The 144,179-nt window shown below is 36.3% G+C and overlaps 1 protein-coding gene and 1 long non-coding RNA gene across 3 annotated transcripts; one reads left to right on the top strand and one right to left on the bottom strand.

Moving 5' to 3' along the window:
- Positions 1-37,859: 37,859 nt before the first annotated feature.
- Positions 37,860-45,607, bottom strand: LOC129513347 (uncharacterized). Its single transcript, XR_008665230.1, has 2 exons — positions 45,270-45,607; positions 37,860-38,140 (listed from the first exon to the last, which is right to left on the bottom strand). It is a non-coding gene; the product is annotated as an uncharacterized LOC129513347 (long non-coding RNA).
- Positions 45,608-45,744: 137 nt separating this feature from the next.
- Positions 45,745-129,245, top strand: MINDY3 (MINDY lysine 48 deubiquitinase 3). 2 transcript variants are annotated; one of them, XM_055332187.1, is made up of 15 exons: positions 45,745-46,039; positions 58,017-58,096; positions 61,697-61,757; positions 63,415-63,588; positions 66,895-66,946; positions 67,814-67,928; positions 70,547-70,620; positions 71,478-71,557; positions 83,391-83,461; positions 88,028-88,108; positions 106,419-106,491; positions 120,725-120,797; positions 122,999-123,086; positions 126,291-126,362; positions 128,287-129,245. In XM_055332187.1, exons 1-15 carry the CDS (start codon positions 45,946-45,948, stop codon positions 128,434-128,436), a joined length of 1,338 nt encoding a protein of 445 aa, XP_055188162.1. In that variant the 5' UTR covers positions 45,745-45,945; the 3' UTR covers positions 128,437-129,245. The 2 variants fall into 2 exon arrangements, with proteins under 2 accessions (XP_055188162.1, XP_055188163.1); XM_055332188.1 differs by lacking the exons at positions 45,745-46,039; positions 58,017-58,096; positions 61,697-61,757; positions 66,895-66,946 and having other exon boundaries at positions 63,461-63,588.
- The last annotated feature ends 14,934 nt before the right edge of the window (positions 129,246-144,179 follow it).

The following is a 144,179-nucleotide window of genomic DNA, read 5'->3' as shown; positions in this document are numbered from 1 at the left end:
GTATATTTTATGTTAATTAAATTGAACTGTATTGAGATTAACCTATGCAGAGTCACCCAAGTCAGTGGATAAAGTGGCACTCAATTCAGCAATTAATAAAAATAGCTAATATTTATATAATACTACTAAATACCAAGCACTAATCTAAGCATTTTACACACATTAACTTTTAAATAATTTTATTTAGTAGGTATTTTAGGATCCTCTTTTTTACAAATAAGAAAACTGAAGACCACAAAGCCTAAGTAATTTTCTAAGGCTCATGTAACTAATTAAGGGGTTATATTCAAAACAGGTGGTCAGGCCCCAAAGATCAAGCTATTAACTACCACTTCCAATTCAATGGAAAAATATTAAGATTTTAATCCTAGATTTCTTCTTTCTAGGTGAGTTCATTGTACAATGCTGCCCCCTTTCCAAAATGCAATCTATTCAGTTAGAACTTTGTCTTGACTCTGAATTCTGTTCTCTTTGCAAAGGGCTCATATTAAATATTTTTATTTGTTTTCATAACTGTTTAGTAAGTTAAGCATTTTAATAACACATAAAAGTATTGATGTGCTGAATCAAAAGGTGCTGTTACCTAAGTAAGTTGGTTTTAAAGGAAATTAGTCAGTTCTATCCTATCCAACTGGGACAAAACCAAATAAACCGACAGTATTTTCTTACTGCATGAACTTTTACTTAAAACATGTTTGCCTAACCTGCTAGACATGCCAAATAAATCTCTTCCAAAGGACTTCAGATTTTTCACATGTAAATATGGCATATTTTGCAATTTTGGGATACTGCCAACATTGGGTGCTTTCCCTGTTGAGGGACATTGGTGTATTTATCAAAATACTAAACTATGTTTTCTATTCTACACATACCTATTTTTAAAGATCTTAACTTGCTCTGTCAGCATGTCAGTCTCAGGTAAGTATCAAATATATGCTACATATCTGTAGTTTGATGGACTTAATATGTATACTCTTCTATTCTCAAATTCATTTAGACATCAATATTCTTTGTATCCAGAAATGTGAAAATTGTTATCTACTTAAGTCCAATATAGAGCATAAGGAGGATTTTCATAGAACTAAAGCACCATTTACTCAAATTTAAATTGAAGGAAGTAGACTAAGATAATACAGTATTTGAAAAAATTGCATATTGCAGGCAATACACAGTGAACCCAGTTGGAGAAATCTCTTCATGCTATTAAGAAGACTGATGCAAGAGGAAAGCATTTTAGTGAACTGAGAAATGCATTCCCTTATGGGATGAAATATCCCGTTAGTGCAAATGTGGCCCTGATCTCTGTATGAGATGAACCTTAGGTCAAAAGCAGTGCAATCAGTGGAAGTCAATTCAACCACATTCCAGCTGATAACTGTACTGTACACTCAAACGATTTTGTGGGCTCATCATTTCTTATTATCCATTGCAGTTCCCAAAGGTCAGGATGGCTTTAATTGCTCTTAAATAAAACTAAATACAAGGAAAGTGCTAATACAGTGGACTTTTTTTTTTCTCATATTATGGCTTTCTTTAAGCAATGTGAATATTCCATTGAGAAAGTACCTGCATTATCACAAACAGTGATCACCATGCCCTGTATCTCCCAACACCCTCCAAATCCTTTCTTCATGTTTTTCTTGGATGCAATAGGAAGTCCGCCTAAAAGGAACACAGCAACATGGTTGACTCTTCTGTGGCTTGCTGTTGAATGAATCAATCTGGAGCCCAAAAGATCAAAAGGAGAGAGGCAAGTGCAGTTGGGTTGCCTCAGGATGGTCCTCTTCCTTGACAGAAGGTCAATTTTCCCCAAAACATATGCTTTTCTTTTTTTCAAGTTGCAGTACTTTTACGGGTGGCCACATCACTATTGATATTAGCCCCAAAGTTCTACAATACCTCTTAAAATACCTCCCTACCCTGATCACCTCTTTTCTGTACTCCCTTTATGAAACATACCCCACTCCTCCCCAACCCAGTGAATTATCCCAGTTTGAATGAACCATCAGGTTCTTCTGGGGGCCCTGATTTATAAAAATTAACAGCACAAGAAAAAATGTTTTAAGCTCTCAAATGTAATACATTAGCATTTAGTAGTTGTATTAAAATTCTCCTGTGAGGGGATCCCTGGGTGGCACAGCGGTTTGGTGCCTGCCTTTGGCCCAGGGCGCGATCCTGGAGACCCGGGATCGAGTCCCACATTGGGCTCCCGGTGCATGGAGCCTGCTTCTCCCTCTGCCTGTGTCTCTGCCTCTCTCTCCCTCTCTGTGTGACTATCATAAATAAATAAAAAATTAAAAAAAAAATTCTCCTGTGAGTCAGGAATATATAACCTCCCTTTTACTAGTAAAAAAGTTTAAAACAGTTTAACTAAAATAACCAAAGAACTTACTAAATCCTTTCATTATTCTTTAATGGACAATATAAATGACATACCAACTTCTGACTTAAAAGGCTATTTTTTTAATTGAGCACTTATTATATACCAGGCACACTGCTAAGCTATGGAGAAATAATGATTGTTAAGAAAGTGATCCTTGCCTCTAAGTAGGTCAGATGTATAAGCTGGTAATTATAATGACATGTGACAGTGTGACGATGAATGAAAATAAGAGCATTATAAATATTCAGCCTGGGAATATATGAGAGAGAATCCTGAATGAAGAGGGATTATTTTAAAAGATGTAAGAAACTGAACCTTTTTATGACCTTTAGAAATGGAGCAAATTCCTGGAAGAGATTCCAGAGTATTGAATTAATAGTAAGAACAAAATTAAGGTGTCATAAGTTAATGACATATCTTTTTTTTAAAAAAGGAATATTTTCATGAGAGATACCTTCTGTTTACTTGGAGGATGCAGGGTAGAGTATTTTAAATTATTAAAATCAGTTCAAGTGTTGTAGTCCAGAAGGACTCTATCTCAACCTGAGGATTTATTATCACTCAACCATCTGTGACCAATAGTCCCTACAGAATTGTTCCAAATTTATTTTCCAAAGTTAAAGCTATGATAGGAAAAAAAAAGCTGGCACCTTTTCAGTAGGTGAACATCTGGATTCATTTTGAACAGGTAAGAACCAGATACCTGATATTTTAAATTTTTAATGACCATAAAGAATAATGTGGGAATATTTTATTCCATTGTAATAAAGTAGAAAGAATTACCTTACTAAATTGGAACAATACTGAAAATGGTTGGGATACTAAGAGGTCTACAAAACTGCAGAATACAGTTTTAATGATTTCCTTGTAAAACAGCAGGACACTGAGGGAAAAACGTTTAATTTTGGGTTTGTAGTCCCCAGCTTTGTTTAAAATGAAAGACTGGTAATTTAAAAGATTATCTTGAAATGTAGTTCAAACCCAGTTGTCTGCAAGTTAGCTAACACACATATAATATGGCTGGTGAAGGGGTAGAGAGCAAAATATTCTAGAAAAATTATTAATTAGAGCCTCCCTAAGACCAAGGAGCTAGGAGCATAAGAGTAATCAGAACCACTAGGTCAGATCTGTTGCCAGCAGTCTTGAACATGAGGAAAATTTGTCCAAATGTCCACTTTTCCATGGGTCCTTAGCCTTTCCCCCAATCCACCCTAGGGTCAGTGCCAATGGACGTGTAGTTCCTAATCTTTAAACTTCCTTCATAATAAGCAGTGAGTACCACATTTTATATTTTCCATTCACCCTTCAGATCCACTCTCACTTGTAACCTGCAAATGTAATGGAGGACAGGGGTCTGTCTTCCCAAGCCACAAGACCAAAAGCAAATCAAGCCTCCCTGCCACTCCCTTCCAGAGTGTACTATAGACAGAATATCTGTGTCCCTCCAAAGGCCATTTGTTGAAACCTAATCCCCAATGTAATGGTATATGGGAGATGGGGCCTCTGGGAGGTGATTAAGTCTGAAGGTGGAACCACATGAGTGGGATTAGTGCCCTTTTAAGAAGAGACCCCAGAGAACTTTCTTACCCCTTTACCATGTGAGGACACAGTAAGAAGCATGTCAATGGACCAGGAAACAATCCCTTACCAGACAGAATCTACAGGTGCCTTAATCTTGAATTTCCAGCCTCCAGAACTGTGAGAAACAAATTTCTGTTCTTTATAAGCCACCCAGTTTATAGTATTCTGTTACAGCAGCCTGAACTCTTACAAACTGCTGTGACCCTGTAAAGTCATCCCCATAGGAGCTGTGGATTAAGATGTCAGGAAAGTAGCTCTGAACAGGATTTCAGAGCCAGAGGTGAAGGGTCCCTTGTGAAAAGGCTAGTCTGGGCCCATGGCCAGCAAGGGGAGTTCCAAGGGTCACTCCCGGCCTTGCCATCAGGGAATTGTGAACATGCCCCCATCCTCAAATGTAATGGGATTATCTGCACATTTGTCTTTGTATGAGTTTTCTTATATTTCCTCAATAAGAATTTATAAAGAATTTTATAAAGGACACTTCATAGGTTGAGTGTCTGAACTTTCTAAGGTCTGTGACATACATAACCACAACCAAGATCCTTTCCAGACAAAGTATACCAATTTTCACTACCACTAACGGTCTATGAAGTGTTGCCAAGAAGGAGTAGAGTTTTCTTTTTTTTAATTGTAGCTAATAGATGCCTTGTTATTATAAATTGTAGAAATCTAATGAGATTAAAAATGTTTTCAACTTCCAGTCACTCCTGAGATGTGTGTGTGTGTGAATAAGTTGTTTTAGATTTCTGTTCCTTTAATTTTTTAAAGATTTTATTTATTTGTTTGAGAGAGAGAGAGCAGGAGCAGGGGGGAGTGGCAGGCAGAGGGAGAGAGAGGAGCAGACTTCCCGCTGAGGGGGAAGCCCGATGTGGGACTGGATCCCAAGACCCTGGATCATGACCTGAGCTAAAGGCAGATACTTAACCGACTGAGCCACTAGATTGCTATTCTTTTAAATTGGCCCTATGAATATAATTTCATCTGTTTACATACTAATGTCATGCTGAGTATAATGGAATTTAGGCATAAGGTTACCCAACATATGAATTTCAACTGTTTGAGGGAGGTTTCAGAGACTGTACAGTATTTGCATTTTGATAGAGGAAAATTATGAATATTTGCTCTATCCTTTCTAGGTTAGTAAGTCAAAAACTTAAGAAATTCATGGAGAAACGCCCTCGATTTGGTTTCACATATCCAGTCTTATAAATATCTTAGATTAAGTATACAAAATCAATTTACTCAAACAGGATAGTATCTATAGAACTTTTTCCTTCCTATTCAAAGGCAAAGTATGGGTATAAACTCATTGTTCTAAACAATGAGTTGTATCAGTACTATCCTTTTTATAATTTACGTCTTGATTCAACACAATGCATCTTTAAAATAATACTATTTTTTCCTGGTAAAGGATCCATAATCATTTTGCAAGAGAATTTCATAACCACATAATGTTCCTTAACAACTTGAGATATTTTAAGACACTTAAATATATTTCAAGTGCTTCCTCCAATTCTTATTGTTAAATCCTGAAGTTTCTAATTAGCCACAAAGTTCTTTCTTACAACTATTTCCTGTTTTAGAATGAATAAAAATTCACTGTCAACACATTAGTGTAACACAAATGTAGATCACTTCAAAGCCCTTATGGCTTTCAAAAGTAATAGTCCTTCATACTGTAATAATTGAACCACATATTACACTTTGATCCTTTTATTTATTGAGCAACCACTATGAGCTGACACTGTGCTCTGAGGTTATGAATATGAACAGGATAAAATTCTACAATCAAAGTGCTTATGATTAGGGTTACCCAGCTTGTCAAATTAAAAAAAAAAGTCCAGTTAGGTTGGAATTGGAAACAATTTTGGTATAAATGTGTACCTAATATTTCATAGGACATACTTAGACTAAAAAAAGAATTTGTTGTTCATCAGAGATTTAAATTTAACCGGGAGTCCAGCATTTTTACCTGGCAAGCCAATTATAATATAGTAGAAGAGTAACAAAAAACATTATTTCTATAGACATAAATCTCTATACACATAAAGAGTTGTATTAATGCCAAAAAAAAACCAGGAACTTAACCATGCTATAAGTTGGGAGTTTCGAAAATTCATTAAAGAGTTATTTCTGAACTGGACCTCAAACAAGACAAATTCAGAGAGGTGATCATCCCTGATGTTCCAAAAAAGGAGAAAGCATGAGTGAAGGTGGATGGGAAAGAAAGATCCAAAAATATCTTGGTAATATAGTCCATTTTGGAAGGCAAAGAAGTTCATGCTGGGAGACATGTAAAAAGGAGTATTATAAACAATGTACGTATAAGTCCCAAGTTATAAATTATGAAGGATATTAATTACAAATTCTAGGGTATAATAGTCTAAACTAGAGGTTGGTGGCGTTATTTCTACCTGGAAAAAAAAAAAAGACTATTTATATCAAGAGCCATAGCTCCCTCTGCTGGTCAAAAGTAGAAAAATCCTTAACTTCTATCAAAGATCATTGTAAGGTTGAGACAGGCTAAACATTTCATTATAAACTACCTGGTAATACTAGCGATGTTTTGGAAGACCTTTTTTTAAGCCAAGCATGTGGGTTTTTTTCTGCATACCACAATTCAGAAACTTCTTAGTAACAGAAAAGACTCAAAAAGTTGGGGAGTTCATTCAAAGCCATTAAACGGAAAATGTCAAATTGCTGAAATGAAATTCTCTGGAGGGTTGTCTTTTCTCCCTAATCTCACAGAAGTCAGGGCAAACGCTAAATGTGTTATTAGATGCATTTTCTAACTATCTGGAAGAGAGCTATGCATAAACAAGACTCACTCTGTGCGCTTGTAAAAAACACTACTTCTATCCAAAGTCCACTGAAACATAAATGCCAGAAGAGGGGCTTGCCAATCTGCACTTTTAACAATCGCCCCCAAGTGATTCTTTTCGGACTAGTTTAGAGAACACATCTCTGATACAAATATTCCTCAATCAACTAAAACTCTTCAGCTTACTTGTTGCTGAACAGCTGACTTCTGATTATCCTCAATTAATTAGCACCACCTGTTTAACAAAAGTGAATCTCTCCCCATTGTCTATTCGATCAACTCTAAAACCGCTCCCTGGCAGGAATTCAGGTTCTCTACCAGCTGGTCTTGTGTCCTCTGTTCACATCCGTGTCTGAAGCCCCGATTCAGACCCCTTGGTCCCTCTGCCGTGTATCTCCCTGCAGAACAATTACCCTGCAGGAAAATGTAACTTCTCTACTTCTTTTGAGGCCTTCCCCCAGCCTCCACATGTACAGCACTGACTTATCCAGCCTGCCATGGTGCTAACTCTGAATCCTATATGTGCTTCATGTTTTAGACTTGCTTCTGAATGTTATATTGTATTTACTGGTTTCTTACAAATTTACAGGTCAGTACGTATGCGGGCACTGCCAGCAGTTTCTAATTCAGACTGGTTAAATATTAGTTTAACATTTACGTAAAGGAGAGGCTGGTGTGATATGGAGGAAGGACACGGGAGTGGTAGCTCAGCCACTACTCTACTGTTGCCAGAACTTTCCTACCCCACTCCCCAAAACATAAATTTTGCATTATGGTATGCCACCTTAGGATCCCACCAGTCTAATCCTCATCATCAAGAAGCTACACAAAAATATTTATTCCAACTGCCCAGTGTGCATATTAGAAAAGTGCCGATAATATATTCTCAGTTTTATTCATTTCTTTTTTATGTTTGACAAAGCTTAAAGACATGATAGTGTAGTTGTGGGGCCAGCTTACCTCATGGCCAGCTCCCTATGTACCAGAGATAGGTCTCTGCTCTCCAGCAAAAATGTCTAGCCATTTTTTAAACTTCTGTATATACCATGGGATCTAGCATGATTCAGTGCACACTAAAGCTCTTTAATAAATACTGGAGAAGTTAACCACGGTGTGAGTAATCGTCATCATGCCTTACTTAGCATAAAGTCAGTTTAGCAATTCCAAACCTGTGGAATTCATTAATACTTCAATTTTCGGCTACACAACTAGTTAACCTGAAAATATCAACACTAAGGTATTACAAGTACCAAATAAGGATAAGCAAATATTCTTTTAGATACATTAAAAACAAATTTTTAAAATCACTTATCCCCAGCCCCAGTCCAACAAGCACCAACCACAGTCAACCCATTGCCCCATCCAAGCTCCCATCCACTCCCTTTAGTCCATGCTATTTGAAAGAAAGTTTCTTACATCACCTGTATGAATTTGCACATGAATCTCTAAAAGGAATGACTTTTTTTTAACAAAACTATATGCCAATATTACATCTAAAATATTCCTTACTATTATTAAATATCCAGTGTATAAACTTCTAATTGCCTCTTAACTGTCATTAATGGATTTTTTAAACATTAAAAAATTCAAGATCTATTTCTTAAAAATAAGAAACCAGGATATTATCCAACAATTTTTAAAAATTAAAATACCAAAAAATTTTTTAAATGCCAGGCATATTTGACACAGAACCAAACAGAAGTAGTGATTAGGAAATAAATGTGCTTGCTACAGCAGAAGCTCCCTGAATATTCAAACTTTAAGGCTATCATGTTCACTTCTTTGACATAAAATTTTTGTCTGCAATTATGTCTCTGCTGTCATGAGCTAGAACATCATGCTGTTCTGACTATGTATGCCATACTCAGGGTTGAATTTCAGCCAGAGCCCTGAAGAATGTATGAAATGCAGAATGTATTCAATAACAGTTTGTTATTTGATTTGAAATGACCAAGCTTCCTTGGACTAAGTGCTATTGCCTACTTAACAAGCATTAATTTGATGCCTATCATCTGTTAATTAGACAAACAAATATACCAAAACAGAGCAGAACTTCTGTATCCAATTTATCTCATGAGGTTGCATACTAGGTGTACTAGTTTCCTGTTGCTACAAAGCAAATTACTACAAACTTGGTGGCTTTCAGCAATCCCCTTTTGTTATCTCATAGTTGGAGAGGTCAGGAGTCTGGGATAACATAACTGAGTGGTCTGCTTAGGGTCTCACAAGGCTGAAATGAAGGTGTCTGCAGGCTGGTCTATTACCTGAAGGATGTAGAAGAATCCACTTCCAAGTTCATAAAGGTTGTTGACAGAATGTAGTTCCTTTGCTATTATAGGGCTGAGGTCGCCGTTTCCTCGCTGGCTGTCAATAACCAGGGGGGTCATTTGCAATCCATGGCCCCTTACATTTTGCAACCAGTGACAGTACATCACATGTCCCTCAAGCTTTGAATCTCTGACCCTCTTTTCTTCTACCACTTGTTACAACTCTGCTTTTAAAGGGCTTGTGAGATTATATTATGGCCACCCAGATCACCTCCCTTTTGCCATCTAATATAATCATGGGAGTTGTATCTCATTTCACCATACTCAAAGGGGAGGGGAGTATACAAAGGCAAAAGTCATTAGGGTCATTCTCAAAATCTACCTACTGCGTATGTCAAGTGTATAACTTAGTAGTTATGTTTTATTTTTTAAAAGACTGAGTTTGTATTTGCTAATTCAACAAACATTTATGGCACTCCAGCTGTATACCAGGTGCTGTTCATACAAAGCTTAATAAACCATGGTTGGTGCCCTCAAGGAGAGTGACTATGAATCTAACTTTCCTGTGATGAATGCAGCAACAGAAACCCTAAAAAGTACAGTGCTGGCATAAAGGAGGGAGGGATGGATCTGAATCTTGATGTAGGATTATAAGTGGATATTTACTTAGGGTGAGAATACCAAAGCAGCAGAACAGATCACAGGAGACCTTGCATATCACACTAAAGAATTTTTACCCTACTCTGTAGATAGGATAGAGCCATTGGTGGTTATTACACAAGAAATGATGTGAGATTCTTCCAAACACCAGATATGAGACTGTGAAGTAATCACTAGCAATAAATAGTACAATACCAGCTACACCATATGCAGACTGACTCACTATTATCGTTACTGCATTTGGGAGAAATGAATTCTGATGACCTAGTGGCCAAAAATGTTAGTGCAATCTTCAAAAGAACCTAATTTATAACCAGATCATCGTCACCTAGGCACTGAGAAAATCTGACTCAGCCTGGCGTCTCCTCCATCACTATCCTGTGACAAATTACTAATTTACCATAATATACGTCATACTTCCAAAATTCTATGACTTTCTCACCCACCCTCTTCCATGCTTTTCAACTACCTACAAAAAAAAAAGGTTTTCTTTTATATACTAGAATTAAACCTTTGCACACATTAAAAAAAAAAAAACCTGCACATTTTATACCTGCTGTTGCTTCCTGGGAAAAGGTTACAGGAATCTCAAGTAAATTTTAATGAGTTAGATTCTTAGGTCCCAGAACTGATTTATGTGAGGAAGCATTTGGGATTTTGTAGTAAGTGCATGGTTGACATGAATTATCACATAGGTGTATACCATTCCACATATATTGTCCTCTTATTTTAAAAAATACCCAAGTTACAGAAACGGAATAGTTTTTAAATGTCACTGTTGGATCTCTGCTAAGTATTTAGAAAATCAAATTTCTGCTTCCTAGAAGTGATTCATCATTAAGTTTCTTGCTGGTGAAATACATTGTTTGAAGAAATAAAAGTGAGGAAGGAAAAACTATTTCCTGATTAGGATGAGGGGAAAAAATTAAGTAGCTCCCTTCTCATTATCTTCTGTATTTATACTTCCATTCTCATCTTACTCATGTTACCAGACATGTGTGTGACTCAGATTCTATTTGAAGTTTCAGCTCAACTAGTCTCCCCTTAGAATACAGTTTTCTGCCAAAATCTATGAAGTATAGAAATAAAGGAACATGAACATTCAAGGTTTCTGACTCATAAGAAAATAAATAAATGGGAAAGATAAAAAATAAAGATATTAGAAACTCAAATGAAGAGACACCTGGGTAGCTCAGCAGTTGAGTGCCTGCCTTTGGCCCAGGGCACGACCCTGGAGACCCGGGATCGAGTCCCACATCGGGCTCCCTGCATGGAGCCTGCTTCTCCCTCTGCCTGTGTCTCTGCCTCTCTCTGTGTGTCTCTCATGAATAAATAAATAAAATCTTTAAAAAAAGAACCTCAAATGAATATGTCATCTTTTGTACAGATATTATTATATTGTTATATAATATATCATATTTCAGAAATTCATTTCACTATGAGGTAATGGCAAATTTTAAGGCTTCTAAAAGTTACCTTCTGAGCTGTCTAAATTTCTCAAAAACCATTTTATCTTATTCAACCAAAAAAAAAAAGTTTTCTAAGAACCTACTGTGTTCCAGAATTATACTAGGCATGGGAAATATAATAGTGAACAAGCTACCTCATCAGATTTTATTTTAACCATGGGGTGTTGAGAGTCTTCTCCAAATTCCAAATACCAAGTGGATATAGGGAGTGGGGTTTTACACTTCTTTTTTTTTTTCAGTTTTATTGAGATTTAAATGGTATATAATATGATATAAGTTCAAGTGTACAATGTGTTGATTTGATACAGTTGTATATTACAAAATAATTACCAATATAGTGTTGCTAATGCCTCCATCTCATCACATACCTACCATTTCTTTTTTGTGGTAAGAACATTTAAAATCTACTCTCTTAGCAACTTGTAAGTCTATAATACAGTATTAATTATAGTCTGTACATTAGATCCCCAGAACTAGATCATGCTGTACATTAGATCCCCAGAACTCATTCATCCTATAAATGAAAGTTGGTACCCTTTGACCACACATCTCTTCATTTCCCCCATACCACAGCTGCTAGCAAGTACCCATTCTAATCTTCCATGAATTTGGCTTTTTTTAGATTCTGCTTATAAGTGAGATCACACAGTATTTACCTTTCTCTGACTTATTTCACTTATCATAATATCTTCAAGCTCCCTCCTTATCATCACAAGTGGCAGGTTTCCTTCTTCCTAATGCTGGATATTCCATCACACATATATGCCACATATTTTCGATACACTCACTTATTGACAGACACCTAGGTTATTTCCATACCTTTGCTATTAAATAAAATGATCTTCCCAAACAGATGTTATTTGTGCCTTCTCACCCTGAAGAATCCAATTTATTTTTGCCTTTCTTAGAGTTCTTGGCCCATTCTTCTTCATATTCAAATTATTTATGTAATTGCCCTTTTAATCACCACTGTCATATTATCACTGCTCACTATACTCCCCTTAACATATCTTTTATGAACTAAATCTCCTGAAACAAGGACTCTCAGTTTCTTCCACAGCCCTCAGCATAAGAGTTAAGGAAATATCTGTCAAATTAGAATGTATTCATTAAATACATGTAATTATCTATGACTTCAGTGACTCAATGAAGATCCCAAGCGCATGATGTGAGGATTTCACAGAGCTATGAAGGAGTTTCATGATGCCTCACAGCACCTACTCCCATGGTCTTGCAGAGTTATAGAAAAATCTATTATTTTGCCTTTCCCTGGGTTACCAAAATTGCCAAAACACACAAAGCCCATTGAATAGTACTAAAGAATAAAATATTATTTTCCGATACAATATTAGAAAATGGATTGTAATTTAAAGGACATATTGTCTAATTCCAAGGATAATTTCCAGAGTCATTGGGTATCCATAAAGCAGGTCAGCCAGATTTCTATGAGATAGGTCCTTGTGCAATTTTACAGGTTGAAGAAACAATTTTCCTTGCCTTAAAAAAACACAGTAATTGGATAATATTTTTCAACGTATATAAGGGTATTTAAATCTTTTTTTCAATATCAGCCAAGATATTATATATATTGGAAAATTTGAGGAATTAACAAATATTTCTAGAACTTTGGATAATTAGCAAATAATAATTTCCAAGACCAAAATTCAATTCATTTAATCTACCAACAGGCTCCAAATTCATGAACTTCAGGTGCACACTAGAACACCTAACTTGTGGTTTGAGATCTTCTGAGTGACAAATAGCTTCCACTCATGCTTCCAAGAGCTATAGAAGATGATTTATGAATAATTTTCTTGATGGTAAATACCATATCTTATATTTTAATGAGATATAAACACACTAAAAATAATAAAATTCCCTACTTTACTGTTCTAACACTCACTCCTTGAAATCAGATAGAATCCTCGTTGCATCAGCAAATATTTTAACAATATCCTCTTTAACTTAATTCCCCTGATATAAATAAGCATTCAAAGTCAATCAGGGAAAGACAATTATCATATGGTTTCACTCATATGTGAATATAAGAAATAGTGATAGGGGCCATAAGGGAAAGGAGGGAAACTGAGTGGGGAAAAATTAGAGAGGAAGACAAACCGTGGGAGACCTCTGACTCAGGGAAACAAAGGTTTCTCCAGAAGGGGTGGGGTAACTGGGTAATAAGCATTACAGAGGGCACATGACTAGATGAGCACTGGGTGTTATACTAGATGTTGACAAAGTGAATTTAAATTTTTTAAAAAGCATTCATATTTTGGAAGATACTTCACCAGAGCAGTGTTAGCCTAAGTTTTTATTTAACAGTGCCTGACAGGGAAAGGCTCTCTAGGGGTGTCCCCTCCTGGGAGAAGATAGGGTGTTTTATAAGGCATGAGAGCATCACCAAAGTGTAGAGGAATTATTAGTGAATAAAGTCAAAAGCAGTAGAGGCTGCAGAAGAACTAGTGCCAGAGACAAAGACATGCAAATGCCCGAGTAGAAAACATTCAAGTCTGAATTCCTTTTAGGGTTTTCAGAGCATTGATAAGTGTATTGAAAGTAAAGTCCAAAACAACACAAGAAAATTAAATTTTAATAACATACATCAAAATTCCATATTAAGTGGATAGCTTCTAGCTCACCCAGTACGTTGTGTCATTTTGAATAGTAGATTTTGTTAAACTCTTATCCAGCTCCAGCTGAGTATAGGATATGAATTTTTGTTAGCATTTTGCAAAATGATGGAGTTACTTGTTGGTATAAATAAATTTCAATAATGGTTACATGAAGTCTTTTTGTGATTTAAAACAATATGAGCCTTGGTTACACGATTTTTATAAGTATTTCTGTTTCAGTTGCCATGTAAACTACAGCATGAACTTTCATGTATGTTATATTTACTTGTTCATTTTTAAAATAGATATTTATTAAACCACTATTATAAGTAAAATGTTTTGCTAGGATATTATAGAAAATAAAGTGTTTGATTTAGAGGCTTTGATCTGCTTGGGATAAAACAGAGATAAAAACATTAATAAGCATCATTGGCACAGGATAAGCATCTATGTTTATTTTCCATATTGTGAATTTTAAATTGTTTCACAAATAGTACATTTTTATCTTTTTTAGAAACTAGAAAAACAGATAAAAATAAAATATGTTTTAAAATTAGCTGTAATCTCTCCTTCTGGTAATAAATAGTATTAAGACTTTCGTTTTTCAATTTTTTTTAAATCTTTCAATCCTTTCCCCACACATATTAGTGAATCAGATATAGCAGGGGAAAAATTAAGCATCCTTTGTTCTGTGCTGGCTTAGAAGTATACTGTATCTGTCATCAGAGCTCCTCGTTATTTACAGTGCTGAATGCAGATGTAGGAGATGGAGAGATGTAAAAAAATAAATAAATAAATAAAAATTCAGGACTATAGTCCTAACCATCTGTTTTCTGTCTGTTCTCTATAGTTAAATCTGTTTCTTGGTGTCTTTCTCTCTTTCTTTCTCTCTCTCTCTCTCTTTCTCTCTTTCTCTCTTCTTTTTCCCTTTGCTCATTTGCTTTCTTTCTTAAATTCTACGTATCACTAAGATAGTTACGGGGCAGGGGTGGTGAGTGGGGAGAATGATAGAAATAGGTGAAGGAAAGGAAGAGTACATTTATCATGATGAGCACCAAGTAATGTATAGAATTGTTGAATCACTATGTTGTACACTTGAAACTAATACAACGCTGTTTGTTAACTGTACTGGAATTAAAATTAAAAACTCAATTTTTGGGATCCCTGGGTGGCGCAGCAGTTTGGCGCCTGCCTTTGGCCCAGGGCCCGATCCTGGAGACCCGGGATTGAATCCCACATCAGGCTCCTGGTGCATGGAGCCTGCTTCTCCCTCTGCCTGTGTCTCTGCCTCTCTCTCTCTGTGTGTGTGACTATCATAAATAAATTTTAAAAAATTAAAAATAAAAACTCAATTTTTTAAAAAAGACAATATCATGGATAGAAGACTGGAAGCAAAAATACCATTTTGGGATGATAAAAAAAAAAAAAAAAAACTCTAGTCTTACTTTCCTACTTTTGCTTTTGGTGTCATATCCAAGAAATCATTGCTTTACGCCAATGTCATGAAGTTTTTCACCTAAATTTTCTTCTAGGAATTTTATAGGTTTAGATTTATAGATTTAAATCATTAATTCATTTTGAGTTGTTTTTTTGTATGTTTTGTAATATAAGGGTACTATTCATTCTCTTCCCTGTAGATATCTAGTTTTCCCGACACTATTTGTTGAGACTATCCTTTCCCTGTTGTGTATTCTTAGTACCCTTGTAGAAAATTGGTTGATGGTATATGCATTCTCTCCCATTCGTATTTGTGTCTGTTTTTATTCCAGTACCATACTCTTTTAATTACTGTAGCTTTGTAATATATTGTGAAATCAGAAAATATGATGCCTCTAGGTTTGCTCTTCTTTATCAAGAGTATTATGATCAGAGTTCTGTGATTCCACATCAATTTTAGGATTTTTTTCTGTTTCTTTAAAAAATGTCATTGGGATTTTGACAGAGATTGCATTGCAGCCATAAATATCCTTGGGTAACATGAACATTTTGACAATATGATGTCTTCCAATCCATAGACATGAAATGTCTTTCCCTTTTAGTAGCTAGTCACAGAAGGACAAATACTGTGTGATTTCACTTACATGAGATATTTGAAATAGTCAAATACATAAACATAATATAGAATGATAGTTGCCAGGAGCCAAGCAGGGAGGAAAATCAAGAGTTGTTGTTCAATGGGCATAAAGTTTAAGTTATAAAAAAATGAATAAGTCCTGGGAATGTGCTGTACAACATTCTGTGTATAGTTAATGAGACTGTATTATGTACTCAAAAATTTGTTAAGAGTCTAGATCTCACATCAAATGTCCATACTCCAGTTTTACTTAAAAGCTAAGAAATACTGACTTGGATGATTTATATAGAAAAAGGCATTGAAAGAGAATAAAATTGATGTGGAATGTGGAAGGCAAAGAGAAAAGAAGATTGTAATGAAAGTGAGTGTAGGTAATCTGACAGAGGGACAATAAAGTTTAGACTGTCAGATGTGGGGTGTGTGTGTGTGAGAGAGAGAGAGAGAGAGAGAGAAACAGAAGAAACCTTAAGAAATGTGTGTCAACTATGCCACTATAAAGATTTAAATGTCTTTTTTAATGTTTGGCATGTGTTGTACTGCTATTTACTTATATGAAGACCAAGAATCATATATTTACATATTTTATATAATGCCTGTAGAACTTGCATCCGTTCTGTAATCGTTTGCCTTTTGGGAGCTAAGATGGAGCCTAGTGGAAGGACCCCTGGCTTATCTCATCCCTCTAACACAGCTAGATAACTATCAAATCATTCTGAATACCCAAGAAATTGACCTGAGGACTCACAGAACAAGCTGCACAACTAAAGGGAGAGAAGAAGCCATCCTGAGGAGGTAGAAAATACAGAGACTTGGTTTAGGGGAGAAATGGATCAGGATGCTGCAGAGGAGAGAGAGCCCTGGTCATGGAGAAAGTCAGGCATGGGGATGTGCACAAGAACGTTTTCCCAAAGCCATTTGCTGGGGAGACAAAAGGGGTTGATTTTCATGAGTTTTTGCAACCAGTATGGCTCAAAAAGCTGGAGTTTTAGAGGTTGGCAGGTTTGGATGGACCAGAGCCCCAAGGCACTTGCCCTTTTCCTGGAGAGAAGGCAAGCAAGCAAGAGCAGAGCAGCCTGCATGATCTGAGGATCACCTAAGGTGCACAAGGAGACACTGTTTGCTCTTGGTGGAGTGTAATCTGTGAGAGGTGAAGTTTGCAGAGATGCCCCTTCTGGGACAAAGAGTCATGGATGCCCTTTCCCTCTCCTGCTGAGGGCAGCTAATCCAGGCACCTTGTCTCTGCTGTCCTCTGTGTGTGTGTCTCTCTCGTGAGTAAGTAAATAAAATCTTTAAAAAATAAAATAGAATAAAGTAAAAGTCAGCATACTTGGCTAGGATAGAGCCCAAAGTGTACTGCACTGCTCCAAGCAGGCAAGCAACTCGGAGACAAGTGTGAAAACAGTGATTTGAAAAATGCTGGGATGCATGAAGGGAAATAAATTACTCAGTCTTCTGGGAGTGCTTCCCTAAGAACAACAAGCACAGAGACCCTTCTCCTGGGACAAAAGAGCTGGCTGGCACCATTTCTCTCCCCTGCTGCTTAGCATAAACCAACTTCAGTAAACAGCACAGCACCAACACTGGCTGCCTAACCTGCTTTCCAAGTCCCATGTCTATCCCCCCCCCAACCCCCACCCAGAACGCTCGGCTGGTACTGCTTTTCTTAGGCAAGTGTGCCTAAGAACAGCACACCAGGCCCCTTTCCCAGAAGGCTAGCAGAAACCCTGGCACACACCGTGTCCACTGACCATATAGAGTTCTGCAAGAGTTCATTTCTAGTGGAAGTAGCATCAGGTCTCATTTAACAAGCAGACCAGAGTGCACCTAGTTAAAACTTGCCACAATCTGGCCAAGGTCCAAACACCGCCCATTGCAGGCAAGGAGCGCCTCTGTAAATGACTGATATAAGGGATAAAGCAGCCAAAACACAGCAGCAGAGTGTGCAAGCACATATCAGAGACACTTCCTGAAGGCCCTGGACACTATATGACCTCTTCTACATAAAGCCATTACTCCCAAGAGCAGAAAACATAAAAGACCTTTCTTACACAAAGATGGCAGAGACCTAGACAAAATGCCAAGATGGAGGAATTTATCCCAAGAAAGAACAAGGAAAGGTCACAGCCAAAATCTAATTGAAACAGATATAAATAATATGCCTGATGGAGAATTTAAAGCAACAACCACAAGGGTACTCATTGAGCTTGAGAAAAGCATGGAAGATATCAGGGAGACTCTTTTGTTTTTTCATAATTTATTTGTTTATGTATTTATTTATTTATTTATTTGAGAAAGAGAAAAAGCATGAGCAGGGGGGAGTGGCAGGCAAAGGGAGAGGGAGAATCAGGCTCTCCACTGAGCAGAGAGCCCAATGTAGGACTCGATCCCAGGACCCTAGGATCATGATCTGAGCTGAAGTCAGATGCTTAACAGACTGAGCCACGTAGGTGCCCCCCAGGAGATCCTTATCATAGAGATAAAACTGTAAAAAATGATGTCAGAAATGAAAAATACAATAACTGAAATTTGAAACCATCTCGATGTAATGACCACAAGGATAGAAGAAGCAGAGGAATGAATAAGAGGATAAAAGATGGGGGATGCCTGGGTGACTCAGTAGTTGAGCATCTGCCTTCAGCTCAAGGCGTGATCCTGGGGTCCTGGGATCAAGTCCCACATGAGGCTCCCTTCAAGGAGCCTACTTCTCCCTCTGCCTATGTCTCTGCCTCTCAGTCTGGGTCTCTCATGAATAAATAAATAATTTTTTTTAAGAAAGATAGGATAATGGGAAATAATGCAGCTGAACAAAAGAGAGAAAGAAGAATCATGAGAACAGAATTAGGGAACTCAGTGACTCCATAAAGCATAATAACATTCATAAAAAAAGTCCCAGAAGAGGAAGAGAGAAAAGGGAGCAGCGGGTTTATTTGAGGAAGTAATAGCTGAAAACTTCCCTAATTTGGGGAAGGAAACAGACATCCAAAACCAGGATTCAGAGAGAGCTCCCATCAAAATCAACAAAAGTAGATCAATACCAAGACGTTTTGCAGTTAAATTTTCAAAATACAGTGATAAGAAAAAAGCAAGATAAAAGAAGTCCCTATCTTACAAGGGAAGACTCCTAAGGCTAGCTGTAGATCTCTCAACAGAAACTTGGCAGGTCAAAAAAGAGCAGCATGATATATTCAACATGCTGAATGGGAAAAATATGCAGCCAAGAATACTCTATCCAGCAAGGCTGTCATTCAGAAGAGGAGACATAAAGAGTTTCCCAGAGAAACAAAAACTGAAGGAATTTGTGACCACTACATTAGCCCTGCAAGAAATATTAAAGGGGAATCTTTGAGCGGGGAGAAAAACCAAAAGTGACAAAAAGTAGAAAGGAACAGAGAAAACCTCCATAAACAATGACAAAACAAGTAATAAAGCACTAATAACTAATAAAGCACTCATAACGAGCAATATATATATATATATATATATATATATAAATAATTACCTCAAATGTAATGGACTAAATGCTCCAATCAAAAAACATAGGGTGTCAGAATGGACTTAAAAAACATTAGACCAAAAAACAAACAAAAAAAACAAAAAAAAAAAACATTAGACCAGATCAAAGAAACAAGGAGTTGGTTATTTGAAATAATTAATACAATTGATAAACCCCTAGCTAGACTTCTTAAAAAGAAAAATAAATAAATAAAATCACAAATGAGAGAGGAGAAAAAAAACAACACCACTGAAATACAATTATGAGAATATTATGAAAAATTATATGCCAGCAAATTGGACAATCTGAAAGAAGTGAATAAATTCCTAGAAACATATAAACTACCAAAATTGAAACAGGAAGAAATAGAAAACTTGAACAGACCAATAACCAGCAAAGAAATTCAATCAATAATCAAAACTCTCCCAAGAAAGAAAAGTCCAGGGCCAGATGGCTTCCTAGGGGAATTCTACCAAAAATTTCAAGAAGAATTAATACCTATTCTTCTTGAACTGTTCCAAAAAATAGAAATGAAAGGAAAATGGGAAGGGAAAAATGTCCAAACTCATTCTATGAAGCCAGCATTATCCTTATTCCAAAACCAGACAAAGACTCCACCAAAAAAGAGAACTACAGGCCAATATCTCTAATGAACATGGATGCAAAAATTCTCAACAAAATACTAGCAAATTGAATTCAACAGTACATTAAAAGAATCATTCACCACAATCCAGTGGGATTTATTTCTGGGCTTCATGGGTGGTCAATATTCACAAATGAATCAACGTGATACACCACTTTAATAAAAGAAAGGATAAGAATCATACGATCCTCTCAATAAATGCAGAAATAGCATTTGACAAAGCACAATATCCATTCACGGTAAAAACCCTCAACAAAGTAGGGATAGAGGGAACATATCTCAGCATCATCAAGGCCATATATGAAGCAGTGCCTGGGTGGCTCAGTGGTTGAGCATCTGCCTTTGTCTCAGGTCATGATCCTGGGTTCCTGAGATCGAGTCCTGCATCAGGCTCCCTGCCGAAAGCTTGCTTCTCCCTCTACCTATGTCTCTCCCTCTTTCTGTTTGTCTCTCATGAATAAATAAATAAAATCTTTTTTTTAAAAAAAAGGCCATATATGAAAAACTCACAGCTAATATCATCTTCAATAGGGAAAAACAGAGAGCTTTTCCTTTATGGTCAGATGAAGACCAGGATGTCCACTCTCACTACTGTTATTTACATAGTACTTAAAGTCCTGGCTTCAGCAATCAGACAACACAAAGAAATAAAAGGCATCCAAATTGGCAAAGAAGAAATCAAACTTTCAGTATTTGCAGACAACATACTATTCTATATAGAAAACCCAAAAGATACACTAATTCAGTAAAATCACAAAGGTACAAAATCAATGTACAGAAATCTGTTGCATTCTATACACCAATAATGAAGCAGCATAAAAAGAAATCAAGGAATGTATCCCATTCACAACTACACCAAAAACCATAAGATACCTAGAAACAAACCTAACCAAACAGGTAAAAGATTTGTACTCTGAAAACTTATAAAACACTGATGAAAGAAATTGAAGATGACACAAAGAAATGGAAAAACACTCCATGCTCATGGATTGAAAGAACAAATACTGTTAAAATAGCTATACGACCCAAAGCAATCTACAGATTAATGCAGTGCCTATCAAAATACCATCAGCATTTTTCACAGAGCTACAACAAACAATCTTAAAAATTGCATAGAACCACAAAAGATCCAAAATAGCCAAAACAGTCTTGGAAACAAAAGCAAAGCTGGAGATATCATAATTCTGGACTTCAAGTTATATTACAAAGCTGTAGTGGTCAAGGCAATATGGTATTGGTGCGAAAACAGACTCACACAATCAATGAAAAAGAATAGAAAACCCAAAAATGAACCCGCAACTCTATGGTCAATTAAGCTTCAACAAAACAAAAAAGAATTGCTCAATAAAAAAAGACAGTTCTTTTCAACAAATGTTGGGGGCAGGGGACCCTTGGGTGACTGAGTTGGTTAAGTATCTGCCTTCAGTTCAAGTCATGATCCCAGGATCCTGGGATTGAGTCCTACTTCAGGCTCCTTGCTCAGTGAGGAGTCTGCTTCTCCCTCTGCTTGCCATCCCTCTTCTTATGTGCTCTCTCGCTTTCTCGCTCTCTCTCTCTCTGACAAATAAATAAAATCTTTTTTAAATTAAAAAATTAAAATATTTTGTATATTTCTAGTTATTAACCCTTTGATATTTATTTTTATTTTATTGTTTTAGGACCAAAAATGTGTCCTGTATAATCTATACTTTTATTGTGAACTTATTTGTGGCCTAGAATACCATTGACTATTAAAAATATTCTAAGGCACTGTTAAACAGAGGGTATATACTGGTATATACTCATTTTAAGAAGCAAAGCTTATTATATCCATATATACAAGTATGTATTTACAAAGCTTATTATATTCATATATACAAGTATGTATTTAATTGTAAAATTAATTTGGTTTTTATATTAATCATGTATATTTTCAGAAATATGATACACAAAATATCCTGAAATTGTTCCCTATTCAAACCACCTAAAAATTATAGATAAAACCAAACAAACTCCTTTAAATTAATTGCTGAGCTCTCCAGAAGGAAAATTCTTCAGAAGACAAACAGAAGTGGAATGTAGGCAGCAGGAATCAGAGTGGTAGGTGAAGCTGAACCATCTTGACTGTGTTGTTTTATGAGACTTTTAGGGAACAAGAAATACACCTCATACTTACCCAAGGAAGTTAGAACTGAGAACCCACCACCTATACTTGGCTAAAAGTTGTAGAGTTTCCAACGTAGATAGAAGTAAAAGGTATGGCAGTAATATAACAAAGGACAGGAAATGAAAGTTCACCATTGCAAGATTGGTACACTCCATGTGAAGAGGTAAAGGCAAGCTCTGATGACTTAAAGATAGATAATAACCCTTGAGCAGCCACTGAAAAATAAAGCTAGCTGTGGAAATAAAATGGAATTCTAAAAAATATTCATTTGTTCCAAAAGAAGTTAGGAAAAAAGAACAGAAAGGACAAATAGAAAACAAAGAGCAAGATGATAGATTTAAAGGTCACCAAATTGATAATGACAATATATGTAAAGTAAGTGGACCTAGAGGATATACCTGTTCTTCGAGGGGGAGGGGGAGGCAAGGATATCATTATTTTGAGTCCCTCAATGTCAGCGTCAACTTAGACCTTACTTCCAACAGCTTACAAATGATCTGGGAATTACAGCTTCCTCAATCTACGTTACCAAAATAAAGGGTCATAGTTCTCTCTGTTAAAGATCTAGAATCACTATCTTCTACACTTGCTTGTGAAGTTGCAGAGTCCGTGCCAAAGCAAGAAAAAGAAAAAGGTAACCGGGATCCCTGGGTGGCGCAGCGGTTTGGCGCCTGCCTTTGGCCCAGGGCACGATCCTGGAGACCCGGGATCGAATCCCATATCGGGCTCCCGGTGCATGGAGCCTGCTTCTCCCTCTGCCTGTGTCTCTGCCTCTCTCTCTCTTTCTCTCTGTGACTATCATAAAATAAAAAAATAAAAAAAAATAAAAAAAATTAAAAAAAAAAGAAAAAGGTAACCAAATCAGAAAGGAAGAAATAAAATCATCTCTATTTGCAGATGACATGATATTTTATAAGAAAATCCTTGGAATATCTGTCACTCAGCCATAAAAACAAATGAAATCTTGCCATTCACAACAGCATGAGTGTACCTAATGGTGTTGTGTAAGTGAAATAACCAGACAGGGAAAGATAAATACCATGTGATTTCACTTGTATGTAGAATCTATTTAAAAAAAAAAAAAAAAGAAAAGATCAAACAAGCAAGCAAATAAAACAGAGAAACAGACTCATAAATATAGAGAACAAACTGGTGATTACCAAAGGGGATGGCAATAAGGGGTTGGGCAAAATAGGTGAAAGAGGATTAAGAGGAACAAAACTTACAGTTATAACATAAACAAGTCATGGGGATGAAAAGCACAGCATAGGGAACACTATCAATAATACTGTAATGACTTTGTATGGTGACAGATGGTACCTGAACCCGGTGAGAATTGCAAAATATATAGCACTGCTGAATACTATGTTGTACACCTGAAACTAATCTAACATTATCAACTATACTTTGATAAAAAAGAAAAAGAAAAAGTCTCCACCAAAGGCTGTTTGAATGAAAGAATTCAGTGAAGAAGAAAGAAAGAAAGAAAGAAAGAAAGAAAGAAAGAAAGAAAGAAAGAAAGAAAGATGATGATAGATGATAGATAGATAGATAGATTAGATAGATAGATAAGCAAAAGCTGAGGTTGGTGCCCCAATGGGAAATCATGAACCTTTGTCTAGTGACTAAATGCCAGAACTAGTTTTCAGACTCTGAACTCAATAACTGAGAAAGAGGTCCCATTCCCATGAGGAAGGACTCTCAATACATACATACATACATACATACATACATACATATACATAAATAATCTCACTTGATCATGGTGTATGATTCTTTTAATGTATTCTTAAATTTGGTTTGCTAATATTTTGTTGAGGAATTTTGCATCTATGTTCAATAGGAATATTGGAGATAATTTTCTTTTCTTGTAGTGTCCTCCTTGTCTGGTTCTGGTATCAGGGGAATACTGGCCTCATAAAATGACTTTGGAAGTGTTCTATCCTCTTTAAAATTTTTTTTTGGAATAGTTTGAGAGACTGGTATTAATTGTTTTTTAAATGTTTGGTAGAATTCACCAGGGAATCTATCTGGTCTTAGACTTTTGTTTGTTGAGAGGGTTTTTTTTTTTAATTGCTGATTTAATCTCCTTACTAGTAGTTGATCTGTTCAGTTTTTCTTTTTTTCTTTCATGATTCAGTCTGAATTCTTTATTTCTTTTGAATACATATATTAAGCTATACCTTTATTGACTACTGTCATGGGCACTGTGATGCTCCAGTCAGATCGCTCTTCAGTGAAAGACCTGATATTCCAGATGCTTGTGCCAATGCAATGGCAGATAGTCTTTAGCTGCCTGCAACCATCAGGCATCACCTCAGCTACAGAGACACCCTCAACTAAAGTCATGTCCCTTCTCAAAGTGGTGCACATCCAATTACTCCTTGGTGCAAGAATATAAAATGCTAGCACTTCAACTCAACTTAGGACAGCTCTTAGGGCCATTTTGGCTCCACAGCTCTTATGTGGTCAGCCAAGACTGGTATTGGGTCTGCAACACAGCTAGATCTTCCTCTTCCCAGTCCTGCTTCCATGCCCTTCCTTCCACAGGTGATTATTCCAAGTGCATCTCTAATAAGCATCTGGAACCCTAAACTCTATCTCACAGGCTGCCTCCCAGAGAAGCCAACTTGCAACAGATTGGTACTAGAAATAGTCTGTGAAAGCAGGTGATAGGGTGGGGTTTTGAAGCTGGGTTACTTGCCATTTTCCAGCAATGAAGACCATATCACCATAGGTAGTCCCGGGAACAGAATAACAGTCCAATTGTTAAAACTTTCAGTGGTGATGAACTGGGATGGTATGTCAATGGAAGAGAATGCACTAGCTGCTATGGCAAGTCAGGCATTTGAGAAATATGGTAAAAATAGTAATGAAAATGGATGAGTGGGATCCCTGGGTGGCGCAGCGGTTTGGCGCCTGCCTTTGGCCCAGGGCGCGATCCTGGAGACCCAGGATCGAATCCCACGTCGGGCTCCCGGTGCATGGAGCCTGCTTCTCCCTCTGCCTGTGTCTCTGCCTCTCTCTCTCTCTCTCTCTGTGACTATCATAACTAAATAAAAATTTAAAAAAAACTTTGAAAATGGATGAGTATGATTAAACTATATTAAATGCTGGAAAATACAACAAAAACCTCAAAATTATTAGTGGCCAATTGAAAGCTAAGTCTGAAGTCTAGGCCAATTGAAAGCTAAGTCCTTTGTAGCTTATCAAGTAATTAGGAGGGCAGTAAAAGCTGAGGATCATTTCTAGAAATAAATTTTCAGTATAATTGAACTCTAAAGAAAGTTGAACTCAAAACTGAGACAAGTCAAGGTTGGTGTCTAATTGGGAAAGAATGCCTCCTGACACATGAGAAGGAAATATCTGGCTTAATGGTCTCAAAATCTTGAATTCCAACATTCTCCTGAACCTTCTGAAGCTGCACAAGTGTTCCACCCCTCTTAAAAGTTAGCATCCTCTTAAAGAATGCTAAATCCTTTGCAAGGCAACATGTGCCCTTCTCAAGATCTGCCCCAACTCCTGGCCTGGTGTCTAGGCTCATAACTAGGATTATGTCACAATATAACCCAGTCAGGAATATGCTGGGGCCTGATACAGAATAAAAATACTATACTTCAAAAGAAGTACTAATTACCTCCTTAGAGTCACTATCTTTAAGTAATATCAATTCCAATTTTACTTTCATGATCCAGGGATATTACTTAAAGATAGTGACTCTAAGGAGGTAATTAGTATTTAATGAGGTCATAAGAACAGGATCCTAATCTGATAGGACTGTTGTCCTTATAAAAAGAGGAAGAAAAAAAAAAGGAAGAGAGAAAGGGAGACGAGGAGTGAGACAAAGAGAGAAAAAGAGAGAACAAGAGATCTCTTGTGTCCATGAAAAAGGAAAAGCCGTATGAGGTCACAATGAGAAGATGGCCGTCTACAAGCCTAGAAAAGAGAGGTCTTATCAAAAACTGGCATTAGCTTTATCTTGGACGTGTGGCCTCCAGAACGAGAAAATAAATGGCTGTTGTTTAAGCCAGTCTGTGATATTTTCTACGGCAACCCCAATAGAGTAATACAGCATGAAAGTCAAGAAGACTAAATAACTGGCTTTGCCTTTCTAATATGTACACATGAATCTTTCTTAAACAAAAGAGTTTTTAGATTATATGAGCTATATTATTTGTCTCAAATATCTCCTTTATGAATTTTGTAGAGAACATTGTGGTTAACCCCTCAAAATCCAATTCCACCTTTCTGCCTTTATAAGCAACAATATTGTTGAGTAAATTGCTTGAGCTCCAGGAATGATTTCTGATTAGTATAAACCAATCATTGCAATCATAAAACACCTCTTACAGAGTGGTTTCTAACTTAAAGCTTAAACCAATCACAGCATAGCAATCCCCTGGCAACAGAGATGGATTTTTAAACTATTAGCCAAATTAAGGAAGAACACTTCTTCAAAGGTTGAGGAAGAGATGTTCTCTTTATTCCACTAGATATGAATGAGGAAATAGCCATCATCCTAAAATTCCAACAGGAACAGATCTTAAAAAAGAGCATATCCTTTGTATACCAGAGAGGAGATAATAAGATATAGATCCTTGAGGACATGTTTGAACTACTGGATCAATCAACCAATGTTGGCCTTTATTCTACTTCTGGACTTCTGGTTATGTGAACCATTTTCATCAATGATTTAAGTCAAATTGACTTGTGTTTTCTATGCTGCAGACAAAAGCATCCTAATTGAAGCTGTAAACAATCACTTTTTCAATAAATACATAATGAATACCTACCATGACCCAGGCACCCTCTGATACACGAACAAAGCGGAAACAATTGCCTTTCCCTCATATAGCTTATTCTAGCCAATTATCTTTATTTGGATTCTCCATCTTCTCTACATTATCTACCATCACTTTACACATTGCTCTCGTCTTGTATATGCATGCTGGAAGACTTATTCCAGTTTGTCTACTTCAGTGCTTAACTCATTTTCTACACCACTAACTATGCTGTTTATCACCTCTGTAACAGAGATAGAGATAACAGAGATAAAGATATATATATCTTTCCTCTTTGCTCTACTTCCTTATGATGTTTTTGCTTTCTTCACAATCCTCTCCCCATATGAATCCATTTTGTATCATCCATCCCTATTTTCCTCCCTTATCTATCAACATTTAATCTCATATTTGATCTCAAATGATCAAATATTTATCTATCTTTGATCTTATCTATCAACATTAAATCTCATATTTAATCTCATATTGTTTAATTTAATTTAAACCAAATGAAGACAGAATCGCAGTATGGTAGGATAATTCATGGGTAGAATAGGATATATATCTTCTTTCAACGCAATTTAATAGAAATAACATTTGTACTATTCTGTACACTGCCATTGTCCTCTAAACTTCTTCACTTACTATACTACAGAGTAACTATAGTTGTACTTAAAATTTAATCTTTTCAATCCCCATTTTGTAATGAAACAGAACACCCAGGTTAGACAGATCTGGCTTAGTCTAGGCTCCAACACTTATTTTCAGTGTAACTTTTGAAGATTTATCTTAATTGTGAATTCTGAAAAGAAATGGATTGTTACAGAGTTGTATAATAAGAATCAATGAGAATGAATTGGAAAATGTGTCTTTAAACCATAGAAATATGTTAAAAACAATTACATATTAAACCTTCCATTAAAGACACATAATTTTAAGAATATCTATTAGCTTATTAATAAAGTAAAATGTGTTTACTGTTTGATAATTGTATCACTTAATGTATAGCCCCTAACTTGGGTTTCTGCTCCCAAATGGATTGTATTTTGTCTACTTTGAACTGAATTTTTCATCTGCTGACCTACTAATCTGATACAAATGATGTTAAACATGTTTGCTTCATTTGTTGATATTTGTGTTGCCTACCTTTTTAGTACTGCTAAAGAACTATATCATTTTCATTTACTTTTCTCAGATCATCCATAACAACAACATAGGACTAATTAGCTTAGAAGACCTAGCTGTTCCTGAAATCACTGAGGAGAATCATGAGAAGCCTCAAAGTAATCTCTGTCAGGGAGTTCCCACTTTTCATTCCCACCTTCTGTGATCATGCTGTGACTTTGACAACCAACCTTGAGGGAATAGTTTGCCAGCTTACATAATGAATCAAAGGTAGAACTAGGAAAGGGATGGAGCCCTGCATTTTCCACCATTTGTCATCTTTATGCCAGTGCATACAGGGTTTCCTGTTACAAACTGACCCTGCATGACTTGTTGCAACATGAGAGGATCCCCACGGTGGTGTTACTTCTGGGAACACTTCAGTACAAAGAGATCTCTTGACATAGCTGTGTCCAATGTAATACTTAATAGCATCCATAAAGGAAAAAAAAAAACCAAAATAGATATTGTCTTGCTTTCCTCAGTATTTAAAAAAATGCAGTGTTTTTGCAAATACAGAAGTATTTTGAAAATTACAGAATTAAAATGAGAATTTGTGACCATCTAAAATATTAAAGTATATGTCATATGTAAGTAGATCTCAGAATATATAGCTTTCCTGTCACAAATGCTATTTTTGATTATAAATTGCTTCATAAACATAATAGCATACAAGTGCTCCTACAGTTTCTAAAAGTATAATACACGTTAGAAGAATCTATCCAATTTTATTCCACATGATTCTATCAATATAACAAGTTAAAAAAAAAACTACACTAAAATCATGGAGTGACTGGGTGGCTTAGTCAATTAAGCATCCAATTCTTGATTTAGGCTCAGGTTACAATCTTAAGGTTCTGGGAAGGAGCCTTGTTTCAGGTTCCCTGCTCAATGGGGAGTCTGCTTGTCTCCCTCTCCCTCTGACCCTCCCTCTGCTCATGCACCTGCTCTCTCTCTTTCTGTCTCATAAATAAATCTTTTTTAAAAAAAGAAAATCTAAAATAAAAGTTTCTTAGGGTACAAAAGCAATGTCAGAATTATCTAGAAAAGATGAGATACTGATAGGTACAACTATTCCAAAATGTTTCTTTTTCCTTTTGCAATATTCAAACGATAATACAATGCCACCACCTATTGATGGAATGGGAGAACTGAGGTCCTAAAATTACAAAGAGCACAATATCAAATATTCATGGGAATTATAAATCAAGGTACAGAACATAGGTCATTAACCATTGACTGGATGACATATATCAGTAATATGTTTAGGTGGTAATTGATTTGTTCACATCCATTGCTTCTTTGACTTTCTGGCATTCTATGGAATGGCACAGCATTTCTTTAATGGCTAATTATAGTTTGACCATAAGAAAATATAAAATTAATGTTAATTTTCTTTCAAAGTAAATTTTAAGAGAAAAATATTGTGAGAATTATTTTTTCATATAACACATAGTCACATTGGATTGAATATTAGGGATCCACAGAACACATTTTGGGGAACCTAGACTTCATTTTCTTGAAATATGTTGGATTGGATAATATCCAATAAACACATTTTTTTAAAGATTTTATTTATTTATTCATGAGAGACACAGAGAAAGGCAGAGACATAGGCAGAGGGACAAGCAGGCTCCCCGCAAGGAGCCCGATGCAGGACTCGATTCCAGGATTACACCCTGAGCCAAAAAGCACACACTCAACCACTGAGCCACCCAGACATTCCTTCAGTAAACATATTTAAAAATAAACTTTATAATATGGAAAACATACTCTCCAGTGCATACTTGCAAGAAAAGAGGAGACATTCCCATAGACCAAACCTAAAGAAAAGCCCAAAAGAAGAGCCATAAACCAATGAACTTAATATCCCCCAGCTGTCCTGAAGGAATGTGTATTTGTGTTTGTGGGGTTGGAGATTGCTTTCAAAGTTCTTGGGTTTTGTTTTTGTTTGTTTGTTTGTTTGTTTGTTTAAAGAGAGTGACCCAGAGAGAGAGAGAGAGAGAGAGAGAGAGAGAGAGAGAGAGAACACAAGCTGGGAGGGGCAGAGGGAGAGGGAGAAGCAGACTCCCCACTGAGCAGGGAGCCTGACATGGGCTCAATCCTGGGACTCCAGGATCATGACCCAAGCTAAAAGTAGACTCTTACCTGACTGAGCCACCCAGGTGCCCCAGTTCTTGGGTTTTAAGGTGTCAAATCAAAAGACAGTAACCTGAACTTCTATGATGTTTTAGATGAAACTGAACCCTTCAAATCACTATACCTTTAGTAAAGGTGCAGGAAAAAACAAACAAGCAAACAAACAAAACAGCCACCAATGCAGGAAAATGACAAAGAAGTTTGTGTTGATGTGAAATCTAAATGGATCAATAAAAAAGTTGATCAATCCCTAACTTGAGAATTTGTGATACTGGAGTTTTCCTCTGACAGGATGAAGTTCTTATTTCCACAATCTATATGGTCCAGGAATGTTTAGCTGAGAAAGCAAGATAAAATTAGTCTGTGGCTGCATTACTGCACAATATCACTAGAATATCTGGATGAATCAAATTCAAAATCTCTTTGAAGGAAAAACAATCTAGACTATACAGCCATACAAGATTCTGACAAACAAAGCTTCACAGAAAATATACTTATAATCCAAAATAATAAAACCATCAAGGAAACATTTCATCATGAGTCAGATAACACACTTATAAAAGCTCTGGCAAATCTGAAAAACAATTATATAATTTATATAATTTATAAATTATAATTAAATTTATAAAAAGGCACTTGGGTGGCTCAGTGGTTGAGCAGATGACTTTGGCTCAGGTCATTATCCTGGGGTCCTGAGATCGAATCCTGCATCAGACTCCCTGCAGGAAGGCCTGCTTCTCGTTTTGCCTATGTCTCTGCCTCTCTCTGTATCTCTCATGAATAAATAAATAAAATCTTTAAAATATATACATATAATTATATTCCCCAACCACTGAGCCACCAAGTGCCTTTTTATAAATTTAATTTTAATTTAATTATACTTTGTTTATATTTAATAATTATATTAATTAAATTTAATGAATTTAATTATATTTTGTTTAGTGAACACATATTTTGTGATCTCGTTGCTTATTTAGAAACAGAATTACCATATATATAATTAAACTAGAAATTAATAATAGGTTAAGAAATATTTGAATGCTTAAAGTTTACTTGGAAATAATAAATTAAGGGAGAAAAATAATGGAAATGTAACATTTCAATAAATGATGATTATGAAAATAATACATATCAAAACTTGTTTAATTCTTACCAGTTTTGTAGTACAAAATACTACATTAGAAAGTATCAGAAAGATTAAAAAATAATCAATCTAACTCAAAATTAGAAAAAAAGAACAAATAAACAGGAGATAATCATTTTGCAACTCTTAATGAAGTCATTGATTCAGACAAAGATTTTTAGTGGATGCCAAACCATTAGATAAAAAGTTGTCAGAAAATGGAATTGATATAAAGCCCACACATTCCTTGTTGGTGACACCTTCCACTTGATCAATATCAGCAACATTAGTAATTAGGCAACCAGCTTTTTTATGTGATGTAATAAGAAACACACAGTATTAGTCTTAAAATGTTCTTGCAAAGAAGCATTTTACTAACTTAATAATGTATTCAAATAAAATCTTTATACCTAAACTTGCAATTTGTAGGGAATACCTATAAAAAACCTACAGTGATATCAAATACCTTATACCAAAACTACAAATCAAACAATCCACGAAGGAAACATGATATACACTTTAAAAACTAGGTGTTCTGGGATCCCTGGGTGGCGCAGCGGTTTAGCACCTGTCTTTGGCCCGGGGTGTGATCCTGGAGACCCGGGATCGAATCCCACGTCGGGCTCCCAGGGCATGGAGCCTGCTTTTCCCTCTGCCTATGTCTCTGCCTCTCTCTCTCTCTCTCTCTCTCTCTCTCTCTCTCTCTCTCTGTGACTATCATAAATAAATTAAAAAAATTAAAAAAAATCAGGTGTTCTAAGGGAAGACTGATCTGGTGTCTTCAAAAAACTAATGTCATAAAAAGAAGAGAGGGAAATGTTCTATATTAAAATTTCCTTTAGAGAAATACCATATATTTCCATTGATTGAATTATGGTCTGAAGAAACTAGATTTGAAAGGCAATGATGAGCTAATGGAGACATATGGATAATATTAAATAATATTGAATTATTATACAGAATGATTAATTTTGTTAGGTGTGATAATACTGTTGTGGTTATGTAGAAATGTGTCTTAGTTTTAGAGATGCATACTGAAATAATTAGGAACATAATGTTATGACATTTTTAAATTTATAAAAAATTTACCAAAAACAGATGAAACCAATGATGTAATTGTTAAATTTAGGAGATCGGTGCTTATAATTCTCTTGATTTTTTTGCATGTTTGGAATTCTTTATAATAACAGGTTTCAAAAATAAAAAGCAAAGAAAATAGAAGCAGCTTCAGAGCCCTGCTATTTTTTGCTAAAGTGAGCCAGACTTTAGCCCATCTAGGCTCCAACCTCACATAAAGCTGCCTCCTAATGTTGCACAATGTGTGGCACTGAAAGGTGTAGGAGTAGAGGTCATTCATCCTTCAGCAAGTGTGGCATTCTGCTGAACAGAAGCCCCAAGAGTGATCATGACACTAATTCAACCTGGGCATTCATGATCATACACGTCTTCCTTCTCTGGTTTTATACTTAGCATTCCAATATGAACTGTGAGTCAAACAAATTTGGACAGCTCCGCTTGAGATAACCAAGAAAACTGGGAAGACATCCTAGGATAAAAAGCCATTTCAACTTTGAAACCAATTTTCTTATCCAGTTTTACCATTGCTGACTTAGTTTAAAACCTACAGAATATTTTTTTTTCTGGCTGTCTCATTCTATCCAGTTTATAAGCTTTACCCAACAGAAACTGCCACATTCTTCTTCCAGAATATGGAAAAAGAATTAGATTATTATATTGGTAAAAATTAAGCAGCTCAATTTCATATTCACTTATTTGAGCTTCAATCTATCCAAAAGGCATTCAATAAGTGCTGTGAAGGACACCTTGATTGGCAAGCCCTAGAAGAAAGGGTAAATGACATTGGGAGAAAAAGGTCTTGAGCATTAAGGGCAAGGTTTGCTACAGAAATTCAAAGAAAACATACTATCTATAGAATGAAACATGAGACGGGCTATGAATAATGATAGTTTTGTTTCTACCTTATTCACCCTTTCATTTTTTTCCTTGCCTTACTATGATCTCCTTTATCATGTTGAATAAAAGTGATGATAGCAGGCATCCTTTTCTTGTTGCCAATCTAAAAGGGAAAATTTTCTAGTTTCTCCACTAAGTATGATGTTACCAAAAGCTTTTTTATTTTTGGTTCCTGTAATGGATGCTTTTGGTTTCCATCAAGATTCTTTTCATTGAACCAGTCAGTGTAGCCAACCCCCAGCTACTGAAAATTCTTGACAGTTAAAATTTACAGCTGTCTTTTTCCACAAAGAATTATCCTGGATCGAAGTGGAGCCAATGGAGCAACCAGTGCCTACTGACTGAAATAGAATTACAAAGACTGACCACTTTGTAAATACCATTGAGACACTGAAGAAAGAAAATGACAGGCTCATATTTGTTAATCAGCAGTCTAAGATAAAGTATGAGACTCAAATTCTCCTTGGCAGCATTAAAAAAAGAACCATTTTTTGCAGTAAGGGAGTAACAAAGCAAAAGGACAGATAGAGAATTAATTTGTAATAATATTAGAAATTCAGAGGAGGCCAAATTCTCTTTGGCTAGGTTAGAGCCCTCATAATAAAGTGGGATCCTGAGGTTTGGGATGGGGATATGCAGCCTCATTTCCTCTCCTCATGTGCCTATCCACAGACAGCTTAGATATCTTCCCATTATGACAATTGGCTCCTTATAAGGCGAAAGATCCAAGAGATAAGGCAAAAACCTCAGTACCTTTCATGACCTAGTTTTTATTTATTTATTTTTTAAAGATTTTATTTATTTATTCATGAGAGACACAGAGAGAGAGAGGCAGAGACACAGGCAGAGGAAGAAGCAGGCTCCATGCAGGGAGCCCGATGTGGGACTCGATCCTGGGACTCCAGGATCATGCCCTGGGCCAAAGGCAGGCGCTAAACCGCTGAGGCAATAAATAAATAAATAAACAAACAAACAAACCGCTGAGGCTCCTGGGCTCCCCCATGACCTAGTTTTAAAAAACAGGTACCATTACTTCCACAATACAGTGTTGGTCACACAGTTCAGCCCCATTCAGTGGCAGGAAACTACTCAAGGGTATAAATATCCAGAGGCATGAATCATTGTTGCCATCATTGAGGCTGAGTCCCACAGACCGCCCCTTGGCTTTTAATAATTCAAGTCTCTCCTACACATGAATTCTCATAAAGTCCTATAGCTTTGCAGCATCAGATTGAATTCCATGGACCTCATCATCTAAATTAGGTACAAGAATGTATGAGCTTCCTTGAATGCAGTTTCCAAGAACTAGTGAACTAAGATATAGTTATCTGGTCTGCACACCCATCAAAATGGTGGGGTAGGGATAGGGTAAACACAGTAGACTCTTCCACATAAAACTGGTAAAACAGGGATTCCTGGGTGGTGCAGCGGTTTAGCGCCTGTCTTTGCCCAGGGCGTGATCCTGGAGACCCGGGATCGAATCTCACGTCAGGCTCCTGGTGCATGGAGCCTGCTTCTCCCTCTGCCTATGTCTCTGCCTCTCTCTCTCTCTCTCTCTCTCTCTCTCTCTCATAAATAAATAAATAAATAAATAAATAAATAAATAAATAAATAAATAAAAACTGGTAAAACAGGAGGTACACAGGAGTTATGTGCCTATAGCATTTCTAAAATCTAGAAGGACACATCAGACACATCTTCTTAGTTCCTCAATTAGGATAGAATGATTCATTGTACTTTTGGATCTACCCTCTGAACTTTTGGTTCCACCCTTTATTATGGAAGCTATCTCATGTTTGCAGCTGGGTCATGTTCTCAGCCTTCTTCCTGTATAAATTTGAGGATTGAAAGTTCAATTTTTATTTTTATTGTCCCTGCTCCTTTCAGTTCAAATTAGTGCTGTTTCCATAAGTATGACTATTTTTAAATCATACATTCGTTTTTTTAAAGTTTTTATTTAAATTTCAGTTCATTAAAAAAAATAATAAATAAATAAATTTCAGTTCATTAACATACAGTGTAATACTAGTTTCAGGTGTACAATATAGTGATTAAACACTTCATTACCAGAAATGAACCCACAACTGTGTGGTCAATTTATCCTTGACAAGGCAGGAAAGAATATACAATGGAGAAAAGATAGTCTTTCAACAAGTGGTGCTGGGAAAACTGGGCAGCAATATGCAAAATAATGAAACTGGGCCACTTTGTTATACCACACACAAAAATAAATTTAAAATGGATTAAAATCTAAATGTGAGAGCTGAAACCATAAAAATCCTGGAAGAGAACAAAATATGATTATTTTAAAAATCTTTGTGGTTCTCCTAGGAATCTTACTGAAATTTAATCCATTAGATAATAGGCACACTGCAAGTCTCTTCGAGATAAGCCTTTTTTTAATTGGACTCCCAGTGAGGCTACTGAAATACAACATACTTCAGATTCTTAGAAGCCCTACTATTTAAAGCAGAAGATCCATGAGACACACCTTTAAAACATTACAAGGACTCTTGTTTGACTGATTTTTCTAAGTTCTTTTCAGGCATATTTTTCTTTTCATCTTTAGACCATGTTTTCCTGACCTTTTCCTATACTTAATCTTTGCCTGGAATCCATTTTTAAATGTTTACATCATTCATCATATGGAAAGTCCAGGAATTCTCCAAACCAGCAAATCTTTGATTTTTATGCTTAAACCGTTATTTCCTGAGCATCTCTCTCTCTTCTGGGATTTTACTACAGGTGACAAGAGGAAGCCAACTGGCATGTTCAACACTGTGCCTGGAAGTTACCCAATTCACTAAGGAAATTTTCTACTTTCCACAGTAGTGCAGAAGACAGCATGTTACATGGAATCCCCTTCACTCTTGTTTCTAATAGTATTTTTCTCACTGTCCTTTGAGCCATCACTGTCCATCTCCTTGAGATTACCTGACTCCTATAAACAGTCTCTTTGCTTCTATTTCACTAACATTTTTCTTTTAAAGGCCTTCCACCTTCTACCTACTTGCTAATTTCAAAGCAATGCTCACCTTGTTTAAATTTTTGTTAGAGTAGCATCACACTCCCAATACCAAAATCTCTATTGATTATCCATTTCTACATAAACAATTACCCCAAATATAGTGGTTTAGCATAACAATAAATATGTTTTACCTCTTAGTTTCTTTAGACAAGAATTTAGGTGCTGCTTGACTGGGTAGTTCTTACTCAGGGTTACTCGTGAGGGTCAGTCAGACATCAGCTGGGGCTGAAGTGATCTGAAAGCACAAATGGCCTGGAGAATCCACTTGAAGATGGCTTGCTCACATGGCTATCAAGTTGATGCTGGCTGTTGGAGGAAAGTCTCAGTTCTTCTCATAGTACTATCTTGGTGTGTCATGACATGTTAGCTGCCTTTTCCATGCATAAGAGATCCAAAGGAACTAAGGCTTTATGATTTAGCTTCAGATTTAACATGCTTTATGACTTAGCTTCAGAAATCACACGGTGTCATTTCTGCACTGGTCACACTGCTCGGCCCTATTCACTGTTGGAAGGGACTACACAAAGCCTGAATATCAGAAGATAAGGGGCATTGTGAGCCATTTCGGAGACTAGCTATTCTGAGACTGCTCCCTTCAAGCAAGACAGAAAATCAAATACAATACTGCATTCTGGGAGGAATGTCAAAGATTAGTGCCACACTAAAAGACAGGATGCAGAATAATGATCCCCATCATAGTCTCCACTTAATTCACCAGTCTTGTCCGTTTTAGGACTGGATGAATAAAGGTGGATGTCAGTAAGATTACTTCAAACAGCTAAATAATAGCCCTTCATTACTCTTTTTTTTTTAATTTTTATTTATTTATGATAGTCACACACAGAGAGAGAGAGGGGGGCAGAGACATAGGCAGAGGGAGAAGCAGGCTCCATGCACCGGGAGCCCGACGTGGGACTCGATCCCGGGTCTCCAGGATCGCACCCTGGGCCAAAGGCAGGCGCTAAACCGCTGCGCCACCCAGGGATCCCCCCTTCATTACTCCTAACTCTGGGAAACGAACAAGGGGTAGCGGAAGAGGAGGTGGGCGGGAGGATGGGGTGACGGGCCCTGAGGGGGGCACTTGATTGGATGGGCCCTGGGTGTTATACTATATGTTGGCAAATCGAAATCCAATACAAAAATATACAACAACAACAAAAAGAATAGCCCATCTTGCAGCTGCTTTGTGGGCTTTGGTATCTTCACTACAGTAGATGCATACAACTTTGGGTGTGTGGACTGTGGCTACTGATAAAATAAGTGTGTTTCTTCAATACTTTTCCATAAGGAGTATCAGACAGTTCACAATCGCATAGGATGAACTACAATACATATGCATTTATCTTGCTCCAAATTTGTATTATGTCTACTGCTTTCTGTTAAAAGATAGCCCCCAAAGATCAGGACTATCTAGAAATTCCATGAATATCACATTGGTACAGTATATTGATGATGTATTACCTATTGCTGCATAATGAAGTGTCCCAAACCTTAGGACTTAAAAAAAAACAATAAACATTTATTACCTCACATAGTTTCTGTTGATTAGGAATTTGGGAGAAACTGAGCTCAGTGGTTTGGGCTCAAGGTCTCTGAGGATTTTGTCATCAAGGTGTTGGTGAGGGCTACAGTCATCTGAAGTCTTGAGTGGTGGTGGAAGTCCCACTTTCATGTTGGCTCACCCAAGTGGGTGCTGATTATGCAGAAGAATCCTTTGATCCATATGGATCACTCCACAGAGCTGTTTGAGGGTCCTCATAACATAGCAGGCAGCATCTCCTAGGAAAACAAGGAAGAAGTTTTCATGACCTTGCCTTGTAAATATTGCTCTATTCAATGTAAGGGGGAATACAAAAAAAGAGGAATAGCAGGCGTAGAGAATCACTGGGGATAGTCTTGGAAACTGGCTACCACACATGACATCATGTTAATTGGACCTGATAACTAAGAAATGGAAAGTACAGTTGATCCTTGTACAACATAGGGGTTGGTTTAGAGGTTCTGACTTCTGATGCAATTGAAAATTTGTGTACAACTTTTGACTCTTCAAAACCCTAACTACTAAGAGCCTACTGTTGGCTGGAAGGCTTATGAATAAAATAAGCAGCCAATTACCACGTTTTGTATATTATATATATTATAGACTGTATTCTTACAATAAAGTCAGCTAGAGAAAATAAAATTACTAAGAAGATCATAAGAGAAAATTTATAGTACTGTGCTATATTTTAAAAATCCATGTATTAAGTAGACCTGCGCAATTCAAACCTGGGTTGTTCAAGAGTCAACTTTACTCTGCATGTCTGGTAAGTGATGTGCTCCAGATGGGGAGGGATAAATTCTGCGAAGATTCAAGGGCCTACCAAAACAGTTAAATGTTTCTGGGTTTATTGTTCTGGTCTTTCTGGACTTCCCTCCAAAATAACGGACAAGTTATGTACCTTATACCTCCAACCGCTAAAAACAGAGCACAATGCTTAGTAGCCTGCTTTATGCTCCAGAAGTAGTACTTTCCATACTTATCTCACAATATTCTATCTCACTTATCATGTGGCACATGAATTCTTTTTTTTTTTTTAAGATTTATTTATTTATTTATTCATGATAGACAGAGAGGGGGGCGGGCAGAGACACAGGCAGAAGGAGAAGCAGGCTCCATGCCGGGAGCCCGACATGGGATTTGATCCCGGGACTCCAGGATCGCTCCCTGGGCCAAAGGCAGGCGCCAAACCACTGAGCCACCCAGGGATACCCTGGCACATGAATTCTTGAGTGGAGACTGCAAAAAGATGATTTGCATTGCAGGTCAGGCTGCAGTAAAACTACTCTGCCCCTTCCTTGTGGTTCCCAAGATATCCCCATGGGAGAGGAAAAAATTTGGGTGGACCCCTTACAAGCCCCAGTAGGGAAGTTGCAGCAAGCACAGAACAAAGACTATTCCTCATTTGTCCCCAACCTCAGTGTGCACTCTGTAATTATGCCAACTGTCCTGGCTAACTCTCAATTTGTCATTGCAGGTGGCATTTCCTCTGCCTGAAATATTTATCATTGTATGTCATGGCTCATTCTGTCATGTCTCTGCTTACATGCTATTTTATCACGAGTTAGGAAAGGACTATATTATAAAATTGCAACCCCCTGCTCCTCACTCAGTACTCTCCTTTCTCTGCTCTATTTTCTCCAGAGGATTTAATGTAACACACGAAATTCTTCATTTATTTATTTTTTGTGTATGATCCACATTAGAAGGCAAATTTGATGAGGGTAAGAATATTTGTCAATTTTTAAACTGCTGGATCCCCAATGTATATATAGAAAAGTGCCTATATAATAGTAAGTATTTATTGGATGGATAAATGCTAGACTCCCAATTTTATTGAACATCTAATGAATATCTTAATTTCAGTGCTCTTGAGATACTGATCATTATCTCTCATTGTGTATGGTAGGCAGACTACCTCTATCCAAAGATGTTCATATCCTAATCCTTGGAAATTGTGATACAATTTATGTAGATTACATGGAAAAGTAGAATTAGGTCGCAGATGAAATTAAGGTTGCTGATTAGCCGATCTTAAAATAAGAGTATTATCCTAGAGCAACTGAGTGGACTCAGTATAATCACAGGAGTCCTTAAAGCTGGAAGAGGGACAAGAGGAGGAGCTCAGAGTGCTGTGATATTAGAAGAACATAACTAGCTTTTGCTAGCTTTAAAGATGAAAGAAGAGGGTGACAAACCATGGAATGCAGGCAGCTTCTAGAAGCTGGAAGAGGCAAGGAAATGAACCCTTCCCAAGGCCAAAAGAAAGAATAGCACTGCTAATGCCTTGGCTTTAGCCTGGTGAGACCCCTGTCAGACTTAGGACCCCTCAGGACTAAGGTAATACATTTGTGTTAAGTCACTAAATTCTGTGGTGATTTGTTATGATTTCTATGGAAAATTAATACACTTCCTCCCTGTTCTCTTTAGATCTACTTATTCTCCTACACCCTCTTTGTTACCAGGCATACAGTATAATACATGGTCATAACTTCCTTTCAGGAGTAGAGTTGGCCTCCTCAAATTCAGTTTCTATGTAGTAACTTCAGGAAACTTCAGCCTTCAGAAGACTAACTCCTACTTATTCACTCCTGTTTCCAGATCTGGAACCAAGCACATCTAAAGTTTGGATTCCTTTTTGTGTTTCTATTCTGTTTCTGATCAATAGAGATGCTAATCTTGTATTTAGGCACAGTTAAGTTTTATAAAATTTTTAATGTCACCTTCCTTTCATAGTAGATCATGGTAAATTAAGTTTTATCCATTCTGCTTCTAAAATGTCCATGGGATTTGGCCCTTATTGAAATTGCCACTGGTACTGTTCTAACTTAAGTCTTAAGCATCTCTTTAAGGACTATTGAAGTAACTTCTTAACTAGTTTAGCTGTTTCCAGGCTTTCCCATTTTAAACCACTGTCTTCACTGCACACTGCCAGTTCTCATAAGATAAAAGGATGATGTTATTGACTACATTGTTGAAAAATCTTAACTAGCTCTTATTATATTTAAAGTCCATAGTATTATGAAACAAGTCGTACTAAGGCCACAGCCTTTGGAATCAAATCACCTGTGTTCTGAACTTTGTTTCAGTACAGGTTCTGGGTCAGAAAAACCTGGGTTTCCATCCTAGTTTTTCCATTTATTGCAAACCCACGGCAAAGTTTTATCCTCCAAAGAGATCATTGTGGTACTTACTCCAGAATGGTGAGGATTCTGTACTGTAATACATATAAGTTGCTTAATACAGTCAGTGACATAAAATGTGATCAATAAATATTAGCTGCTTAACTATGTAAGAAAGTATTCAATATTATTAAGATTCTAGCCCTTTATATTAGTCTGCTCAGATTCCCATAACAAAATACCAAAGACTGGGTAACTTAAGTAACATTAATTTTCTTACAATTTTGGAGGCTGCAAATACAAAGATCCAAGTGCCATCAAGGTCAGTTAATGGTAAGGTCGCTCTTCCTCACTTATAGACAGCATCTATCCTTACTGTGTCCTCACATAGCCTCTTATCTATGTGCACGGGGTATCAGAGAGATCTCTGGTGTCTTCCTGTTATTATTAGGACAGCCATTCCATTGGGTTAGGACCCTATCATTATTACTTCATTTGACTTAATTACCTCTTTTAAGGAACTGTCTCTAAGTATAGTTATATTGAAGGTTAAGGCTTCAACATATGGAATTGGAGGGGACACAATTCAGTCTATGGCACCCTCCTTAACCTGACATTCCTGACTCCTCTCTAGTGATATAAATGCCAGGCTCCTGCCACAGTAGTATTTCATGCCCAAAATGCACATCCTCCCTTTCTTCGCTAGTCAAAATTCTATCCAGTTCAAGTGCAGAAATAACTCTTCTTCCATCTTTGCTACTATGGTACTTTGTTCAAACCATTAGCATAGCTAACATAAGAATATTATTTTTCAGCTGAGTATTTCTTTTACGTATGATGTTTTCTGTTAAACTTCATAATCATTGTATGATGTAATTATTATTAATAACTTTCCTTCATGAATGCAGCAAGTGAGCCTCAAAGAGGTTGTTTATTCATCCTATCAAAATTGAGAACATTAAAAAATGTGCTTATTTGTAGAGGATGGTACTCTTCACTGATCGTGAAACATTGAAAGAGAAGCAGGTTTTATGGGAAAAAAATGTTTTGACACATAGCCAGTTCGAGCTACCTATAACGTATCCAAGTATTATGGACAAATATTTGTGCAAATATTATGTACCCATTTAAAATAGTCTTAGATTAACATACAATTTGGGATTTAATCTTCTCATTCTATAATATTAGCATAGTTAAGCATTAAATGGCAAATAATTTCTTTTGGTGGTTAGTGAAGAATAACGTGTTAGTGAAGAATGATGCTAAGTTATTTATTTGTTTATTCTATATGCTCAAAATTCTTTTTGTTTTCACTCTTATCATATATTTTAATTTTTAAGTAGACAATTTTTTTAAATCATGTAAGTGGACAGGATCTGAAGTGAATGACATCTTAAGAGATTATCTAGAGGTAGTCCTTTTATAGATTAAAAAAAAACCACAGTATAGCTAAAATGACTCATCCAAGATCACAGTACTCACATAAGAAGTAATATTCATATTTTCTCATTCCAATCAAAAGCCTGATTTATGCCAGTGATTCTCAAACAGTATTCTGCAGAACATAAACTATGTGAGAAGCTTTGTGAATAAAATCATTTAGCTGTCTTTTAGCCTTGAATACAATCCTTTCTTAGAGAGTTGCAGTGAACAGTTGTTTAATTTTGTTTAACCCAGAATTTAATGATTGAACCCCCTCCCCAGCATGTATTCATGCTAGTAGAAAATGCTTTGGGAAATGATACACTATGCCATATTTGAGAATGACAATGGTGGGCTTAAATGCTTGGTAGGAGAATTATCCTGCTGAGAAGAGGTTAGACTAATGCAAAAGATACACTTTCATTTGTTTGATGGATTTACTCTGTTATTAGAAGATGTAGGGCAAATAAAAATAGTTTTATTAGTAAAGGAGTATGGGTTTGTTTGAGTAACTTGCCTAGAACATATTAATCATATTGTAGGGTAGGTTTTTTAAAGATATGATTTCTCTTAGGTAAAGGAATGCAAATACACTAAATTAGGAGTTTGAGGGCTTCCAGTTAGAGAATTGTTGTTTCCATGGTAGTTGCTAGGAACCAGGTAATGAAGTCATTGTACTCTGATGGAAATTTTGGGAAAGACAGGAAACCAAACACAGGGTTTGATAGAGTAATTAATTCTGTTGCTGTGAGGTAGTAAAGAAGGTTAGCAGGAATTAATCATGATGGAAATCTCAGTTCAGTTTTATGGCTGTGCCCTGACTTGAATCTGAATGAAAGGGATATATTACTAATAAAATTTACATATGAACAGAAAGTTTCTGATTTTTTGGTACTCTCTTTTATGACTAAAGCTCATTCATGCAACCTGTGTACATCTTTTTTTTTTTTTTTAAGATTTTGTTTATTTATTCATGAGAGACACAGGCAGAGGGAGAAGCAGGCTCCATGCAGGGAGCCCAACGTGGGACTTGATCCCGGGACTCCAGGATCAGGCCCTGGGCCAAAGGCAGGCGCTAAACTGCTGAGCCACCCGGGCTGCCCCAACCTGTGTACATCTTAATAATACACATCATTTTAATCAAAACCAGAGATGGTTTTAAGAAAAAAAAAATGCTAAAATATGGAGCAATGTAAATACTTCAAAGTGAATCTACATAATTTTCAAGCAATTATAATAACAGAAAGGTATTATTGTTCTGTACTATATATAAATACAACAAACTTGACTGCTTCCAATATGTGTTATGTTTATATATAATTAGCGAATAAGAGAATTTTAAATGAATATTAATTTGCATTTTTATTGTATGTAAGCAAGTTCACACTTTAGGTGTTATAACTAATGAATGAAGCAACATAAATAATTTAACATTAATCAAATATTCCTTGCTAAAAATATGTCCTGCTAATTAAAAAATTTTAAACATTGCAAATAAAGAATATAGCCTAAAAGTGGAAAAGACCTATCAATGGACTGAAGATTTTGCAAGTCACTGTCGCTGGAGACTTAGAAAAATCACAGATCAAGAAATATTGTTTTTAAAATTACATTTTGGAAGTTTAGCCTTTTCCTCATATCTAAAATCAAGTCTATAACTATCTGTATATTAATGGAAAGAAAACAACTGTGGCCAACACCCCGCCACTCACAGGCTCTACAAACATAGACCCTTCTATGTCTTTCAGGAAGGGAAATAATCCCATAAATTGTAAACCACCAAGCAAATATTAGATGTTTAACTTGACCAATCAGTACTACTTCCCCTGATAGCTCATGTGCTGAAAGGTAATGAATTTTTAAATTTCCGTAAGGCAAGTATTAGTCCTTCATCTAATGCTTATTGCAATTGAGCAATGTTCAATGCTCCCCATGCTAAGTACCATGAATAAGACAAGTCCTTGACTTTCATAAATTTACATCCCAAGAGAATAAGTAATTCTTCGCAAATCCCAGGATGATGGTAACCATCGTAAGCAATTTCAGAAGCTAAAATTTTTACTCCAGATTGGAATGACCGGAATCAGTTTTATTACAAAACGACATTTACACTATGTCTTGAAGAATGGATAAGATTTGCTTCGCAAAAATAGGGTCAAGAGAATTCCAAAGAGAATAAAAACTAGGAGGCTTATAGATAGGGTTCAGGAACTCTGAGCAATTCTTTTAACTACAGCAAAGACGGCTGAAGTCAGAAATAAAGCACAAAGGAGCAAAGCCCTCTATCTGCAATCTGTAAGGAACCCATCCGATTTTTGCCCTTCTCTTTTAAAATTCAAACCTTAGCCAATACGTTCTCTTCTTTTCAAGACGCACAAATGCAAATTTCTGCACAAACCAAGTGCAGCTGGATGCTTGTCAATGACTAAACCCTGGACTCCCCTCCACACATCCCATCCTTTCAAAAACTGGAGATGAAAACGCTCTACCTCTTCCAGACAGGCTGCTTTGAATGTCTATAAATAGCTTTGTAATCCTGCATTACATCTGGTAGAGACTTTTTTTTAAGATTTCATGTATTTATTCATGAGACAGAGAGAGAGAGAGGCAGAGGCACAGGCAGAGGGAGAAGCAGGCTCCTTGCAGGGAGCCCGATGCGGGACTCGATCCCACGACCCCCGGGTCACGCCCTGGGCCTAAGGCAGGTGCTCAAGCCCTGACCCCCCCCCCCCCGGGCGCCCCCAGGTAGAAACATTCCTAATGCAAATAAAACCACAGCCTCCGGTTAGGTGTTGAATAGTCGGTTGGCCTTTACATGACTTACGGAGGCACCCAGTCTGAGTCTTCGAACTATGGGTGGCTCTCCACACAGACATGGATGTTTCCTCACCGGGACCCAACCACCGTCTTAGAGTCGTAGCTCAGGAGAATCAACATCACAAATTTTAAAGGCGAGGCTCTGTTCCTACGCCCTAGGGCTCGGGCGGGCCTCGGAGCCTGCAGCCAGGACCAGGCAGCGCGCCAAGGGAGCTGCTCCCGGTTGGTGACAACAGGCCCACGCCCAGGGAACGCGGCGCGCCAGCCACGGCGAACGCCGAGCACCCCACCTAAGGCCGGGGGCTGAGCCCTCGCACGCCCGCGGCCTCCAGGGAGGTCCGAGGCTCTTCCGGCCCGCCACTTCCGCTTCCGGCGCGGCGACTCCCGGGCCCGCCCGGCGTGGGGGGCGGGGGGGGCGGAGGCGGGGGCGGGGCGGTCGCGAACAGGGAGCCGGAAGTGGCCCGGCACTTCCGGTACGGGGAAACTCCTTGCTGCCGCTCGGGGCTGGCTTGACAGGCGCGGTGTCTGCAAGTAGCTCGGTGTCTCCTTGCGTCTTCCTCGCGTCCACGCTCCGAGCTTCGTTTGCCGCAGCTGTCCCGCCACTCCTGTCTCCGCAGGCGCCCCTTCCCCATGTGCCGGGGCAGGAGTCCTGAAAGCGAAGACCCGCTCGCCGGCACCCCATCATGTCCGAACTGACTAAAGAGCTGATGGAGCTGGTGTGGGGCACCAAGAGCAGCCCCGGCCTCTCCGACACCATCTTCTGCCGCTGGACGCAAGGTACCCTGGCTGGGCTCTGGCTTCCCTGCACAGAGCCTCGCTGAGACGCCTCTGGCGCCACAGCCCCCCACCCCACCCCACCCCGGCTTAACCCCCCTCCCGCCCTGCACTCTTGTCCCACTTGTCCTGCTCGGGTCTGAAACTGGACTTTCTAGAAACGCCCTGCCTGCCTTGGGGGTGGGGGTGGGGGAGTGGTTGAGCTGGAGAATGGTTACAGCGAAAGGGTTACACTCAGGACCCGAAGTGCCTCTGCCCCTGCCTGGGCTGGAGAGACGGGGTGGTGATGGGATGGGGGGGGTGACACCGAGGGCGTGCCCTGTGCGCCCCCTCCCCCCCTAATCTTCACCCCCCCCCCCAACAAGGCTTCACGTTATTGGTGTTTGGTTTGATTTTGGGAGAGAGAGCCAAGTCCACGGGAAAGTCAAAGAGCCTTTGTTGTTTGTATCTTTTTTTTTTTTTAAGATTCTATTTATTTATTCATGATAGAGAGGCAGAGGGAGAAGCAGGCTCCATCCCGGGAGCCCGACGCGGGACTCGATCCTAGGACCCCAGGATCACGTCCTGGGCCAAAGGCAGGCGCTGAACCGCTGAGCCACCCGGGGATCCTCCCCTGTTTGTATCTTAACGATGCGGTTCGACTCAGGAGTCGGTGTATCAGTAGAGGGTTGCTTGCTGTCAGGTGCCCTCCCGAACCAACGTATCCCGGGTTTGGAGATGGGCTTAGTGATCTCTGAGGGTTAAAAGGAGCGTGGATCACAGCATTTCCTGTGCTGGTTTAAGGTTCCACACAGGATTTTGGAGTTACGTAAGGAGTTTTTTATTCATACGAGTACTAATGAGATAAAAATTGCCATTTATTGAATTTCTGCGCTGTGCCAAGCGCTGCATTAGGTACTTCATAACTAGTAGTTAGTTACCTGTGATTCTTAAATTATAATGAAGCACTGCGTCGCACACTAGGTAAGGTGACTTAGGAAAGACTTAGCGAAGTTAAGTGAGGTGAAGAGCCTTTGGAGTAGGAAGGGTCGTGTAATGGAAAACATCACAGGCCAGTAAATGATAGCTGTTCAGTGGTTGTTCAGTCGTTTATTTAGACAATACCAGTTCTCAAAGGATTTAGGGGAATTTTAGCGTAGTGACTCCCAAGTTCCTATTTCATAGTGTGTGTTTTGTAACAAAAATTCGGGGTTTAAGTAAATCCCTTCCTCTCTCTCCCAGATATGGCTCATTTAAGAGCTGGTAAAATTAGACCCATAATGTATTACGGGCAGCTTATTGAGTCCATCACTCTTGTTTTGCAAATGAGGAAAATGAGTGGTGGGGCTAAATGAACAGGCCAGAGTTGCACAAGTTGATAGAATGGGAGTGAATTTACAAGTCTCCCCAGTTCTTAATATGGCTCTGTTTTCACTTTGTTCCTTTGAGTTTCCAAACCTTAACATGTAATTAGTTTGGCTCTTTTTACACATTTTAATTACGTCACTGAAGTCATATTTTCTGAAATCTTGGATGCCTGCATTTGCAGATTTTAAAGCTTACCTTCTACTTTGACTTCATTTATCCTAATAGTGAACTGCCCTGAGGTATAAGGGGCTCTGAAGATTTAAGAAAAATTTTACTTCCTGTGTAATTAGTCAGCATTGATTAAGCATTTACAACATAGAGTAAGATAGTATTGAGCCTTTATGTTAAAACTGCAGATTCCGGGAGAATTCGGAGGCCTTTCGAAGGACTGGTTAAGAGAAGACTTTGGAACAGGTGTATTTTGGTCCCAGGTTCAAATGATTTGACTTAGTTAAGCCTCAGTTTCTTTCTCTATAAAATGCAGATAATAGTAGTGTCAACCTTACAGGGTCGTTGTGAGGATTGAAGGCATGTAAATCCACTGAGGCACTTAGCACGGTATCTGACATTGGGAATTCTTAGGACTTCATTTAAAAAGTATTTAATTGGAAGGCCAAGCCAAAGATCACTCTCTGCCATGACCTGACGATTACAAGAAATTATTGTTTATTTGAAAAATACTTTATTTTTACTTTCATTATTTTTTTTATTGAAGCAAAGAGGATACGTGATAATTATTACTTAAAGTATGACTTTATGACATATGAGAATACTGTGCCAAGAAATTCCTTAACAAGATTCATTCAGCCACCAACCACCTTTAAAGATAATCTTTAAAGATAAAGATTTTTTTTTCTTTTTAGAGTGTGTTTATATTGTGGATATATAATTCTTCATGGTCTTATATTGATCAAGATTTTCAGGCAACCAAATATGTATTTTTAAGTTACCACCTCTGAATCAGAGGGAGGTTGTTTTTGGCTTTGCTTTGTTAACTGTCGTATTCATTTATTCATTTAGAGGCAGAAATCATTGCTGACGATTGCTTTGGCAGTCTTTTGGGATTATGAGAATAGGCACAAGACACTGCTGCACTTGCCTTACAGCATTTGTAATGTGACACCACCTTTGGCTCTATTTCCTAGTCTGTAACTGTGCTTTGACAACTGTAATCTTAAAGAGTTTTTTGGAAGCAAGTTAAAGGTGTAAGATGTTTGGGGTAAATATTTGTGAAATTATGTTTACATTTATGAATTAATATTGATAATGTTAATTTTTTTGACACATTAAGACAAGCTGCAGGAGTTGCTGCAGCACAGAGTTGGATTTTTTTAATTAATTTGGCAGTTTCAGATAATATGTGAAATCAGTGAGCCACAGAAGTGGCACATTGTTGTTTGAACTCATTTGGCAGTTTTAGATAATTCTCTCCTGCAGTTCCTTTTTCTTTGGGGGGAAACAAGTTTGGTGGGGTTTTTGTTTTGTTTTGGATTTTTTGCCAGTTTTTCTTTGAAAGACAAATTACATAATTTAAAGATTTGCAGTTGTTATTTTCTGACTTGGAAATTGAGTCTCCGGCTTTCTTTCCTCCTGCTTAATTTTCTGTGATCGTTTTTTAAGAAAAGTATATTTTCTGCCTCATTCAAAAGCACCATTTATCCTCTTTGCCCTTCTTCCCACAAACTACAGCAGTGTTCCAGGCCTCTGCAAGTCAGACTTGGTAGGTAGGATGGGAAGGAAGACAAATAAGAAGCATAGCAAAATGAAGTACATGTAATAGTTAGAACATAAAGAAATAGAGAATTGTGGAATGGGGTGATGTGGATATGCCTTCATTTTAAGCTGAGATTTGAGCAAGCACCGGAAACAACTGAGTTATGCAGTTATCTGAAGAGTGTTTCAGGCAGAGAGACTAGCTGTTATAAAAAATGTGATGCAGAATATTCCTGGCTTTTTGTTTAAGGAGCAGGAAGGAGACTAGTTCAGCTGAAGATGGAATGAAGGAAAGGAAGAGTAATAAAAAATGATGTAAGAAATCCTTTTCAAAGAACGACCAGTAAAGCCTATAGGCCATGATAAGGGCTTTGGCATTTATTCTGAATGAAATGAGGGGTCATTGCAAGGTTTGGAGCAGAGGAGAGACATGGCATGACAAGTTTTTAAAAGGACTGATCTGACTGCTGGGTTTGAAGATAGACTGTAGTGGCTTGAGAGAGACAGCAGGATCAAATGAGAGACATTTGCAGTAGTGGTGGCTTAGTTGGACCAGGACAGTAGTGCTAGGGATGGTAGCAAGTGGTAGATAAACCAACTTCCAGTAGAACCAAAATAAGAGTCATCTAGAGCTGACAGGAATAAGTACTAATCTTATAAATGAAAACATTTTGACTTATTGGGAACTTCTGTTTTCTTTTTAGTATTGATTGTCTAGTTCAGTGTTCCGCAAACTTTTTCTGTAAGAGAGTCAACTGCATTTATTGTTCTGTCTCAATACTAATCTCTGCCATTGCAGCAAAAGCAGCCCTAGATAATATAGGTATGGCGGTGTTCCAAAACAGCATTTACAGAAACAGGTCAACCCCTGATCTAGATTATAAGCTCTTAGAAACTATTTTGTTCCTTTTTTCCCCTAAGCTTTTTTTTTTTTTTTCGTTTAACCTATAAGATTAACCCAAGAAGGAGAAATACATTTCCTATTTATATCGGTTCATTGTTTTGGGGGGGCTTATGGGAATGGGTTGGGGAATAGAGCTACAGTTGATTGAATTTGAACCTGTGGTATATGACAATTTTTGTTATGTAATATGAAAAAATAAAGTTTAACAAATAACTTAGGATAAGTGAGGGATCTGTTAAAATATAAGTATCAAATGTATTTATAAGTTAATACATTTATTATTATAATAATATTTTACCAAATAATGGTAAGTTATTATTATTATTATTATTATTATTATTATTATTATTATTATTATTATGAGAGAGCTAGCATGCATAAGCAGGGGGAGGGGCAGAGGGAGACAGAATTTTCAGCTGGCTCCCTGCCCAGGACAGAGAGCCCAACTTGGGGCTTTGTCTCATGACTCTTGAGATCATGACCGGAGTCGAAACCAAGAATCAGACACTTAACCGACTGAGCCACCCAGGCACCCTGAAACACCAGTTTTGATTAATTTTTTCCAAAATGAGGGTAATGTGGTTCATATCATTTCAGAAGTGTTTGTTGTTGGACACCTTTTATTTTTCTCAAGAATGGATATTCTTTTCTCCAACCTATCTGAATCATGTCACCTAAAATCCAGTTTTTCTAAACTTAAAATTTACAAGTTTATATGACAAAGTTAATTTCTTGGTACTTTGAACTAAAAAAACACATTATGTATTCAAAGTAACTATGATAATTTCTTACATTACACCATGCTTTACAGTTTCTGGAAGTCCTATTTAATCCTTGCAACAAACATGAGAGATAACAAAGGATAAATGTAGTTTTCCTTATTTTAATAGATGAGGAAAATAAGGCACAGTTCAGATTTGATTTAACCGGTATTATCCAGTTTGTAATGATGATCCAAGTCTTTCTATGGGCTTTTGTTTACTTGAGAGCCTAGAATTATGGAGGCAGAAGTTAAAAATTGGTTTGAATAATATAGATGTAAGTAAGAGTAAGTAAGTATAGAGTAAGTCATGTGAGAGTAAAATATGGGAAAATTACGAAGAGGTTCATGGCTCAGGTTTAAATTAGTTATGAGGTATAAAACAGATTTCTCTGTCTTCAGTACTATGAAATGTGATACAAAATTACATATTTAGGATTAGATGGCTAATTTCAGATCTAATGAGAAAAAAACATTTTGTGAAAAGACAATTCCTTTTAAAGATAGGAAATATTGAATACATGAATACAAGAGAAATAACTCTATATCCTAAAAAATTTAAATTCAAGTGAAACCTTATTGTAAAGGGAGAAGCCTACTTAGCTTACTCCTATTTTAGAATACTTAATTTACATTTAATTGACTTTATTTCATTTTGTGCCCTAATAGCTTTTGTTCATTATCACTTAACACACTCAAACATGTATACTGTAATTAAACAGAATTTGGAATACAGCAGATCTGTCTAGAATTCTCTCCATGAGGTTTTTATATCTAGCTTACAAAAGCAACTCACTATAATGCTTTTCAGCTATAAGTCCCACTCATGAATCTTGAAAACTACATTACATTATTAGTAATTCTAAGGAAGGTAAGAATTCATTACTGATTCATGTTTATTACATACCCCGAAGTTTGACAGAACCTAAGTTCGCCTCTGCCTTTAGGCCCAACATCAGGGATCCTTTCCTTATTTCTAGTAGGAACAGAGCTAGACGGAGTGGGGGACCTCTTGGCTGTATCTCCTGTTCTAGGTTGGACCTCTATTTGGTTATCTTGACATGATAACCAGCACCATCAGATCTCATTTGTCCTTATTAAATTTGTTCTGTGCATTGTACTATTTCTCATCCTCCCCATAGCCTGTTGTCTATTCTGTTTCTCCCATGCTGCTGTGTATCGATGGAGAAAATTGTGGTCAGCATCTGCACAAATGTAGTCCTCAAACCTTAGCTGAGCCCTCAGTGTTTGTCTCAGTTCTTTATCTTGTCAGCCTTTCTTAACGTTTTTCAGAATTAACATTCTTCTCAATTTTCTCTCGTTCCCCTCATTCTTACTCAGTAATATCACTTCCTCTTTGCCTGTATATATAATTTAGAAGCCTGCTAAGATTCACTTCTGCTAGGCCAGTGGCTCTGAAGTTTTTGAACTCCGGGCCGTATTATACTCTGAAAGATTATTAAGGACTTCAATATGAAAAAATTAATGAGACCCGAGGTATTGTTTTACATTCCTGTAAATCTCTTTGATGTCTGGCTCATTAGAAGACAGCTGGATCTTCACATTTACTTTCTGTTCAGTCTGTTGTGGTCATGTTGTTAGGAAGTGTAGAAAATCCAGCCTCACAAAGATTGTAATTGGTAAGGTGAGAATCTTACAACAGCCTTTTCAGATAATTGTGGTCATTTGTCTTTGCTACTACACCACAACTTGACAGGTGATAGTTTCTTAGAGGTTATTTGCAATATGGAATCTGAGCCACATGAATGAATTTTTTGTACTCTGTTAAATTGAAAACCATTGGTTGTGTCTTATATTTTGAGTGGACCTTTACTTGAGCATATATTTCTAACACTGTGCATTAGTTCTTTAGGAGTCATTGGTCCACTGGTTTCTGCCGACATTTCCAAATGATAATACATTCCTTTTGACGGTATCAACAGTCCTATTACTATCACCACTGGTGTCATTAGAAAAATATCTAAGAATTGAGTCACTGTGTCAAGTTCACGGTGCTGGATGCGGGTTTTCCAAAATTTTAGTTATTGCTTGAAAGCCTGAAATTTTATCACTGGCAAAAATAACTGTCAGTTATTTTCCTTGAAGTATCAGGCTCACATCATTCACTTCTGAGAAAGGGTTTGCCACAAACCCAAGTCTGAATAATCATAGTCTGTCAGTAGCCCCTCAGAATAAAAACAGTGCTCTACAAAAAAGTAGTTCCAGCTTGCAATTCAGAAAATGACACACATGCTTTTTCTTGAGACAAAGATCAGTCATCATCAAGGTATGTAGCAGAGGTGCTTTATGGATAGTTGCCATTTTGTCATGCAGAATATGTTTTAAAAGGACACTTTAGTCAAGGTCAAGATTTAATAAAAGTGGCATCAGTAAGGGCATTCTTTAGTTAAATGGCTTTTTCTTTATGTTTGAAAGAGGGTGGTTTTATTTACCAGGATGGTGACTGCTAGTACAGTTAATGACACTGCCTTCATGTGTTCTAAGACACCAGCAGTAACACCCACCATTGCTATTGTACCGTTGCTATGAATGTCAAGTGTAAAGGTCAAATAATGTCTTAGTATCCTCATATCCTTATGAGAATTATTTTTACCTCTAGTGGATCCCTGGAAAGGGTTTCAGATTTCCAAGGTTCTGTAGACCACACTTTGAGAACCTCTTTTTATCCAGTCCCGTCCCCCGCCTCCATCACTACACCACCACTGTTTCAAGACTTGGAGTCTTTAAACATCCTCCTTCTCATATAATCACTCTTCTCTTTTTAAACTCATGGCCCTCAGTCTATATAAATAATAATTCTTTATCCAGCTACCCTTTTCAGGTTACCATTTTTTTTACAATAATTTTTACCATTATTTTTGCCCAACCTAGAACAGGAGATACAGCCAGGAGGTCCCCCACTCCATCTAGCTCTGTTCCTAATGGAAATAAAGAATGGTTAAAAAAAAAAAAAGGTGAATCTCTTCACTTTTTTAAAAGTAGATCGCATTTACTTTTTGTCCTTGGATTCTGAATCACACCTCAACCCTTTAAAGTGGTTTTTCTCTCCAGTGCTCTAGGTTTCTTTTTTTGTATTTTCAGTGATGTGCTTAATCCAGTCTTTTAATTTATGTTTTTACTCAGTAGCATTTGTAGCAAGTGACTACTCTTTGCTTCCTGGAGGACTTCAGTGTGTTTGTTTTTCTCTTACCTTTCTAATCTTTGTCCTTTGCTGACTCAGCCTCTGCTTATTTTTTAACATGCCCAACTCTGTCATCTTCGCTTTACATGTTCTCATTTACTTTGCCATGTTGAAGATAATTCAGATTGCTTTGTTTAATCCTAATCCCAACTCCATCATCTTTGTTTTACATTATCTCCTTTACTTTGACTGCCATGTTGAGGATGATTCAGATTGCTGTGTCTGATCCTAATCCCTGTCCTGAGTTCCAGACCCATATTTCCCCGCTTCTAAATGTTGCCAAGTGGTTATCTCACAACTAAACTTGGCATACCTAGAAACAAACTCCTCCGCTATCTTTCCTTGCAGCAGTCCAGAGAGCATGAACTACACAATATACTAGGAAAACTGTAATAAGAGAACAGGCAAGATACATGTAAGGCAAATAATAAGTAAATAAGCAATAATATAATATAGTAATCACAGATTATGAAAAGTACTGGTTGTGCTGGGGATGGTAGGAGAGATCTACTTAGGTAGGATTATCGGGAGTATCTCTGAGGAGTTAACACCTAAAACGAGTCCTTAAGAATGAGAAGGAAAAAAAAAAGAATGAGAAGGATTCAGCTTTCTGAAAAGAGAAGGGAAAATGAATGGAGAAGGAATAGAGCTAACATAAAGATCTTGGGATGTTCTAAGGTCACTGTAGGTAAAGTGAGAGTGAACTGAAGAAATGTGGGTTTGATAGTTATGGTGTCTTTTAAAGCCATGAAAAGGAGTTTGACTTTCATTCTAATTGCCATGAGAAGCCACTGAAACGTATTAAGCAGGTTATGACAACATCTGATTTCCAAGTCTACCATATTCCTTTGGTAACTCTATGGTGAACAAATGACGATGGAGTGGGGTCAGTGGGGAAAAATGGGGACATCTCATTGGAAACTCTTAACGGTACTCTAGGTGAGAGATGACAGTGGTTTGAACTTCAGGGTAGATCAGAGATGGGCTACAAAAGGACATCTAGAAATCACGGTTTGGGGTCTTGAACCAAGAAGACCTTGCCGTAAAGTGACAGAGAAAGGTTAGCAAGTGTTTCAAGTGCAGGGCACAATATATTCAAAAAGGGTAAAAAACCTGAAAGAAAATAAGATGCTTGAGGACCTGAAAGAATCTCAGCCTGAAGTCTAAGAGGAAGAATGGTAAAGGATGAGTTAGGAGATTTAGGTAGAAACCAGATCATACAGGACACGTTAAGTAAATTAGACTCTGTTTATGTCTAGAGTTGTAATCTGGGCTGTATTTGAGGAATCCCTGATTATAACCAGTAATGGGAATCTTGGGAGTAGATGAGTTACCCAAGGAGAATGTATGAAATGAAAAGAACATAGATCCTAAAACCAAGACATGAGGAACATTAGCTTTGTAGAGGAGTTGACCGAGGGGATGGAGAAGAAACTGAAAAGGGAAATTTGTAACAAGAGGGACCAGTAAAGCCAAGGGGCAAGGTTTTTCAGAAGAAATCTGTGGTTAGCATTTCAGATGATTCTCTGGAGAGTAATTGAGAAAAGCTTGTGAAATCATCTGTACTGTTCATTGACCGAGTTGGTGAGAATGAATTTGGTGCAGTTATAGGCTGAAAACCAAATTTTGAAGGTTGAATAAATTGTGAGGTAAGGAGATTGAGATAGTGCATTTAGACAACTAAGTGGGCTTTGAAAGGGTGGTGTTTGGAGTTTGGGGTGGGTTTTTTTCTTTAATGGTCAACTGAATTTTTTTTTTGAATTTAGACTTTACTTTTTTAGAGAAGTTTAAAGTTTATAGCAAAACTGTGGGGAAGTGGGGAAGCTACAGAAATTTCTCACATACCTCCTACTCCCACAGCATGTATAGGCTTTGCTATTATCATTACCCCCCACCAGAGTGGAGTATTTGTTAATAGATGAACCTGCATTGACATATCATCATCACCCAAGGTCCATAGTTTACAGCTCAGTCTTGGTGTTCTACATTCTCTGGGTTTGGACAAATGTATAATGACATTTATCCATCATTATGGTTTCATAGTATTTTCACTGCCCTAAAAGTCTTCTGTGCTTTGCACATTCATCCCTCTTCCTCTCTCCCTCCACCAATCCCTGGAAACTACTCATCTTTTTACGGTTTCCATAGCTTTGCCTTTTCCAGGATATCATATAGTTGGAATCATATGGTATGTAGCCTTTTCCAATTGGTTACGTCCCTGAGTAATATGCACTTAAGGTTTCTCCATGTCTTTTTGTGACTTGTGAGCTCATTTATTTTTTAGTGCTGGATTATAGTTTGTTGTTTGGATGTACCACAGTTCATTTACCCCATTCACTTACTGAAGGACAGCTTAGTGGCTTCCAAGTATTAGCAATTATGAATAAAGGTGCTAGAAACATCTATGTGGAGGTTTTTGTGTTGACATAAGTTTTCAGCTCTTTACTCAAAGTGCTTTTGATGGATTCTTAAGGAGGATTTTTTTGTTTTTAAATATGTAAGATACATGTTTAAGTCCTGTTTGAAAGAGAGGGATTGAAAGGTTAAGAGAGAGGAGGTGGGATGGAATAGGATCCTCTATGCTATTTCTTATCTCAGTTGCTCTCACCTGGTGTCTCAAGCTAGAAACTTCACTCTGCTCTAATTTCTTTGCCCCACTTGCACATGCTCATCAAATCTTAATTTTTACCATAGGAAATACTGTTTAGGTGCAGTTTCCTCTCTCCACACTAATGTGAATTTTATTAAGTTGATACCATCTCTATATGGCTGTTCAAACAGTCTCCTCCCCATTTTATTCCTTTAAAAAAGAGGGGGAAAACAGTGTGATCATATTACAGTTCAGTTAGGACTTGTCATGGTCTGGCCCTTCCCACTATTAACCTCATGTCCGCTTACCCTCTTCCAATGTACCATCTTCCCCATGCTACCCCCATACTATCCTTGAGCTATATTAAGTTTTCCTACGCCCCATAAACTTGCCCTGCTCTCACCAAACCTTTTTTCCTTTTAATAAAGGTGTTTTCTTCACCTAAAAATCATTCCTCATCTTCATCCTTGCAAATTCCTATTAAAAATCACCGAGTCCCCTGTTGTGACTTGACTCAGAGTAAATCATTCCTTTTCTGTATCCATAATACTGTATTCATACTTCTGTTTTATGTTCATTTGTTCATCTGTCTGTGTTCACCTGTATCATTGGCTCCTGTAGACCAGAGACTCTGTCATTCATGATACATGCTGGATGCTTGCTGTAGTATCTTAGGTTCATTAAATGTTTGTGGGATGAATGACTAAAACTACAACCGTTAGTGAAACTTTACATATTTCAAGCATGTTGGAATTGGAAACCATCATTTTAAAGATAACTAGACAGAGATCTAGGGAGGCGAAATGATTTCCCAGCAGTGTTACAGAGAGCGTCACTCAGTCCTCTGGACTTCTGGCCCTGTGCTATCTGTAGGAACATCTACGGGTCACTCTCAGTGCTGGCTGGGTAATAGCGAAATTGAGATAGAGCTGGTTCGAGCACATTCACTGTCTATGATGCCATTTAATTTTTAGTTTATACAATATGACTCAAAGATTGAAATGCAAAACGATTCTGTATGGAAAGGGTCCTAAAAATTCTGGTTGAATTCAGTAGATAGACTCATCTTTCTTCAAATAAGTTATTTAATTTAGTGTTCTTTTACAGAGGTCCACACTTTATTGCCTTAGTCCATTTAGAGGGATCCCTAGGTAACAAAATTTTGTGTGTGCATGTGAGAGAGAATGAGAGAGAGAGAGAGAGTGTGTGTGTGTGTGTGTGTGTGTGTGTGTGTGTCTGTTTACATGCATTTGGGGCACAGGGATGGGAGCATAGGCTCCAGATCTTTTTTCAGAGGGTTCCTTGACCCCCCCCCCCCGAAAGTTAAGAACCATTGTGCCTAAATAATTTGGAGATATTTTGCTTTTGTAATAAGTGATCTTTCTCAAGCAAAGTACATTAAAAATTCTTTGGGCTGCTGTTTGAATTACATTTTTAATCTTTGCTACTTGCTTTCATTTTTAGGGTTTGTGTTTAGTGAATCAGAGGGATCTGCATTAGAACAGTTTGAAGGTGGCCCCTGTGCTGTTATTGCACCTGTTCAGGTAACATAGACTACTTTACCAACTCCTTAGAGGGACATGTTCAAACGTTTCATACTTGACTTTTCATTTTCTAAACTGTCTATATGTAATGAGATATGATCAGTTATCTCTTTTGTTCATGTAAATTACTATAAATACCCAAAATAAAAAGTGAGTTCAGAACATGGGCAGGTTATACAGCAATAGCCTTTCAGCTGTTTTTATTGTCAAGAAAACGTAATAGGTGTTCCCTGACATTCAGAAAACGAGGAATTAATGATAATGACCTCTTTCTAATACAGTGATCCTGTCAAGTTATGATGTTTTATGCTGTTGTTAGGTATATCATAGCAATAGTATTATTTTCATTTGTTCTTTATGTAAAAATGATTTTCCTACAAAGTTGAAGATGAGTTAATATCTTCATGCTCTAAAACCTTACACGTTTTAAAAATAAGTTGTATTTTATAGTTGTAGGCTGTAGCTTTGGCTTTTAAAATAAAATTGTAATAACTCACTTCAGAATTTCCACAATTTTTTAAAAAAAGATTTTTTCTTTGCACAAGATAGTGTTAATCTGAATATATGTATATGATTTTGCATTCTAATGTGTTCAAATTTCAAAGGCCGATTTGCTGCAAATGTTACATAGTTAAAACCATGAATTGAATTTTCAGTTTCTTTAATACTTAAAATGTCTGAACAGCAGTGTCATTTCACAACTGTGCTAAGAAGAGCTGGAATTTATTATGTTTTAATCAGCACGTTTTGAAAATACATATTTAATGTGATATATATTATTCATTGGGCATAAAGACTGCATTCCTGAACTGTTAGCTGCAAAGTAAATTTGTCTTATACCCCACATTATTAAATTAAAAATTTATATGATTCCAAAATATATCCTTTATGGATCATCATTTTATTTCTTCATAGGGCAAAATTGATTTTTTTTTTTTTTGCTTTAGTGGAATTATAAAAAGAAATTAAGAAAAATTTGAATGTTTGAATGTTGCCTGGGAGTTACTTAATATAAATTTAACTGTAAATTAGTAGTAGAGTTGTTATACTTTTAGGCTGGGGCAGTTTTGGTTGCTAGCAGAATCTTATCTGAATTTGAAGATTCCTTGTCCTGTCTGTATTTAAATTAGGTTATATTGACACTGCCCCTACTGGATTTTTACTAAGTCTATTTTTACTAAAAGTCTATTTAACTATATTGTTAAATGCAAGATGTACCACAGGAGTCCCCTGTTTTATAAAACTCAGTATATTTCCACAGTGATAGCTATTTTGGCAAGGGATAATTGTAATGTTCAAAGCCCTCTTGTATCTTTGAGGTGGTAATTTAGTTTCATAGTCACATAAATCTTTTCAATCAGAAGAATTTTGTGTTTTTTAAAAATATTTCAATGTAAAAGTCAGAACTACGCCATTGAGCCTAAGGAAGGGAAATGAGCAAGTCTAGATATTAAAACTTTTTTAAACTATAAAAATTAGAACATGATACTCTTGCCAAAAGAATAGGCATATTATGGAACCTAGTAGTTAATGCAGGAGTAGACCACGTTACATATAGCAATTTACCGAGAATTTATTACGTACCATGATAAAGAGGTAACTATAAATCAGTGGTAGAATAAAATGATATTTAATGAATGTCACTGATAAGAGTGGTTGCCAGTTTGTGGGGAAAAAACTGAATGTAGGTCATCTGATACCATGTACCAAATATGTTCTTGATACAATATTTAACCACCGAAAAACAAATGCTACTATATTGTCAACACTAAGAGAAAGGGTGAGGTCCAGGCTCAGGAAAATATTTGCAGTGACTATTAGCATTAAGTGGATATTGTTTTTCTTATACAACGAACGTGTACAAATTGGTTAGAAAAACACTAAAACTCTAGTAGTGAAATAATGTGTATGCAGTCATAACAGGTGGAATAATGATGGACAGCCAAAGAATCATGATGTTCATCCTCACTAGGAATCCATAAAAGTACAAATAAAACAGTAACTAGATTCTATTACTTACTCTAAGTTTTAAATATAAAATAATTGCCAGTGCATGTAAGAGTAGGATGATGCTGGCATATTCATATTGCCATATAGTACATTTGTACTTTGATTTGGGGAAAGAATTTACATTATAACAGGAACCATAATGCAGATTTTTTTGACAAAATCATTGTATTTCTGTGAGTCTTTCTTAAATAAGTAATCCTTAATATGGAAAAAGGTTGTATTCAGTATGAAGTTTTTATAGTAGTAAAAGAAAAAAATTATAAACCTAATGTACTGTAGTTTAAATGTGAAATAAAGTTTGAGTAAATTTTGATAGCTCAATCGGCAATTAGTGATTAAGAATTATAGTTATGAATCCTGTGGGAAAACAGAAAAATGGGAAACATAATCACATACCCATTATGCTTCTCACTTGTAATAAAAATTTAAAGCAGGTATAAAAGAAAGACTGGAAGGAAGCATATCAAAGTATAACAGCGATCGTATTAGTGGTGAAATAATGGGTATCCCACCTCACTTTTCCCAAGTTTTGTAATCTAGTTATATTCCTCAGTTTTACAGTTATTACCATACTAGGGAAAAGTTAGAAGCCCTTATTTGTAGTATTTGTAGATTTTACTTCTATTAAGAATGTTAGACTATTCCTTAATTTTTTGTTCAAGCACTTTGAAATGATTGCTTATTAGGTGCCAGGTACTGTGCTAAGTGCATTATGTAGATTATTTCATATAATCCTCACTGCAACCTTTTAAAGTTTATGCTATTATTATTTTTGGTTAGTAAAGTAGTGGAACCAAGATGCACCCCTACGTGTGTCTGACCTCTTAGCAATACACTACAGCTTTCAAACATGTGAGAAGCGTCAAAGAACTTCTTTCTTGGATCTGCCCCCTGTAGATTCAGATACAGTAGGTGGAGCCTAAGGATCTTCATTTTTAATAAACAAGTCAGGTGACTAGGATGGAAATGATCTTTCAACTGCACTTTGAGAAGGAAACACTATACTGAGCTGCTTTCTATCAATTCATGAGTGTAACATAGTTGACATACTTAAGGAAAGTGAGAAAGCAATTTGTTTTTTCTTTTGAATCTTACAGTTTTTTGAGTTAAACCAGGAATTTAGGAACTCCTTATCTTATAATAAAGTGATGAGTCTCTTTATTCTCATATCACAAGTCAGAACTAATAGAGCAGAACCACCTTTGTATTTTGATATCTTTTCCCCCAAGGAATCTAAGAGAAATGTAGTCTTTTCCCTATTTCTAGAGTCTTCACTTTGTGAATGAGCAGTAAGTTTCTTTAATTTTCAGGTTCTGTGTCTATTTTGAGTCAGTTCTTCTATTTGCCAGAAAATACATATTATGAAGGAAGAATTTTATGGATCTAGAGTCAAGTTTATAGTAGTGTATTCTGAATAATATGCTCATTTACCGTTGAATGTGAAGGGAAACTATCTGAAATTTTTTTTTAGCACTATTAAGTAAATAAAGGAGGTACAAATTAGGGTTGTTTTTTTCTATTTTAAAATAAAGGAATAATGAAGGTATGCTTATAATGCATTCTAATAACTATTGCTTTAATTGTATAAAGGCATTTCTTTTGAAGAAGCTCCTGTTTTCTTCAGAGAAGTCTTCTTGGAGGGATTGCCCAGGTATGATAGTGGTCTTCTATAAATTTTTCCTTCACCTTCTAATTTATAGATGATCTATGCAGCTTTCATTGGCATTAGTTGAACTGAATTATTCATCTTAAAAAGTAAACTATAAATGGGAATTTTTTCTTGAGGTTTATTTTTTTTTCAGTGTTTCAGAAAGTTCTGTGAACAGTGACTCCAAATTTTAATGTGTATATTCACAAATTCCATTTCCCCAAGAGTTCTAAGACAGAATAATAGAACAAAGGGCAAAACATTTGGCCTTTCACTAAAAGGTTGGGCCATTTCCTTGAACTGTTGAATGACAGCATGGGGTAAGGAAGAGTCCTTTGTGTTTTGTCTTAGCTCTGAGCAAGAACTCATAGTTATCTTTGTAATCCTGCAACTTTTAGGACTGTGCCTTACACAATGCAGATAATACTGCAAATAACTCTGGATTAAATTCAAACGAAGCTGTCCTAGCATCTGCAATATGATTAGGTCAGAGAGCTGTGTGGTGCTGCCTGATAATAACAAACATTTACATAGTACTTGACAGTTCACAAAGTCTTTCCTTCCCTAAGTGAACAATTTTGGGTGAACCTCACAATGACTTCTGGAAGAACATGGGATATATTCTAATCCTAGTTTGGTATATAAAAGCAAAAACTGTTTCCATTCCAAACCATACCCATAGAATCTGTTGATTGTAAATTTAGGAGTTAAAGTGTCATTCGTGTCTTTTTCACTAATTAATAGCTGAAATGCAACATAAATTTTAGTAGAAAAGAAACCAAGAATACTATTAACATCAGTGTTTTATTGGTAAAATTTATATTTCTTGCATAGAAATATATTCACATTGATAAAATATATAGCATTGTTGTAAATGTCATGGTGGTTATAAAATAAAATGACATAATTCCTGCCTTCAAAAACCTGCTCATCTATTAAAAGAAGTAAAATTCTCCCCATAGCATAAAATTTTACATAGGGTACACATACACATCTTATCCCATTTGAAAGTTTCAGGGGGCAGCGCTGCTTTTGGAGAGCTATACTGCTTGAAAATGGAAGGTGGCTAAGTCCCAAGAACAAATTATCTGAGCATTTTTCTCATTGCCTTTTCTATAGAGGTTTAATGTTCCGATCACTGCAGTCTAGTATCAGGAGTTTCTATATTATGCAACATAACCATGATGGCATCTGCTGATGTCATGAATTGTGGTATTGTATATGCTGTGTGTTACCTCATCCTTACCCTGTGGGACAAGGAGATCAAAGTCATTAGACTAACTCAGAAAATAGAAGTCTCAGCAGACCCTCACAATGTGCCTGGTTCTGGCAGAAAAGGAGACCTCAGGGCTTCCGTTGCAGCCTAAGGAAGGGGAGCGATCAGTATCAGGTTATTCCAAGTAACATATTCTTCCTCCTAATTTTTAATTCTTCATTTTTCAGCATTCTTTTTCTAATTAATGGCAATATTTAATAGTGATGACATTTTAACCCTCAAGCACTTTTTTTTTAAATGTAAGATTGGTTACTGGGGGGAGGGGAGGAATCTTCCACTTAAAATGCTTGATTTTCATTATTAAAACATTCTTAATATTGTTATCCATGATAGGATTTTTTTTTCAAATAAAATCATTATAACTGATACTTTGGTTATTTTTAGAGGAAGAGCGGAAGGAACTCCTTTGTCATACCTTATGTGATATTTTAGAAAGTGCTTGTTGTGACAACTCTGGATCTTACTGCCTGGTTTCCTGGTTAAGAGGAAAGACAACCGAGGAAACGGCTAGTATTTCTGGGAGTCCTGCAGAGTCTAGTTGCCAAGTGGAACATTCTTGTAAGATACATTTTTATTTCCTGAAGTAATTTCTTGTATCTTTGTTGTAATGAAACTACTGAAAAATTTAAAAATATATATTTAAAATTTTCATAATACATCTTTTTTAGCCTAAGCTTAATTCATGAGCCTTAATATTTTTCATTTCCCTGTCAGTTATTTTAGTTGCTGGAGGATATTGCACTTGTGTATCTTGCATTTTTGGAAAAAAGGAAATACATCTATTAAACTTTTTTAAAAATTTTAGTTAATTTCTGCTTGATGACCATCTCTGAGCTTTGGAATTCTCATTTAGAAAGTTTGAAGAACATAATCCTACATACTTTAGTTTTAGATGCTTTAATGTTGGTGTTTGTTTTTTCTTTTTTTTTTTTTTTAATTTTGGTATTGGAAAAGGGATTTTTGGATGTTAGAAAATTTCTTAAATATCTTTGGTTTCTTAAAGCCAAGATGGGGGCATTATTCTTCATTACATTTTGTTTGGTTTCCTCCTGAATTTTTTGGTCATTGTGTAATACAGTCTACATGTAAGGATTATTTTAAGGTAGTTTTAAAAAAGGGATTTTATTCCTTCATTCAAGTTTTTCATTATTGGGGATTTCTCTTTAAATAATAGCTACTCTTATTCATAAAAAACATATATTTTGTGGGTTTTTTAGCCTTTGAAAATTCTTATGTAATTGACCTCAAAACTGCCAGAATGAACTAGTAAAATGGAGACTTCTGGTAGTACTGAAGCTAGGTAAAGAGTTGCTTTTCTGTTTTTCTTTTCAGGAATTATCTTGCTAGTATGTGACTTTTGATAATTGGTAGCTCCGCGTGCTTATATTGAAAAAGTGACTAATTCTACCTATGATGCATTCTGTTAACTATCATCTCTGCAGAAATTATTTTTAAAGAAATTGGACACCTGATTTATAGAGAGTACATTTTGATTACTCATGATACACATCTCAATTTCCATGTAGGATTTCCATGTAGGATTATCCCTAAGGTATTACTGTCTCCACAGGCTGAAATGACTCTGATAATGTCAGTGTCTTCTTTCTCTGCAGTGATAGTGGCAAATTCTCATAGTACATTTGCAAAGAATAATTTTTAAAATTTAAACAATTGAATGACGTTTCCTTTTTAGGCCTTTCAAACATAGCCTTTCAAAAAGGATTTAACATACTTTTAGAGTTGATGACAGTTGAAGTAAACAAGTGGAAAATATTTACAAGGATGGTAGTCAAAAATCTTAAGATTGTTTTTAAAGTATTTTTCAGGTTTTACTGGGTTGCGTGGAAGCATGTTTAATAGTTGTATTTAGGACATGAAACTTCAGACAGAGGAATAGTTGAACTAATAGTTGTTTTAAAAAATTTTTTTAAAGTTGTTTTAAAGAATATCCTCTTAAAGCCAATCTATATATTAATATGCAAAAAAATAGTAAGATCTTCTCTTTTAATATTTTTCATTCGTATTTTTGTAGTACACTCTGTACTTAACCATGGGGTATACTGTACATTTCTGTAGTTAGAGGTTAAATTGCTCTAGGTTAAATAGCCTTATAATGTATTCACTTTGGTATGTCAGTAACTAGTTTAGGTGGTCATGTTAGATTTAGTTCCTCTTCAGAAAACATATTTTAGTAGTTTTCCACTTTGCTTTGCCTCATTTTAAAAGTGGGCATGAAATCAAGCCGTATATTAAATCTGTTTTTAGTAATGTAAAAATTTTTAAAGTTTTGTTAACTGAAAATTTGAGAATTTGCCTTAGATCTTGACAATGCAAATAACTTACATTACAGTTTTTATTCCGTATAACAATCTGTTTTACCTGTTCTTTCCTTTGTTCCCAGCTATGTTCTTTTTCTTGTGTTTTATATTTTTTCACCATCCTGCCTGCTAAGCTTTTTATTTTGCTTGCCTCTTTTCTCTAAACTATCTTTATGTCTACTTTCATAGTATATACCCAGTAAAATTATTTAGGTAATCAAGCACTGCAAAGCAATTAGTACAATTTGGAAAAGGTTAGGTCGAATTTTTATTTTATCCTAAAATTTTTACATGTGAACTGTTTTCTCCCTTGTCAATAGTACATTGTGCTCCAACATTAATTTCATTGGCTTGTGTGGTGTGTGTAGTTTTTTGCTTTTGGTAACGCACACTTGTTTGCAGTAGTGAATACTCAGGTTCAGTTTCAGTTTGTTTCCCACACAAATCAAAAGCTTATTGAAATTAACCCATTGGACTGGTAAAAATTTTTAAAAGTAGTTTAAAACATTTGAAAATTAAAATGATTTTGAAAGGATAGCCTAATGAAACCTTTTTAATCGTAATTCAAAAAATCCTGATTTTGAATTCATGATGAATTAATTTCTTTCATTCTCAAGTAAGAATTAATATTTAAAAGTACTAAGATTTGCTTTATAAAATATATATAAAATTGTTCATTGTGACAAATTTTTTAGAGTAGGCATTTTGATTCATGTATGAGAGCTTTAAAGATGTTATTTTTGTAAAGGGAGCCAAGACTCTCTGGATTCAGATCTCAGCTCTGCTTGTTGTTGGGTGGTGCTCTAGGGAGGCTTCTTCTCTGCCTCATGTCCTCTTCTATAAAATGGGGATAATTGTGTTGTTAGAGGACTGAATGAGATAAGGCATGTAGCACATTTAGAAGGAGGCCTGGCATGCAGTATAGAGTGCTGCATAAAATCTTGGATTTAAATGATTTCTTTCTTTTGTTATTTTTTAAATTTGTACTGTATTAATCATAATCTAAATAAGTTACTGAAAATTTCTCTAATAATAGTTGTACAAACAAATGAGGAAACAAACTTAAAGCTGTTGTTGAACCTGTGTAGTTTCCAAGTGCTATGCCTTTTTATACACATTAGTTTAATAATTAAACATTAACCTACAGATTTTATATTATAAAGGAGGAAGATTAGCTATGATGATTTTATTTGGATCTATGAATTGAAAGATTATTTAAAAGTGCAGGACACATTTCGGTTGATGTGTGAAGCACTCTGTCAATAATTTCTCTATTTTATATATTATCTTAGTATAACTGAATTGAAAATAAATGTTATTTAATCACCCTTCTACATTCTCAGTATTATACCCATTTTAGTTATAATCATGGTAACTAAGATGCTGAAATAGAAATTTGTGTAACAGTAAAGTTGAAAAAACAATTTTAAGGGAGTAAGGAAATAGGGAAAAATTTTGATTGCTTGAAAGTATTTATAGCCTGCTGTGTGTATCTTGTGTCATTTATTTGCCATGTGTAGTGCTGAAAAGTGTCTTTTATGTATAGCTGCCTTGGCTGTCGAAGAGCTTGGCTTTGAGCGATTTCATGCATTAATTCAGTAAGTAACATTGGAACATTTAAAATACTTACCTTGTGGACACATTGCCGTTTTAAGTCTGTTCATACTGTGGAAAGGTACTTAGATTTATGTACTTGAGGATTAATTTGTTACCAGTTTAAAAAAAAATAATTTCTAAATGTTTACTTAAATAAAACTGATTCCTAAATTAGCTACCAGAATGTGCTTTTCTATAATATTAAAAGCTTCTTCTTCATCATTACAATGAAAAAAAAAAAAAACATTCTAGCTTAATGTTTCTCTGACCTGAAGGAATACAAAGATTTCTAATAGAATAAATATTTGAATTATTGTTTCTTGTTTACCAAAATATGCCTTCTGTGATTTTCATTAAAAGTGCCATATTTTCATTAGAGCATTCAACTTTTTAGTATAAAAGGTAAGGATAGCTTTGTTGATAGAATTACAGGTGGCATTTGAAATATGACATTAATTTTTTTAAAAGAAGCCACAAATGTACACCTTATCTTTGGATTCAGATATTTATTACATAATCTTCAGGCTTTACAGAGTCAAGTTTTCTTTTTTCTTGAACACTTCTTAGAGAGGGCTACTTCATTTTTAAAAATGTATAATTATTGTAGAATTTATTGATGCCAGACAGTTCACCTAAGTGTTGAAGAGTTTTCCTGCCAAGTAGGCACTCTGTTTTAATGGTACATATTTAGCAACATTTGTCACCAATAGCTTTTGCTTTTAATGGCTAAATTTGTATTTGAAAATTTGAGACACAAATCTCATTTGTACGTATACAGTTTAATGTATAAGGTGATTTAAAAATTTTCCCATTTGTCAATGGAATTATTCTCATCATGGTACTAATACTTAATTCTTTTCTCCCCCCAGAAAAAGATCATTCAGAAGTTTATCAGAATTAAAAGATGCTGTCTTGGACCAGTATTCAATGTGGGGAAACAAATTTGGAGTGTTGCTTTTTCTGTATTCTGTGTTACTGACAAAGGTTTGTTTAAGATGCTTCTTCTGGCTTTTATTAGTTTGAATTTCATACTGTTTTTCATGTTCTAATAAGTAATTTTATTTTAGATACTGTTTCTAAATCTCAGAATAAAAATCTCTTGTGCCCATGATAAGGAATCATCAAGTTCTCTTTCCTCACCACTCACTTAGTACTTAACCACTTTCAAACTTGGTTTTACTCCCAGTCTTCTGTGTTATAGAGGTTATCAATCATGTTCTAATTATGAAATGCACTCAGTTCTTCTGAATTTTATTTTCTTTCATCTTCACAGTATCTGGCATTTGACCTTAATGCCTTCTGAAACTCTTTCTGACCCTCAGTCCCTCTCTTAACTTACCTGATAAATCACTGTGCCTTTGTATAATATCTCACAATCTCACCTCCCCCACACATACCTTTTTTTGATAGCTTAATTTTCTTCTTTATCTCCTGCTCCTTTCTTTCCCCCTCTAAAATTTTATATTCCGGAAATTTTCAGTCCCTGTCTACCATAGACTTTTACTTTTATGGGCATTTTAATCTCTCAACTTTTATGTGGATAATTCCAGTGTGTACATCACCTGTCCTGCCTTTTTTCCCCAACTGCTAATCTATCTGTACCAGCCTGTTAGTTTCAGTTGAGTATCCTGCTTGATTTACCATGTCTGCTATCAGACTTCTTTCATTTGATAGATGTTTATTGGGCGTTGACTCTATGCTAGCAACTGGAATTATAATGTAAGATACATTTTTTAAAAATAAATCCTCCAGTACTATAAAAAATAAATTGACACATTAATAATTCCAAAATGGCACTGTTTTTTGGTGTTCATTTATTGCATGCACAAAGCATGAGGGGAAATAGAACAAGATATGTCTGAGTTATGGATTTGGTTTTTTGTTTTTGGGGAAGGAGGGGTTTGATGGAATCAAGAACAGACTTTCTCTAGTAAGGACCATGTGACAGACGTAGTGTCTTGATGGATGAGGAAAAGTTTTCTAGATGAAAAGCTGTGGAAAGGTTTTCTGAGCCATGGAAACAGCAAGTATAAAGGCATAATAAATTGGGGGTTTAACACCAGAAGAACAATAACAGTTAAGTATTCCTGCAGCATAATACACCAGAAAGGCAGTGGTGGAAGATGAGATAGTGCACTGATGGAAAAAGGCTCAGAACATGAAGGCCCTTGTATTCTCTGCAGAAAATAATTGCAATTTTACCTGGCCAAAATTAGAGCAAAAATTTTGGACAAGGTAATAGTAACATCTTTCTGTTGATAAGTTTTCTTAAATTGAGGTGAGAGTTGCATGGGAGGGAGTTGGTGATGGGGTAGGAGACCAGAGTCAGGACTATAAAGAAAGAGTGGTTATTGAACAGGTGAACCTAAGCTAGGGCAGTGACCAGAGACATGGATAAGAAAGAGTATTTAGAAGTACCTTCTAAATTTGGAAATTTAAAAACAATTTAGAAGCCTGTTTGAGAGAAAGAACCAAAAGTACTTTGTAGTTGGTTAGATGTGGTTAATAACAGTGTGTGGGATCTGAGATGACTGGTCTCTTATGAGTTTGGCTTTGTTCATTATTCCTCCCGTTTTTATGCTCAAAACTTTTGATACATCCTCTGTCTCTTGCCCTTTACAGGCAATAAACCATCATGTCTAGCTGGTCTTTGAAATGATGCCTCTCCCTCACCAGTGATTATGTCACTTGTTCATATTATTCATTTTGGCTTTTATCATAGCCTGCTTTGTATCACTTTTAAGGAGGCAAGTGCAAAATATCATATTTGTTTGTATTGTCCTACAATATGTAGGCATTTGTTAAATATTTGGATTGCTGATTAATGTTTTTAATCCTTAAAATAGCCTTAACCTGATAGAAACAGTGGTTAAAGTTAGGTGGTAAAAGACAGTTTCTCTTTGTTCTTGGGGGTTGATGAGATGAAAATGCCTCAGTCTCCTGCTTACCTAGATATTTGGGGATTTGGATATCCTTTGAGGGATTAAAAAATATCAGAAAACTAGTTTTTAAGAAAATAAGAAACTTCCTGCCCTCCTAGTTTTATACTTTGTCAGTACATGTTTAAATTACTGATATTTCTGAGAATGCACAGTCAGAATGTTTTCTTTTGTACTAGACGTTTTGTGTATTTAAATTAACATCTCTATCAACACTCATGTGTATGTCTTTAATACTAATATGTTTTTTAAAAAGCCTAAGTAAATATATCAGATGCCTTAGCAGGCGTATTAAGTCTGAATTTACTTTAGTCTGAAATTAAATGAATATTAACTCTTGGATTAAATAATTTTCTCCTGCCTCCTGGTAAAACTTAAACATCTCTCAGTATCCCTTTAGCCAACATGCCATGAAATCTATTACCCATGAAACAGTCAGTGCTCTTTGTACAGAGTCTATGAAAGAAAAGATATTCTTGGAGAAGCTACTTCTTACATTATCATCTTACATATTCTCCCACATCAAATCTGGGTAATATTTTGGGAGAAAATTTACTTAAATAAATGTTTTATTCATTTATGGTAAAAAATGGTCAATTATAAACTACTATAATTTTCATTTTAGTTTTTAAAATAAGCCAATGAATTTTTTGGTTCCTTTAGGGCATTGAAAACATAAAAAATGAAATTGAAGATTCAAATGAACCTTTGATAGATCCTGTATATGGACATGGCAGGTAATTAATTAAAATCCGTTATCTCCCTACATGGACTTAAGTTTTTAGAAACTTGACTTTAAGATAAAACACTACTAAGTCACATAATTTTGTAAGTGTCAACAGCATAAAGCCTGTGGATTTGAGCAGTCCATGCTTTATGCATTGCTTGCTTTAGGTATAAAATTATCATTTCCCTTCAGGTTTATGTATGCATTGCCCTTATTGTGGCACATACTTTCTTTTAAGATGACAGCAGGTGGTATTTTAACAAATTCTATTTTATGTTCCACTTAATTTTTTAGCAAATGAAATTTATTCATCTTGACTTAGAAATAAGTGTATCCTTTCCTACTTGTAAATGCTTTCCTCTTGGGAGAAATATTTTTTCCTTATTTTTCTCTGAAATCACCCTCTTCCCCAAGCTCTTTATATTTCTACTAGAATCAGTGGAATAGTAACAGTAACCCAACTCTATTATATAGGTCCTTCTCTTTAGATCTTTGTACCTCAGAGAGTAAAATTCAATCATTGATCAACAAAAAAATAATAATTACCTATATATTTATAGATGATTATAAGTATTAAGTTTTTAGTCTTAGAAATCTTTTTCATCCATTTAAACGTGTGATGTCTTAAAGTTGTTAAATTTAGATGAATATATGCAACAATAGATACCATTGTGATGATACACTTAGTAATATATTTAGCAAAACTGTTTTTCAGTGGTGTGTATAAAATAAAAATGCAAGCTTTTCCCTAAGTTTGTTTTGTAACTAGCATAATGTAGAAGTCGTTACTTTGTCTTACTACAGGGATCATTTGAGAAGAAAACTAGTTTATTCATATTTTAATTACTTTTAAATTTTTATTAATAGCCAAAGTTTAATTAACCTCCTACTGACGGGACATGCTGTTTCTAATGTGTGGGATGGTGATAGAGAATGCTCAGGAATGAGTAAGTATATTTTTTTGGTGTGTTTCTCTCTTTGATAATGACTATTGCCCTAGAGTATGGTTGATTATTATTCATCTACTTAACAGCTCTGCAGTACTTAGAGGTTAAGATAAGTGCTTTAATATAGAAGAATCCTTACCTGTTTTCAAGATACTGTTACGTAAAAAGTGTGGAGTTTGGAGGCAAACTTGGATTCAGATTCCAAGTATAATACTTTACCCAAGTTACTTCTTCAACCTTTAGTTTTCTCTAGTATAAAATTGGGATTGTAGGACTAACTTCTTTAGAAAGTAATAAATAGATCTCTTATTATCTAAATCTAGAACATATTTATCCAGTGGTATCTGTAAGTCTCAGACACTTGCATTTTCTTAAAATCGAGGAGCATTATAAATACTGTCATTTAAAATACTTGTTTGGTGAGTCTTGTGGTTTTTCCCTATATTACATTTAATGTGTATATTTTCCTTTGAAATGCTGAGCAGATTTAATGCTGAGAATTTTAAAACTCCCCCTCCACCACATCTCCATCTCTGATCTGTTATTTCTTTGCTGTAGCTTCATATGCTCCCAGGGACATTGAAGTGAAACACATTATCAGCCAATTTAAGAGCTAATACACAGTTCTGAATAGAATTCCCTTCTGCTTATTACGGGGTCAGTCTAAATTCAGTTATTTACACATTCAGCTTATATTAACTACTATGTACTTCTTTTTGGAGCATTTAAAGCCTAGAACAGGAAGCTTCCATAGTTCACCAGGAAATTTATTTCTTCTGTAATGAGATGAAACCATCACCAAGTAGCAGAAACAAATATTATGATTGAGTTGCTGCTTTTTACTCCCATTTAAATAAGTGAATCCTGATCTTAAATTTGAGTTTTTCCTCAAATTTTAGGAGTAGGTATAGTTAATTAAACAGGAAAGAATACAATATTAAGGGGGGATAAGTCAGTAAAAATTACAGAATTTCAGGTTGAAAAGCACCATAGTACAATCCAGCCCTTCGCTCTACTATTTCAGAAAAGTAAGAACTACCTTCCCTCCATACGTTAGACAAAATATGCAAAATTGTTCACTCAGTGTGTAGATTAGAATGAGAACCTAGTTTTGCTGATTGCTGGCAAAGGATAAAAAAATTCATGGACCAAAAGCTACCCAAGTTACCTTGCTCTGTTTTTTTCTAAGTGAGTCCATCCTATTCTTGAACCTTCCTCTGATTCAAAGCTGTGAAGGCATTTAATCCTGCCAGTTAAAGGTATGTCATTCTTCCTTCAGGAATATGCACTCACCCACATGGTTCTCTACACCCTCTCTTTTTCCTTCCCCTGATGTTTCTGGGGCCTGAAGTATTTTATATCCTCTCAGATGATCAGAGAAGGAATATCTGATTCCTGTCAAACCCTGGGTGAGGTACCTCATCTCACTTGTCCCTGTCCTCGCTACTCCTGCTGTGCTATGGCTAATAAATAACTCTTTCCACCTGGACTTAGTTGCGCTGCTCTGGCTCTTGATACTAGTGATCATGGTCCTCTTCTCCTCCTCCCAAGACCAGACTATTCTTACTATCTTCCTCAGCTTTTCCTCACCTATCCTCCCAGAGGCTTTCTTTTCTTGCCATGAATTTGTTACTTTCCTCATAGGATATTAGTTACCCAACTTTTGGTTCTTGTATATAAATTCATTCTTTCCTGTTTCTTGAAATACTAGCTTTCAAAGCTATTGTACTGCTGTGAATTTTTTTTTCAGTATAGTTTAAACATCAAAACTAAGCTGTGACTTCGAAATAGTTATCTTGGAAAAGAAAATAAGCAGGGCATATTTCTTTCATTTTCCCTTAATTGTTAGGAATGTTGACTTGAAGTTGAATCTATTTTCAGTCACCTGACTTACAAATCTGTACGTTTTTCAGCATTTATTGGATGTTTTTTGGATCTGACAACATTCCAGGAGGTTGTGATATATGTAATATACAATGAAAAATTATAAAGAGTTACTAGTTGTAAAATCCTTAGGTAAGCTGCTTTACATCTTCTAGATTCAATTTCTGCAGTTATAAAATACGGAGCTTTAATGCCTTCCTCAAAGATACGTTTTGAAGATTAAGATCACATTTCTAAAACACCTCAACTGGCTGTAGGGAGAACTCAGCTTTCCCTCAAAAGCATACACACCTAGTTTGGGGAAACGAAACGTGCACGCAAATGACTAGAATATGATGTGAAATGAAGCATGTTGAGAAAAAGTATTACAGAAGTTCAGAGGAAGGAGAAAACTTTTCCTAATATGTTTATGTTGGGGTAAACAGAATTTAAATAGGAGTTAACATTTTAATGGGGCAAGTGAGAGGGCATTTTGAGAAAAATTGCAGGTTGTATTTAGGGGCTAGAGACAGATCAGACTAATTAGAGCCATGGTTCTTAATCCTGACTACATATTACCCCTTGGGGAGCTTATAAATAAATAAATCAGAATTCTGAGTGGAGGAGACTGGGCATGATAATTTTAAAATTACCCCAAGATGGTTCTGACTTGCAGGCAGACTTGAGAACCAGTGGATGAAAGCACTGGATCTGTGAAGGGTTCTGGTAAGAGGAAAGATCATAAACATGGGGCTGGGTAAGAACTCAGAGGATCTCGAATACAAACAAGTTTACATTTTAGTTAGCAAGCATTAGGAAGAGAATCATTGAAGGTATTTGGACGGAAGAAAAAAGAGGAAGAAAAAAAGAGGGCTAAGCTGAGATTTGAACAGGCATAGTCTGATTCCATGTAAGGAGCATATTTAATCCTTACAGTAAACAGAATCTTGAGTGCGATGATAAATATATAAGACAATGTGGAAGAAGTTTATCTTATCAGTTTCATACCCTGAGAGGGAGGTAGTTGCCTCATTTATGGAGAGATACTGGTTTGAGAATTTAATCCAAAGATCTTGTCCCTGATACAGAGTTGGTGAATGAGCAATGCTGTATTTGTCATTGGAGGAGAATGAGGACTAAGAATAGACTATGAATTTAGCAATTAGTAAGATCTTTGCTTTAAAAGAGCAGTTGAGATAGAGATCAGATCATAGGGAGTAAATATTTTAGCAGTGTAAGCAAGGAAATCTTACTGATGAAAGGAAAGGAGGGAAAGAAAGGAATTGATTGCCAAGGTGAAGAGATGGTGTATGTAGGTTTTGTTTAAAGGGATGGAAGTCACTTAATTAAGTTGTTTGTTGGCCAAGGGAAGGGAACCCCAAAGTAAATTGGGTCAAGAGTAACAGTAATCTCAGAAAGATGCACAGTTCTGCTAAAAAACGAGGAAAGAATGTGCTGAGAAATAGGCATATGAAGTGTGAAAGATTTAAATTGGGAAAACTTTTGAGATTTTGAAGTTTGCTGAGAGTGGACAGAGGTAAAGTTGGAGGCATAGAAAGAAGAGAAAGGGTTTGAGTCTACTATTATAAGAAGGAATAAAAAAAATGGATCATGGGAGAAATTTTTAAATGTGCTGTGAACAGTGAGAGGTAGAGATGAGTTTACATAGAGTGCTTTGGAGTGGTTCCAACCAGTAGAGCTTATAGTTAGGCTTTTTCCCAGCAGTAAGCATCAATCAGGCAGTTGAAAAGAAAATGAATGTTATGTATTATCCAGGAAAGGCCAAGAAGGCTCAATGGAAGATAAATAGGGCATTTTTCTTGCCTTTATTAAGAATATCAATGTTTGATCTATCATATATTTCTATTTTATATATATAACATATAATAAACATTTTTTCCCAGTTTGTCTTTTGCCTTTAGTTTGCTTATGGTGAATATATATATGGTTACCATTTTTGACTGTTAGAAACAAATACTACAGTGAAGATTTTTGTATATAAATCTTTACATATTCAAGTATCCTTATAGATATCTAAGAGTAGAATGTATGCTAAAATTTTAGACATCTTTGAGTTTTATTAATAGCTTTATTGCGATAGAATTCCTAGATCACACATGATACTATTTAAAATGTATAATTCTGTGGTTTTTATTTACTTATTTCAGTTCCACGGTTTTTAATGTTTCTTATACTTATGTAGCCATCACCAGATCAGTTTTAGAACATTTTTTTTTATCAGCCCAAAAAGGAACCCTTGTGCCCATTTACAGTCACTCCCCGTAATCCCCTGCCCCTCAGCATCTAGCAAATACTGATCTGTTATGTTTCCACAGATTTGCTGAAACTGGGAATTTCTTGTAAATAGAATCATATAATATCTGGTCTTCTGTGACTAGCTTCTTTCACATGGCGTGTTTTCAAGGTTCATCCATGTTTTAGCATAGACCAGCACCATACTCCTTTTTATTGGTGAATAATATTCCATTGTATAGATAGACCATATTTTATGTATTTATTCATCAGTTGATGGGAATTTGGCATCTTTCCATGTGGCTGTCCTGAATAATGTGGTTTCATTTTCCTTTGGTATCTACCCAGGAGTGAAAATCCTGGGTCATGTGGTAACTCATATATTTAATCTTTGAGGAATACCTGTAAAACTGTTAGATAATGATTGATTACCTTCTAAAAATCTGTCTTACCAACTCCTCATGTATCAACTTTGCTTTTAACAATGTAGGTGAGTTCTGTTTTTCTGCATCCTGGCCAATACTCAGAACTGTCCATCTTTAAATGTGTCATCTTACTGATAAGTCCCATTTCTCTGATTGCTCCTGAGCCTGTATGTGATCATCTTTTTTGTGTGTTTGTCAGCTTTTAGTATTTCCTCTTCTGGGAATTGCTTCTTTGTAGCTTCTCGCATTTGGGGGAGAAAGGTTATTGTCTTACCATTGCTAGGAACTCTTTATCAATTCTTTGTGTTTTAAAAATGTGTTCTAAATATTTTCCCTCAGCCTTTTCTGTCTCTTAACTTTGTTAATGGCATCTTCCATTATACCAAAGATTTTCATTTTTATGAAGATATATCATCTTTTCTGTTATGGCTTCTGTTTTGTTTCTTTAATTTTTTTTCCTCGAATCGTTTTGTATTTCTCCCACCGCAAAATTAAACTATGTCCTAGTATTTTCTTCAAATGCTTTTGTAGGCTTTTTTTTTAATGTTTAGCCCTTTAATCCATTTGAATTTTTTTATTTATGAGTGGTGTGAAATAGAGATCTACCTTTTTACTTTTTCCCAAAGAATTGCCTAATATCCTAACTTGTCATTTCTCTACCAGGCATACCTATTTGATCAAATAACAGGGTTTCCCATATGTATGAGACACTTTTTTATACTCTTCTGTTCCACTAATCTATTTGTGAGTTCTTATGCCAAAACTACCTTATTGTGTAGTTTTATGTTGTTTAATACTTGTCACATTTCCTATTATAATAAAAATAATATAAAATTATTATAGCTATTTTTACATTATCTAGTCCAGTGGAAGTTTTTTCATTTTTTTAAGTTGTAGTTTTAAGAAATTTGTGAGGTTACATTAAATTTGTAGATTATTTTAAAGAAGTGCCATCTTTACAGTACTAAGTCTTACCATTTACATCAGGGTTTTTTGTATCTTTTAATGACAAGTATATATTATATAATGAAAGTATATATATTATTGATCATATCATTTTAGTTCCCAAATCATATAGGGATCATATAGTTCCCAAATCCATGTACTTTATTCTACCTCAGCTGTCAAAACTCTTTTGCTTCTGCAATAGAGTACGAACAAAACTGCAGTAGAACTAGTCATCTAATTTCATTTTTGACCACACCCCCAGTCTTTCACAGTGGCTGGGGGGGGAGTATTTTAAAAACTAAGTCAGATCGTGACAATTTCTCACTTAAAACCATTCGATGACTGGCTGCCCCATGCACTTAAACTCCTTATGTATGTTCTCAAATCCTTCTGTGGTTTGGCCCTTACCTGCCATCTCTTTGTTTTGTACTATTGCATGTCTTCTGAATGGAGATTTTCTTTGCTTCATTTGTCTACAAGTCAATTTTTTCTCTTTTCTACCCTTAAGTCATTCTGTTGTATTTGTGCACTGTGTTTTATATGTATTGTACATTTATTGTTTGATGATTATTTGAATGTTTCTTCGTTCTATGGGATTGACATAGAGTCCGCTCTTGCAAATCAAAAACTGAGAGCTTGCTTTTTCCTTTTTATTTTTTTAAGATTTTATTTATTTATTCATAAGAGAGACAGAGAGAGGCTGAGACACAGGCAGAGGGAGAAGCAGACTCCATGCAGGGAACCCAATATGGGATTGATGTGGGACTTAATCCAGAAGTCCGGGATCATGCCCTGAGCCAAAGGCAGAAGCTCAACTGCTGAGCCACCCAGGCATCCCTCTTTTTCCTTTTTAATGTAAATCTTTCTTACAGTCCATCCAGGGTACACTTAAATAGTCATTGAATGTTGATAAACTTGTGATATGTAGATACAAAAAGAATCTAAACCGAAAATTAAGTATTTTTAAAATTTAGTATTTTTGTATTTTTTAAGTAATATGAATTACAATTAAATGGCTTAGTATACAGATTTTATTTTTTTTAATTTTTTTTTTTATTTATTTATGATAGTCACAGAGAGAGAGAGAGAGAGAGAGAGGCAGAGACACAGGCAGAGGGAGAAGCAGGCTCCATGCACCAGGAGCCCGACGTGGGTTTCGATCCCGGGTCTCCAGGATCGCGCCCTGGGCCGAAGGCAGGAACTAAACCGCTGCGCCACCCAGGGATCCCAGTATACAGATTTTAAGTGTTTGGTTTATCATAATTTGTGTAAGAAAAGGGCAGAAGTGCTTATTTTCTCTATATTTTATTACTGTAGAAATACATTTAATTAGCTGGAACTAAGTTGCCAGATAAAATACAGGACTCCCAGTTAAATTTGAATTGTGGATAAATCATTTTCAGTATAAGTATGTGCCATTCAATATTTGGAATATAATTTTACTAAAATATTGGTTTTTCTTTTAAATCAGAAATTTAAGTGGGCACCTTGTGTTTTTATTTGCTAAATTTGGCAACCCTTGCTAGATACCAGCCTTGTAACAACCTGACTTCTTAGGAATACAACAACCAGTAAATGGGTTTGAAAAGTTCTTCACTTTCAAAAATAGATTTCACAAAGTTCATAAGTCAGATTGTGTATATGTATGCAATTTACGTATCGGTGAGGTAGCCAGGTCTTTCTCAGTATCTTATTGCTTTTTAATTTAGCTATTCTAACATTCTTGCACATAAGTTCTTCTTAAATTTTTCTAACTACAGATTTTTTACCCTACTTACTCAAGGATATTACCCTACATAATTTCATCCTAGCTTATTTTTCAACCATCATGAATCTATTCTTGAACAAAATTATGCAACTTGCTCTTATGTCTTTGTTCATCTACTCCTTTTGCCGAAGACTTATATCCCTCCCATCTGTGCCTATGCAGTTCTTCACTGCCTACTTCATATGCCATCCCTCCAAGGAGCACTTCTTGATTCTCACAGCTGAGAGTAATCTATCCTTACCTCTGAGTGTTTTCATGGCACTTACACATTCTATTTTGATACCTATCATTTGTGGGGGGAGAGCGTGGTAAATTACAGTAAAAACACTTATGATGAGATCTACCCTCAATGAATTTTTAAGTTAAGATACAGTATTAACTATAAATATAAAGTTGTACAGTGCATACCTAGAACTTACCTTACATGACTGCAGCTTTATTTGAGTACTCACTCCCCATTTCCTCCTCCTTCCAGCTCCTGGCAACCATCATTCTCCTCAGCTTCTACGAATTTGACTATCTTGGATATGTCATCTAAGTGGAATCATGCAGTATTTCTCCTCTGACTCATGTATTTCACTTAGCATAGTGTCCTGAAAGTTCATTCCTGTTGCCACATATGATAGGATTTCCTTCTTTTTTAAGCATGAGTAATTTTCCATCATATGTATATACCACAGTTTCCTTAAGCATCCATTTGTTGTTAGACTTTTAGGTTGTTTCAACATCTTGGCCCTTGTAAATACTACTGTAGTGAGCATGGGAGCACAGGTATTCTTTTGGATTGAATACCCAGAACTGGAATTGCTCTGGTAGTTGTATTTTTAATTTTTTGAGGAAACTCTGTACTGTTTTCCATAGTTGCTACACTATTTTACATTCCCACCCATAGTATACAAGATTTCCAGTTTCTACATATCCTTACCAATGTCTTATGATTTGCCTTTTTTTTATAATGGCCACGCAAACAGATGTGGGGTGATACTTATGTTAGGTTTTAATTTGCAACTCTGATAATTAGTGATGTTGAGCATCTTTCATATTATTGTTGGTCATTTATATGTCTTCTTTGGAGAAATGACTATTCATGTTCTTTGCCCAATTTTTAATTAAATTATTTGGGTTTTTGCAGCTAAGTTGTAGAAGCTCCTTATATATTTTGGTCATTAACCCCTTATCAGATATATGGTTTGCAAAAAGGATCTTGTCTGCCTCATCTTTGTATTCCTCATGGTAGCTTTGTATTCCTGAACTATGCAGCATTGGTGGATTCTTTTCCCCCCTCAGTACTTGGTACTGAGGGTGTGTTTCTTAAATAAATGCAGTGCTGACTTGGAAACCAGATAACTGCATCAAATTTAAAAGGTCCAAGTGGGCCTTCGATAGATATGCTGACAGCAGTGACAAGTGACAAAGTGGAAGAGAAGAGAAAGGCAAACTGAGGAATATAAAACTCTGCATATAAATATATGTATATGTATATATATATATATATATATATATATATATATATAGTCCTACTGAAACAGGGTTAATAGAGACTCCTCATGATTAATCTTAAATGTGAGGCTAAGAAAAGAGAACATTCTAAAATATAATGACACAATTACTAGGATTTGCTGCAAATGTAAATTGATTTAATTGAGACTTATTGAGACAAGTCTTATTTAAGTAAGTTGTGTAAGTTATAATATGTGAGGTTGGTATGTCCTTACTACATTTACAACTTCATATACTAATAAATATTCTTAAGGATGCACATTAGCTATCAAAGATAAAAATCTTATCTTTGATAAAAATATATATACATATATATGTGCTTACTGACCTAATCTCAATAATTTATTACCCACGAATTATGAACAGCTAGTTTGCTATAGTTAGTAACATATTTATTATAAATATACTATTTTAGGTATTTAAAATTCCAAGGAGAAATAGATTGATGTAGTATCTAATCATAACACTAGGTGGTGGTATCTGATTTTAGAAATTAAAGTGTGGCAATATTTCTCAACATATACGTTCTTTGAACTTGAAAACGTTTAGTGCTTAAATCTCAGGAGAGGAAGCAAAACTTAGTAAGGCAATAGAGTACCATTTCTACTTCTTTGGATTGCTTACACCCCTCACTCCTTTTTCCCTTTGAATGCTGTAATCAAATGATTCACATATTTTTTGGTCTCATATGCTTGACACTTAGGAGTTTTTGGTTGTTGGGTTTTTTTTTTTGTTTTGTTTTGTTTGCTTGTGACACTTTTAAAAATGGAGATCTTGGGGCACCTGGATGTCTCAGTTAAGCATCTGACTATTGATTTTGGCTCAGGTCATGATTTCAAGGTCGTGATCTCAAGCCCCATCAGGCTCCACACTGGGCATAGAGCCTGCTTAAAATTCTCTCTCTTTGTTTATAGATTCAGTCTGTTGAGATATATCATTTGGACTCAGGAAAACTTCACTTTACACTTATAAAAGCTTGAGAATCAAAAAAAAGGGCAATTAGCACCTTTTTTATGGAAATCATTTTGATTTCATATAGTCTCTAAAAGGGTCTCGTGGACCTGTAAGAATCCTAACACACAGTTTGAGAACTACAGCTGTATCTCCCCAGTACCTGTAAGAAGCTAGTGAAAAAATATAAACTAGATGTATAATTTACATATAGATTCTGTTAATTTTGAATTTTCAAATCCAAAAGGTTGCACAACCAGTTTTTGGCTTACACTATCTGAATGTTGTACTTAACGATACATACATAGTATGACCAACAGTTGATATTATTATATTAATTAATTACAAAAATACAATTTCTTAATAGAAAATGGATAAAACATGACCACATGGTAAGAAGGAAACAAAGTTATATTTACATTGTATTTCAGTGGTCATAACTTTTAGCCACAAAAAAAAAACAGTGCTTTCTAGAAATATATACGGACCCAAATTACTGTTAGAGTTCCATTTAATGCACATTAGCTGAAAGCTGCAGTCTATAAAAAACTTGATTATCATCATAGTTACATCTCTGTTGTAGAATAATCTCGTCTTCATTGTCTGAGCTTTGTCTCTTCTTTCTTGGCCACATCCGTGACATCAGCTCTTATCTCTGTGCTGATTCCCAGAGCTCTGTTTTCAACCCTGACCTCTCTTCTTCATGCTCTTGAACCTCACTTCCAGTTGTGGATCCATCTCTACCCAGAAGTCCTGAAGTTCTCTCCAGCCCAGCTTGTCTAAAAACAAACTTCTGTTCTCAGGACTTCTTAATCCTTCCTTTTGTTAATCACCATTTATCAGGTTCCCCAGATTAGAAACCTTTAAAGGAAGGCTTGAAATAGTCATCACTCCTTAAGTATATTGATTTTTCATACTTCTTTGTTGTTTCCTCTGCCTTGAATTTTCTTCATATTCTCTTCTTGGTGCCTAGAAAATTCCTACATGTGCTTAAAGATTTAACTCAAATGTTAATCCCCCTTTTATTTTCTTTTTTCAAAGATTTATTCGAGAGTGGGGGTGGGGGTAGAGAGAATCCTCAAGCAAACTCCCCCATGAGCACAGAGCCCCATATGGGGCTCTGTCCCACAACCCGTGAAATCATGATCTGAGACAAAATTAAGAGTCAGACACTCAGCCAACTGAGCTACCCAGGCGCCCTTCAAATGTTTTCACTTCTATACACTCTCCCTAATTCAGTAAGCAGATGTTCTTTTATCACTTAGATAAAGTGTATATGAGGTACCTGGATGGCACAGTCCATTAAGTTTCAGACTCTTGGTTTCAGCTCAGGTCATGATCTCCAGGTCATGGGATCAGGGCCTGCTCCCCATGGGGCTCTGTGCTCAGCATGGAGTCTGCTTGAGACCCTCTCCCTCCTTTCCCCCCTCTGCCCCAACACCCTTGCATGCATGCATGTGCTCTCTCTCTCTCTCTCTCAAATTAATAATAAAATCTTTTTTTAAAAAAAAGATAGTGTATATGTGTGTATAAACATAGAAAAGACACCTTTTTTTCCATCTCGCTTGATAAACTTAGCCTTTGTAAGGCAGATACCTTGTTCTGCTTGTACTTATTTCCCAAATCTTAAGCATACTGTATTTATAGGTGAAACAGATGGCATCAAAAGTCCATGTTTTAAGTATTATGCAAATAGGTTCACTGCTATCCAGCGATAAATATTACAAATTAAGATTAGCATATTCTTTAAGTCAAGTCAATTCAAGTTAGCTGTTTTGCATGGATATTATGAAGTATCTCTTCTTTATTTTTGCCAGTAATTCCTTCAGTTTCAGAGGGGGAAATGTCCTCATTTTAAAAGCTAAAATTGAATATAAGATTTTATAAATAATATACATCTGAAGCATCATATCACCCACCACAAACATGATCTAATGATATTTTATAATAAGTAGTAATATAATGATTTGATGAGAACTCTTAACAATACGTGCTAGGTTTTAAAGTATACTTTTGGATAAAATTAAAAACTTTGGTATAAAATATATGTATGCATCTATATTTACATATAAATAGTTTTCAGATTTATGTATGCTAATGCAGTAAAAACTTTTTTTTTTTGTAGAACTTCTTGGTATACATGAACAAGCATCTGTAGGATTCTTAACATTAATGGAAGCTTTAAGATACTGTAAGGTAAGTTGATTTTTACAATATTTTCAGTGCTTTTTATTCACATGTCCACTGTTACAGCCAGTATTTTCTCCTCTGACGACATTTAGCTTACTGTTACTATATAGTTTTCAGTTCCTGATCTCCTTTCCTAAACTGACAGGCATATTAAGTTAAGCTGGCTGATCATGCCAAGTTTTCTGTTTGTAAGGTTTGTCCTTTTTGAGGGTAGAAAGGAGAACCCTTAAAAAAACAATTTATAAAAATAGAGACACCTATTACCGAAAATAAATATATTTTTTGGTAAACCAAGGGAAAGGCTGTATTGTTTCTTCCTCATAACAGGTTGCTTCACTGAAACAACTGGCAATACTTATTAGGCAAAGGAAAAGAATTTGTTAGATGCCTAAGTTTTAACTTTTGTCTGTTCCATCTGAGAAATTATTTCACACTTAAACAAATTCCAATCATATCACAGCATTAAATTCTTTAACACATGGGCTAAGGTTAGGAACTGCCTTGAACCTCTCGTTTATTGATATTTCGTTGCTTTCCTGCATAATCTAAAATAACTATTGAATGTTCCAAATAGTTTTAAATGGTTAATAGTTCAAATCGTTAATGATTTGCACCTAATGAGATGTCCTAATTTTGAAGGAAGGAAGAAGTAGATCTAATTTTCTTTTCCATTTTAGACTAGTGAGTCCATAGCAGTAGTTCAATGATGATGATTTGGTAAAGTAACAGTGTCTTGCCCTCTTTCTTTCTTCCTTTCTTTTTTCTTTCTTTTAACTGGAAGTGTTCTTCTTTCATGACAGCACTTGGAAAGGAGTGATACGGGTATGACAATCAAAGAGGTTTCATCCTGCTCTTATCCATTAGTAGGGATCATAGTATTACACAGTAGTAATTCTTTTACAAGCTAAAGCTGTTCTGAAATAGCCTGGCAACCAGAGCATTAATCTGCATCCCGTTCTCCCAAGAAACCCACACATTCATAGATCCTAAAAGTGTATATGCGTACATGCACATACCTGTGCACGAATAAAAATGATAACTTCATAGAGGTGATGAATATGTGAGTTAACTTGATTTTGATGATTTTTTTCACAGTGTTTCCATACAAAAACATCAAGTCGCACACTTTTAATATATACAACGTTCATATATCAAAGATATTTTAATAAAGCTGTTCTTTTTAAAGCACATGTGTGTGTTTTGCAGGAGGATCGGGTATGGAGGTGATAAACTGTGAAATCTTCACCATGTGGCCTATAATGCCCTTATCTTGATCCTGTCTGGCCCTCTTCAGTTGCTTTGCTCTCTCTATTGCTGTGCTCTAGCCCTGCTGGTTTCCTGCCAGTTTCTCAAACACACCCAAGCCCTTTCCTGCCTAGTAAGACTTCATACTTGACGTCATTTCTGCCTGGGATACTCCAGCTTATAAATGGATAGGCTCCCTCTCCTCTTCAGGTCCTACTTAAAATGGTGCCTCAAAGATCTTTTCCTTGGCCATTCCTTCAGTGACTTTCTTTCACAATTTTGTAGGAATAGTCACTCTATAATGCTCTTTTCATTATTTTTTTAATCTTGAATGTGCTTTTTTATTGTCATCCCCAGTGGATTATAGACTCTAAAGCTAGTAACGGTGTCTTTCTGGGTACATATTTGGTGTTCAGTAAACATTTTTTAAATGAATGAATGGCCAATTTCACCAGAATTGTAAGCTTTTCTAAACCATGCTTTTGCTTTTCTTTAGCTGTTAGGTAGAACAGGGGAATGCCTTTTTTCCCCCCTAAGATCTTAGGGGGAAAACAGTAGTGGCTGTGTATTCTATTACATGTTGATCTAGAGTTGTAGCTGTAATTGGTATTTTATGAGATTTAAAGATTTTTCTAGTGGCAGGACACAATACAGTGATACTCATACAAAAGGCAGAACTCTCCATTATTTACACCTCCAAACAAGAGAGGGCTACCAGACAGGATCACAGGGGAATTATACCTGTGAACAGGGTGACAACAAGGTGTGACCATAGGGCCAGTATTGGGATGGAGTTAGCTAGGTTTCATGGGCTCCCAGTGGACTGGATAATTTCAGTGAGCTCTGAGGCTCAGGACTCTCTCTGCTTGTCTGACACCTGGCTCCAGGGTACTTAGGGCCATACATAGTGGCCAGGAGTATGGGAGACCTGGAAGGGAAGTGGTTGGGATGGTGTGATAAGCATTTTTGAAAAACTATGTCACGCTGTGGTGTTTGTACATAACTGTAGATGTTCCTCTGATAACCTGTATACATTTACTTTTCACTATACATTTAGAGAATAGCATTAAGGAAAATGTTGTGTTTGTATTTTATGAATCTGAGCATTTCCGTTTTTTAATATTGTAGCAAATTGCTCTTTACAAATTAACATTTTCATATCATTTTGACTATATGTGTTCATTAACACAAATGAAAGTCTTTATACACACACATACAATGAAAAAGGTGATTCTGAGTGCTTTCGACTGTGCCCTTTTTTTTTTAATAGATAAGCCACCTACTGTAAAACCCACCATTTTGAAGTCTGCAATTCAGTGTTTTTTTCACAAAGTTGTGCAACCATCACCACTTACCTAATTTCAAAATGTTTTTCTTAACTCTGACCCGATCCTCTAAACCCATAAGCAGTCACTTCCCTACTCCTTCCCAGCCTCTGGCAGCCTTCTTTCTCTGTGGTTTTGCCTATTCTGGACATTTCATCTAAATGGAATCATACAATGTGTAGCCTTTAGTGTCTGGCTTCTTTCACTTAGCATAATGTTTGCAGTGTTCATTCTTGTTTTAACATGTAATAGTACTTGGTTCCTTTTTATAGCCAACTCTTCTGTTGTATTATATATCAGTTTATCTTTTCATTGGCTGATGGACATTTGGGTTGTTTCTGCTTTTGTGCTACTACAAATAATACTGCTATGAACATCCATGTATATAAGTTTTTTGTGAATGTTTTCATTTCTCTTGGATGTATACCCAGGAGTGAAATTGCTTGTCATATACTAATTATATGCTTAACTTGTTGGGGAGCTGTCAGACTGTTTTTCCAAAGTGGCTACACTATTTATGCACTCTTATTTTTTATATTATTATAAGACACTTAATGAGTTTGTACCTTTTGATCCTACCATATATATAATCCTCATATTTTACTTCTACCTTAATTAAATACACACAAATGCACACTCATTTTCTAAAAGAGAAATTAAATAACATCTAAACTTTTCACCACAAGAAGCAGTTACCACATGAGGAGTGGTAGAAAACCTGATTTTTAATTCCAGCTCTCTACTAGTTACCTGTTTGAATTCATACAAGGCACCAATCCCATATACATCTCTGTTTCCTGATGTGAAATTGAAGGACTTGGGCTGAGTACCTCTAAAATCCCTTCTACTTTGAATCTGTGATCAGACCTTTTCCTTTGTCTTTGTCCTTTACTCTTACTCTCTTTTGTCCCCAAACCATCATCCTTCCTGCTCTCCTGGTTCACCACTGCCATCAGCATATCCAGCTCATCCTTCTCATCACAGGACAAAGAAACTGATGTTTCTGTGCATGGATACAAGAGAGTACCTATTTCCCACATGGCTAATGATAAGAAAAATTCCACAGGTCCATAGTGGTGGTTGAAAGCAGGGCATCCTATCAGGGCTTTGACTGATGAGGCAAGAATTACCCTGACTGCTGTTAAGTAGCCACTTGGAATTTCCCCGTTTCAGGGAGTCTGTGTGAGAAAAGAAAATACAGCAAATTTGATTGGTAAGGTTGTTTTTAAGTCGTATTCTATCCTCATAAGAGTATAGAATTGATTGATGGGAATATGATGGGATTTCCCAAGTCTATTTTTTACTTGTTGATTTTAAACTTTCTCAGTCACACACAAAACTGATACTCTCAAATTTTGGATACTGTAGCTTTTGAAGATTAAATCTATAACTTTGAGGCAGGCTATAATTATAACTTTTTGTACATTTTAAGGAGACTTTATATTGTAGAACTTTGAACTTCTCTCCAACCATGAAGAGTCAAGAGACAACATTCTTTTGTATTCTTAAATATTTTGGAGTATATATTTTGCTTTAGAGAGATGATTATATTGCCCTAGGTTCTTTGAAGACAGGATGTGCTTAAGGCTTTTTCCCTTTACTTATTCATAAATATATTCATTATTAATTTATAATTGTTTTCCTGATAAAGTAATTACCACTAAATTTATTGTTTCAGAGTTTGAGAACCATTCCATCTAGCAACTTCAGTAAAACCTAAGAATGATTCTTAGGGTTAAACTAAGTTTTTCCAGCTGTGTTAAATCTGTATTATTGATACTCTGATACCAAAGGTGTGATGTAAGCTTAGCCTTGACAGTCTTTATAACATTGATTTTTACATTCAGCATTTAACCTTATGGGTAAGGCATTCTGGCACAATATATATTCCATTTAAGTATGAATTGGACTTTTCAGTTATGCTTCAAATATTCATGGGCAAATATTCAGCAGGCAGTATAAAATTTTCATTTGTTTGTTTATTTTGCTACATTTGTTCTAGGTTGGTTCTTACTTGAAATCTCCAAAATTCCCTATTTGGATTGTTGGCAGTGAAACTCACCTCACCGTATTTTTTGCCAAGGTATGCTTATAGCAGGACTCTTTTTTTTTTTTTTTTTTTTTTTTTTTAAAGTATGACATCAGGCAACAAGTAATATAAGTCCATATTTAGTTTGGATCTTGTGCAAAATTCAGTATATTCCTACTAACAAGTGGATTGTTCCAAAATCTAAAAAAGTAATAGTAGAGAAAATATTGTTACACTGCTTTAGTTTTATAATTATTTCAGTAAATTCTGTCATTATTTTGTTAAAATTTCTTTATTTTTTGTGACTTTAGAGCTTTGGCTTTTGATATTTTTCAAAAATCAGTCTGTTAACTAAATTTAAAAGTTTTAGATTGCTCATTTCTAGAGAGGATAAGAATCTAATTTATATAATATAAAATAATTTGTTATGACATCTAGGAGAATATTTTTAAATCCATTAATAGTTCAGTGGTATAGAAGTGTTCTTTTAAAATGTTATATTTCCTGCAATTTCTATATGGTTATAATATTAACATAGATTAAATGCATTTGAATATGTTTATTTTAAATTCTTGAAACAAACCCCTTTTCTAAATTTCATACTTTAACTATAGTATTTCTCCACAATGCAGTAGTTACAAGCTTTGGAGTCAGACTTCATTTGAATCCAGCCTTCCTATTTAAGAATGTGGTCCAGCCTCTCTTCTCATGTTTTTAAAATGGGTTTCTGGTAATACCTAGCTTTTAAATTTGTAGTCCGATTTAAATATAAAATGTTCAGCAGTATTTAGTGCAAGTTATGTGCCTGGGAAATCTTGGCTGTTGCCGTCATCATCATCCTCACTGCCATTGCACATGGGGATGCCTAGATGGAGTTGCTGATATTGGAATAAAGGGAGAAAACATAGAATTATTAATTTTGAGGTTCCTTATGTCTATAGGACTTTCCTGATTACCCCATACACTTTTTTAGATTGTACTTGTTAGTGTTATTTTGTGTCTGAAAGAAGTACGAATTGTATAAATTGTACCAAAGACTAAACTGACAGCACAAAGTCGTGTGGATCTATTTACTCCCTTTTTATTGGATTCCTTTTAATGCACTGCCTAAATCTAGGTAGTAGATTTAGAGCAAGATACATACTTACCTTTTCTTCAAGAGAAAAAGCTATAAAATATAACTCAAAAAGTACAGACTTTGACAGAAATACAGTACTAGAAGTACTGATACGTTATATTTAGTCTGAAAGCTTGCTGTTTATTTCTCTCCTGAAGTAGAAAAGAAGTTAAACGCATAATGTAAAATATAGAAACTGAACAACTTTAATTCCAGAGGGAGGATATCATCATTTGACTGATTTTTGTGTCAAGTGTTCTAAATTTCCAGAAAAGAAAATCAGTTCCAATTTACATGCGAAAATGTAGTTTTAAGCTAATTTTTATTTTAATGCCTAGCTCCATTTTTCAGCACAGAAAAACTAATAAATTCTATGAAACAATATAAGTGTCAAATATAAAAGATAATGAGATAAAAATATTTTAAATCTTAAAATTTATGATTGATACTTAAGAAAAGATTTTGTCATTAAGTAGCAGAAGAGATTTTACAGAGGGTTAATAGAAGGAACAGTCAATTGAGCTATATAAATATGGAGACATTTTGTATTTTATTTTTTATTTTTTTTAGTTTTGACATTTTGTATTTTAGCATCTAAATGTTAGGTTTGTTGAAAGATACCTTCTTTTTCTGTGAAACATACACTTCCTACCCACCTGCCTGGTGTTCTTTGGTGTTCCCATAGCATCGATCCTAACAATCTGATCCATTGTTCAATTGCACTTATCACACTTCCCATACCTTTTTGTGTGGTATGGTCTGCAATGAGCCTTGTGTGGGACAGGGACTCTCTTATTCATTTTAATCATAGACCTCAACCACGTACAACAAAGTGTTGAATGAGAGGCATAAAGTGCATAGAAACAGAAACCCCTGCCATGCCAGTTGTCGGCCTGACAGAAGAGCTCTGTGTACGCCTTCTAAGTCAGACAGGGTTTTCAGCTCTCTATGTATTTGCCTCCCTGAAGCTACTGATAATCATAATAGGAAAATGTACACATGCAGAAAGTGATTAGAGAGAATTTTATTTTTTTAAAGATTTTATTATTTATTCATGAGAGACACACAAAGAGGCAGAACACAGGCAGAGGGAGAAACAGGCTCCCTATGGGGAATCCCAAGCGGGACTCGATCCCAGGACCTGAGCCAAAGGCAGACGCTCAACCACTGAGCCACCCAGACATCCCTAGTAAGAATTTTATAGTAAAATTTTAGGTTCCTCAACTAGTTCAAGTCCTAAAAATCACATATATCACCTTATTTCTCTTTTAGAACTCTTGAATTTTATACTAATTGTTATGTTTTGGTACTTACCTTGGTATCTCTGGATCTGGTACATAGTCTGGCACATAGTGTAGGGGGGGATTCATTAATTCAGTGAATAAAGCCTATGCATGAATTTTCCACACTTGGGCTCCAGTGATATTTATATCTTGTAAAAATATTTTTTCATGACTCATTCTGAAGCTTCTTAAAAGCATGGGTACTTCCTCTTCAGTGTGTTTTAAAACAACTGAATTTAGATTGTTTGAATATGGTTCTTTGAAAAGAGTTGCAAGTAAAGAATTTTTCCCTTTGTGATAAAAGCTGGAAGATCACATACGTAGTAAATGAGATCAGTAATGCTTGATGACATTTATTAGGTCCAGTTTAAATTTTTTTTTAATGAAGTAGTCTTCTTTAGTCTTCATCATGTAGACAATACTGTAAATTTTGCTGTTCTTTATATTACAAGACCTATTATTTGATCATTCTTGCTTTGATATTTTTGTATTTAAGAAAGTAATTTTGGCCTTGTTTTTGTTACTCAAAAAGTAATCTGGGGGTTTGTTTTTCTTCTTTATTTTTGAGTTTTCGCTTATTTATTTTGGGAGGGTTCGCTCATTTTGTGTTCCATGGCCTGAAACATAGAGCAGTTTAATGTAAATGCTGAGGTCTTTTTCTTTAAAACTGATAGGTTTGCATGGATATGTAGTTCATGTGCTGACCTCTTTGTGCTGATTATGATTAAGTAAAAAGCCTGTTTAAAGGTCACAATTTTCAAAGTAATTTGTAATTTAACATTTTAAACTGCTTTTGAATAGCAGTGTAATTCTTCATGTGACACATCCGGGGTGATAGTAGTTGCAGCTGTTATCATTCGTGTGTATATTCATTTGTCAAATATTTACTGGCACCTAGTATGTGCCTGGCATTTATGCCAGATACTGTGAAGACAGTGGTGAGCAAAAGAGATGGGCTCCTGTTCTTACGGAGGTATACCTTCTAATGGGAGAGGCAGTAATAAAAGAATCACTTATAAAACCATAAAATTGTAACTATGATGAGGGCTGACAAAGCACAGGTCTATAAAGCCCTAAGAATTTTTTTTAAATTTTTATTTATTTATGGTAGTCACACGCAGAGAGAGAGAGAGAGAGGCAGAGACACAGGCAGAGGGAGAAGCAGGCTCCATGCACCGGGAGCCCGACGTGGGATTTGATCCCGGGTCTCCAGGATCGCGCCCTGGGCCAAAGGCAGGCGCCAAACCGCTGCGCCACCCAGGGATCCCAAGCCCTAAGAATTTATCTTAGTTTTGGAAAATTATGAATGTTTCCTTGAAGAACTGCTGTCTACCCTGAGCATCGAGGTATTAGTAAGATGAAACTACAGGAAGAGAGAACAGAGCCTTCCTTAGATAGGTAGTAGTCAGAGCCAAAGACTGGTGGGAAAACACTAGAAGAGAAGGGTAGGAGTACTGAGGATTCAAGGGGAAAGGTATGAAATGAGGGTACAGAAGAAAAAGCAGGTCTTTGACAGACTGTTCAAAGAGTAATGATAGCAAAAATCAGTGGCAGGAATAGTTTTGGGGGAGATAGGAAAGAAACAGGACTAAATTTGCACTTTGCAAAGGACTATAGCTAATTGTGGAAAACAGACATGCTGACGGGTAACTTAGGGAGTGGGTATAGAAGACTTTTGTAGTATTTTGGGTAAGCAGAAGCTATAGGTTTGATCAGGGTAATGGCAGTAGATGTTGATGGAATATATAAATGTGAGAGATTTGTTCCTGAAGTAAGCTGACAAGAAGACCTTGTGACAGATTGGATTGGATAGACAGAGGTAGAGGAAGCCAGTGAGAGGGGGGTTGTTAAGGATTAGTCTTAGAGTCTCAGCTAGAGCTCAGCAGCTTTGCTCTTATTGAATGTAACCCACTCATCAACCCACTTTAATCAAGCAATTAACTTTTCATTGGGCCAGTTGACACAGTCAAGAGGAAGGACTGAATCACTGTAGTTCGAGGTGTCTCAACAAAATGACCCAGCCACATAACCCCACGATGCAGTTTACAAGTCCCACCCACATGGACAATGCTTGGAATGTTTACATGAAAAACAGAAATCAGAGCTGTAGGGGAGAAAGAACTCAATAAAATAAATTTATTTAAAAAAAAGGAAAGGAGATTGTGTAAGGCAGTATAGGGATCAAAAGAAAACTTTAAGAAACCAAAAACTGTAAGAGAAGTTACTATATCCATGAAACTCTGAAGGCTATGAGGAAAGAAATTTGACAAACAAGAAACTGAAAACTTACTGAAAGAATTGAAAGACAAATTGGAGAAATCTCTCCCCTTGATCATTGGCAGTAGCTTCCTGACTGAAGACTATGCTGTTACCTTTAGAGGAGCTGTAGTATTTTCTTAATTCAGTAACTAAAATGACCCTGTGAAAATTTAAGTCACTTCCCGTTACTCTTCTGTTCAAAACCCTACAGTGGTTCCCCTTCATTAAGCATAAAAGCCAAAGTTCCTTAGAATAACTTGATAGGCCCTACCTCACCTCATCTGATTGACTCCAGTTGCCTTTTTAATCACATTTCCTACTACTCCCCCTTCCAGTCTTGCTTGGCCACACTGATCTTTCCTCTACCTCAGGAACGAGGCAGGCCCTTGCACTTGCTATTCCCCTTGCTTAAAATGATCCTGCCTCACTTGTCCGTATAAAGGATTCTTTTCTAACGTCAGCTTGGTATTCAAACATCATCTCCTTAGTAAGGCATTCCCTGGCGTCTCTTCTAAAATGCCAACCACTTCCTCTCTCTCCCTTTTCATTAACATTCTCACAGATATAGGTATATTTTAATTGAGGAGAAATTCACCTAACAAAATTAGCCATTTTCAAGTGAACAATTTAGTGGTATTCAGTACATTCAGAATATTGTACAATCACCACCTGTTAGTTCCCAAACTTCCCCGTCACTCCATTATGAGACCCTGTGTCCATAAGCATGTACTCCCCATTTCTCTCCAGAGCCCTGCTTTCAGACTATCAATTTACCTATCCTGGATATTTCGTATAAATGGAATCCTACAACATGTGACCCTTTGTTGGGGATTCTTCCACTGAGTGTAATGTTTTTGAGGTTCTTCCTTTGGCACGTTATCATCACTACTCAGTCCTTCATAGGGCTGAAAGATGCTGTGTTGTATGCATAGAACACAATTCAGTTATCTGCTTGGTGGGCATTTGGTCTGTTGCCACCCTCGGCTAGTGTGAATAACGCAGCTGTGAATGTTTTTTTACAAGCACTTGTTTGAGTCCCTGTTTTCAATTCTTTTTGGTAAATACCTAGTACTGGAATTGCTGGTTCAGGTGACAATTGTCTGTGCAACTTTCTGGGGAAACTGCCTAGCTGTTTCCACAGCAGCTACACTGTTCTACGTTCCCAGCAGTAGTATACAAGGGTTCAAAGTTTTTCCACATCTTTGCCATCACTGGTTATTTTCCTCTTTTCTTTTTATTGTTATTATAACTGTTCTAGTGAGTGCTAAGTGGTCTTTGTGATCTTGATTTGCATTTCCCTTATTAGTGATGAAGGGTGTTGATCTTTGATTTTATATACTTTTTGGCCATATGTATATGTTCTTTGGAGAAATGTTTATTCAAGTCCTTTGCCTATTTTTGAGTTGAGTTGTTATTATTTTTTTGTTATTGAATTGTAAGTGTTTTTAATATGTTCTGGTTTTAGGTACATACTGTATACTTGTTTTATAGATCTGTCTTTCTCATGAGTAAGCTCTCTGAAGGCAGGATTTTTGTCTGTTTTGTCTGTTGCTGTTTTCCACTGCCTGTAACAGTACCAGACACAGTAGACACAGTGTTGGTGCTCAGTAAATTTTTGTTGAACAGATGAATTGCAGAAAACACTGAAGATTTGTCTCACCAAAAACTGTGATATAACCATGGCTGGTATTTGAATAAGTGGGGAGATGGGGACTTAGGAATGCTAAGTTGTCTTTGATCATAAGAATATCAAATATTCTTCAAGAATAGTAGATCTTGAAGCTTATAAATCATGAAATAACAGTTAATTTATGCAGTATCTGTATGGAGACTAGAGCAGAAGAACTCGCTTTTGCTCTTCTGTTTGATCAACTTAAATACACATACAGATTTTCTCCGAATTAGTGAATAAAAACAACTTTGATGAGAATTTGTAAATAAGCATTGTTACATACATATATACTCTATCATACTTAAAATCTATGCGCATAGTTTGAGGATGGGTAAGAAAATTGTTCCTATTCAGTGAAATAACTTTTAGGACTGTAAGTAATTAACTATAGTTTATTTTAAAAGAGGTCTAAAGTTAGTGATTCTAAATTTCAGTGCCATACTGTGTACTTAATAGTTATCCCTTGATATTTGAGATGTCCAGTAGTCAACTTCATTTTATTGGAACCTTCTTCCTGACCCATGGAGACTCAACACATTTTGTAGTATTGGAAGAGATTTTTCACAATTCAATTTTACCTGAAAATCAATGATAAAAGTCAATTTAAAAATTGACTTTTATGAGCAAGTAGAACCTCAGATTGATTATAACCATATTTTTTATCTTAAGTTTTTAAATTTAACTCTCCGCTACCTTTTATAAGTCCTCTTAGTCTTCCATCTGGCATAAACAAAGTGATCTTTCTTACTAAACCTCTGTGTCTAGGAAATAGCAAAAATGACATTGGACTCTTGATTTATCTAGAGAATATGGTTGCAAAACATACATAGAAGCCATCCTGTGTAAGTGGCTGTTTTATACTTAATATCAAGGGGGAATGGCACATAACCTAACTGCAGGGATCGGGATCCCTGGGTGGCGCAGCGGTTTGGCGCCTGCCTTTGGCCCAGGGCGTGATCCTGGAGACCCAGGATCAAATCCCACGTCGGGCTCCCGGTGCATGGAGCCTGCTTCTCCCTCTGCCTGTGTCTCTGCGTGTCTCTCTTTCTCTCTCTCTCTCTCTCTCTCTCTGTGACTATCATAAATAAATAAATAAAAAATAAAAAAAAAAAGATTCTTAAAAAAAAAAAATAACTGCAGGGATCGTATAGGAACTCAGTCATCAAGCACCAGGGGTCCCAACAATACTGCAATAATGAGGATATGGGTGAGATAAAATGCAGTATGTAAATGGACTGACTTCTTCAAAGAAGGAAACTTAATTTCCATTAAGGAGGGTGGAGAATTCTCCAACTCATTTAAGCCATGACAGAATAAAATTTTCGTATCTGTACCTTGTGAGAAAGCATGCTTTGTAGGTAGGGTAGTAATGTTAAGTCATCCTACTAAACGTCATCATACCACGGTGCTTTTTTTTTTTTTTTAATTCAAGTACCATGGTACTTTTGATAAACTGAAAACTTACTTGAGTAGTAGATGCTTGAATATAGAACCTATATTTTTAAACTTATCTTTCTTGAATTCTTTCCCTTAATTTAAAAAAATAGCTCTTATGGTTAAAACAAGTCTATATAACATATGTAACATTTCAAAGCATCTCTTAAAAGTCAGGTCTTTTCATACTGAAACATATATTTTAAATGCCCAAATTTCATCTGACAGAATGTTTGGGCAGTTGTCCACTTACCTTTTTCTTCTCCTCTAACCATCATTTTTCTCTCTCTTTTTTTTTTTTTTTTTTTTTTTTGGTCTTCCTTTTTTATATTTTGGTTTTAAGATTAAATTATTTGGGTCATTTTGATAATTTTCTTTTGAATTGGAACTAATTATGAAATGTTTCAAGCAAATTCAAGATGAGAGCTTTACATTTGAAATTATACATACATATGATTAGAATTCTCATCTACATTTTATAGTCTGGGACCAGTGAAAAATAATCTCTCCAAAGTTGTACGCTAGTGAGTGCCAAAGCCAGGATTCAAACTCCACAATCTTGTGACTCTAGTTTTTCACTACTTGTGTCCCATAGGATAACAAAAAGACAATTAGAATCGTATGTATAAAGTAGTAGACTTTTTTGGTCTTGTTTTTATTGTGCATTTCAGTCTCTGTATGGGATAATAGCTTGCTGGTTCAATATAAAAATAGCTGGAACCCACCTATGTACATCTAGTTTCATCTTTGGAAGATCAGTGACTAATTTCCCTGGTAATCCATTTCATACTTTCTTTTGAAGTTGGAGGGATGAGTTTTACATCCCTTTTTGTTCTCTTTTATGGTTATAAAAAGGACTCTGTGAGTGTAGAGTATCACCGTTGACCTTTCCTGTGATAAAGCAGTTTTCCTTTTAGGTAAGAACACATGAAAACACATGACTGTTGAAACTAAGAATATATAAAGAAACTGAATGTAATGCAAAACATGTAGCTGTTCCTGCATGAGCTGACTGCTTTTACTGTAGTGTCTGTTACTGAGAGTCTGCTGAGAATTCTTTATCCAGAGCAAGCTCTTTCGTGTGTTAATCCTTAAGTGTAACATTAGGAAGACCACTGCAATTAAGTGTTAGGTTTCTTTTTTTTAGGTGTTTAAACCTGGATAGCTCTACTTGACTGTTAATAGATTTCTCTACGTTGTCATAAACACAATTTTAAGAAGTAAAACAATGCTTTATAGACTTTATTTGTTAAAAAGAAAATTCGCCTCTGTGTATCTTACATTTTTGGGTAGAAATCGTGGACCTTGGGATGCAGGTAAATTCAAAGTCTGGCATTCTGCAACTCGTAGACAGTGTTGCAGTTTGGGTTTGCTGTATTAATGCAGTTTTCATCCCATCCATTTATCTTAAGTAAATTTGTGAGTTTATGCTTATGTTTCAGAATGTCATGCCTTCTCTGTTACAGAAAGGAAATGGATTTGAAACCTAAAGTATTTTTATACTTAAAGTCATAACTTGTCATGTGTGCTTTTAACAAACCTATCCTCAAACATAAGAATAGCATCTGGTATTTGAACGACTTGGAAAATTTGGGTAGAAGTCTACATAAATTAACAATTTTCAGTTATAAAAATTAGTGAAAAAAACTGTGAATTTTTAACCACAAACTTTCCTAACTGCTTCACACACGTTGGAGGTACCCCTCATCAGCTATCTGTAGGGTTATGCCATGGATTTGTACCCTCATAATAAAGCTTTGATTTTTTAACTATTTTATTCAGAGACCTTTCAAAATGTATTATAAATATTCTTGCCTCTTTAAACAAAGTAACAATTAAATTGCTTTTATGTTCTAATGCCTACTTCTTTGAATGCCCTTAGGCAGCCATTTCTGTGTCTGGTTTTTATAATTTTTAGGAATTTAATTTTTCTCTTCTTTAATCATGTCAGCCTGCTGACTAAAGGAAGTCCTTCTTTCCCTTTCAATTTGTTTCTAATAATTTTTTGTTACAGTAGAACCCAAATAATTGTCCAAACAAGGTAAAATATTGTTGTTAGAAAGGCCTATGGTTTTTTGTCATGAGTAAAGTCTGTGAGTTTTAATTGGAATCAGCACCGGTGGGTCGACACCTCTAGGTGTCTGTCATAATTGATGAAAATAATTGCAGTAAATACACTGGGTAGCAGAATAGAGCATAAGGTCTTACATCATGTATGTAATGTATAATAGAGTTAACAAATTTGTGATTTTATTTATCTATGCTTTTATGTTACCCTCTGCCCAGAATGTAATCAAAATCCTGCTCATTATTCATTTCCCAGCCTTGACATCTTTTGTGTTTTGACTCCTGCTTCTTACTCCCTTGTTGCTCCTAAAATTTCTTCCCTCTTTCTACCTTCTTGTGATTGCTGATATGAACTGCAATTTACCTGTTTTCCCACAGGACCTAGTGTCGCTAACATTAGGCATTGTACTAAGTACTATTGAAATGCAAAGATGAATGATACATTGTAATAGTGTTCTATTTCCATTTACTCAGTGCTGCCTGTGTGAGGCATTAATAGTAACCATCTTGCATGCATTCCTCATTTAACCCTCAGGGCACCCCTGCTAGGTAAGTGCCCTTCCTCATCTACATTTAATAGTCTGGGACCAGTGAAAAATAATCTCCCCACAGTTATAAACTAGTGAGTGCCAAAGCCAGGATTCAAACTCCAATCTTCTGACTCCGTAGTCTTTTACTGTCCCATAGGATAACAAAACAAAACAAATAATTACACAAGGGTGGAATAGAGACTGGAAGAGAGAAGAAGTGGGTGCAGAGGATCAGATACTTGAATTAAAGAACATAAGTTTTGACTTAATACGAAATGAGGGCTATATTCTAGGATTGGAGAAAAGATTAGGCAAAAAGACAAGAGATGTGAGATGTGATCGTCCATGCTGTATTTGGGGAGTAGTAATTGGAGAGGCTGAACCATATTGGTTGTGTTAGAAGATTAAGGAGGTTGCAAAGGTTGGGATCAGATACAGGACTAGTTGGAATAATCGTTTATTCCCAGACCATCTTCATTATACTATGTTGCATGCTTCTCTCTCTCTCTCTCTCTTTTTTTATTTTTTGTTTGTTTACATGCTTCTCTTGATGTGGAAGGCTTAATAACATGGATATCCAAGGCATGAAATATAAAGGATATATGGAAGTAGAATAACTTTCATAATGAACAATAAGAACTTTTCTCTAAAGCTCTGATAAAACTTAGTATTAGAAATTTGAGTATTGTGACTATTTTTAATAGTCAAACCCTGTTGAAAATAATATAAAAGCAGGGCAGCCCGGGTGGCTCAGCAGTTTAGCACTGCCCTCAACCCAGGGCATGATCCTGGAGACCCAGGATCAAGTCCCACATTGGGCTCCCTGCATGGAGCCTACTTCTTCTGCCTGTGTCTCTGCCTCTTTGTGTGTGTGTGTGTGTGTCATGAATAAATAAATAAAATATTTAAAAAATAATAATATAAAAGGAGAAAGGATTTGGCGGTGGGGGTATGGTCAGGGTTGTCCCTTACTCTGCATTTGTACTAATGCAAGCATGCCAAGCTTAAGTTACATGATGTTCTGTGAATTACAGTATAATCTTCATAAGTATTCATTTTCATATGAAACGTAGAAAGTCTGTATATGTGGAGAGTCCCCTTTATGCAGCTTATATTATTAAAATCAGTGTCAGTGGATAAATGTGAAGGGAAAGACAAGGAAAACATAGGCCAGCTATGAACACAAAGAGCAAATATACATGTGACAGAAGCAGAATCAAGCCCCAGCCAGAATATTAGGTTTTAATTCCTTTTGCCAGCTTCCTGAAGTAACCCTGAAGCTTCAGTGGTTTATTCAGTATTCAATAAGGAGACAGTGAGAGCAGTCCATCTAAGATAGGAGGGTTAGTGACCACTAGAATTGTTTAGATTTGCCTGCATGTGTTGGTGATTGAAAGCATTTCAACAAGGTGAGTTTTGCTATATTTAAATCCTCTATAGGGGCAGCCCTGGTGGCTCTGCGGTTTGGCACCTGCCTTCAGCCCAGGGTGTGATCCTGGAGACCTGGGATCCAGTCCCACGTCAGGCTCCCTGCATGGAGCCTGCTTCATGTCTGCATATTTCCTTCTCTGCCTGTGTCTCTGCCTCTCTCTCTGTCTGTCTGTCATGAATAAATAAATAAAATCTTAAAAATAAATAAATAAATCTTCTATAGACAGTGCACCCTGTATTTACCTGTACTGGGTATACCACTCCTACCATATCCCTTCTCTCCAGGCACACTCTGAAGCTTATTTCTCTCTTAATTTACATGGTGGCTGCAGTTGTGTTCCATGTGCCTTCTTCATTCCCAGATCTGCACTGAAGGAGGGAGCATCCTATGAGGAATGTGCATTTCTCCTGGTAGAGGGAAGAAAAAGACACTTGGCAACCACAGGTGGTATTTAAAACTTCTAGGAGCTAGCAGAATGTCTCTTTTGCTTATATTGCTCTGGCCAAACCCCATGTCAGTGACAGTAGGAAGTATACCCCTCCCAGAGAGGTACTTCACATCCTATAGCCACAGGCAGTGGCAAATAATTCTCTTAGAAATCAAAGAGGTGCAAGAAATTGAGAACAATACCCTCTACCACCGTTAGGTTACTTTGTGTCCAGATGATTTAACAGACTTTAAAATGATTCAAATGATACAGAATCTCTACTTAGAAATAAGGAGGAATTTTCTATTTGATTTTTTTATCTAGGTAGTCATTGAATATTACCTTTAATCAAAGAAATCAGAAAATCGATTTTCTTGAATTGTGTAGGTATTCATGTGCCTAGAGAGGAATGGCTTAGGTTTGCTGTTCTCTTAATGAAATTTGTTAGTTAAAAGGTCAACAGCTCTTCTCTGCCCAGTTCTTCAATATTAAGCAAGAGAATACAGAACATGATTGTAAATACACAGGAGATTCATTACTCAAAGTGTATGCCTTAGGCCTTAGGGATGAATGCTCTGGCAGGAATCAGGTGAGAAAGGCTGGAAGGATTATTAAGGGGAGTTGTATAGTTACAGTAATAGAAAAACCCATTCATCAGTATTAATAGTAGTAATGATTTTAATCATGTCCATTGCATATTTCCTCCTGCCTTATTTCTACTTGTACATTTAGAGTGTTTTTTTGGTTTTTTTTTTTTTTTTTTTTTGAGAGAAAGCCTTGAGGGGCTTTCCTTTGTGTTCCTTTCCTGATTTCTGTAAGGCAACACAAATCAGCGCTACATAACAGTGGGCTGTTGTGGAGATAGCTGGGGGCTTTTGCACATTTTAGGGGAAGTAATGGCAAACTAAGGAAAAAGACCACTGTCCTAAGCTACTACTTTCTTTTGTTGTGCATTACCTGAAGAATATTATGTACTTGAGAGCATCTGGTAATTGATTTAAAGTCTGTTTCATAGTGATTTCCAAAATAAGTATAGTGAGTTTAAGAGTCATTATGAAATATAAAGTGATTTTAAAGCAAAACATTATTTAAGACTTAAAGGGAAATTATGTACCACTTTTTTCTTTTGAAGGGCCCTTCATGGCACTCAGATATGTTGTCTACAAGCTTAACTGTAATTTATATATGTGTGATCATTCCTGAAGTTAAAGAAAACTCTCAGAGGTTCTTTGATTACTGATGAGAGGAGATTGCTCTTGATAGTGATAAAAGGTATAATGAATAAACCTTAAAGACCTTTGCAGTAATGAGCTACTTATACCTACCCAACGAATTGAACACAGGCCTGCCTTATATTTCAGTAGGTGTTTAGAAGGATAGCTAATGTTACAACATTTTTAAAAGGTTTATGGTGAACAGCAAATAATTATAATAATAGTGCAGACAGAACTATGTAAAAAAGATATTTGTTTCATGACTGTAGGATATTAGATAGTCCCATTACAGCTTGGCTTTCTTTTCCCCCTTCTCTTCTATATAGCACTTAGCCAGTTAGGAAAGTTGGTTGAGGAAAGATAATTTTAAAAGCTATATTGTTTAGCAATCCCTGTTGACCAGTAAATTGGCTAAATAGAAACTGTTCGTTTTAACATCCCTCTGATAAAAGCATCTGATTTGTATTTGACCAAGTAGAGAACTTTAGAGTGAAAAGTAGTTAGGTCTGGTCTATTAGGTTTAGTATCTTTCCCCAGTGGCAGTACCTAAAAGAGTTTCAGATGCAGTACACATGGAAATTTTGTTCTATTTAATAAAGCTAGTGATGAAGAAAATAAAATGCTTACAGGTATCCTTGCTGACTTGGATAACTCAGAATTCTATCATTGGAAACTATAATTCACTGGTTTTCTGAGGGTAGGGGGTTGATACATGTTTGAGTTTTATTTAGAAGGTAATTTTTTAAAGATAATTTTAATATTGTTCATCAAAATAAGCATATAATAGCATATTTTTCTCTCTTCCATTAGACTGTGACCATAAATATACAGCTTAGGTATTTCTTTACTGCTTAATAGGCTTACTGGTATTCAGAAAGTTGTGGGTATATGGGTAGTTGTATACGGAAAATATATTAAATATGTAATCTAACAGCTATTGCTATAGGGAGTCTTGGAAATCTGAAGGGTAAAGTTCTCATTATTCCTCACACTATAGTATACATCTGTTACATGAGAGTTCTATTTTACTTCATCCTTTATGTTCAGCGAGAAAAATACAGCAGTTGTACCTCTCACTAAAATATTTTATCTTAAGATTGTAAAGGACACTTTCTCCATTGAATGAATTCTTTACTTCCCACTCAAACTGGCTATGCAAATATGAAATATATTTGACATATATTACCAAATTTACCACATGCATCATTCTGTTAAAGATCTTTAAACTAGGAATCTTGTTCAGAAGTGTTTAAAAACATTAAATAAACTGCTCAAAATTAGTGTTGGCATTTGTCATTTTAAATCATAAAGTTAAAAAGAGTTCAGCATGAAACACTTTAATGGAAATAGGCCTTAAAAACTTTCCCAGATTTCATCCATAAGCCTTTAAACATTACATGAATTTAAACAAGCTTTAACAAGAGATCGTTTTCTATAATAATCTAAAAAGCATTGTAAACACTCAAAGTAGGCAAGCCAATAGTTTAGAAGACTGTGCTGGCTTTTATTTGTGGATGAAAACTTTTGGAATGTTTTCATTAGAATTTAATTTTGGGGGAAAAGGGAACCCTTTGCTTTTTTCCCCTTCCCTCTAGCATAAACACATCTTAAAATGAGTGGTATGGTTAAAAACAATTAATTTCTAAGGAGTTTAGCAAATTAGCTATTAGTATATCCTTGGTACAAAAGGAGCAAAACAAGATTTTTTTAAAACAAAATCATTGATGACAAAATCTACTTTATTAGTAATGACCATTAGAGTTGTTGGTTTCATTATGTGGAACCTGACTGACTGGTGCCACTGGGTTGTATTTTGAAAGAAGAGGAATTTTCTGTTGAGGTAGTTCACGTCTGGGTTGCTTGCTCACGTCCAGCGTTTTAAAGCTACGTGTTTCACACTTCCTGAACTTCAGCCAGGAACTGATCTAAATTCCTTTTCCGCAGTCTTCCATTCTGACATCTTTGAAGTTATCTGCTGTTGTCCATTTCCATGTCGGTTCTCCACCCTGGCTGCCTCCAGTGCTCGGGCCCTGTTCCCACGGCCTGTAAGCAGCTTGTGATCTGCAGGCATGGAGTGTTCATCGTGTGCTCAGCATTATGAGAGCTCCATGTTTCTACTTCGATATGTAACCATCACTTCCTAACCCCTAATGTTCAAAATCAAATTCATTCTTCCATCAATGCTGATTTCCCTTCCTCACTGCTGCTCTTCTCACAGTTCCAATCCCCTACCCACAGCTCTGCTAGTTCTTTTCTAGCTTGGATCCCCTGCCCTCTTTCTCTTTGAGCAGAGAGCCAAAGTATCTTCTTTGTAAAACCTAACAAGGGACACCTTTATGTCCCCACATGTGTCAGAAAGAAGGCATGTTTAATAAGTGCCAGGGCACTTGGGGAAATATGTTCTTGACATTGTGGGGCAGCAAACTGGCCCAGAGGCCATATCAAGCCACCAACTATTTTTGTAAAATATTTATTGGAACACATCCACTCTCATTTGTTTATGTATTACTGTATTGTTTTGCTGCTGAGATCATATGGCCCTGTTTACACTCTGGCCCATTACAGAAAAATACGCCAGCCCCTGTTCTAAATGAACATCTGTTAAAGCAGAGTACACTAGGAGTTGTGCTCAAGCTTCAGATGATCTTCTATATCAGGCCAGCATATATAGCCTATTCAAACAAGAATAATATATTTCTAAAGCCTAAGGTTTTTGTATGTTCATAGCTAGAGGTATGAGATATACAGTGAATGTTTTCATTATGTCTATTTTAATTTTCTATGTTAGCATAGTGTATTATTTATTTATAGCTCTTAGAACTTAGAGATAAGGCATCAGGTAGTTCACTTTCAGTTCTTTTACATGCTTGCATTTTCTGACATCTTTAATGCAGCTCTATCTTCTCTCCTCAGCCAGAATTTCAGTGACAAATCCCCAGATTCCTACAGCCATTCTAAGGGGAAGAATCACAAAGAACTGGGGTTGGAAATAGTTAAGGAAAGCTTACAGTGAACTACATGGAGCAACTTTTGCCATTACAGTTTGGAAGTGATCATCGCAGCTACCATTATTATGGCCCCAGTGTTAGTAATTGCTCCCTAAATTGGAGAGCTGACACTGCAATCCTAGTGTCAATACGAAGTTAACTAGAGAGCTAAGTAAGGCTGTACTGGTGATGTGATATATTATAAAAAGGGAAGAATTTCTCAGAAATATTGTTCTAAACAGGCTAAATAAATACAACCCAAGAATCTGGTAATATCAACCCAAATTACAAATGCATTCTTCCTTTGACCCAGCAATCCTACTGTGGTGCTCTGTCCTACAGATAAAACTGCACATGTGTGAAATTACATGTTCAGATATATTTGGTCCAGCACTGTTTAACACACGAAAGATTAGACACTAACTGGGTATCCAGTGGTGAAGGACTGGATCATAAAATCAGAAAGGTATTTGAAAGGCCAGGTGAAAACATCCCACTTGACAGGCAATTATTTACAAATACTGAAAATGCAGGGAAAGGAGAACCTAAAAGCTGCTATCAAGAGGTACTAAATGGGAAAAAATTGTATATTACCATATTTTACTGTGTTATCAAATAGCACTTTTTTACTTCAATACATGAAACGTGTAAGGGTTTGTATATATTGTTTCCCATTCCCATTTGGCTTATATTCCCAAATAAACTGAGTCACCTAGTCTAATGATAAGAACTATGCTAATTAATTCTTATACTTTGTTCCTCCTTCTCCAACATAAAGTGGGGGCGATGATTAGGATAAAAGTTATTTATAAAAATTTATTTTTCCACAGAGGAACAGCATTTCAAATTGTATTTAACAACTTTATCCTAAACTTATTACAGAGATTTCAAGAAGGTAAAAGGAGGTACTTAGAAACTTGTTCTCTGATAAGGTTTGTGTGAGTGAATATAATTACAGACAAAAGCTCAGCCCAGTGTTAGGAATAGCCGAGCCCAGATTCCAGATATCTGTCAGTCAGGTAAAATTGCACAACAGCTCAACTACGTGGAGTAAAGGTTTGTGGAAAGTCTGAGATAACGCTAAATTTTGTGATTATTTTTTATAAATTGTAATATTGCTGCCAAGAAATTAATCATGATACAGAATTAGTTTTATGGGGCAAGAATTCTGCTTTCTAGATATTTCCTCTGAGTTAAGAAAAATTAAAATGCTGGACGTGCAGAACTTGATGATCTGTGGCTAGGTATTGCCATTATATGCTTACTAAAGTCATAAATACCAAATGCATTTCTCTGTAATTGTTTGCTGTCCTATATATCTCTGGATTTAATTTTTAAATATTCGAAAAGTAGATATATTTTAAGTTATATTTCTTTTTATTTGAACAATGATATAAAGCAAAAGTGTAAGTCATTAGTTTTTGCAGGTTGCACTTTTATAGTAATTACATAATATTAAGACTTTTCAGGGTTTTTTTTTTTAAGATTTTATTTATTTATTTATGAGAGACGGGGAGAGAGAGAGAGAGAGAGAGAGAGAGAGAAAGAGAAAGATGCAGAGACACAGGCAGATAGAGAAGCAGGCTCCATGCAGGGAGCCTGATATAGGACTCCATCCCAGGACTCCAGGATCACAACCTGGGCCGAAGGCAGACACTTAACCGCTGAGCCACCCAGGCGTCCCTTAAGTGTTTTCATATAAAGCTTCAGTATCATATTCACAACCATTGCCCATGGTTGCAGTAGTATTCCCATTTTTCAAATGTACAGTTAAGGCCCAGAGAGTTTGTAACTTAGTCACACACATCTGATAGAAATATGACTCAAAATCTTCTGATTCCCCATGTCCTAATTCCTCACCATAGCCTCGTATTTGTTCTGTTTATTTTTAAGATGATGATATTATTATAGCTGGTTGATAGCATGCTTCTTATCTTTTCAGGATATGGCTTTAGTTGCTCCTGAGGCTCCTTCAGAACAAGCCAGGAGAGTTTTTCAAACCTATGATCCAGAAGGTAAAAGATTTTATTATTTTATTATCCTTGATTTAGTGTTTTAGTGTTTTTTTTTTTTTTAAAGATTTTATTTATTTATTCATGAAGACACAGAGAGAGAGGCAGAGACACAGGCAGAGGGAGAAGCAGGCTCCATGCACCGGGAGCCCAACGTGGGACTCGATCCCAGGTCTCCAGGATTACGCCCTGGGCCAAAGGCGGCGCTAAACCGCTGAGCCACCCGGGCTGCCCAGTGTTTTAGATCTTTAAATAATTTGAAATGTGATTGATAAACCTGAGTTTTACTCAAAAGCATTTTTGGATTATTGAATGAAGTGTAGGTTGCACTTCTTGAAAATTTTAAATGGGAAATGTGAAAATGAGAACAAATAAGGATGCCTAAGTGATTGTCAGATTCTCACATGGCATAAGATTTGTAGGTTTCTTGGGATAACAAAGTTAGAGTTGCTTGAATCTTGACCTCTGATAGTCTGGGTTAAACAGGAAAATACCACCTTCTAGATAAGTGTTTTAAAAAGTTATTCCTTTATTCTATTATTCAAATTAATATTAAAAAGTCTTTCAAAATACTTTTTTAAAAACCAAAATATAATTGACAAGTATTCTGTAAATTTAAGGTATACAAAGTATTGCTTTGATAATTTATATATTGCAAAATGATAACTGCAGTAGTGTTAGCTAACACCTGTCATGTCACATAATTACCATTTTTCTGTGGTGAGAACAATTAAGATCTAGTTCTTATCAACTTTGAAGTTTATGGTACAGTATTTTATACTATAATCACCATGCCGTGCATTAGCTCTCCAGAGCTTATTTATATACTAGTTGCAGGTAACATCTTAAACATCTCCCAGTTAACCTACCTCCCCAGCCCCTGGTAACCACCATTCTACTTTTTGTTTCCAAATTCAGCCTTTCTAGATCCCACATACAAGTAATGTTGTGCAGTGTTTCTTTTTCCCTTAGTGTAATGCCCTCAAGGCCCATCGATGTTTTTTCAGAAGGTAGGATTTCCTTTGTTAGCATAGCTGATCACTATTCCATTGTATAAAAACGTCTTCTTTATCCATTTATCCATTGATGGACACTTTGTTTTCATATCTTGGCTGTTGAGAACAATCCTGCAGTGACTGGGGTAGCACAGATCTATCTTCACACTAGTGATTTCAGTACCTTTAGATAATACCAGTAGGATTGCTGCATCATATGGTAGTTCTGCTTTCAGTGTTTTGAGGAATTTTTGTATATGTTTTCCTTAATAGGTGTACCATTTTATATTTTCGCCAACAGTGTATAATAGTGCTCTTTTCTCCATATACTATCAACATTTATCTTTTGTCCTTTGGATAAAAGCCATCCTAACGGGTGTGAGGGATGCCTCATTGTAGTTTTGATTTGCACTTTACTGATGATTAATGATATTAAGTGTCTTTTTATATGCCTATTGGCTGTATGTTGTTTTTTAGAAAAACATCTATTCAGACTCAGTGCCTTTTTCAATTGGATTATCTTCCTTTTTTTTTTTTTTTTTTTTTTTTTTTTTTTTTTTTTTTGCTACTCTGAATTCTTAATGTGTTTTGGGTGTTAACTCCTTATGAGATAGTTTGGGAAGATTTTCTCCCATTCTGTAGGTTGCCTTTTTAATTTATTATTTCCTTTGCTATGCAGAGGCTCCTTAATTTAATACAGCCCCACTTGTTTATTTTAGGGTTATTTTTGCCTGTGTTTTGGTGTCTTATCCAAGAAATCATTGCTAAGACCAATGATACTGATCTTTTTTCCAGTGTTTTCTTAAAGGAATTTTACAGTTTCAGGTCTTACATTTAAGTCTCTGATCCATTTCTTTCTTTCTTTTTTTTTAATGATCCATTTCAAGTCAATTTTTTTAAGTGGTATAAGGGGTCTAGTCAGTCTCATTCCGTTTCATAGCCATCTCATATGGATATCCCATTTTTCCAACACCATTTATTGAAGAGACTATGCTTTCCTCTGTGTTTGTGGCATCTTTGTCAAAAGTTAGTTGACCATGTATGAATGGGGTTATATCTGGGCTCTGTTCTGCTGAACTGGTCTATGTGCCTGTTTTATTTCAGAACCATACTCTTTTTATTATTATAGCTGTGCAATACAGGTTGAAAATCAGATAGTATGACGCCTCTGGCTTTATTTCTTTCTCAGGATTGCTATGGGTGTGCAGTCTTCTGTGGTTCCAAACTATCTATTTGTGAAAAATTTCTTTAAAATGTTGATAGGGATTGCATTGAATCTCTATGTCACTTTGGTTACTATGGACATTTTCACAATATTCTTCCAGTCCAAGTATACAGGATATCTTTCCATTATGTCATCTTTGATCTCTCATCAATGTCTTTCTTTTTGGTCTATAGGTCTTACATCTCCATCGTTAAACTTATTCCTAAATAATTCATTGTTCCAGTGCTATTGTAAATGGATTGCTTTCACTGGTGTATACAAATGCAACTGGTATCAGTATGTTGATTTTACATCGTGCATATTTTCTGAAACCATTTATTAGTTCTGACAGTGTTTTAAGGGAGTCTTTTGGGTTTTAAATATGTAAGATTATGTCATCTATATATGCCTTTTCTTTTTCTTAACCAGTTGATATGGCTAGGATTTCAGTACTGTGGTAACTAGAATTGACAGGCATTCCTATCTTTTTTTTTTTTTTTCTGATCTTAGAGGAAAAAGACTTTTTTTTGTCATAGAGTATGATAATAACTTGTAGGTTTGTCATATATGCCCCTTATTACACTAAGGAACATTGCATCTGTGTGAAAATTTTTGTGTTTTTAATTGTGAAAGGATTTGTATTATGTCAAATGCATTTTCTGCATATTGAGATGATACTTTATTTCATCTTATTAATGTGACATATACCGCATTTATTGATTTTTGTGTGTCGAACCATCCTTGCATCCTGGAATAAATCCTGCTTGATCATAGTGTATGATCTTTTTAATGTGCTATGGGTTTGGTTTACTAATATTTTGTTGATAATTTTTGCATCTACATTCATCAGGGAGATTAACCTGTAGTTTTATTTCTGGTAGTGTCATTACCTGGCTTTGGTAGCAGGATGATGCCAGCCCCATCATATGGTTTAGGAGTGTACCCTCACCTTCAGTTTTTTGGTACAGTTTGAAAGGAACTGGCATTAATTTTTAAGTGTTTGGTAGAAACCATCTGTTCCTGGGCTTTTGTTTGTTAAGAGGTTTTAGATTACTTTGTCAATCTCCTTTTTGTTACTCACCTGTTAAGATTTTGTGTCTTCATGATTCTGTCTTGGTAGGTTGTATATTTCTAGAAATTAGTTCATTTCTTCTAAGTGGTCCAATTTGTTAGTGTATGATTGTTCATAGTAGCCACTTCTAATACTTTTATGTTTCTGTGGCATCAGTTTTAACGTTTCCTCTTTCATTTCTGACTTTGAACCCTCTCTTGTTCTTGGTGTGTACAGCTAGAGCCTTGTCTTTTTTTTCAAAAACAAGCTCTTAGTTTCATTGATCTTTTCTTTTGCTTTTCTGGTCTCTATTTCATTTGTCTCCATTCTGATCTTTGTTATTTCCTTCTTTCTGCTAAGGACTTAGTTTGTTTTCTAGTTTCTTGAGGTATGAGATTGAAATCTTAAACTTCTCTTAAAACTGCTTTTGCACCATCCCATAGGTCTTGATCTGTTGTGCTTCCATTTTCATTTGTTTGACAGTATTTCTTGATTTTCCTTTGAGTTATTTGACCCATTCATTGTTCATGAATCGCCATATATCTGTGAATTTTCCAACTTTCCCTCTGTTACTGATTTCTAGTTTCATACCTTGGTGGTCAGAAAAGACACTTATTATGATCTTTAGTCTTACTAAGCTTGATAAAACATTTTTGTGATCTATCATGTGATCTATCCCGAATATTCCAAGTGCATTTAAGAATATCCATGCTGTGCTTTGAATGGAATATTCTACATATGTCTAAAGTGTCATTTAAGTCCATTGTTTGCTTATTGATTTTCTGCATCAATCATCTATTGTTAAAAGTGGGGTATTGAGTTCCTCTGTTATTTCAGTGCTATCCAAAATTCTCCCCCATGGATTAATGTGTTTAATATATTCAGGTCCTCCAATATATGGTGCATAAAGATTTATAATTGTTATATTCTCCTGATGAATTGATCCCTTTGGCGTTTAATGACCTTCTTTTATCCTATTACAGGTTTTGACTTAAAATCTTGTTTTACCTGATATAATTACCCCTGTCCTCTTTGGTTTCCCATTTGCATGGAAAATTTTTTTTTGATCCTCTGAGAGTCCTTCAAGTTGAAGTGAGTCTTTTGTAGGCTGCATATATTTGGGTTTTGTTTTTTATCCATGTTAGCCACTCTGTCTTTTCATTGGAGAATTTAAACCATTTAATGTTTGAGTAATTATTGGTAGGTAAGTACATACTGTTGCCATATCTTGAATTGCTTTCTGACTTACAGTTCTGTAGTTCCTTTCTTCACTTGCTGTTTTGGTGAATTGATTTTATAGCAGTATGCTTGGATTCTTCATCGTTTATTGTAGATTTTTGCTCTGTGATTACTTTGAGGCCTTTAAGCTGATAACAATTTAACTTCAATTACATCAAAAAGTCCTACCCCCATTCATGTGCCCTACCCATAATTTATTTTGATGTCCCAATATGCATTTCTTTATGTAGTATATTAATATATCATAGTTATAATTATTTTAACACTTTTGCCTCCTAACCTATATGCTAGAATTCAAAGTGATTTACACACCGTCGCAGAATCAGAACATTTTGTTTTGTTTGTCCATTGCGATATAATTGACATATAAGAGGTATACAACATAATGACTAAGTATATTGTGAAATGATCACAGTAAGTCAGGTTAACATCCATTTGCCATACAGTTTTCTTTTTCTTGTGGTGAGAAATTTTAAGGTCTATTCTCTGAGCACCTTTAAAACATGCAATACAATATTACCTCTAATCATCCTACTGTTGTAGGAGTTGTTTATGTATGTTGGATATTAACCCTTTATCAGATACATCACTTGCAAATATTTTCGCCCATTTGATAGGTTGCCTTTTCGTTTTGTTAATCGTTTTCTTTGCTGTATAGCTTTAGTTTTTTTGTATTTTTGCTTTTGTTGCCTTTCCTTTAGTGATAGTTGACAGTTTTACTTTATCCTTTCCCACTTGGATGCCTTTTCTTTTTCTTGCCTAATTGCTTGGCTAGAACTTCTAATACTATGTTGAATAAAAATGGTGAGAGTGGACATCCTTGTTCCTGATCTTAGGGGAAAACGTTTCAGCTTTTCACTTTTGAGTGTGATGATAGCTGTGGGCTTGTCAAATACAACCTTTATTATGTTGGGTGATTCCCTTTATATCTACTATGTTGAGAGTTTTCATCATGAATAGATGTTCAATTTTGTCAAAGGCTTTTTCTGCATCCTTTAAGATGATCATATGATTTTCTTATCTTTCATTCTGTTAACATGGCATATTGTATTGATTGGTGGATATCACACCATGCTTATATCCCTAGAATAAATCCCACTTGATTGTGGTATATGATACCTTTACTGTATTGTTGAATTTGGTTTGCTAATACTTTGAAAATTTTGCATCTGTGTTTATCAGGGATATCAGCCTGCAATTTTCCTTTCTTGTGCCATTTTTGTCTAGTTTGGGTATCAGAATAATCGTGGCTTTCTGAAAAGAGTTTGGGAATATTCCTGCCTCTTCTGTTTTTGTAAGAGTCTGAGAAGAATTGGTATGTATTCTTTTAATGTATTTAGAATGAAGCCAGAAGCTCCTGGACTTTTGTTTGTTGACAGGTTTTTTTGATTACTGATTCAATTCCCTTACAATTGATCTCGTGTAGGTGTCTAGAAATTTATCTATTTCTTATCTAGTTATCTAGTTATTTAGTATGTAATTGTTAATAGTCTCTTCTGATCATTTGTATTTTCTATGATCATGGTATCAGGTGTCATATCTTCTGAGTCATCTCTTATTTTCTTTGTGCGTCTAGTTAAAGGTTTCTCAATTCTGTTTTCAAAAAACACCTCTTGGAGACAAAAAACATCAAACTATTTCATTTCTTTCCACTCTGATCCTTGTTCTTTGTTTCCCTTTCATTAATTTGGTGCTTCACTTATTCTTTTTCTTTCCAGTTCCTTGAGCTATTTGACATAAACAAGCTTCTATTACACTTCCAATTGGGGGTTTTGGATATGACTATATATTCACTTTTACCAGTGAATTTTATGTTTATTTAAAATAGTTTTCAGGTTACTAATTTAGCATCTACTTCTTGAGGGTAGACTCATGGTGATAAATTCCCTCAACTTTTGTCTATCTAGGAATATGTTAACCCAGCAAAATTGTCATTCAGAAAGGAAGGAGAGAGTAAGTATTCTTTGTTGACAGGTTTTTCTCTTGAGCACAAGCTCTCTTGGCCTGCAAGGTTTCTGCAGAGAATGCTGCCACTAGCCTCATTGAGATTCCATTGTAGGAGTCTTTTTTTTCTGTTGCTGCTTTCAAATATCTCTTGGATTTTTTTTTCTTTTTTTCTTTTTCTTTTTCTTTTTTTTTTTTTTTTTTTTTTAGAGCTTGATTACAGTAATATGTCTTGGTGAAGATCTTTCAGGATCTTTCAGCTTCATGTATCTGGATGGCCATCGCTCTCCCCAGATTTGGAAAGTTTTCAGTTCTTTCCCTGCTCTCTTTTCCTTCTAGGACTTCCCAAATGAAAATATTGATTTTCTTGTTGATGCCCAACAGCTCTCTTAGGCCTTCTCATTCCTTTTCATTCTAATTTCTTCATTCTCCTTGACTTGATAATTTTGAGGGGTTTTTTTTAATATGTATGTATTTATTTATTAATTTATACATGAGAGACAAAGAGACAAAAACACAGGCAGAGAGAGAGGGGCAGGCAAGGAGCCTGATGCAGGACTCGATGCCAGGACCCCAGGATCACACCCTGAGCCCAAGGCAGATGCACAACTCCTGAGCCACCCTGGCATTCCGATAATATCGAATTCTTTTGCCTAATTGAGCCTATTGTTCAAGCTCCTTGTTGCTTTTTCCATATCGTTGATTGTGGTGTTAAGGTCCAGATTTTTAGTTCCTTATGATTTCTACTTCTTTGAACTTTTTTGGTCACATACTGTTTTCTTAAATTCATTGCGTTTTCTGAATGCTCTTGAACTTTGAGGAATTTCCTTGAAACACTTATTTTGAGCTCTTTCTCAAATAACTTATGGATAATCATTTCTCTGTTGTCAGTTACTGGAAAATTACACTGTTCCTTAAACAATACTATTTTTGTGGGGTGTTATCTTCTTCATTTTTCTGATGGCTTTGCATGTCTGTGCCTTTGAGGTTGTAGTCACCTTTTCCCACCTTGTTGGACTGGCTTCACTGGGAGAAAGAATTTACCTGGAAGTGGCTTCAAGGGCATCAGCTAGGTGGGATACAGCATCTTTTATTTTGGGGAAGGCACAGTCTTTGTGCAGCTTCATCGGCTGAGTTTGACATTGAGCATAGTGTGGGGATCTTCTGTAGCTAAGATTGTACAGTTCCTACAGGTGGCAGTGGCTGGTAACACTATTGCAGTCCTCAGAGGCTGGGTCTGCTGGGATATTCCTGTTCTTCCCTTTTGCCTGTGGCTGGAAGTTCTTGCTGAGGTTATTTTCTGCTCTTTGCCTTGTACACTGGCACTCAGAGCATTACTCAGAGTGTCACAGTTCAAGATCAGGCACATGGGGAACTATCATAGTTCCTGGGGCACAGATGCACTTGCAGCTGTGACACTGGTGTCTTCAGTATACACGTGTGCAGATCTCCTGTAGAACTGGGCTTTAGAAGCTCACCATAGTGACTGGCTGGTGTGGGTCACACAGCAGTGGCAGGGGCCTCGGGCTGGTATCATGTAGTAGCAGCACAGCCTTCATATGTCTCAACTCGGCTCAGAAGACAGTCACAGGCTGGCAGCACAATCTCATTGGTAGCCTATTAAAGCTCTATGTCAGGACCTGGGGAACTGAGCTCAGAGCAGTGCCAGCACATCCCCAAGAATGATGGCTCAGAGCTGTGATACAGGATGCCTGAGTGTGAAGGTATTGGTAGCCCTTCCCAGCCATGATGTGCCAGATGGTACCAGTCTGGGAGACCCAAGATGGAGCACAGACCTCTAGCCGCTCTAATCCCACATACAGTAGAATGCTGTGGTGCCTCCCCTCTCAGGGAGTGAGACAGCAGTCACGGAGTTCTCACTGCAGCAATAGCTCTGGGCAGCTACATCAGCTTGAATCAGCATTGGTGAGGACTGGCAAAGGCTGCAAATGTCCACAGGGGTGAGGTTGCTGGGGTTCTTCTGTTTTCCCTTATGCCGTATGGTGAACTGTCTCTGAGAGGATCCCTCCAGGTATAAGAGAAATTATCATCATGATTCTCTTTGCTGTGCTTTTCCACCTAGGAGTTTCAGTTCGCATATACATCACTGCAGTGTCCACTATATCTTTAGCTAAGTTGGTTTGATCAACCTTGGATTTATATATAACTAAAACCAAGTGATGCCTGAAATACTATTCTAAATTACAATATAAGAAAACCTACATTGTTGAATCAGTAAAGTCCTTTTGAACTCCTAAATGGATTGAGATTTTTTATCTTGAAATTTTTTACTCTTCGGGATCTATTTTTTTCTTAACACTTAGTAACAGTATAGTTTTAGGCTAGTTGCTTTTGGGTCTATAAATCTGTTTTCCTATCAAATGAGAATAACTTATCTATTTCTTAGAGTCATCATGAGGATTAATAATGTGGAAAGAACCTTGCCCAGTGCTTAACATAGTTACTTTATAAATGGGCATTCCTTTCTCTATATACCTCAACTGGTTTGTCACTGCAGTGACTTGACTTTGAGTTAGCTTCTTCCACAACTTAAGAAATATACTAGTTTATTTTCTCTTGGACTTAATCATCATCGGTTTTCAAAAATGTATCATTCTAAATCTTTAGTTGGAAAAAAAATAAATCTTTAGTTGGGCAGTAAAACTGAATGACCTCTTTCCCCCACTATTGAATGAAATTAAACTGAACTAAGTAAGGCTAATGAATAATACCAAATTCAGAAATGAAAACACCAATATGTGTACTCATAACCTAAAAAGAATCAGATAGCTGACATATACAAAGTGTTACACATGAGCTTTAGAGCAAATTCATAGTTCTGTTTTTTTGTATCCCTTTTATGGGGGAAAGTATTTGGATATGTATGTCATATTCAGGGACTTTTTTTTACAAGTTTTAAAAATAAAATTTTAGAAGTAGGTTATAAGGTAGATTGATGTGACCAAAGATATGAAACAAAAGAATATTAGAATATTTTGAGGTATCAGAAACTCAGCTGGCTGCCCAGGAAGCAGGACCTGCACATCAGAGTGCCCACAGTGGGGGCTGCTTAGCCCCAGCAGCAGGGCATATGTAACCCACCCAGGAGCCACCCAGGAGCTCCTGGTTCTGCTGAACAGGAGGGAATTGGACCACAACACCACTACTTTCAAGAGCAGAAGGTATAGATGACCTTACCAACTGCATAGAAACAATTGAGGAAAGAGGACTATCTCCCAAATGAAAGAACAAGATAAAACTACAGAAAAAGAGCTTAACAGAATGGAGGTAAGCAATCTACTTGATAAAGAATTCAAAACAATGGTCATAAAGATACTAACGGAACTGTAGAGAGGAGTGGATGAAATTTGTGGAAACTTCATCAGAGATTATTAAAAAAAAAAAAAACCCCACAGGAGATGCAGTAACTAAAATGAAAAATACACCAGAGAGAATTAATGTAAGAACGGATCAGCAGTCTGGAGGACAGTAATAAAAAAGCAACAATGCTGAATAGCAAAAAAAATTAAAAAGTGAGGCTGGGTTAGGAGACCATCATCACCCATAGTAATATTCTCATTGTAGCGGCCCCAGAAGGAGAGAAACAAGGAGGAAAAACCTACTTGAAGAATTAGCAGCTGAAAATCTACCTAATATGGAGAGGGAAACACACATCCAGGTCCAGAAAGTACAGCGATCCCCAAACAAGATGAACCCACAGAGATCTACAACAAGAATGTAATAGAGAATCTGAGAAGCAAGAGGAAATGGAAGCAGTTGCATACAAGGGGAACCCTATAAGGCTATCAGCTCATTTTTTCAGCAGAAACTTTGCAGGCCCGAAGGGAGTGGCTTAATATATTCAAGCTGAAAGGAAAAAACTTAGACCCAAGAATACTCAACCCAGCAAGGCTATCATTAAGAATTAAAGAAAAGATACAGTTTCCCACAGCAACCAAAGTTAAAGTCATTCCTCACCATTAACCAGCCTTACAAGAAATGTTAAAGGGACTCCTTTAAGTGGAAAAAGGCCACAACTAGAAGAAAATTAGGAAAGGAAAGAGTTTCATTAGTAAACACGAAGACTATAGTCAGATGTCTTCCTAAACTGCTAAATATAGTAATGTTGGTATCAGCCTGGATTCAAATCCCACCTCTTATTTACTCAGTTGTGTGATGTTGGGCAAGTTCCTAATCTGATTTCTCCTCCCTAAAACGGACTTACTATCTACTCTACATGGTTATTCAAGAATAAATTGACCACGTCATTGTTAGAAAAAGGTGGCACAGAGCTTACTCAATTTTCTTCAGGATGCTGAATTCTACGTAGATGGTAGTTGAAATGATAGACACAGATTTGTGTATTACACACAATGGGATTTGTTTTGTTTTTCTCTTGTTCTTTCTTCTCCCTCACCCCTCCCCTGATAAAATTACAAGCAACCCGGTTTGGGCAAAGGATACACATTTATATTTTTTTAAAAGAGCACTTTAAATACTATTTCTTTTAAGTCAATAAGATATATTGACAGCCATCTGATTATAATGTGCATTTGTGCAACCTTTGAGAATATTCATCAGTCATCCGAAAGTGCCTTTTGTTCAATTCAGTTTTCTTTCTTTCTCTTAAATGGTAACATTTTCATCTTGCTGCTTCCCTTCTTGCCCTGTGGTCACTGCCATTCTTTCCTTGCTGTCCCATGGTCAGCGCTGTTTCTTGTAGGCCACCCCCGCCGTAGTTTCTCTGAGTCCCGCCACCCTGTTTTGTAGCTTTTCTATCCTGTAATACAAGTGGTTCTGCAGCACAAGCATAAATTAACTACTCTTTTCTTTGTTTACAAAGCTGTTTTGTTTTTTTGTTGTTTTTGGGTTTTGGGGGGTTTTAAGATATTTATTTATTCATGAGAGAGACACAGAGAGAGAGGCAGAGACATAGGCAGAGGGAGAAGCAGGCTCCATGCAGGAAGCCCAATGCAGCACTCGATCCTGGGACTCTTGGGACGATGTCCTGAGCCAAAAGCAGATGCTCAACCGCTGAGCCACCCAGGCATCCCTACAAAGCTTTTTTGGTTGAACCACGGTGCCTGAAATGGAGTACCTTGTTGGAACGTGAAGTTAGGACTAGCTGGCATAACTGGAACATAGGTCCTTGGGCAGCCAGTTGTGTCAAGCCTGGTGCTAGCCTGAGGCTATGGAATCCTTAAGATGCAGGAGCCCACATCTACTGGGGAATCAGATGATATACTAAGGCAAAGAGACCAAGGAATGCTGAAACATGGAAATGTCAAAGGATAAAAGTTGCATACTTTTCTATGGGTTATATTAAATTGCAGCCATACATTATTAATTTTTAATAATAAGATTAGGTAAAGTATAATACAACATTTAGTAAAAAGGAGTTTATTATTTGACTGAAACAAATGACATTAAATCACCTAGATCTCAATTTTATTCTCTATTCCCAAGGAACTTGACTTTCTTATACCTACTACAGTTCTAAGTGCTGCCATGCTCCCACCACCACCACCTGTACCCCCATCTCCTCACAAGTTGTCTCCTGCCTCTGTAAATTCCTGGGATTTACTTTCCTCCTGCAGCACAGTTTCACTAGTGACAAGACTTGCTGGGCTCTCCCTTTTATTCCCTTGTCTTTTAGAACAGAAATCATGAATTCGGTACAAATGGTGAGCTTATCAGGAAATTACTTTACTGTAACTTTGGCTCTCCTTTATCAGCACTTTTTTACATTGAGTTGTTCCTTCTCTGCCACTTGACACTTTTTACAATCTGTTGATTTAAAACTTATTTTTAACACACAGCTCTTCCCCCTTTCAAGCATTTTAAAACACATTGTAACTGCATTTGAATATTTACATGGTAACTGCTTGAGATCACAACTGGCATCCCCTTTTGTACTCTTCCCACCGCCCCCCGGCTATTCCCCATTCTTCTGAGCTTTAAAGCCTCTGGAAATCTGTTTATGTTCATCTGGTTAAGTTATCAATGTGTCCAAGCTCTAGAGCACTACTTAGGTCTGCATGACTGGTCAGCAAATGGTCCTCACTGGTATTTCTTCTGCTCTTGGTACCAAGGTATCATGGTATCTCTACTTCCATCGTCTCTCAGGAATTCATTAACTACTAGATATCCTAAGCTTCATCTACTTTCAGACTTTGTAAAGAATTTGTCTGATACTTTATTTGGTATGATTCAAGAATAAAGTAACATCAAAATTGCCTCTTCTGATCAGGGGTATAGTAAAAGTCTTTGGTATATTATGAACATTGCATTACAGCCTAATTTTAAAATACTGTCTACATTTTGTGCATAATCACTGGGTTGGTAGTTATTGTCGTTCTACAGAATGTCTGTGTTTAAGATACTCATAGGTATCTTAAAAATATGTTGGAATGTTTATGCTTGAGGTTAATCGTGTTTGAGTGAAGAAGGTTGTTTTCCTCATTGCTGTTTGGGTACTTTGGCCAGTTAGCTTCTTCTGGGGGTGGAAGCTGAGTCTCTACTTATGTTAAGAAGAGATCAGACTGTTTCTATCAGGTGGATATACATGATAACCCCCAAAACAAGAAAACCAGTGCAGAGAATTGTGCCTGTCATCTCGTGGCCAGAGTGTTGAGGTTTTAGCTGTGACTTAACTAAACAAATGAATTTTCTACCTTCTAAACTGATCAAAGTTAGGCTTACAAAGCTTGAATATTTTCACAAGCACCTTTAAACAAGTTCTTTACTCTCTGTGCCTCAAAGTATTGGTAACTGGAAAATTTGGTATTAAGCCTTCACTTTTAAAAATTGCACATTTTTAATTATCTCCAATGATTCTTTGCCTTTTTGTCAAGTGCAGTTTTTCTTCAAATGAGAAAGCATCTGCTTACAAGGTTTAAGACTTTAAAACCTTAACTTCTTTGTATCCTTTCTGCTAGAGTACTTGCTACATCCCAAAAGAACAACTCCATTTTATTCTGGATTATAGAAGCTTGTACATCTTGTTCTCCATGACAAGACTTTGTTTTTAAATTATCTAATTCCTGAAAAGGATATTGTTGCAAAGTTGATTTAAAGCTGAAACAGTCTCCAGGAATGAGTAAATGGGTAAAGAAACTCAGGCATTGCACATTTAAGGGAATGAATTTGCTTGTTAAAACTGATTTCAATGGCCCTACACGCCTTTTTTTGTGTGTCAAGTGCTATTGCATCATCCAAGCTTGGGCCCTTTCCCAATGCTATTTCCTCAGCAAGCCCAAGAAAAGGAATATTTTCCATAAACTAGTCTTCATCAACCCTTTGATTCTGTTCTGAATTTCAACTTTTGAATTTTTCCCATTAAATCCATGGCTTTTATTTAAATCAAGTTCTTTACAGGGGTAGCTCATGTCTTATACTATCAGATAACATAATAACATAAATAACAGCACATCATATTCTCTCAAAAAGAACATTATCATTGACATTATAATTAAAGGAATTTGTTGGTAAAGACTTACTCTAATTCAGTTTGTTAAAGGGAATCTAAAGGTTCACATTTTTAATCAAAGATGTACCTAACTTGCTAAATAATTATCACTTTAAATAGAAAAACACTTTTATCATTGAAATATATAAGCCTGTTTAAGGAGTAATTTGACTTTAAATCTGTGCCTCTGTTCCCAAGAAAACTAAAAGAAGAAAGCATCTAATAATAGGCACAGTTGCCTTTTAGGTGATTTTTCTCATAGCATTTCTTGAAGCAAACTCTTATTCTAAGATGCTAATGCTTTTTTCCTCCCCTCCCCCCCCCCCCCCCCCCAGATAATGGATTCATACCTGATTCACTTCTAGAAGATGTGATGAAAGCATTGGACCTTGTTTCAGATCCTGAATAGTAAGCAGTAGGAAGTATTATTTAACTGATTCAAAAATATTTCCATTAAATTTAAAACATTACATTTTTGCCTTTTTAAAGAAGTCTAAACCTGCATAGAGGAAGCTTAGTCCTTTATATAAAGAAAGATTTAGGAAGAAATCAAACTGATGAGTATTTATAGCAAAGACTCAACATACTGAAAATGCTCCTTTCCCCACTGTTTTTCTTGCTACAAAATCTTTTCCATTTTTTAAAATTTTGTGCATAGGTGAAAGTAATGACAGTTATCTGTAATGTCTGTATTGCTAGTTGCCTGTCTTAGAAAGCCAGCAAGTTTCTGACTTCATCTTAAAGATGAAGACATTGATCAGAGACACTGGACATTCTGTATCATTAAATTGGCTAAAACCTTTGTGAGCAGCCCCAGTATGTTAGAGAATTTAGTTTTCAGTACTGTCAAACGTTAATATCATGTCTTCTTCATTCTTTTATATTTTGTACATTGATACATCTATAACTTCTTTCATAAATTTGTGCTTTTTGTTATCCATGACAAAATCTTTCTCATTAAGGGGATATATTTTTGTATTTGAGCAATCGATATAAAGATCACCTATGATCTATGCTAACTTTTCCTTTTTCTGCCCTGTTTTTTTAGTCTGAAAAGTTATGTGATGAACAGATTTGAACTTACAAAACACTAAAGGAAAGGATTCAGCAAAAGAATCATCAAACATAATATAGTCCTTAGAACTTGATCCTATTCTGTTTTTAAATAGTTTGGTGTATTTTCTTTGAAAGTATGAAACATTTTCAAATTGCTCACATTTGAATTAATTTGCCCAACTCTTACTACCTAGAGCTCTGATATTATGCATTATTAATAGACAGTTGTTTCCAACTTAAAGAGGAAGTCAATTCATAGAGTTGAACTTGTCTAATAAATAGTATAATCATAATTATATATTTTGGAATTACGGTTTTTGTAAAAAAATTTTTAACAGTTTTCCAAGTAAAGACCATCTTGTTTATATCACTGTAATATGCAAAAGAGAATTAAACTCCAGTAATTCTGGTTATTCACAATTCTTAAGAGAAAAAGGAAGAAAAGTTTTTTTCTCAAATTCTTACATATATGGCTAATTATCACCTACTTTTCATTTTTTTAATCAGAATACATAAAATACCTTCAATTATAAAGCTAGTCCAGTTGAGTTAGATTGTTTTTTTAGAAGTAGCTGACAGATTGGACTGAGTTCTTCATTCTGTGTTTTGGCCTAGTCACATTTATGCTATGTGATGGCCTATTAACTAGCAGGACCACATTAGGATTAATGAATTAAATGCATTAAATATGACCTTGCTTTTATATCCTAACCCGCAGCCCATACTCAGACCCGCTCAACTGTCATATCCTTTGCAAGTTGCATAACAAGGAATAGTTAACCTGGCATGTACAATTTGGGAGAGAACATGGAAAATGAAAATTTTCTGCAAAGGCCGTTTTCATTTTTACAACTCTTGCCTACTTTCTAGTCACACATAACCCCTTTCACCAGCCTTGGCTCCACCTAAATGGCAAGGCTAAGCAAAGCACTGTTCACCATAGGCTGCTCCCAGAACAACATAGTATGTGCCACTCATTGCTTTCACTAGGCCTCAGCTCTCCAACAATAGTCTTTCCTCTTAACTCTTCAGGTTACATTATCTAAGAATTTTAAGCTACCTTCACATTTGGTTTCTGAAAGTGCCTTTTGGGAGATGTTTTTGATTACCTGACAGACCACTGCCTTTTGACACTGTCTTTTTTTCCTCTTTGAGCTTAAAAATCAAGGTTTAAGTTAAATGCCTCATTTGCTTCATAGGTGTATGCCTGAATTTAACAAGGAGAATTGCCTTTGGGAGGTTATAAGCCTGCATTTACAAGCCAAGCTATTTAAAATTACTTTACCTAATAAGGGACAATGTTCCAAAGTCATCATCATAATTTAAATTCTAAATAGTAACAGAGTACTCTGGTTTAAAAATACCCAAGTTTTGGCAAATTAGATGTCATTCCTGTGTATTTGTCATTAAGGGTCTAAAAAGAACAGCTCTTAAGATTTTTGGCAGGCAGATGTGTTATAGTACTAGTAATTTAATCTTTATGAAAGAAGGAAAATAAGCTTTTTCTCCTTTGGTATCCACTGTTTTTCTTTTTTTTTTTTTTCCTCCCATAGTATAAATCTCATGAAGAATAAATTAGATCCAGAAGGATTAGGAATCATATTATTGGGTCCATTCCTTCAAGAATTTTTTCCCGATCAGGTAACATAGTTGAAGAAATAAATCTACTTAATGTTTTGTTCTATTGGGATGAGCTTTTTGTGATTATTTCAGCACTTTTTTCCTACTCATGTAAGATGTTCTAACATGCACATAGAAGACGAAGAAAGCACTGTTATGATGTAAATATTTTCCCATACAGAGAGGATAGAAGGGTATGCGTGCTATAATACAATAATGCAAAATTTCTGAGGAGGAGGTGGTGGAAGAGTGTACATACACCAGTATACACACACTATGGTACTGTTTCTCTAAAGGAAGGATAATATTCAGAAATATGTGTAATAAAAAGAGAAAGATCCTCTTTATCCACCTGAACCCTATTTTCCTTCTCTCGGGTCACTGTTATCATAGATGGTATGTATCTTTTTTGGAGCTTTGAATATATTTAAATAAATAGAGAAAGTAAAGGAGTCCGTAAGTAGTGGAGATGACAAAGTTCCAGGAGAATTTTAGAGTAAAAGGAGAACCGCTGAGTGGAGCTATGCTATTTCATATTAGGACATGTCTTCTAACTGGGCTTTGATAGGAGCTAGTCTCAATCTCCTGAGTTACATCTACATCATTGACAAAGCCAATTATTTTCTTCATGTTTTCTAGCTCAGTGAAGGACTTTACTGCTAAACCAGATGCTTTAGGCCAGGCATATTGGGATGATTTCCTCAGATACCATCATGGTTTAAGTTAAAGATCATTGTTTTAATAGAAATGCCAATTTCTGTATTGCCTTTCTGTATTCACAAGCAGCAAAGTGACAGAGGGAAAATGTCAGGATATGTCTTAATTGAAACCTGAAATACCAAATTATTATCTTTAACAGAATAGACAATGTTACACTTAATCTTGGTAATTAAAAGAGAGCCCATATTTTCTAAATCTGGATCTGTTATGGTTGGTGTTGAGTAAAGAAAGTGAGGTAAATTCAAAAAGTATATCACAAGATAGCTAGACTTCTTTAAATTTTAGTAAATGCTTCATGAAAAAAAAAATGACTACTGGATTGTGATGTCCTGTTTGTTCACACTCCCAACTACTAGGGTTTTTTCAGAGTTCTTTTTTGGAATATAACAATGTGTTTTACATATCTTATAAGTGTTGAGTAAATTTATAGCATTAAATTAAAAATTACAGCACTGATTTTAGGGGCAGATTTTGAAAAGTGCTTGGGGAAATATAAAGTGGGATAGTTACCACCTCTTTTGGAAATCTGCATGTTAGATGTAATTCATCACAAGATAGTACTTGTAATCATCCTAAGAACTTACTAGTTCAAGAAACAGTTTTTTATGTTGTATTCCTTGAGCTAATTAAAGAGAATTTTAGTTCCCTGGTCTTTCCAAGTGTAATCTGCAAAAGCTGGTTAGAAATGCAAGTCCTCAGGTCCCTTCCCAATCAAACACCCTCCAGAGGAAGACCTCACATTCCCGCCTACTCACATGCTCAACTTTCTGTCACACATCTCTTTTGATCATAGCCCACACCACTGAGGTCCTCTGTATAACGCTTTGTACCAACAGACCAATTTAGTGAAACTCAGTAAAGTTGCAAAACTGGGGTCAGAAGGACAGCCAGGAGAATATTTATCTAACTTCTGTAATCTCTACAAATGCTTAAAGTAAGTACTAGGGAAGAGCATTTCTTGGCCTCAAGGAGAGAAATACAGAGAAGCATTTCAAGGCAATTTGTTTGTAAGAATCGCAGAAGCAACTGCCATCTTTTAAGCCCATAACTATGCATTGGCTACTGTGTGCCTTATAAATTAGGTACTATTCCCTGCCGCCGCCGCTCCCCCCCCCCCCATTTTGGCAATGAGGAAATTGAGGCTTTAGAGCATTTCAGAAAACCGCTTGAGGTCAGACAGCCAGACGGTGGCTGACTAAGGAGTCCAGGGTTGGTAGTTCGCCAGTGTGTTACAATCACCTTCTGTTGATATTTTAGCATTTTGTGCCAACTGTTAATAACTGGAACTAAAGAATATAAATTGTGTATCCATTCCAGTAAAATAAAGTATGTTAACTCTGATAATAGCTCATTATCTAAGAAACTAATTCCATCAACTCATGTATACATGAAGAAAATGACCAAGTTACTGATTTTTCTATGTTTTGTAAAGCATTTTGATAGATAACAAGAAAGCAAAAGCTTAGATTAGATCTCTTTTCTCAATTTTCAAGGGGTTTTAAAAAAATGAATATGCAAAGAGCCAACAACAAAAAGTCTTTTCATGGGAAGATGACTAATAGGTTTGCCTAAAACAGAAAATTCAGACAATTGAGTAGTAAAGGTAGATTAGGTTCTGTATTTTAGGATTCTTGGTTGCAGATGATAGCCTGAAATGACTGAAGTGAGAGGGCAAGGAAAGAACTGCAAGGAATAGCTTACAGGCGTTCAAGAACTGAAGCAGCAAGCCTCCTACAAAGTTGGAGCCACCCTTGCCAACAGCTCTCTTCTCTTAGTTCCAAAAAAAATGGAACAAGTTCTGAGGAGGAGCAGGACCAGTTTTTGTCCCACATGCATCCTCGTATCAATCAAAGAGAAATCACTGGAGCCTGGTACCTTTTTGGTGGGGCCAGACCATGAATGACCTTAAAGCCAAGTTAAGAGAATTGAACTTGATCTTTAGCTAACTGGGAACAAAGGTTAAGGCAGTAGGAATAACAAATTTAATAAAATAGTAATTTAATAATATCCAATAAAGACTTCAAGCACTATAATTTTGCATTTTCATTCCCATAAGGCTCTTTTCACTACCTAAAAGCTGACAATATTTAGATGGGGGAGAAGGGTGGAAACCCCTAATTCGATATTGTGAGCCAAATGGAAAATACTGGTACCTAGATGTTGTTTGCAGGCTGACGAAAAGTGACATTACTGCTCTTATGTATTTACTGAGAGGAACAAATTATTTACAACCAGGAATAAAAAAGAGGTAAGATTTTAGGAAATATTTTTGTGTTTTTGAACCCTGTCCTTTAAAAAAATACTTCTCCACTTTCTTCTTTTCCCCAGAAGCAACTATTTTAGTTTTAGGTTTTCTAGTAAAGTCTTAAGGCTTCTTGCCTTATCAAAAGATTCCCCAACCAAAGGGTAAGGATTTAAGAAATCTGCATTTTCCTTTCAACTGCTAATTATAAATTGCCTATCATAAAAATATAATTTAAAATTCTAATATTTTATTTATAATAGGGCTCCAGTGGTCCAGAGTCATTTACTGTCTATCACTACAATGGATTGAAGCAGTCAAATTATAATGAGAAGGTATGGTCTTTCAGAGTAATTTGTCTTTATCTTAATTGGTAAATATGAGTATATAACAAGGTTTGATTCCCATAAAATATTCCAAGAGTCTCTATTCTATTTATAATTACAATATATTTTATTTTATTTTTTTTTATAAATTAATTTTTATTGGTGTTCAATTTACCAACATACAGAATAACACCCAGTGCTCATCCCATCAAGTGTCCCCCTCCGTGCCCGTCACCCATTCACCCCCACCCCCCGCCCTCCTCCCCTTCCACCACCCCTAGTTCGTTTCCCAGAGTTAGGAGTCTTTATGTTCTGTGTCCCTTTCTGATATCTCCCACACATTTCTTCTCCCTTCCCTTATATTCCCCTTCACTAAATTACAATATATTTTAGAACAGGTTATGTTTTGATTTGATCAGTATATGTTAGTCATTGAGAGCTGCATTGGAGTTTTGGAACAATAATTTCACCAGGACAAAATAATTACATGTCCATGCATTTTATTGTACATACATCTTGGCTGTACAGATATTTTAAATTAGGTTTTGCCTATCAAATAGGTCCTGTTTTATCTGATAATTGTAATAACTGGAATTAAATTCTTTATGGGCGATTTTTCAGAAAAGGAAATTGTGCTGTGGGGAGTTGATAACGTAGTTGTAGTTTTATTATACCAAATTTATTTCATCACAACTAGAAAGTACTCTATTTTTTTATATATATATATTTTTTTTATTTATTTTTTATTTATGATAGTCACAGAGAGAGAGAGGCAGAGACATAGGCTGAGGGAGAAGCAGGCTCCATGTGCCGGGAGCCCGATGTGGGATTCGATCCCAGGTCTCCAGGATCGCGCCCTGGGCCAAAGGCAGGCGTCAAACTGCTGCGCCACCCAGGGATCCCTAGAAAGTACTCTATTAATGAAAATAAAGATGCAAATGTGTTTTTATGGAAACCCCCAGTTAAAGCCAGTAAAGTTGTTTCTTTGGGCTCCTTAGTCAAATAGCTTAGCTTTTATATTGGAAGAACATAACTATAATCGTGTACCAAACACTGAATATATAAAAATATAGATATTTTAGAGGAAAGCAGTCTGTATTTAACGTATATAATTGGAATTTTCTCTCCCTACAAAGAGAAATTAATGGCTGACTTACCTAATGTACACAGTGAGCCCTTACAATGAGGGAATTAGTATATTTTATTTCATAGAGAGTTCTGAAAGTTTATTATTGCAAATTAAATCAGAATAAAACTGGTTTCCAATATCCACCTGCCCATGTACATTTTGTATGATCATCACCACTGTACATAAACCACCTGGGCTAGTTTTATCTGCCAGGCTTTTTCTACTTATCTGTTTATGTCCTGATACCCTTAATTTTTTCTCCATGATTTCTCATGAGTACTGACTGAGTACACATGAATAGCATTTCACAGTTATAATAGTAAATTTCATGACAAATATTCAGTTTGCTTCCAGCTCCGGAAAGTTACACTTTTAAATGGAAAGAAAATGAAGTCCTCCTCTAAAGGAGGACTCTATTTCTGTTACAGCTTCTCCTTTCATGCAGCAGCATGAGGGCCTCCATATTAAAGCAGTGAGAACTAAATGTTATATAAATATTTTTTCCAACTGGAATATGTTAATTAAAGGATGATTTTTCCTTTATAAGAAACAACCTGCATGTATTTTAGGGTTCAAATATGCTTTTTTTTTTAAATTATGATCTTAAAATTTAAAAGTCAACTGCTAATATACTCTCAGTTAAAATGTATATCACCGTCTTGTTTACAAAATTTCTATTGAAATAAAATTAAAGTTCCATATGAAACAATACACAGTGCGGTGTTTGCTAGCCCATGAGAAATTTTATATCCTTCAATTTGCTAAGAATATCGGTTGATTTTTGTGGCTTTCTTTGTTCAACAGGTAATGTATGTTGAAGGGACAGCCGTTGTTATGGGTTTTGAAGATCCCATGCTACAAACAGATGACACTCCTATTAAACGTTGTCTCCAAACCAAATGGCCATACATTGAATTACTGTGGACCACAGATCGCTCTCCTTCACTAAACTAATTTGCCTAAGTATTTATAAGGAAGATTGTAATAGCAGATGTTGAAAGAAGGATGCAAGACTGGCGGTTGGCTACATTCAGCTATACACTGGTATCACTAATTAACTGTAAATAACAAAACACTTTTTCAGTGTTTAAGATATGTTTAAATTATTTGTTTTAAAGCTTTATGTTAAAGGTTACCCTATTTTAACTCTATGTGAAATTTACTAGCAAAATTAAGCTTTAATCCGACTTCATCACTTTTACAGAATATTGGTCATTTATCAAATTATAAACATCCTAATACTCTACAGCATTTGTATACTGAGTATCAAAGTTACTATTTATAAACTTATACATTGGGTTTTTATTTCAATCAGACATTTTATGGTTTCAGTGATTCTGGCTTGCAGTCTATCAGCTTCTACCCTGAAATGCACAAAAGTTAAATCTTTGTTATTTCTTCTCTAAAATCTGGTTTCCATTAGGAATACTGATAAATTATCAACCTGGATTCTTTGCCAATTGGCTTAGCTCTGGCATGTTTATAAAAAGTAGAAACTATAAGGGAACATTACCATTTATTCACTGATATAGAGGATGTATTTCAAAAAATGATAGGTAAGAGAATCTATTTGATAGTCTTAACACTGTTAACTTTTACTGTATTGCCAAATACACTTTTCCAAATCTGTCCCAGCAGCCCTGTAAGCCAGCTTTCTTGTATATTTATGTGATAAGTGCATGAGAACATCTGTTATTACATTAGTATATTGCATTATTTATTATCCTGGTGGATGGTCTGAATAAACACTTTTTTTTCTTTAACTGTAGCTTTGCATTTTTTATATTAGTGACTCAAAGGAAACGAATACTTTACAGTGTTTCTGCCCAGCAATCCTGAGAACAGTAACACCCTGGAAAGGAGACCAAACCATATACTGACTTGAGAGTTCTAAATAGCCAGGAACACTAGACCCTGAGCAGACAGTGACAGAAGCCCCATCCTGTGTATTTTAGGGAGAGATTACTGTATTTTCACTAAGTGTGTTGCCCAGCAATTTTGAAGTGTGAATAGCCAGAAATGCTTTCTTTCCTTCACTTGAGGAGTATTTGATTTTTGGGTTTGTTTTTGTTTTTCTTTTAATGATTTTATTTATTCATGAGAGACACACAGAGAGAGGCACAAGGAGAAGCAGGCTCCCCAGATGCTCAACCACTGAGCCACCCAGGCATCCCAATAAGTGTTAAGTGTCCTCTTAGGAATTTAAGAACTGAATTTTAGGGTGTCTAGGTGGCTCAGGTGGTTAAGCATGAGTCTTCAGCTTAGGTCATGATCTCAGGGTCCTGGGATTGTGCTCTGTATTGGGCTCCCTGCTCAGTGGGGTGTCTGCTTTTCTCTCTCTCTGCTCCAGCTCTCTGTCTCTCTCAAATAAGTAAACAAAATCTTTAAAAAAAAAAAAAAAAAAAAGAATTTTACCTTCAGGTAAAATTAGCTAAATATATATTTGCTCTGAATTCATTTGGGGTTTTCTTTAAATTTTATTTTTATAGATGTTAACGCTAATATAAGTAGGCTTTAGCATAAGAAAAAAGTGACACAAGACTTTGTATGCTTTTTGGTGACATGTTCAGGCATGTGATACTAGCTACTAGAATTACAGCTGTGCAATATCTTTTTGTTGTTAATCTTAGCTACTTCCAAATGTACATAAAACACATTGTGCTAACTCTGGTCCCAAATTCCATAGGATTATGAAAAAGCATAGATTTTTCTCATAAACATTGAGCCTACAAAACAGCATATACTTTTTACAATTGTTATATAACAAACCATCCCAAAAACTTCATGGCATAAAACAATTGTTTTACAAATGGTTATTTTATTCCTCTGTGGACGAGGAGTATAAACAGAGCACAGTGGGGAGTGCTGGTCTCCTTCTCAATCTGGATACTCAGCTGGGAGACTGGAGGAGTCTTTACTCACAGGACTGGACCTTGGCTCAGTCTAAACAACAGATACAGGACACTATACATAAAACTCTAGATATGTTTTCTTTACACATGCAAGAGTGGATGATTATATGCTACTATATGCTGGGCCATAAAGCAGTCTAGAAAACCCCCCAAAAGTTTGGAAATTAAGCAGCACACTCCTAAATAACCCAATGGTTGAAGAGAAAGTGGAAGTTAGAACATGTTTTACTGAATCATGATGAAAATGAAACAGCAAAAATTACAGATGTAACTAGCAATGCTTAGAGGGAAATGAATGGCTTTAAATATATTATTAAAGGTTTGGAAATTGGAAAGCTAGACTTTCGTCTCAAAGTAAACCAAAGAAAATAAGAGAAAAGGAGATACATACAAAAGAAAGATTTTGTAGTCCTACTTCATACCATATACAAAAAATAAAATGATCAGAGGTCTTAATTGTAGAAGCTAAAACCATAAAATTCCCAGAAGAAACAGAAGTCTTCATGACCTTGAGCCCATAGCAATGGTTTTCTCAAAATACCAAATACAAAAGGATTGTCTGGACTTCACCAAAATTAAAACCATTGTGTGTGAATGGACCTCATTCAGAAATTCTCCCATAGAATGGGAGAAAAATATTCCAAAATCCTATGTATCATAGGGAATTTGTGTCTAGAATGTGTAAAGAATTCATAATTCAAATAAGTATTTTTCATTGTGCAAATGATTTGAAGACCTGTATCTCCAAAGGTGAAATACAGCTATCCATCTAGTAAACATGAAAAGATGCTCAACATAATTTATCCTTAAGGGAAATCAAATCAAAACCACAAAATACCATTTCACACCTACTAGGATATCTAAAATCAAAATGGGAACTATTGTTGGCAAAGACATAGAGAAATTGGGACCCTCACATTGGTGGCGATGTGAAATGGTAAAGTCACTTTAGAAAAATAGTTGATACAGTTTCTCAAAAAGTTAAATACAGAGTTAGCATATCATCCAGCAATTCAATCCTAGCTACATTTACACAAAACATATTTACACAACAGCTTTTTTGTGGGCATTCATAGTGAGTTATTCATACCCAAAAATGGCAACAACCTTAAATGTCCATCAAATGATGGGTAAATGTAGTATATACATACAGCTGAGTATATTTGACCAAAAAAATACTAATTACTGACATATGCTACAACATAGGTGAAACTGAAAACTTTAAAATAGGATAAAGAAACCTATCACACACAAAAACATTTATTATACGATTCAATTTATGTGAAATGTCCAGAATGAGCAAGCCATAGAGACAGCAATGCGATTAGCAACCCCCAGGGGTTGAGGATAAATGGAGTAGAGGAACATAACCGGAGAATAACTGCTAATGTATATGGAGTTTTTTGGGGGGGGGGGGGTGATAAAAATGTTCTAGAATAGATCATGAAGAATATATAAATCTGGATACATAATTCTGAATATACTAAAAAACACTGTGAACTGTTAAGAATTTAAGAAAAAGGAAATAGATATATAATAGGAAAAAAGCAAATCCAGAAGTTTATTCATTGACAGAAACTAATAAAATTGATAAACCTTCTAATAAGACTGATTAAGAAAAAAATAAGATTAAGAATAAAGATGTATTTATACACAATGGCATATTACTCAGGCATCAAAAAGATTGAAATCTTGCCATTTGCAATGACGTGGATGGAATTAGGGCATTATGCTAAGCGAAATAAGTCAGAGAAAGACAAGTACCATATGATCTCACTTGTCAAATTTAAGAAACAACTGATGAACGTAGGGGAAGGGAAGGAAAAAATAAGGTAACAGAGGGAGGCAAACCATAAGAGACTCTTAACTATAGGAAACAAACAGTTGCTAGAGGGGAGGTAAGTGGGAGCATGAGGCAATTAATTGAGTGACGGACATTAAGGCGGGTACTTGATCTACTGACTGCTGGATGTTATATGCAATGGATATATCACTAAATTTTACCTCTAAAACTAATAATACATGTTCTGTTAAGTAACTTCAATATAAATAAAATCTAAAACCTGAAAAAATTAGGAAAAGACAAACTATAAATTCTCCAGGTATTTAAGAAATGAGGATATTACTATTATGGCAATAAATTTTAAAAATTAGATGAAATGAACTAATTATTTGAAAAACAAAGCAGAACTGATACAAGAAAATCTTAAATCCATTTAAAAAGTTTAATCAATACTTTAAAGCCTTCCCTCAAAGAAAATTCTTCAGGACTTCACTAGCAAATACTTCCAAACACTGAGAAATAAATAATACAAGTAACCCCAGAAAATAGGCAAAAGAATATTTCGTGAACCCAAAATGCACTGAGAGGAGGCCACAGCCTGACAAAGACATTACAAGAAAGATTACAACCAAATATTTCCTATGATCACGGACACAAAAATCCTATAAAATAGGAAACCCATGAATAAATCTCTGTGTGTGTACAATGTGCTTATATGTAATACTTAACTAGTGAGAATTGCAGAAGCATTAAGATCTTTTAATGTTAAAAAAAACTGATTTATCTTAGATACAGGTGAAAAAACATTATTTGCTAAGTATCTGTAACCATATCATTATCTCAATAGAGAAAAGGCATTTGGTACGTTTTCATAGGTAACCTAGACATAAATGTTAAGAACAAGTAGATGGAATAAAAAATTTTTTCTGTAAGCTTTTTAAATAGTTTCCTGGATCTTACATATTTGAAATATTGAAGTTTTGCTAAATGAGTTAAGTTAAATTTATTGAAAATCTATCGGACACCTGGCCTGGCTCAGTCAGTGGAACATGCAACTCTTGACCTCAAGATTGTAGGTTCAAGCCCATATTGGGTGTAAAGATTACTTAAAAGTAGCATCTTTGTTAAAAAAAAAAAAAAGTTAAATTCATTGAAAAATCTAGATCATTTCCCAATAAAATAATGCAACAATTACTGTACATAAGTTTATCCACTTTTGGCTTCTTAATACAGAGAAAAGATATTGGAAAATAGAAACAGGCATAGGTTTCCAAAAATTATGAAATATATTCATAAATTTGCAAATTTAAAGAATGCTAGTAAAACAGTTTACAGTCATTTACTTCTTATTTTCAGTAGACATTGGGGTTTCTATGGATTAAGAATTCAAAATAATATATGAATTAAGTCTACTCAAAGTAATAAGGAAAATATCTTTGTATGCCAGGAAAGTAGGATTTGTTTGCAGTAAGAGAAGGTATGAGAAATGGAAATACACTTTTTTGTTGTTGAGGGAAAAGAAAGCAATTTTGTCATAAAGTGAGTGTGATTATTTAGAGAGGGAAAACAGGACAAAATCAGAGTGTAAAAAAGAAAGTTGAGCAAGTGTGTGGAAAAGGAATCTTTAATGTGTGGTCAAGCTGGCTAAGATTAAAATTTTAAAATGAATTCTAAAAAAATAATAAAAAATAAAAAAATAAAATGAATTCTAATATCAGAAGTAAGCTGATATAAATTTAGAACTTGGTTTTCTTTCTGTTAAAAAGACAGTATTCTTGGACTTCTGGTCTGCTTTTGGTAACAGATTGTGAAGGTTTATCTTTAAATTATTAAGTTATGTGATAATCTGTGATCCAATTTAGGCAAACATTTTTAAAACTTTTGACATTTTTTCCCCAAACTTTGCAAAATCAAACTCTAAGAGAAATCTTTTTGACCTGGAATATTCCAGTCGGTTTTGTTAAAGTAATTTGGTTTATTTGATATGTAAATTATATGGGGTAATTGGGTTTATTTGATCTGTACATTATATGGAAAACATTGTCAATAAGTAATTCTAAGCCTCCTTTATATAGTATTTATATAGAACTTCTTTTTTTTTTTTTTATAAATTAATTTTTATTTGTGTTCAATTTACCAACATACAGAATAACACCCAGTGCTCATCCCATCAAGTGTACCCCTCAGTGCCCGTCACCCATTCACCCCCACCCCCCACCCTCCTCCCCCTCCACCACCCCTAGTTCATTTCCCAGAGTTAGAAGTCTTTATGTTCTGTCTCCCTTTCTGATATTTCTCACACATTTCTTCTCCCTTCCCTTATATTCCCTTTCGCTATTATTCATATTCCCCAAATGAATGAGAACATACACTGTTTGTCCTTCTCCGGTTACTGTGGCCAAGTTCAAAAAGGGTGTTGCCTGAGTTCTTCTCTGGGATTTTGATGGAATCTTGTCTCACATTTAGATCTTTCATCTATTTTGAGTTTATCTTTGTGTATGGTGCAAGAGAGTGGTCCAGTTTCATTCTTCTGCATGTGGATGTCCAATTTTCCCAGCACCATTTATTGAAGAGACTGTCTTTCTTCTAGTGGATCGTCTTTCCTCCTTTATCGTATATTAGTTGAGCATAAAGTTCAGGGTCCACTTCTGGGTTCTCTGTTCTGTTCCATTGATCTATATGTCTGTTTTTGTGCCAGTACCACACTGTCTTGATGAACACAGCTTTGTAGTACAACCTGAAATCTGGCATTGTGATGCCCCCAGATATGGTTTTCTTTTTTTTTTAAAATTCCCCTGGCTGTTTGGGGTCTTTTCTGATTCCACACAAATCTTAAAATAATTTGTTCTAAGTCTCTGAAGAAAGTCCATAGTATTTTGATAGGGATTGCATTATACGTGTAAATTGCCCTGGGTAACATTGACATTTTCACAGTATTAATTCTGCCAATCCATGAGCATGGAATATTTTTCCATCTCTTTGTGTCTTCCTCAATTTCTTTCAGAAGTGTTCTGTAGTTTTTAGGGTATATTTTGAGAACCATTTGAATGGTAAATGGTTCTCCAACCTTTTATTTTCAGGTTGTAGGTGTCCTTCTGTCTAAAATGAGTCTCTTGTAGACAGCAAATAGATGGGTCCTGTTTTTTTATCCAGTCTGAAACTCTGCGCCTTTTGATGGGGTCATTAAGCCCATTCACGTTCAGAGTTACTTGAACTTCTTCTTAAAGGGGAGTTTTAAGAGTCCCCCTTAAAATTTCTTGCAGAGCTGGTTTGGAGGTCACATATTCTTTCAGTTCCTGCCTGTCTTGGAAGCTCTTTATCTCTCCTTCCATTTTGAATGAGAGCCTTGCTGGATAAAGTATTCTTGGTTGCATGTTCTTCTCATTTAGGACCCTGAATATATCCTGCCAGCCCTTTCTGGCCTGCCAGGTCTCTGTGGAGAGGTCTGCTGTTACCCTAATATTCCTCCCCATGAAAGTCAGGGGCTTCTTGTCTCTTGCTGCTTTAAGGATCTTCTCTTTATCTTTGGAATTTGCAAGTTTCACTATTAGATGTCGAGGTGTTGAACGGTTTTTATTGATTTTAGGGGGGGATCTCTCTATTTCCTGGATCTGAATGCCTGTTTCCCTTCCCAGATTGGGAAAGTTTTCAGCTAGGATTTGTTCAAATACATATTCTGGCCCTCTGGCCCTTTCGGCGCCCTCGGGAACCCCAATTAAACGTAGGTTTTTCTTCCTTAGAGTGTCATTTATTTGCCTTAATCTGTCTTCATGGTCCCTTAATTGATTGTCTCTTTTTTCCTCAGTTTCCCTCTTTGCCATTAACTTGTCTTCTATGTCACTCACTCGTTCTTCCACCTCGTTAACCCTCGTCGTTAGGACTTCTAGTTTGGATTGCATCTCATTCAATTGATTTTTAATTTCTGCCTGATTGGATCTAAATTCTGCAGTCATGAAGTCTCGTGAGGCCTTAATGCTTTTTTCTAGAGCCACCAGTAGCTGTATAATGGTGCTTCTGAATTGGCTTTCTGACATTGAAGTGTAATCCAGATTTTGTAACTCTGTGGGAAAGAGGGCTGTTTCTGATTCTTTCTTTTGAAGTGAGGTTTTCCTTCTAGTCATTTTGCTCAGTGCAGAGTGGCCAAAAACAAGTTGTATTGGAACACGGGGGAGTATCACTGGTCCTTCTAGCTGGTCTTCTGGAGGAGGGGCCTGCTGTGCTGATTTTCAGGTATTAGCACTTGGGGGAGCTGCTCTGCCCCTGCCTGCTGCCGGGCTCAGCGGGGGTTGTTTACCCCGTCGGGCCCCAGGAGGAACAGCCGCAGTTGCTATGGCAACTCTGGAAGCCTGGATTCAGCCTCCGCAGGAACTACGGGGCTCGGGGCTCTCGGCTCTCCGTCTGCAGGGCCTGGAGGCTCCGGGGCGGGGCTGCTGATCTGCTCAGCTCGGGGCAGGAGCGTCCTTGCTGTCCTGGGCCCTCCCGGCCTCTGCCTGTCCCGGGGGAGGCCGGATCCTGGGCTGTGTCCCGGCGCCCTGTGCTCCGGGGCCTGCGCTGGTGGATTCGCGCTCCCGCCCCGCAGCCCCCTCCGCGGAGCCGCCGCCCGAGCCCCTCCGAGCTGCTCCGGCCCCGCCGTGCGCGCTGCAGCCCTTAGGGAGCTCGGCGCACTCTCCCGGGGCGCAGGTGTCTGTTAGTGTCCCCGGGAGCCCGAGGGCATCCCCGCCCTCCTGGGTCCTGCTCCACCTCCCTGCGAGCCCCTTTCCGCCCGCCCGGGAAGGTTGGTGCAGCTCCTGCTCCTCCGGGACGGGGCTCTCCTGTCCTGGGGACACTCGCCCCGGCCTCAGCCCGGCTCCTCGCGGGGCCCCACCCCCTCGGAGGCCTTTTGTGTCTTTATTTCTTTTTCCCCGTCTTCCTACCTTGATAGAAGCGCGAACTTTTCTCACTGTAGCGTTCCAGCTGGTCTCTCTTTACATCTCAGGCCGAATTCGTAGATTTTCAGGATGGTTTGAAGGTTATCTAGGTAATTTGGTGGGGACAGGTGACCTGGGGACCCTGCTCTTCCGCCATCTTGCCCCTCCCACCTATATAGAACTTCTAAGATTGTAGCGTGAAGTCCATTCTCCTTCTGTAAGAAATGGCCCCTCATTGCCAGACTTTTGCCATTCTGATGTCCTTTTAGTATGGCAATGGTGTGCTCCTGAGTCAGAAAATAAGATGAGTGAATGATGGCTCTAGCAGTCAGGGCTTTGGGAAACCCAAGATAACCACTTAGCTCTTCCTGGCACCATGACAAACCCCGTTTTTCAGTTTTTGCATTCCTTCGCCCACCATCGTGCACTTAAACGGACTCCAGTTATGAATAGACATTGACAGAGAGAATCCTATAAAATTTTCTGAGTGCTCTACCAACAATGTCTGACCTGTTAGATCCATAATCCTAGAAAAACTGGTTTTGTTCCCAGAGGCTTCAGGCCTCCTTCTGGACCCCCTGAACACCTGTACCTGTACTTCATTCAACTGCCACTTAGTATGAGTTAGCCATATGTTCTTGTTACTGCACATAACAATCCTGGATGGATTGAAGCTTTGTCTGATGCAAGGCTGCTGTCCTCACGGTGGCAAAGAAACTGTTAAGAGAATGTTTCCCACTTGGCATACCTTCCTCAAACTACAGTGATCAAGGCGCCCAGTTCACAGAGCCTATTCTATGAGCCTTAACAAAGACCTAGAAACCTTCTTGGAAAAACCACTGTCCCTCTCATTCTCAATATTCAGGCAAAGTCAAGAGAACTGATGGGATCCTCAGACTTAAAAGTAGTAAACTTGCTGAAGCTACCAGACTTCCCTGGCCTAAGGTATTGTTTTTAGTCTTGCTGGCTAAAATCAGTATCCCCTTTGGGAAACAAACTCTTTCCATGCAGGACAGCCACTGACAGACCAATGTCTATTGCTATACAACTTTCTGCTGATCTCTTACTATCTCATGCTAACATGACCAGCTGTGATAAATCTTTAACGTCTTATATCAAAGCCTGTCATCAACAGATTAAAGACAACTTCTTGGATTCCAGTTTAAAGGATCCTGTCGGTCAATACTGTGAAGCCTGGTGATCAGATATTCTGGAAATGTCATCGGAGAAAAACAGCCCTCAAACCTCATTGGAAAGTACCTTACCAAGTGATCCTGACCACTGACAAGGCTGCAATATTAGAAAGCACTGAGCCTTGGATAAAGATCTCATAGTTGAACAAGTCTTCACCTGGCATCAAGTCCTGAATAGATACTGAAGACCTCCACATCAAATAGATGAGGAAGAGAAGCAGCTGACGTTGGGGTAGACTGCTTCTACCCAAGATGACAGATAAAGATTTTCTATTTTAACTGAATATTAAAATATTTGTTCTTTCCCGTTACTCTGGCATTGCCCTGGAAAGATAATGCCTTCCTCTCTACCTCCCAGGCCATTGGAACAACACAGAGAACAATATTTGAACCACTGAGAAAATCTACCCCTAACTTTCCACAAGCAAAGTAAGATATCCCATTGATCAACTGCCCTGATGCTATATAATCATGGTAGAAAAGACCGACTAACAGGTTTTCATGATTCAGGATGCACTCCTGGCTTGTCCCTACTTCCCTGTTTAAAGATAAATGTACATGAGACTATAATCAGGAACTTCATAATTCTTGAAGTTACTGAAAAATCTGCTAAAGCAATAGCTGCCCAATAAAGCTCCTTAGACTTTTGGCCAAACGTTGTAGTTGGTAACAGGATAGCTCTTGATTATCTTTTAGCTAAGCAAGGAGGAGTCTGTGCTGTGGCTAAGATCACTTGCTATATCTGGATTAACACTTCTTGGGAAGTGAAACTCAATTACAGAAGATCACTGAGCAAGCCACTTGGCTTAAAAAGGTGACTCCCTTCAATGGGATCTTGCTTCAGAAGAATCTCCCATGTGTTTTGATTGCATTCTTCAATTGTGTTGTCAATTTTCCTTTCAGTCCTGATGTCTGCATTGACTCTCTACCTGTTGTGGGCTGTGCTTGCTCTCTGTGATGTTAGTGAGACACACGCTGACCACCTCTGAGGGGGAGTGTGACTGCAGAAGGGTGTCAAGGGAGGGTGTTAGCAAAATTGGCCCTGAGCCACTAGTCCCAGGCCAGATACCCTGAAGTGCTGCAGTAGCCGGAGTTGTGGAGCATGGTAGTGGTAGTAGCCAGGGGTGAGTGACATCTGTGCATCCAGGCCTGGGTGTAGCACATATTCTCTGTGCATAGTGGTGGGGCATGGAGCATAGTGGCTAGGGCACATGGTATCTGCGCACATGGCAGCTGGGTGGGGTACACAGAGTGTAGCAAAACTGGCGCTGAGCTCAGGTCTCAGGCCAGCAGGCTTGGACTGGGTGAGTCCTCAGGAAAACTTATGGGTGAGGCACACTGCTAGCAAGTTATGTAACAAGTGTCTTTGTAGCACCAACTCCCACAAGTGGCTCTGTTTTTATGCTGGGTTGGGGAAGCAAAAGGACACCTGCCAGTTCCTTTGTTCCAAGAGAAGTATACCCAACATGCTCTGAAATCAGTATAAACAGATCTCTCTCCCTCCCACCGTGGAAACTGTGCTCCTGTGTTGCCTCTCCTCAGGCTGTTGTCTCTTTAAGGGCAGGGACCAGGCTATCAATCACCTTCCAGGCTCACCCAGTACTGAGGCAGCGGACTTTTAAAACCCCAGCCTCCAAATCAAAACTTACATGGAAACAAATGAAAATAAAAGCACAATCATCTAAAATCTTGGAGATGCAGCAAAAGCAGTTTGAAGAGGAAAGTTCATAGCAATACGAGCCTACTTTAAGAAGCAAGAAAAAAATCTGCAACAACCTAGCTCTTAAAGCTAAAGGAGCTAAAAAGAACAACAAACAAAACCCCAAACCAGCAGAAGGAAGGAAATAATAAAGATTAGGTCAGAAATAAATTATATAGAAACTAAAAAAATAATAGAACAGGTCGATGAAACCAGGAGCTGGTTCTTTGAGAAGACTAACAAAAATTGATAAACTTCTAGCCAGACTCATAAAAGAGAAAGAGAGTGACAGGGAGAGAAAGGACCCAAATAAATAAAATCACAAGTGAAAGAGGAAAAATAACTACACCACAGGAATACAAATAATTGTAAGACAATATTATGAAAAACTACATGCCAACCATTAGAAAACCTAGAAGAAATAAATTCTTATAAACATATAACCTACCAAAACCAAATCAGGAAGAAATAGAAAATTTGAACAGACCAATTACCAGCAAGGAGATTGAATCAGTAATAAAAAATTCCCAACAAAAGTCCAGGACCAGATGGCTTCGCAGGAAAATTGGATCAAGCATTTAAAGATGAATTTATACCTATTCTACCCAAACTGTTCCAAAAACTAGAAGGAAAACTTCCAAATACATTCTATAAGGCCAGTATCATCCCTATACCAGAACCAGATAAAGACACCACAAAAAAGAATTACAGGCCAATATCTCTGTGGAACAGACATGGAAAAATCCTCAACAAAATACTAGCAAAAAAAAAAAAACAAAACAAAACAAAACAAAATACTAGCAAACAGAATCCAACAATACAGTAAAAAAAAAAAAAATCATTCACCACCATGATCAAGTGGGATTTATTGCTGTGATGCAAGCATGGTTCAATATTCACAAATCAATCGATGTGTTACATCACATCAATAAGAAAAAGGATAAAAACCATATGATGATCTCAATAGATGCAGAAAAAGCAGCTGACAAAGTACAAAACCCATTCATGATAAAAGTCCTTAACAAAGTAGGTTTAGAGCGAACATAACATAATAAAGCCCATAAATATGAAGAGCTTACATTATACTTAATAGAGAAAAACTGAGAGCTTTCACCCTAAGGCCAGAAATAAGACGATGCCCACTATCGCCACTTTTATTCAACAGAGTACTGAAAGTCTTACACACAGCAATTAGACAACATAAAGAAATAAAAGGCATCCAAATCAGTAAGGAAGAAGTAAAATTTTCACTATCTACAGATGATATGAGGCTATATAGAAGATCCTAAAGGGGTGTCTGGGTGGCTCAAACGGTTACGTGTCTGCCTTTGGCTCAGGTCATGATCTCAGGACCCTGGGATTGAGCCCTGAATTGGGGTCCCTGCTCCTGGGAAGCCCACTTCTCCCTGCCCCTCTACCCCCTCCCCACTCATGCTCACTTGCTCTCTAACCCAAATAAATAGAATCTTTAAAAGAAGAAACAAAGCAAGCAAGCAAGCCCTAAAGATTAGAACTGATTAAATTCAGTAAAGTTGAAAGATACAAAATCAGTATACAGAAATCTGTTGCACTTCTACACACGAATAATGAAGCAGCATAAAGAGAAATTTAAAAAACAACCCTATTTACAATTACACCAAAAATAACCTAGAATAACTATTATAACACTGAATGTTTAACTGAAATTAAAGTAAAAACTTTAAAAAAAGAAAGAACAAATCAGATAGTTGGAACAATCACAAAGATTTGAGAAACCAATAGAGCAAACTGGACCACTTTCTTACATGATACACAAAAATAAACTCAAAATGGCTGAAGGACCTAAATGTGAGACAGGAAACCATAAAAATCTTAGAAGAGAGCCACTAAGAGCTGGGTTTTTTTAAAAAAAAAATTTTTTAAGTGACAAGCAATTAGTTAGATTCACCAAGAAAAAAAAGAGAGGACTCAAATGAAATCAGAAATGAAAGTGAAGAAGTTACAGTCAATACCACAGAAATATATAGGATCACAGGAGACTACTATGAACAATTATATGTCAAAATACCTAGAAGAAATGGATAAATTCCTGAAGACAAACTATCAAAACTGAATCATGAATAGAAAATCTGAACAGACTAATTACTAGTAAGGAGATTAAACTGGTAACTAGAAACTTCCCAACAAAATAAGTCCATGACCAGATGGTTTCACTGGTCAATTTTACCAAATATTTAAAGAAAAATTAACACCAATCCAGCTCATTCTGCTCCAAAACTACAAGAGGCAGAAACCATTCCAAACTCATTGTGTAAGGCCAGTTGCCCTGATATCAAAACCACCCCCAAAGAAAAAAACTACAGACCAATATCCCAAATGAACATAGATGCAAAAATGCTCAACAAAATATTAGAAAACTGAATTCAAGAATTCATTATAAGGATCACATACCATGACAAGTGGGATTTATCCCTGGGATGCAAAAAGGGCTCAACAAAAACAGATCAACAAATATGATACATTAATAAAATGGAATGAAAATTTAATATTAAATAGTCCATGCTACCCAAAGCAAACTACAGATTAAACACAATCCGTATCAAAACTCTATTGACATTTTTCACAGAAATAGTAGAAACCATCTCAGAACGTGCATGGTACCACAGAAGACCCCAAAGAGCCAAAGCAATCACAAGAAATCAGATAAAAGAGGCGTCACATTTCCTGATCTCAAACTATATCACAAAGCTAGTGTCAAGATAGTGTAGTATACAAAAATAGACACACGGACCAATAGAACAGGAGAACCCAGAATTAAATCCCTACACATGCAGTCAACTAATATTTGATAAGGGAGCCAGGAACATCTGGTAGGGAAAGGTTAGTCTTTTCAACAAATGGTCATGGGAAAACTGAATAAATACACACAGAAACATTAAATTAATTCAAAATTGACTAAAGATCTAAACATAAGACCTGAAATCATAAAACTCCTGAAAGAAATATAAGGAAGAGGCTCCTTGACACTGGTGTCAGCATTGATTTTTTAGATATGTCTCCAAAAGATACATGAAAAATATATATAGGGGCAATAGGGTGGCTATCCATTGGGAATTTGCTCAGGTCATGATCCCGGGATCCTAGGATCAAGCCCATGTGATGTCGGATGCCCTCCTTGGTGAGGAGCCTGCTTCTCCCTCTCCCCCTCTTCTACCTGCTGCTCCCCCTGCTTGGGCATTCTCTTTCTGTGTCAAATAAACAAACAAAATCTTTAAAAAAGGGGGGGGGGGAATTCTTCACATGGGACTACATTAAACTTAAAAGCTCCTGCACAGCAAAAGAAACCATCAACAAATGAAAAGACAGCCTACAGAATTGGGGACAATATTTGTAAGCCCATAGTAAGGTGTGAATATCTATAATTTATAAAGAACTTGTACAACTCATTTTTTTAAAAGATTCATTTATTTGAGAGAGAGAGGCAGAGCATGAGCAGGGCCAGAGAGAGAGAGAGAGAGAGATAAACAGGCTCCTTGCTGAGCAGGACCCCGAGATCATGACCTAAGCAGAAGGCAGACACTCAACTGACTGGGCCACCCAGGCACCTCTCATACAACTCAATATTCAAAACAAAACAAAACAAAACCTCCTAACAATTGGATTTACAAATGGGCATAGAAAACTGAATAGATATTTTTCCAAAGAAGACATCCTAAAGGCCAACAGGTGCAAGATAAAGCATTCAACAGCAGTAAGTAATCTTCGGTGAAATGCAAATCAAAACCACACTATCTCCTCACACCTGTTATGAATGGTTATCATCAAGATGAGGAGATAACACAATAGGCAGGGATGTGGAGAAAAGGGAATCCTCGCGTGTTCTTGGTGGGATTGTAAACCAGTTCGGCCACTGTGGAGAGCAGTATGGGGGGTTCCTCAAAAACTTAAAACCAGAACTGTCATGCAATCCAGAAATCCTACTTCTGAGTGTACATCCAAAGGAAATGAAAGCAAGTTACCAAAGGGATGGATGCGCTCCCATGTTTGCTGAAGCATTATTCACAATAGGCAGGATATGGAAACAACCTTAAAGTCCATCATGGGATGAACGGATAAAGATGATTTACAATGGAATACTGTTCTCCCAAGAGAAAAAAGGAAACCTTGCCATCTGTGCCAACATGGATGGACTTCGAGGCTATTCTACTGAGTGAAAGAAATCAG

Source organism: Nyctereutes procyonoides, unplaced genomic scaffold (genome assembly GCF_905146905.1).
Source record: "Nyctereutes procyonoides isolate TBG_1078 unplaced genomic scaffold, NYPRO_anot_genome, whole genome shotgun sequence".
NCBI lineage: Eukaryota > Metazoa > Chordata > Mammalia > Carnivora > Canidae > Nyctereutes > Nyctereutes procyonoides.
This window is presented reverse-complemented; position numbering and strand designations above follow the sequence as displayed.

What these genes read in the sequence shown, in the direction of transcription:
- MINDY3 (XM_055332187.1), top strand. Translation starts at nt 45,946, where the DNA reads ATGTCCGAACTGACTAAAGAGCTGATGGAGCTGGTGTGGGGCACCAAG. An exon ending in CCTGTATATGGACATGGCAG is followed by an intron (nt 70,621 to 71,477) that starts GTAATTAATTAA and finishes TTTTATTAATAG; the next exon opens with CCAAAGTTTAATTAACCTCC. An exon ending in AGTCAAATTATAATGAGAAG is followed by an intron (nt 126,363 to 128,286) that starts GTATGGTCTTTC and finishes TTTGTTCAACAG; the next exon opens with GTAATGTATGTTGAAGGGAC.